This window comes from Podarcis pityusensis (assembly GCF_964106645.2).
Source record: "Podarcis pityusensis genome assembly, chromosome: 17".
NCBI classification, from domain to species: domain Eukaryota; kingdom Metazoa; phylum Chordata; class Lepidosauria; order Squamata; family Lacertidae; genus Podarcis; species Podarcis pityusensis.
Window position 1 is genome coordinate 5029633 of NC_138042.1, and position 141015 is coordinate 5170647.

The window sequence follows — 141015 nt, forward strand, 5'->3', positions numbered from 1 at the left end:
CCTGGCGTGCTCTGGTCCAGGGGGTCACAAAGAGTTGGACACGACTAAACGACTAAACAACAACATATTCAAGGTCACTTTTCCCCTGATGTGCTTCAAGGCACTTTTTAATGCTGTAGTGCAGACCAGAGACGGAGTGAAGTGGGAGTATCTTCACCCTATGAGCACAACCTGATTTATTTTGCTGCACCAAATTCCTATTCAGTGAGGTTTGCGCATTCATCTGCGCATGTGCACGAGCTGTCTCAAATGTACACACTTCAGCTTTACTGCATTTTACTTTTTCCAATCACACAGGACAGGCGTATTTCTCAATAAACTACAGGAACCACATGGATTGTAGCTAACATCATGCGTCAACAGCGTCAAACACAAGCGGTGAGAGTGCACTTGAGCCTATGTCTCAAGTGAACATGTTTAGGTTTGGGGTATGAGAAAGGCAGGGATGGGGTGTGGGAATGTTCAGGGTGGCAGGAGAGGATATATTGTTTATTAATATCCTTCCTAACTTTTGGGCACCTTAAAACTAACAAATGTTATTATGGTACAGTATAAGCTTTTCGGTTAGTTCACAAAAGCATATGCCATAATCAAAAGTGGTGGTGTTTAAGGTGTCTCATGGATCCAAACTGTCACTATTTTGCAGAAGGGTTTCAAGTGACCAGATCTTTAGGTTTGTGCAGTTAATGGGGATTAAAGAACTCTGCCATATTAGCAGGAAAAATCCACTGTTTTAAAAATGGACTTTTTGCAATTTGAAAAGTGAAGGGGGAAATGGACTGAAAAGTGTGGAAAGCACAAATAATGGGAAACAAACAAATCAGGATGAATGATCTTTTTTCTTCTTCACTGAAGTTATTTTTATTAATGCATGAAGAACCAACAAAGAAAAAGCAGTATACAAAAGATAACATCAAATACCAAACATTTTTTAAGCATAAAAACTATAACAGGCTTCCTCAACCTCGGCCCTCCAGATGTTTTTGGCCTACAACTCCCATGATCCCTAGCTAGCAGGACCAGTGGTCAGGGAAGATGGGAATTGTAGTCTCAAAACATCTGGAGGGCCGAGGTTGAGGAAGCCTGAACTAAAAGAAAGAAAATAAATAAAAAGGAATAAAAGAAAAGAGAAAGAAAAGACTTGCAATTCCCAGTCAATCAGCTTTATAGATATATGCGAACCCCTTGCTCCATAATAGCATCAAACTCTCCTACTTTCCATAAACCAACCTTTTTTCAGACTTTACACCCAGATACTACAAGCTCATTAATGTCTACAATGATTTTTCTCTAATTAAACATGTCAACTTTGCCATCACAGCCAAATCCATTAATTTCAATAACCATTCTTCCCTAGTAGGTAATAATAATAATAATAATAATAATAATAATAAATTTTATTTATATCCCGCCCTCCCCAGCCGAAGCCGGGCTCAGGGCGGCTAACAACAATCAAATAATCAAAAAATCAAATAATCACACAATCTAAAAATATTTCATTATAAAAATTAATTAAATCAAATTGATGGCAACCAATTAAGCAAAGTTCTGTGCAGGTTGCCAGAGGAGGGAGTCAGGCTGCGCCCTGATCAAAGGCCTGGCGGAACAACTCTGTCTTGCAGGCCCTGCGGAAAGATGTCAAGTCCCGCAGGGCCCTAGTCTCTTGTGACAGAGCATTCCACCAGATTGGAGCCGCAGCCGAGAAGGCCCTGGCTCTAGTTGAGGCCAGCCTAACCTCTCTGAGGCCTGGGACCTTGAGGATGTTATTATTTGCAGACCGTAGGTTTCTCTGTGGGGCATACCAGGAGAGGCGGTCCCGTAGGTACGAGGGTCCTAGGCCGTATAGGGCTTTAAAGGTTAAAACCAGCACCTTAAACCTGATCCTGTACTCCACCGGGAGCCAGTGCAGCTGGTATAGTACCGGATGAATGTGATCTCGCAGCGAAGACCCCATAAGGAGTCTCGCCGCGGCATTCTGCACCCGCTGGAGTTTCTGGGTCAGTCTCAAGGGCAGCCCCACGTAGAGCGAGTTACAATAATCCAGTCTGGAGGTGACCGTCGCATGGATCACAGTGGCTAGGTCAGGGCGAGAGAGATAAGGGGCCAACTGCGTAGCTTGGCGGAGATGAAAAAATGCCGCCTTTGTTATAGCTGTAATCTGCGCCTCCATAGAAAGGGAGGTATCGAAGATTACACCCAAACTCTTAACGGACGGTGCTGGCACTAATTGCACCCCCGCAAGAGATGGGAGTTGCCCCCTCAATCCCATATCGTCCCACCCCAGCCAGAGGACCTCTGTCTTCGAAGGATTTAACTTCAACCGGCTCCCACGTAACCATCCAGCCACAGCTTCCAGACATCTGGTCAGTGTGTCTGGGGCCGAGTCAGGATGGCCATCCATCAACAGATAGAGTTGGGTGTCATCAGCATACTGATGGCAACCCAGCCCAAAACTCCGGACAAGCTGGGCGAGGGGGCGCATAATAAGTATTTCCATCTTTGTGCATATAATAGTCTCACCACTGTGATCATATATTGCAGTAATCTTTTATACTTTTTTTTCTAGTTGTATATCTATTTGTCTCAGCAGGACTAATTAATCCCAGCAGGAGTTCTGGTTTCAGTTGAACATTAAGGTTCAAAATTTTCTGTATCAATGTGTGCATTTGTATTACATTTTTAAAGCTTTTTTTGTTTTTTTAGAAAATCTTTATTAATTTTCACATATACAAATATACATGAATTACATAACATACATAACATACAAAACAGAAAACACTACAAATGGATAGAAACAATAAAATAAGAAAAGATATAGAAACAAACATAAACAAATACAATATATTACACTTATATGACAAATTAAAATATATAACTTCCAATAATTCTCATTATACTACTTATATAATATGTATTCCTTGCACAGATTCATATTGCAGTGGTACCTCGGGTTACAAATGCTTCAGGTTACAGACTCCGCTAACTCAGAAATAGTACCTCGGGTTAAGAACTTTGCTTCAGGATGAGAACAGAAATCGCGGCGCAGCGGGAGGCCCCATTAGCTAAAGTGGTACCTCAGGTTAAGAACAGTTTCAGGTTAAGAATGGACCTCCAGAACGAATTAAGTTTTTAACCCAAGGTACCATTGTGTGTGTGTGTGTGTGTGTGTGTGTGTGTATATATATATATATATATATATATAATCCAATATTATATTTTATGTAATTCTTGCTTACCAGTATCGCTCTATTTCTGCAAGTATCTTATTGTTTATGCAGTACGATTTTAAATATTCTTTAAATATTTTCCATTCCCTATAAACCTTCTGGTTTGACACTCCTCTAATTTTTCCAGTCAATTTTGTTTAAAAAGCTTTTTTAAAAAACAGGTCCACCAAGCATGATAAAATGTCCCTTCATTAGGCAAATTTAGAAATCTGCTACATGGCAGATTTTGGGGGACAGTGGTGACAAATCCCCCTTCCTCCTAAGATCCCTCACAGCCAGAGGAGGAGTGAAGAGATGTGGGGGGGGGGGGGAGGAAACATGATATGGCAAATGCACATGTAATCAATTTAGAAAGCCTTTTTGCATTAGCTGGAAAGCAGATTTTAGCTCCGGGGGAAACAGCATGTCACCTGGTCGTTAGAAACTTTGTGTGGTTCCTACCCCAAAAATGAATTTTGAGATGGCGTGACCCTTTGAGGGTTACTAAGTGAGCTCTGTGTAGAAAGGCCTTTGCCTCCATCAGAATGCCATGCTCTCATTCGCCCAGCAAGAGGCAGCAAAGCTCTGCATCCTGATCTGAGATTGCAGCAACTGACAAGGAAGAGAAGTAATTGTTTCGTATATAATAAGCCCAACTGTGGCTGTTTTACGGACGATATTAATAAGAGCGTTAAGGTGATCATATCACCCATAGTCAATGTACTTATTTTTCTCAAGCTTTGCATAGGAATAACTCCAATTGCTAGTGAAATAAAAAAATTAAGGTCTTATATATATAATAAATGTTCATAAATGTACCAAGCAAACACGTACATAAATATATCAACCACATGTCTGAAGGAGCACAGGAAAACAGCCCCGAAACCATTTTGACTCCCAAACTGACCAAATGATTTCTCTGCAAGGTCAAGGAAAATGGAAAAGCCTCCCCATTGTCTTTTCATTCACAAATCCTGTCTTAAGGGTAAGTCTATGTATGAATAGGTTGAGCCTGTGACCTGGCTCAGGAACTAAGTATTTATCATTAAAAAAGACTGGCCAGGCTCCCCAGGGTATTCCAATCAAGTAAGCATTAACAGGTAACCTGCCAGGCAGGAGGTGAACAATGCACTCAGATTTCTGTTGTAGACCGCCCTTTCTGTGATGTAGGTATGATGTGTCTGGGGGGTGGTCTAGAGCTACACCCCTTCTGTGATGTATTTATGATGTTTCTGGGGGTGGTCTTGGACTCCAGGGTGGGCAATTTAAAATGTCTATATAAGGGCGGGCACACCTTGGTTCAGGGTCCTCCTCCTTCTCCTGCGTGTGAGGGGAGCACCCTGTTGCAACAGATCAATAAAGACCAGGCTTACTAGTTGCTTCGCTTCTCAATATTCTCTGGTTGGCCTCTATTATTTTCTCCGACCAATGGAGAACCTGCAAAGGACTCTATAAGGGCTCTTGTGTCCCCCATAAGGGAATAAGGGCAGATTTTCATTTATTACACTACCATAGTCAAGAGTCCATTGGAAAAGAGAGGTGAAGCCTCTAGTCTAGGGACTGGCATCCGAAAGCTCTCTCTTGCTTGCTGTGCCTTGGGAGCAGAGGCTTGTTGTGGGAGAGGCTCTCAAAGCGGCTTACAAAAGGTTCTTGCAACAAAATTAAATTTCAGTGTTGTGTACATGGGCATAGCCAGAATTTTTTGGAGGGGCAAGCTTTATGTTTGGGGAGGGGGGGCAGAACCAAGTTATCTGCAACACAATTGGTCAATTAGTTAAGTATTTATAGAATCATAGAGTTGGAAGAGACCACAAGGGCCATCGAGTCCAACCCCCTGCCAAGCAGGAAACACCATCAGAGCACTCCTGACATATGGTTGTCAAGCCTCTGCTTAAAGACCTCCAAAGGAGACTCCACCACACTCCTTGGCAGCAAATTCCACTGTCGAACAGCTCTTACTGTCAGGAAGTTCTTCCTAATGTTTAGGTGGAATCTTCTTTCTTGTAGTTTGGATCCATTGCTCCGTGTCCGCTTCTCTGGAGCAGCAGAAAACAACCTTTCTCCCTCCTCTATGTGACATCCTTTTATATATTTGAACATGGCTATCATATCACCCCTTAACATCCTCTTCTCCAGGCTAAACATGCCCAGCTCCCTTAGCCCTTCCTCATAAGGCATCGTTTCCAGGCCTTTGACCATTTTGGTTGCCCTCCTCTGGACAAAAATAATTTTTTGTTTATTTATTTGATTTGGAGGGGGTGCAGCTGCCACCCCTGGCTACACCCCTTTGCTATGGAGCTATGGAGCTGTTGAACTTGCAGATTCAAAGGCATCCTGTTGGGCAGAATCTGCAAGTTCAACGGCCAGGGATGCCCCATTGCAAATCAGGGGGAGGCAACAGTGGAGAGAACGTGTTGCACAGGCATAATTTCTTGCACCAGCAGGATGACTTCATTGGACACAGCTTTTAAGTCTGGTCTCAGTAACAGAGATGTCCCTACATTGACAGGGGTGTTTCCCTGGAACTCCTGGCCCTCATCTTTGCTCTTCTTTGGTGTTGACCGCTGCTTACTAGGAAGCACAGCCTCATGAGGTCCTCTGAGGCACAGGAATGGGGCTGGCAGACGTCCCTGATTTCGAAAGACGTCCCTGATTTAGAGAAGCCGTCCCAGATTCTGATTTGATGCTGGAATGTCCTGCTTTTCCTTTTGTTGTTGTTTAGTCATTTAGTTGTGTCTGCCTCTTTGTGACCCCCTGGACCAGAGCACGCCAGGCACTCCTGTCTTCCACTGCCTCCCGCAGTTTGGTCAAACTCATGCTGGTAGCTTCGAGAACACTGTCCAACCATCTCGTACTCTGTCGTCCCCTTCTCCTTGTGCCCTCCGTCTTTCCCAACATCAGGGTCTTTTCCAGGGAGTCTTCTCTTCTCATGAGGTGGCCAAAGTCTTGGAGCCTCAGCTTCAGGATCTGTCCTTCCAATGAGTGAGCACTCAGGGCTGATTTCCTTCAGAATGGATAGGTTTGATCTTCTTGCAGTCCATGGGACTCTCAAGAGTCTCCTCCAGCACCATAATTCAAAAGCATCAATTCTTCGGCGATCAGCCTTCTTTATGGTCCAGCTCTCACTTCCATACATCACTACTGGGAAAACCATGGCTTTAACTATACTGGGAAAACCATGGCTTAACTCTGATTAATGCATGAGGGGTTAAGACCATAAAGCTGTCCTGCCAGACTTAGCTAGGTTACACCCCCTCATCTCGGAAGGAAGCATTACCAAACTATTTGTTCTCTTTCTTTTCCACTATGTGAACCCTACCAGTAAGGATATCTAAACTGGATATTCCAAGCTTCAACTGTGTAGCTTAAGCAAGCCTTGTGTTTCTATACAATTGTTTTAGAAATATTTACCATTTTGAAGCTAAGTCATGCTGCCTGCCTTTTGCTGCTGCTGTATGGAAAAGCACTTGAATCTGACCTTTGATTTGTTTGTAAGTAAACCATTTTTAACTTACCAAACTTGTGGTCTCTTTCTATGCTCAGGGAAGTAGGGAATTTTGGAAGCAACTTAGAAGAGGCTATTTTAAAGGTCTAGCAGTCTATATTTCCATGCTTTATTTTGCTGCATGTTTTGTGATTTTAAATTTCTGCTGGGGTCAAACCTGGATTTAGGCTTGCAGGCAATTCACCTTTTTATTTTACCATATCTATTCTTTTCCTTATAACCCAATTATAAAATACCAACACACATAAATTTCAGCTCCTTGTTCAAGCTGCCCATAGGGCAGAATCATAGAGCTGGAAGGGAGCCTGACCAGCCTTTCTCAACTTGTGGGTCCCCAGATGTTGTTGACCTACAACTCCCATCACCCCTCGCTAGCAAGGCCAGAGCTCAGGGATTATGGGAGTTGTGGTCCAACAACATCTGGGGACCCACAGGTTGAGAACTGCTGATAGTCCAACCCTCTGCAGTGTAGGAATATGCAGCAATCTCTTATAGGGATCAAACGTTCAACCTTGGCAGAATCAGCACCATGCTCCAACCAAGGGATGCGGGTGGCGCTGTGGTCTAAACCACTGAGCCTCTTGCGCTTGCCAATCAGAAGGTTGGAGGTTCAAATCTGGACAATGGGGTAAGCTCCCGTTGCTCTGTCCCAGCTCCTGCCTACCTAGCAGTTCGAAAGCACGCCAGTGCAAGTAGATAAATAGGTACTGCTCTGGCGAGAAGGTAAATGGCGTTTCCGTGTGCTCTGGTTTCCGTCACGGTGTTCTGTTGTGCCAGAAGTGGTTTAGTCATGCTGGCCACATGACCCGGAAAGCTGTCTGTGGACAAACGCCGGCTCCCTCAACCGGAAAGCATGATGAACGCCACAACCCCATAGTCGCCTTTGACTGGACTTAACCGTCCAGGGGTCCTTTACCTACCAATCAACTGAGCTATTTAGATGATATAATAATGTAGCTGTGTGTTGAATAAGGAACTGGGAACTTGTCATCAGAAGGAAGCAGTCTGCAGTTCATAAAGGCTTAGTATTTACAGTGCTACAAGAGTCTTTGTGTCCCTCCAAACCAGGGCTAGGCGTAGGAGTCCCAATACCCTCTGGAGGAAACCACATTGGCTTCCAGACTGCAACATTACAGTCACACAACTCAGGCCCAACAACACAATAACTTGTGGCGGAGTGGGGGGGAAGAGATGTGAGAGTTTTGGGGGCAAGCAATGGTGGTACAGAAATAAAGCTGAAGTAACAGGTGCTGGCTTCATTAGTTTAATTTAAATTTATTTTACAATCAGGCATCCTGACCAGCACAACAATATATTTCCAGGCACAAAGAAATAGTCATGGAGCCTATAGTCCATTTAAAGTTCACATCAGAAACACATCAGGCACTTCCAGACTGTATAGCTATTTTCAGGTGGGATTCAATCACACACTGGCAAATTCAGGGAGGTCTTGCACAACACATCTGTTATGTATTGAAGTTCTCACCCTGGCCACCAGGAGTATTGTGTATGTAGTTTTCACTCAGGTCCACGTCAGTTATTTTAGGCGGGAAACCCTGCGTTGTTGTTGCTACAATGTTGACAGCCGGCTGCCTATAAAAGCAGGCCGGCTGAGCTGTTTGCTGTTCAGTTCTGTTCCAGCTTACAAATAAAGAGCTGCTTGGAAGAATCGCTGGGTCGTCTGCTATGTCTACCCACTATTCAACAACATCCACTCCCTAAAACAACTGGACTTTTTGGAATTAGGAAAGAGACAGGAAAATGCACTGGAAAGTGTGGGAGAAGACTTTTTTTAAAAAAATGCAAGGCCTTCTAACTTCCTTGCAATTAAAAAAAAGCTTTTTTAACAAAATTGACTGGGAAAATTAGAGGAGTGTCAAACCAGAAGGTTTATAGGGAATGGAAAATATTTAAAGCAATAAATATCCAACCTTGTCTAACCCCCCTGCAAACAAATAAGGATGAATGCTCAAAGGTGGGTCACCTGGAGGCATTCAGCATAGGAAGAGGAATTTCTTTGGCTCTGGGGCATATTCAGCTTCAGTCCATTCAGATATATCACAGCATTAATGTAAATTTTTTTGGTCACAGTTAAAAAAAAAGAGGAGAGAGATTCCATCCACAGTTGCATGGTGACATCTGTTGAAAATGCATGGCACAGATTTTTCTGTAACATTATAGTGCGTAGAGGAATAGGTTTGACCTGGCAGGATTTTGTAGTGCGGGTGGAATTTATCCTGTCTTCAGTGCGAATGCAGATAAGCCTTTTTGGTGACATCATCACAATGTCTGAGTGTGACACCACACAATTGAAGCAATACTTAACGGGCCTCATCCCATCCAATACAAACAGCAGGCCCCAGCTGTGTGCATACAAGCAATGCGTTTTGGGCTGTTACCATGATATAAAAAGGAGGAAGGAGTTTGCCTGAGGATGTTCAAAGGAGTTGAGGCTTTGGTAAGAAAAGAGGCCCAGATTAATCTCTTGCCATGCTTTGTAGTTTGGTGGGGTAGGATTCCCAAAGGGATATACACACATCCCAACGCAGTCCAGAACCATGGAGGACAGAGGGACACGATCTCCCGGTCCCTGAAATCAGGCTGGGAAGCAGATAGAACAGCACTCCAGGCAGATCTCAAGACAGTCAGAGGAGCCGCAGCAATCCTGCAACATCCCGCAGCCTAACCCACAGGGGCAATTTCCTCCACCGGCTTCCCCACAGCAGCTCTCGGCAAGGGACTCCCCTCCTTCTCCACCACAGCAAGCCTCTAGGCAGCCCCCGCAGCCCCCGCAGTCCAGGGCAAGTGAGCAGAGGGACATAAACTCACAGAAGAGGCAGGCAAGAGCACAGTGTGCACAGCGATCTGGAGGAGGAGAGAGAAAGGGAGAAGATGAGAATCTGGGAATCTCACCACAGTTTCCCAAACTTCCTACATAGCAGAAATGGACTTCCGGGCATATCTTGACCTCAGAGTGCACTGAACTTTTACATGGAGTCCACTGTGATCCAGAAACTCAGCTAGGCATATTTTTTGCTTTGAGGTGAAATGAATGAATGAAAATCCGAAACAGCTTGCTCCCCGAGCCTAGATTTGCGAATCCTGATGTGGAGACCATTTGGCTCTCCAGTTGCTGCCGAACCGCAGCTCCCACCATCCCCGGCCATTGGCCATGATTCCTGGGGCTGATGGGAGTTGTGGTTCAGCAACATTGGGAGGGCCAAAGGCTCCCCACCAATGGTCCTAACCAACAAATCAGCCAGACAGTGAGAGCTGCAGCAAGGCTAGCTCCTGGATTCTGAGAAGTTGCCCTCGGGACAAGCACAGAGAGAATGATCTCAGGACATGCATTGGGATAATGGTCTCCCACATTCTCTGGTCATCTGGGGTGCTCCATGTAATGTGAGGGTGGCAGGGATGTGAGGGCCACTGGCCCTTGGGCAGCCTTGAGGCCCCAGCAAACGCTCGGCCATGCCTGCCTCTGGAGCCAGGGATGTGTCAACCAGGCTGGGTTAGAGTCAATGTAGATACTGCACAACTAGTTATTATTCAATCATCTATATGCCACCGAGGCAAGTCATGCAATGAACAATCTAACAAGAATCAAAACTGACAAGGCTGCAGCAAGAACAGTTGTTTAAAAGGCTAATTAAAACAGCTAACAGAGATTAATATATCAACTATATTCAGTAACACAGCTCTCTGCGGGGGGACGGGGACTTATTTAAGAAAAGGTCATTTTTTTTTAAAAAAGCGTTTCTTAAAATAAATTAAAATCCATAGCACAGAAGCCATAGGCACTTCTGAGGTGAGAGAGTCTGGAGAAATATCCTGGAAATGTAAACAATCCAAGCCTGCAAAGACAAGTGGGCACCAAAAAGCCGATCCGACTTAAATTTATTCAGATTAAAGTTTGCTCACCTGCCATAAGGATCCCAGGAAGAAGTAAAGATTAGTAGGAGGCATCTTTGGCAGCCAAGGTTAGTCAGTGATAGCACAACTCAGACACTTCTAATGCAAGTTCTAGACAGTCACCAGTCTGGTAGCATAACTCCAGGGCCGGCTCCTCAAACCGGCAGCAGCAGCAGCAGCAGCAGCTCTGGGGGTCCGAGCAAAAGCCCAGGAGCCTGGAGCTGCAGGATGACACAGGGAAGCAAGAGCAGAAGGGCCCGGAGAAGAGAGGCAGGATGTCCGAGAAACGGCAGAAGAGGCAAGCTAAGAGGAGGGTGGCACACAGCTCTGTGGAAAGGAAGGAGAGCGTGAAGGCAAATAGGAGGGCTGATTTGGAAACACCCCTGCAAAGCGTAATTCTAAAGCAGGGGTCAGCAAACTTTTTCAGCAGGGGGCCGGTCCACTGTCCCTCAGACCTTGGGGGGGGGGGGCAGACTATATTTTGAAGGGGAGGAATGAATGAATTCCTATGCCCCACAAATAACCCAGAGATGCATTTTAAATAAAAGGACACATTCTACTCATGTAAAAACACCAGGCAGGTCCTACAAATAACCCAGAGATGCATTTCAAATAAAAGGACACATTCTACTCATGTAAAAACACACTCATGTAAAAACACAACCGTCCGTGCACCGGATTGAGAAGGCGATTGGGCTGCATCCGGCCCCTGGGCCTTAGTTTGCCTACCCATGTTCTAAAGCATCGTTCCTCTCTAGGTCAGACCCTGAAAATACCAGCTATGCCTTTCTCCAGCAAAAGCTAGCTGTGGATTATTGTATGCAGTCATGAAGTTGTCTGTCTCTGAACCCCAACCCCTCGGGTAGTTTTGCTTTCTTTTCTTTTTTAAAAGCAACAAGTGAATTAAAAAAGTGGAAAATGTATTTTGGAAAGCATACAAGAGGAAAAACCAGTGGCTGAACTGCCATTAAAATTTGCTGGAATGCACATTTGTTATTTCATCTGAGAAGCTGGGGGCCAGGCTCATATGAGCAGCCGAGGCCCCCGCTGCAGTCCTCTTTATCTTAAGGCGTGCGAAGGCAATTGGGAAACATCTGGCTTGATTCTCTTTAAACTCATTAGGCACTCAACAACAGCGAGCCTGAAGAGTTGGCCTCTGAAGCCAGAACAGTCACATGGTGCAGCCCTGCTGGAAGGGCACCACTTAAGGCCACCAGTGGGGAAGGAGATTGCATGCTTAGCTGCTCCCCTGGGTAAAGAGCGCCTTGCTCTTTAACCTCTGGGCTTCCCAGGGTGAGCTGGCTAATGATCAGAGCCTCTTTTGCCTGTTTCAGAGTACACAAGAGGTGGGAGGTCTCTTAGGGAACGTAAGATGCCTCACTGTTGCCAGTGTAGTCAGTTTTATAAGGTGTGACGTCGCTTGTATTTGTATCTTTTTATTATTATTTTATTTATTTATTTCAATTTTATATATTTCAGTAATTTTTTAATCATTTTAACATTTCAAAACTTGACTTCCTTCTCCCTCTTTGTGTGGTTCTTTAAATTTATTTTTAATATTTTCTGCATATCCAAATTAACTTAATTTACTAATTTATTCATCTACTTTAAATCTCGTATTTTTCTGTGTATAAGACACCCCCATGTATAAGACACCCTGTATTTTTGGGGACTCCAAATTAAGAAAACCCCCATCAGCACTACTCGTGTATAAGATGAGCCCCAATTTTAAATCTAATTTTTTGGTAAAAAAAAACCCCTAGTCTTATACACGGAAAAATACGGTAGATACTCTCATAAAACTTCAGGCTATTACAACAATCCTGCCAATGTTCTTATCTGTTTACAATTTATTTGTAAATATTCAATAAACCATTTCCATTCCTTTTTTAAAAAGTTTGTTTTCTCGATTTGTTATTTTTCTGGTAAGTTTTGCCATTTCTCCATATTCCACAAGTTTTTGTATACATTCTTCTTTTGTTGGGACTTCTTCTTCTTGCTTGTATTTGTAGTGTGCATTGTTATTCTCATCAAAAATCAAATCAAGAAAGTTAAAGGTAAAATACCGGTAAGCCGGTCTTACAATAATACAACCAAAATAAATATCTCAAAGTGTCATAATATGAGATGGGGCTTGCGCGGGTGATAAAGTCACTGGCAGTGATTGGCTGACCTTTCCTATGGTCACAAGGGAAGGGGTATGGGCAGGTAGACTTGAAGGACATAGGAAGAGCCTCGTTGGGTTAAACCCAAAGGCATCCTTTTCCTCCTCAATGTCCAGCCAGAGCACATAAGGCTGTGATAGGAATTTTGAGGTCTTAGATATATGTTAAATGTTCATAGGTGTACCAACCAAGCACGTGCATAGATCAGCACAGGAAGACCGACCTGAAACCATTTTTGACTTGCCTCCCCACTGTCTTTTCCTTCACAAATCCTGTCTTAAGGGCACATTTAAGATATGTATAGGGTGTGAGCCTGTGACCTGGCTCAGGAACTAAGTATTTATCATTACAAAAGACTGGCCAGGCTCCCCAGCCAATCCAATAAAGTGACCATTAAACAGGTAACAAGTAAGATGAGATAAACAAGGCACTCAGATTCTGCTGTAGACCGCCTTTTCTGTGATGTAGGTATAATGTATCTGGGGGGTAGTCTTAGGTTACACCCCTTCTGTGATGTATGTATGATGTATGGAGGGGTGGTCTTGAGCTCCAGGGCAGGGAATTTAAAATGTCTATATTTAGGCACACCTTTTCTTTGGGGTTCCTCCTCCCTCCTGCGTGTGGTGAGTGAGGACCCTGTTGCAACAGATCAATAAAGATCAAGCTTACTAGCTGTTTTGCTTCTCAATAGTCCCTGGTTGGCCTCTGTTATTTTCTCCTACCAATAAGGAACCTTCGTAAGGACTCTATATGGGCTCTTGGATACCCCATAAGGGAAAAAAGGGCAGATTTTTGTTTACAGCAAGGCCAACAGCCCTCTCCCATAATCATTGTACCCCATTGTTCACACTGGAAAGGAAGAGGCTAAAGAAAGCCCTTTGCTAGTGTCTCAGTGCTTATGGCCCACCACTGAGCTCCAGCTAAGCCCCAATGTCACTATTTTGAGCCTGTTACTCTCCATCGGAGTCTTCTGCGGTGTCCCATCCATTGACCCATCCTTCCCAAACTACCTCCCACCCTCAGTGCCCATGCACTCACCATCTCCAGCCACCTCCTGGATCTGAGATGCTGTGGATTTGCAGCTCTTCTTACTGCTGTTGGTGCAGACGGAGGCGGTGGAGCTGATGCGCTGCTTCTTGGAGACTCGCGGCTGCTGCCTCACGGAAGCCGGGGGAAGCCCACAGCCGTTGGTGCAGTAGGCAGGATGGAGGGCAACTTTTCCTGGCTGGAAAGAGGAGTTGGCGATGCCAGCGATGACGGACTGGGGGCGTTCTGCAAAGAAAGGGAAAGGTAACCTGAAGCCAGCAGGTGCAACGTTGGCACTGGGTGAAGCGGGTTCTAGTCTGCAAAAGCTTATGCTGCAAGAATAATAACTCTTCCCTCGCAAATTGCCAACAGCAGTTTTAGAAGGGGGCAACTTTTGCCGGCACCGTTGACGGAGGGCAATGGTTAAACCTCCTCCTTGCACACTGTGGTTCCGATCCTTCTCATCTCCCCATGCTGTGGTGGCTATTTACTTTTTTAAAAAGCTAGTAAAGGTAAAGGGACCCCTGACCATTAGGTCCAATCATGGCCAACTCTGGGGTTGCGGCGCTCATCTCACTTTATTGGCCGAGGGAGCCGGCGTACAGCTTCCGGGTCATGTGTCCAGGACGACTAAGCCGCTTCTGGCGAACCAGAGCAGCGCACGGAAACGCCGTTTACCTTCCCACCGGAGCAGTACCTATTTATCTACTTGCACTTTTGCGTGCTTTCGAACTGCTAGGTTGGCAGGAGCTGGGACCGAGCAATGGGAGCTCACCCCGTCGTGGGGATTCAAACCGCCGACCTTCTGATTGGCAAGTCCTAGGCTCTGTGGTTTAACCCACAGCGCCACCCGCGTCCCTTCCATACAGTGGTACCTCAGGTTAAAGAAGCTTCAGGTTACAGACGCTTCAGGTTACTGAAACCGCTAACTCAGAAATAGTACCTCTGGTTAACTTTGCTTCAGATTGAGAACAGAAATCGCACAACAGCGGTGGCAGCAGGAGGCCCCATTAGCTAAAGTGATGCTTCAGGTTAAGAACAGTTTCAGGTTAAGAACGGACCTCTGGAAAGAATTAAGTTCTTAACCCGAGGTCCCACTGTACATAAATTTCTGCAACAGAAGCCAGATTGGGTCACGCACCACCGCCAGGGTGGCCAGGCTGGTCATGCCAGAGGTGCCAAAGATGGCGATCCTTTTGCAGGCTGCGGCCATGCCAGGCTCCTCCCCTTCTCTGCCTGTCTCATCATTGCCACACCGATACCATATACCACAAGAGACTTTAGCCCCAGGCAGACTTCTCAAAGCACGAAGAATCAATGGGGCGATGGAATTGGGATCCTTGTCCCCTGGGGGCAGACCCCCGAGGGCAGAGTCTGCAAGCAAGTGTACAGCTTCTGTGTGCAGAGACTCAATGCGTGTGGCTTGATCAATACATAAAGGGCTACAGTAAATAAATAATGGGGCAGCAGGGAGATTACAGACCATTACCATAATCCAATAAAACCAAGATCTCTATTTAGGCTCTTAGCTTCCTCTGCTTATGAACTCTCTCTCCACTCCGCCCCCCCCCCCACTTTAATCTTACCATTTTCTGCTTTCTTTGGTATCTGGGCAGAAGGAATGAGGGAGAAATCTTCACTGGAATTAAACTCCCCAGGCGAGTATCTCTGGTTTTCAGGGAAAGAGGTGTTTCCAAATGATTCCTCATGCTCTGGCAATTGAAAGAAGGAATGGTTATTTATTTATTGATTTATATACAGCTTATATGCCAAAATGGCTCCTAAATTAGGGTTGCCATACGTCCAGAATTTCCCAGACACAGCCAATGCAGTATTCTGCCCTCTTAAACGGTGTGTGTGTGTGTGTGTGTGTGTGTGTGTGTGTCACGTTGAAATGTTCAGGAAAATCTGGACATATGGCAGCCCGTGTCAGAAGCACAAATTTTGGCAAATGTTGTACTTGACTGCTCTTGTGTTTCACATCCCACACTATACACATATACCTGTAAGTCCCACTGAACGTAGCAGGACTTACCTCTGAGTGGACATGCCTAGGATAGCGCTACATGCCGCCTAATCTTGTTTTCACAGCCCTGGAACGCACATCATTTAGGAAAGGATGGGAGGGAAAGGAAGTGTCTCTGAGGGAAGAGTGGGCAGAGGAAGGGCTCAACCCACTCGCCTGCGCTTTCGACTATGTGATTATTCTTCAGGACCACTTAGGCTGCTAATTATTATGAGGTAAAGCAACCACAAAAATGCTCTGGGAATACATGGCCATTGGGGGGGGGGTAATTTCCCCTTTATTTACTTATTTTTAGTTTGTATTGTTTGCCTTTATTTGTATTTGTGTTTTTTTTGGAAAATTCAGTCACAATGACGCCAACAACATACGATGAGGTTGCTTAAGGACTTACCCACATGGTGCTGACACAAAAACCCTGCACAAACACTATTCAGTAGGTAGATTTCCCTTCTTGACTAAATACAAACAAAGGCTTTTGAGCCTCACTCCAAAAGTCGGACATGACTAAACAAAGACCAGTGTTATGTGGTCTTGGTGGCTGCCCCCAGTCACCAGTCTAGCTGCCGCATTCTGGATTAGTTGTAGTTTCTGGGTTACCTTCAAAGGTAGCTCTACGTAGAGTGCATTACAGTAGTCCAAGCAAGAGATAACCAGAGCATGCACCACTCTGGCAAGACGGTCTGCAGGCAGGTAGGGTCTCAGCCTGTGTACCAGATGGAGCTGGTAGACAGCTGCCCTGGATACAGAATTGACCTGTGCCTCCATGGACAGCTGTGAGTCCAAAATGACTCCCAGGCTGTGCACCTGGTCCTTCAGGGGCACAGATACCCCATTCAAGACCAGGGAGTCCTCCACACCCAACCGCCCCCTGCCCCCCAAAAACAGTACTTCTGTCTTGTCATGATTCCACCTCAATCCATTAGCCGCCATCCATCCTCCAACCACCTCCAGACACTCACACAGGACCTTCACCGCCTTCACTGGTTCTGATGTGAAAGAGAGGTAGAGCTGGGTATCATCTGCATATTGATGGACACCCAGGCCAAACCCCTGATGATCTCTCCCAGCGGCTTCATGAAAACCTTGCCAACCCCTGGGCTAAGGTCACATCCACAGAACTTGTTTATTGAGCACTCCTCCCAATTTGTTTGTCAGGAGATGAGGCAACATTAGTTATTTATTGAGCGTTCGTTCTGATTTATATGCAGGGACCATCGCATTCAAGCAGATGTTATCTTACACTTTCTGCAGAGAATAAGTTTGCTGTGCAAGAGCATCAAATCAACTTTAATTGTGCAGTCTGAATTTTCTGGTATGTGACTGAATCCCACCTGAAAATAGTGAGTCTGGAAGTGCCCAAAATCTCAGAGGGACTCTAAATCTCAGAGTGGGAAGCAGACGCATTTTGTCTGCAGCATTAACCCCAGGCATTGCACATGGCAATTGGCAAGGTGCCTTTTGCGCTGTTGATGCTCCCCCATGGGAGCGCAATTAGGTCCACACTCGCTTGACTCAGCTCAACTCTCTATCCAGCAACTCTCCTTGAGAGCTGAATGCAGCCTTCCTAGTTATGAAAATTGTGCCCTTACTGAGAGCATGTGAAACTTTAAAATAATAGCTTTCATACTTTTAAATGAATAATGCAAAGATCCAATTAATCGCTCCATGCATAGTAAAAGCCAAAATTTAAAAATTGAATTAAAAGGCACTTAATGGAAGTCTAATTGCCCCTTTTGAATTAACTTTAATTACAATTTCAGGGTTTTTTATTTAAAAAGAAAAGATTTGCTTCTGTGCCGAATCTCATCAAATAACAAATCATAGCTTTACGTCCTCAAATTGCCTTTCGAGATATTAGTGCCACCAGCTTCAATAGCAACGACATTGCTAAGTAGTAGCTGGAGGAAGGTGCAAGTACAACACAGCCCTACAACAGAGACCCTGCGTGGCTTTGCCTGTGGGGTGAGTGAGAACAGTGCAGCCCTAGTGGTAGATGAAGATGATGGATGTTATGTACTGAGTTGAATAGGATCCAAATACAGCAATCTGATTGGTCCTAGAACAATGCAGCAGTATGATTGGTCCACAGGAGCCACCCAATCCAGCTCCAGGTGGAAGTGAATCCGCAACCTGATTGGCCTACAGGAGAATCCAGGAATTGGCCAATCATGTGTGGCCCATTGTGTAAATAATGTATATAAAGCAGATATTTTGGGTGAACTTTCATTCCTCACTACTATGAGCTGAATAAAGAGCATGAAATCCACACTCGACTCCGAGTATATTTCAATGGACTTTGCAGAACTGGCGAAGCTGACAGGAAAAATCCGAAAGCAGCATGATCAAGTATTCCAAAAGGACTGGAGTAAATTTATATGATATGTGAAAGATTACTGTAAGCAATTAACATCACTAGCAGGGTTGTCTGAAGACTTGTAATGAAAAATTTTCTATCTTTCTATTTTCATTTAAATTTTGAGCTATTTAGTAATGAGTATAATTAGAATTGGAAAATGTGCAAAATGCAGTGATATAAAGGTTAATTTTGAAAGCCGTGCGGCAGGAGGGAAATTGATAGGCTCTAAAGAGCCAAAGCGGTAAAGTGGATAATGATGATGTGAATGTATAATATTAAATGGAAAATTAAAAAAAAATTATATATACACAGCTGTCCATGGAGGCGCAGGTCAATTCTGTGTCCAGGGCAGCTGTTTATCAGCTCCATCTGGTATGCAGGCTGAGACCCTATCTGCCTGCAGACCGTCTTGCCAGAGTGGTGCATGCTCTGGTTATCTCTCGCTTGGACTATTGCAATGCGCTCCCAGGAGAGACGCGTGACTTGGGCGTACTGCAGGCCCCACAGTGAGTGCTGCCTGGCATTTTGCCACCCCCCCCTCAGTGTTGACACCCAGGGCGACCCACACACACCACTCCCCCCTTCCTCCGCCTCTGCAGAGGGGGGCTAGCTGAGAGCAGGCTGTGCTTGGTGTTATGTACTGAAGTCCTCACCCTGGGCCAGCAGGGGGATACTGTAGATAGTTATGCAAATGAAGGATCGAAAAGTGACGTTCAGTGATTGGATAGTTTCGTATGCAAATGAAGGATTGAAAAGTGACGTTCAGTGATTGGATAGTTTCGTATGCAAATGAAGGATCGAAAAGTGACGTTCAGTGATTGGATAGTTTCGTATGCAAATGAAGGATCGAAAAGTGACGTTCAGTGATTGGATAGTTTCGTATGCAAATGAAGGATCGAAAAGTGACGTTCAGTGATTGGATAGTTTTAGAACGTTGCAACAGTTACAATTGTTCTGTAGCTCTATATAAGCAGGCTGACTGAGCTCCTCAGTTAGTTCTGTTCCAGCTTACAAAATAAAGAGCTGCTTTGGAGAAATCGCTGTGTCGTCTGCTATGTTAACCCACAACTTGACACTTGGTGAGGCATTGCCCCATGGCAACAATGACTCTACAAGGCATGCAGCTGCTTGGTGTGGCAGAACATCGTGAGCTAGGCCAGTTCCTCCTAAGGAAAGTTGCCCTGCACCCCCATTTCTGTTGCTCACCAATATCTCTTGCGGTAGTTAGCAGCAACAATTGACCCAGGGAGACTGCTCTAGATGCATGGAGCCGGGGGCAAGGCTGAATAGCCCATTTGGCTTACCTGTAACCCAGAAGAATTCATATTGAATTAAATGATCAGGTTACTCACCTGAATGGGGGGTGATTTTTGTAGCATCCCCAGTGTCCCTTCTGGATTCTGTCTTTGTTCCATCAGGCCTGATAGGGACGCCTGAGTTGACAGCTGACATCTGGGAACTAAAAATAGGAACAGGAGAAGTTGGAAATCGCATAGGAGTTAAGTCCCACATGGTATTATGCTTAGTTCCAAATGGTCTCCACCCTCCTCTACTTTGTTGATGGGTCTACAACACTTATAGTCACAACGGTGGCCATGCCATACAGAGGTCAGTCCTCTATTTCAGATGTGGGGCATTCTGCGCAGCAGACTGAGAAGAAACGCAGCTCACCTGGCTGCAGTCTTCCCAACTATGGTGAGATGCATTTCCAGAGAAATTACAGTAAGTATTTCTAAATGGGCATCTATGTAATATGCTAGCACAAGCGAATTCTCTGCAACTCTGCATCTTCTTCTATGGTGATACATTTCTTCCTCTTTTTAAGTGATGTCTAAATAACATATAGACTATGGGTAGGCAATCTAAGGCCCAGGGGCCGGATCCGGCCCAATCGTCTTCTAAATCCGGCCTGCGAACAGTCCAGGAATCAGCGTGTTTTTACATGAGTAGAATGTGTGCTTTTATTTAAAAAGCATCTCTGGGTTGTTTGTGGGGCATAGGAATTTGTTCATTCCCCACCCCTTCAAAATATAGTCCGGCCCCCCACATGGTCTGAGGGACAGTGGACCTGAAAAAGTTTGCTGACCCCTGATACCCTATAGCATATAGACTCCCTCTTCATTGGGAACTCTTACCAGTTTTGACTCCTGCAATGTGGTCAGCTGACGTGAATAATAGTTTTGGCCTCTGCAAACCAACACAGCCACCTTCCTCCCTCCCTAAAAAGAAGCAAATGGGAGGCAGAACACTGTCAATCTATTTCATCAGAAGGACTGCTGAAATGATTCATGTGATGTGCTTTGAACTCTTGACATGTGGTCTACTAGAAATGTTCTCATCCTCCATGACCCTACACATCAGTCCTTCCCATAGGTATTATTGTTCTTAGGCTTGTAGATAGCAGATCCCCTGAAACTGAGTTGTATTCAGCATCGCATTAAGAAGATGGTTCCATCAGCACACAGATTTCTGCTTGCACAACAGAATGATCTTCCTCTCCTCCTGTGCACCCCCTGAATCTGTTTCCCCAAAAGCCTCCAGAGCAGATTTGGGGACAGTGTGGGACACACACAGGTGTGTAGAGGGAGAGGGGGAAATCCTGTTGTGCCAGTACTAATCCTTGCACTAGCACAACCATCTTGTTTAATACCACCCATTGCCCGTTATGCTACCAAGCAGAGGGCATTTTGTAATTTAGAACCATTGTTCTTCCCGTCGTTCCCTCTTCTTCTCAGGTCTGCATCATAGTAGAGCTGATCAGCCGTATATTATCACTGATGATGCCTTTGGCTGCCATGGGGGGGAGTAGGTAATAATTTTTTTTTTTTAATTAATATTTATTAAAGTTTCAGAAAGAATAAAATCACATTAATAAACAAGAAGATTTTAACAAAAACAGACAACAATACACCATACAAAATACAAAATAGAAAAAAGTAAAAAAAAGGAAAAAAGAAAAAAACAGTTAAAAATATTTCCGTCCTTTCATAACCTCTTTTAGGTTTACTTGTTTCCCGGACTTCCTCATACCTCCCTCTTTTGTATTCCAATTCAATTTATAAACCCAGCAATTTCTTTCCCTCCTTTTTAATTCCAGTCCTAAATCTTAATATGTTGTGACATTAAATTTTTACCTATTTGAACCAATTTTTCCATTTCTCTTAGTCTTTTTGGTCCTAAAGTAGGTAATAATTTTTTATGGACTTGCCATGATCAGAACATCATCAGAACATCAGAGGGCAGGAGGAGTGGAACTATGACTTCATTTAAGTCCCTTTGTGTTACTTTTGTAGAAAGAAAGAAAGAAAGAAAGAAAGAAAGAAAGAAAGAAGTAAGTTGAATGAATGAATGAAAGCAATAATTTAAGCCAGAAGGGTTAACTTTGACTCTTAAACCACTTTGGGAATTGTTGCTCTGTTAGGGGAATAGAGATCTCCAAAAACATCTTTTCATACCAAGTAGGCCGTAAAAGTACTTCAACATGGAACCTGTGCTGGGAGTGAGGCCAGAATTTGACACACTCACCCAGCCCTCCCACTGCCTTCTCAAAGCTGCCGAAGCACAGACTCTCCAAGTGTCCCTATTTTCCAGGGACATTACTGATTTAGAGAAGCCGTCCCAGTTTCTGATTTGTCCCGCTTTTCCTTAGGATGTCCATATTTTCATTGGAGAAGTGTTGGAGGGTATGGAGTTATCTGACCCCCAAGCCGTCTGAAGGCAATCCTGTGTATAGGGAAGTTTTCTTAATGTTTAATGTTTTATTGTGTTTTTATATATGTTGGAAGCCAGTAAGACATGTGGGGTATAAATAGTAAAATTATCATTATGGAATGGGACGTCCCTATTTCCATCAGAGAAATGTTGGAGGGTATGTAAGCAAGGAGCTTTGGCATGAGGCACAAGGCACTGGCAGGATCCTAGAGCCCTCCTACCTACCTCCTTCCCAAAGCTGGGAAAGCACTAACTAGGCTTTGGGAAGGAGGTGGGAAGGACCTTGTCAGAGCCCTCACACCTCCTTCCTAAAGCCCAGCACCTTGCATTCCTAGCTCTGGGAAAGTAGGGCAAAAGGGGGTGCCCAATGTTGCTGAGGGCCACCAAAAATGGCCTCAAGGGCCATGCTTTGGACCACCTTGTCCTAACAGCTGCCAGCTCCCTCAGCACTCTCTGAGGAGTCTCTGGGGAAATCCATGATGAAATCTAGACACATATAAAAATGCTGTGAATATGTTTTTTTTAAAAAAAAATTTTTTGAAAAATATATTGATTTTGCCATAAGCTCACCATCGCCATCTAGTGCCACATTTGTATAATGCACTTAAAACAGATTTAAAACGTTATATTTGCAGCTGTATACAGTGGATGCTTGGGTTGCGAACGTGATCCGTGAGGGAGGCATGTTTGCAACCCGCAGCATTCGCAACCCACAGCACCGTGTCTGCGCATGCGTGGGTTGCAATTTGGCGCTTCTGGCATGCGCAAAGCGTGATTTAGCGCTTCTGCGCATGCTCGACCGCCAAAACCCGGAAGTAACCCGTTCCAGTACAGTGGTACCTCGGGTTACATACGCTTCAGGTTACAGACTCCGCTAACCCAGAAATAGTGCTTCAGGTTAAAAACTTTGCTTCAGGACGAGAACAGAAATCATACTCCGACGGCGCAGCGGCAGCAGGAGGCCCCCATTAGCTAAAGTGGTGCTTCAGGTTAAGAACAGTTTCAGGTTAAGTATGGACCTCTGGAACGAATTAAGTACTTAACCTGAGGTACCACTGTATTTCCGGATTTCGGCATGTCCGTAACCCGAAAAAACGCAACCTGAAGCATCTGTAACCTGAGGTATGACTGTAGTCTCATGTGTGTGGTATAATGGTGCTTTTAAATGTATGGTGTGGATGCGGCCTTATCTTGAGAGAAAGGGGAGAGTCCAGAAGAGCAGCTCACTGCATCACATTTCAACTTGGCTGTTGTACTGGAGGCCAGACAACGTCATAAAAATTAGACCCTCACAAAAACAGCCGGTGCCCTTGAAGGGGTCAGTCAGCTGCCCCTGAAAGACTGGAGGTGCGCCAGTGGTGGGGGAAGAGTTTGGCTTTCCCTTTTTTCTAGGATGATGGATCGGCCTGGCCAAATATCCACTGCTGATATGAAACCGGAAAAGGGATATGATATTAGCCCTAACAGCCAGTGGCAGTTGAGGCCAAGCATTTTTGAGCTGAAGCCTACTGATGAGCCCGGTCAAAGTCAACTTCAAGTGAGTTTGGCATGCATTTCCATTTAACTGGGTTATAAGATCAGGCTGTACGTGTGCGGCGGGGAGCCGAACTGGGGCAGAGATGAAAGACAGGAGGGGCTCAGAGGTGAGGCTGCTGCTGGGATGCCGCTTCCTGAGCTCTCGCCAATCCTCCCCAACCAATCCAGTCAGTTCAAAGCCCTGGGAGGGGGAAACAGGAAACAACAGGCCCATTAACCTCCCACCCCACTGGGGCTAGAATAACAGAGGAAGGCAAAACAGCAGGAACAAAACCGTAGAAGGCGGGAGGGGGTCCCGGACTCCAGGGTTTTCAGGCAGGGAGGGCATCATAGCGTCATACCCTCCAACTTTTCTCTAATGAAAATAGAGATGTCGTTACTAATAATAATAATAATAATAATAATAATAATAATAATATTTACACCCCACACATCTGACTGGGTTGCCCTAGCAACTCTGGGCAGCTTCCAACAGATGTAAAAACATAATACAGTGGTACCTCGAGTTACGAACTTAATTTGTTCCAGAGGTCTGTTCTTAACCTGAAACTTAACCTGAAACTTTAGCTAATGGGGCCTCCTGCTGCTGCCACCGCATGATTTCTGTTCTCATCCTGAAGCAAAGTTCTTAACCTGAGGTAATATTTCTGGGTTAGCAGAGTCTGTAACCTGAAGTGTCTGTAACCTGAAGCGTCTGTAACCCGAGGTACCACTGTAAAACATTAAATATTTTTTTTAAAAAAACTTCCCTGTACAGGGCTGCTTTCAGATGTCTTCTAAAGGTTGTATAGTTACTTAACTCCTTGGATCAGGGGTCGCAGAACTCCATCCCCTCAAACATTTCTTCAGTGAAAATAGAGATGTCCTAAAGGGACGCGGGTGGCGCTGTGGGTTAAACCACAGAACCTAGGACTTGCCAATCAGGTCAGCGGTTCGAATCCCCACGACGGGGTGAGCTCCCGTTGCTCGGTCCCAGCTCCTGCCAACCTAGCAGTTTGAAAGCACGTCAAAGTGCAAGTAGATAAATAGGTACCACTCCAGCGGGAAGGTAAACGGCGTTTCCGTGCGCTGCTCTGGTTCCCCAGAAGCGGCTTAGTCATGCTGGCCAAATGACCCAGAAGCTGTACGCCGGCTCCCTCGACCAATAAAGCGAGATGAGCGCCGCAACCCCAGAGTCGGCCACGACTGGACCTAATGGTCAGGGGTCCCTTTACCTTTTAAGGAAAAGCGGGACATTCTGGGATCAAAACAGAAACTGGGACAGCTTCTGTAAATCTGAGACTGTCCCTGAAAAATAGGGACACTTGGACGGTCTGAAACGCTATTTCTTCCTGCTAGGGTTCTGCGCCTTTAACCGATGAATGACCAGCAGGAATTCAATAGGAGAATCTTTTTCCCAACATGGAGATACAGAGATGGGAGTGAAGAGTCACCTGCTACATTCTACAGGGTTGTCATGTCAGCTTTCATAGCACATAAGCTGGGGGGTGAGAGAGGGGAAAAATTGGCTATGCTAACCAGTACGCTGCCCGAGCAGCAGGTGTTCAACTCTCCCATCGAAATCAATGAAAAGTGTCCAGATCTGACTTGCGCTCCAGGTTTCTGTATTTCCATCCACAGACAGAAATGGCTCATCGTATAGCAGCAAGGGAGCTGCTGCCTTTCTGGTTAAGGATATGGAGTCAAAATCCAGTCACAGTGAAGTGGATGGTTGCTGAACATTTGTGCCACATTCAGCCATGCAAAATGGCACTTTTTATATTATAGAGCCAATCTATACCCCTCCTTATGGGCTCACCGTCCGGAGACTGGGCAGCACAACAATGCACACCAAACACTTAAAGCACGTGACTTCTCCCAAAAGACTCCTGGGAACTATAGTTCCCCCTCACACAATTACAATTCACAACACCCATACCCAACTACAGTTCCCAGATTTTTGGTGTGGGCTTTAAATGCATGATGGTGTACATATCTTAACTCTTTATAATGCCTAACCCATCGTAATTTCCATTTGTTCCCATACACAGATTCTCATAAGGCCCTGCTCTAAGTTAGTATTGAGGTCTCTCCACCAAGCCCCCTTCCCACTTTTCATGCTGTTCAGATTGCATTTAATTTAGCTGTATTATGCTGCACTACAGATTGCTGTGATCCATTGCCGATATTTCTTCTTATTGTTTTTATTCACCGGGAAGGAAGAAACGGCAAACAACGAAAATATTAACAAACAAAATGATGGTGTCGGGCTATTTAGAGAAGATAGACCTCTAACTTCAAAAGGGCAAGTACAATATTGATTATTGATTATTTTTTAAAGTAGGGTTCACAGTACATCCAAGACCCCCGAAAAACTTCAGATGCAGGCCTCTTCTCAACCATGGTTATGCATCATGCTTCTGGTATTCCCTGCCCCCCTACAGAGATACATTTTGCCAGGGTTCTTTGCAGCAACATAATTTGGTTTAATGGCTGTTTTGCCTGCCCCTTCAGCATAACCAAGTATTTTGGGTTTGGTCTCCGCCGCCACAGAACACGTCTAGATGAGCCCATGGTAATTACAACCACTTCCCAGGAGCATATGAAGCTGCCGAATACCAAGTCCATGCAGCCCAATACTGTCAACTCGGACTGGCAGCAGCTCTCCATTGTTTCAGGCTCTCCCAGCTCCAACTGGAGATGTCAGTGATTGAACCGGGGACCTCCTAGAGCCCTAATCCTCCGGTGCAGCAAGTAATGGTACAAGCAGAGATGGCTCTGCTCCCGAGGTGAGATAAATGACTCTTTTAAAGCAAGCTGTTTGAGCAGGAAGATTCTGGAGTGCCATTCAAGAAGGCAGATTGTGCAGAGACCACAAGTACCTTGCAAAACGCTGACTAAATAATAAAAGAATACATCGCTTTCATGCAAAGATTAGTGACATGCTAAATGGCATGCAGAAGGAATACCCACCACAAGAGATAAACTTCCAGACTCCTGTCAAAAGGCATGCAGGGAAGCCTTCTGGAAAGAGTTGCCAGGATCACAATCATACAGGAAAATGTCACAATTAAGTACAACAGAACCGGGTATTAGGAGGGCGATAGGTGTTGAGAGAATCTGGGTGCCAGCAAAGCCTTGATTTACCTGCAAGCAGCTCAGAGGACAGGAATGGACCCCGGGTTCCCTTCTCACTCCTCCACAGCACTTGGCCACGCCAAACACACTTGCCGTTTGGCACAGGCTGCCCTCTCCGCCTGCCTTTCACACTCGGTCCATTCTGGGCTGGCTGATGCTCCAGCTTGTCTCTCTGTCGTCATAACATCCTGACTGTAGCTCAGCCCGATAGCTGGGGAGGGAAACAAAATAGCCGAGGCTATCACACAAAATAGCCACTCCCCTGCGCCTGCCTGGGCTGGGGTCCAGGGAGTGGGTGGGCTAAATTCAATTTGAGAGAGCCGTTTTATCTCTACACGAAATGCCACCAGGCCAGAAGCTGCTCCACCCAAGGGGCCACTAACACTGATCAGCGCCTGGCATAATAAACAGCTGCCCCCCCTCCAGAAGAAGCAGCTGCACCTCCATATATATATTCTCCTGCTACAGGATATAATCCTCCCAAGCCATTTTGTTGCCCGAGGCAGAACAAGTTTTGCATCTTGCTGTGTCTTAGGGGAGAACTGGGTTTTCTTCTTAAGCCTGTTCCCAATTTGCAGACCCTTTTTATGTTCCCTAGTATCAGGGGTCAGCAAACGTTTCCAGCAGGGGGCCGATCCACTGTCACTCAGACGTTGTGGGGGGCCAGACTATATTTTGAAAAGAAAAAAAAGAACGAATTCCTATGCCCACAAATAACCCAGAGATGCATTTTAAATAAAAGGACACATTCTGCTCATGTAAAAACACGCTGATTCCCGGACCGTCCGTGGGCCAGATTTAGTTTGCCTACCCATGCCTAGTATTATTGATTTGTTACAGTCTCTCCTTGCCTGTGCTTTGAGGGGCACAGGGCAGCAATCGTGGTTTTTGCCCCTTCCACCCCGTTTTGTCCACACAACAACCCTGTAATGTAGGTTTGGCCAAGAGACGGTACAGATTTGAAACTGAGTCACCCCAGTCGTTGTCGGGAGCTCTGGCCACTGTGAAGCAAAAGGAAGGGAACGTACCAGTTTGTGAAAATGAAGTCTGTTCAGTCACTTGTACTGAATGAGTTGAAGAAAGAAATGGGCTGGCACAACTGTCCCCATTCTATTGTCCTCAGGGTGAAGAGAGAGACTGTATCCCCCACAAGAATTACTACGATTCTGCCATCTTCAGCAGGGGCTTTTACCGATAATTGGTTTGGGGTTGCCCTGGTAAGAATATTACTGAGGTTGACGATGACGACTCACTGTTCAAGTCTAACCACACCCTGAATTCACTGGCAAGGCCGGCCCACTCATTAGGCAAGGTGAGGTGACTGCCTCAGACAGCAGAATCCCAATGCAGATCTTTCTCCCCTTGCCCTTGTTCCTGATGGAGATCTTCCCTCACCCCTTGTGTTATGTACTGAGTTGAATAGGATCCAAACTGCGGCAGTCTGATTGGTCATAGAACAATAGGATCCAAAATGCAGCAGTCTGATTGGTCCTAGAACAATAGGATTCAGAATGCAGCAGTCTGATTGGGGCGGTCGGGAAGCAGCTCCAGGCTCTTGTGCGGGTGCTGGGTCGGGGCCTGTTTCCGGTAGTGGTAGCCTAGCATGAAATCACTTTGCGACTCTGAGTATATTTCACCTTGTTTCCTGGTGGAGAGAGGGGCGCCATTTGGGATACACCTCAGGGGCCAGAATGTCTTGGGTCAGCCCTGGACACTGAGTAGCCCCAGTCATGTGACTATTTCCCTACTCCACAGTCTGGGGATAATAATGTGATGATTACAATGACGTGAAACACTTGGAACATTTAGTAGGAAATGTAGCATATCCGTATTATTTCCGCTCCCAAATGAGCTCCCAAAATTACTACAGTATTTTCATATGGGACCTAAAACTTAAAAATAAAATAAAATTGTAGATCAGTGGATCTTTTTATATAATAGCTCTCTGTGGCTTTCTGGCTTCCACCTTTCTTTTCAGGCATCCCACAGGAATGGAGAACCTCACAGCCAGGGTTAAATGCATCCTTCCAAATCTCTCGATTTGGCCCCCCTCAGGACTCTCCCAAGGCCACACTGCCTCTCGCAAAGCCACTCCCCCCTCCAACCACACCCCTCGCCCACTGTACAAAGGGCAAATTTTGATTCATTGCCCCACCCACTTCTGCCTCTGGCCCCTCCCACCACTGGCATGTGGCCCCTAGAAGGCTGCTCAGAAGAGAATGCGGCCCTGGGGCTTAAAAGGGTTTCCTGTCTGCATTTGACGTTTTCTGCTTCTGGGCATTCCATGCTGCTAAACCAAATGGTTGCATAGCAGCCCAGCCTGGCCCAAGACATTTTGGCACCTGAGGTGGACCTTAAAATGGCGCCCTCCTGCCCGCCAGAGAAGAAGCGGCGAGGGAAGATCTACATCAGGAAGAAGGTGGGGTGGTGAGGGAAAGGTCGACATTGGGGTTTGCTGTCTCGGTGGACCCTGCCTCACCTTGTCTCTTGGGTGGCCCTGATAGCAGCCAGCTGGCTCTCACCTCAAACAAAGCTACGCGCATGAGCTGAGGCCTTTGGCTGGTTCTGTTGCTCTCAGTGAAAGACGTGGCCTTCCGTTTCCATGTGGGCCACAGCATCAACATTTTTTAAATAGTAATAAAAGGTAAGGAATTATTGCTTACCAGCAGAGGGCAAGGGCAAGGAATCAGGAAAACAAAAGTCTGTGCTTTGAGGGGCAGGAAGATGCAAACAGGGAGGTGGACTTAAAGAGGGGGGAAATGATCAGTGGAGTGCCTGGAGGAACTAGCATGTTCTCCAGGAATTTATCCATATTTCCCCAGAGAGTTATTATTATGTAGAGTTATTATTACCCAACAGTGCTGGCTCCAGGATTTGGGGATCCATCGAGTGTGGCAACCTCAGTGGACCTCCCTAGCCCGTAAGAGGAAGGATGTGAACACTGAGAATGCTCTTTGCCTACATCTGATCTTCTTGGCTATTCTGTGCAAAATGGAAGCCCTGCTGTGGTGGGATGGACACCTGTTGTTTTTGGGGTTCAGGCAAATGCCCAGCCTTGCCACCCTCTGAATCTGGCCCTGTTCTTCAGTTCTGGGAGACAGATGCTTTGGGGATAGCTGGCACTGCTGTTTTGTGCAGGATTCCTCACCTAGCTGCCTTTGGGGTATGACCAACAATCCTCAGCCAGCACACCCACTGGTCAGAGATGATGAAAACTGTAGCCCCAAACATCTGGAGAATGTTGGAAAAAGAGGTGTGGAAGAGAGCTCTTACTCTCTCATAGCCGAGTTAACACAATGGCGATTGTTCTAAGCACATTAAAACTTGGTTAGATTCTACATCTGCCCTCATCCACCTTTAAACAAATGTTCCCCATGGAAATACTTAGGCTAGAATAAATCACAGACACCTCGCAAATAAATAAAAGAATGTTTTACTCACAGCGTTTCCAGAAGCTGTATCAAACAAGTCTCTACATATTGGTAGTGAAATAAAGGTGAAAAAAAGGTTCCAAATGACTTAAAAAGCAAAGAGCTTGGTTTTCTTACGAAAAGGATCATGCAGTCTTTGGATTAGCAAAGATGCAGGCTGTAAAAATCTCATTTTAGGGAGATTCAGTTGACTTGCAGGGAGCCCAGGTCGCATGGCTTCTTGTTTGTTCCAGGAAGCACAAAGAGAGGGGGGAAAGGTGGCAGAGCCTGCTGCTAAGCCACATCTACCGGCAGCCTAAGCTCAGGTGAACCCTTGTGAATCAATAATTGTATATTACAAAAGAAGGGGCCCATCTGGGGGTGGTTGGTGTATGCAGCACTAAGATAAATAGACCAATCGTCTGACTCGGTATAAGGCACCTTCTCATTGTCCAAATTGCTTTAGATCAAGCAACTGTTTCAAGATACAGGAGCAGAGAGTGGTTTTAAAAAAGAGAAGTTGGCAACCGTAGGCCCTGATCAAAACAGTCGCCCAAAAGGAACTGTGTGACAGCATTTGACAATGGAGTTCTCAGGATAATTATTTCCCCCACCTCACAGGGTAGCTGTGCCATCATCACCCACGGAAGAGCATTCGAGGGGTTGGCTGCGGGGAAGCGATGCCAGGCAGTTCGAAGAAAGCTGTGTGGGAGACCAAAAGACACAACAGCAGCATAAGAGGTAATGGATTCAACCATAAGTAATTCATCCCACTTAGGAGAGTGTGAGAGCCAGTCTCCCAGGGGTGGGCTATGCCTCCCAGAGCCCCAGGCCAGGCTAGGATTACTTACAGAGCCATTAACTTGAGGCGGAATGGGAAACAGGCCAGGAGAGCTCAGCATCCACTCACTCACACGCCCTTGCTTGCTGTAGGCTGGAAGAGAGAAGGGGCATCAAAGCCAGCTGCAGGGAGCCTGTGGCTTGACAAGGAGAGCAGGGCAGGGACGTGGGGACTTGTGGGCTGTTGACAGAGGGGCTTGGGCTGGAGTGGCGCTGTGCTGCAAGTGGTCTCCAGAAATTCTGCATCTCTTTGGATCCCAAGAGCAACATCGGAAGTGGGGACACATCTGTTTTATTGCGGGCTGAGTCCAGGCCAATCCCATCGTGCACCACACCTGCCTCCTGCCACAACCCGCTCCAATTCCTAAATGAGTCATTACGTCTCCATGGCGATGGATGCAGCAGAAAGCAAAATTGCAATAACTGTTTGGGAGAAGAGTGGGGAGGGAAGGACAGAGAGCGCATAAGTGAGCTTGCGTTGCAAGGGGGTGTGAGAGATGACAAGGCACAATATTCCAAAATCTGCTTTGTGTTTTTACCGAAGGTCCAGTATACATTTGAGAGACAATCGCCATGAGGTATGCTGTTGTTACTGCCTTCCTTTTTCAAAACAGAAAGATGGATAAAACTAAACAGGATAAGGATGGGAGACAAGGTCTTCCAGAAAGCATTTTTTCCCTTAATACAAAAAAATAGAACTACAAATTCGAACAAGCATAGTTAAAAGAAGAAAATTATTGTTTAAAATAGAAGTACTGTTGTGAATTTGCTGTTGGACTCATTCCTAATCATCAATCCCTATAGTTTTGCTTAAACTGATTTTGGATGAGAATCTGGGATTTGATGCAAAATAGCTTTAAGACCAAATTAGACCTGGTATTAACTGCAATTAACAGTTCAAGTTTTATTTGTTTATTTAATGCAACTTCCAAGCTCTCACTGCCCAACAGGATCAGATGAATAGGTTTTTTAAAAAAGCATTCGTTCAAGCTGATGAAAATGCTGCCCTGCTCTTAAGCTGCTATTTACCCTGGAATGGAAGCTTCCATTGCTTTCCAAAGTCTGTAGATATTTCCTGACTGGTCCATTCATCTCCAGGGCTGGGGCTGAGATGAGTGCTTGGGAGGCTGCCTGGAGTTGTCTGAAGGCTGGGGAGCTGGTGGTAGGAGTAGCAGATTTGCCTCCATGTAGCAGTACCTGCTGTTTGCCTCCACTCAGACTCCTGCTTGCATGTTCATAAATGAAGGAAATATTACAAAGAGACCATAATAAGTCTCTGAACCCAGTAGTGTTGCCCCTGGAACTTTACTGCCACTCAGCCAAAAGAGGGAAACTGTTGCAAAGAGCACGCTGGCCAAGGTTGCATTTTCTAATATGAGCCCAGATCACTATTATTCCCATTCTACAGATGGAAGAACTGAGGCTGACAGTGATTTGTTCAAGGCCCCTCCAGCTGTGGGCAGACTTGAACTGACATCTCCCAAGTTAAACTCCCTACCAACGGAGCCACAGACACTTTAGATTTTGATAGTACTTCCAACCTGCAGTAATCTTGTGATCCCAGGTCCGTGTCTGTGTACGGATTAGGAAATATAACATTAAATTGCATTTAACTGGAAAAAGTTCATGTGTCGAATGAATTACACCCCAGATTTTTCATCATAGTGAAATAGGCAATAATAATAATAATTTAATAGCTTTATTATTTATACCCCACCCATCTGGCTGGTTTCCCCCAGTGCTAAAAGTGAGATTATTGCTTACCTAGGCAAAAACCAGCAGCTTCAAGACTGTAGCCAAGTCACAAAGCACTACCCTAGTGTATTAATATTTGTGTTTGTTTACAAAACATTAACATATAAAACACTTTGACTTAGCCTAATATGAGAGCTTGGCATGTCATGGGGATTTTAATGTCACGTTCGTGGCAGTGTGTGCTTAGGACTGAAGCCTTAGATGTTCAGAAACTGGACACAGGATGCAAGAATCATCCCTCTCTACGCCTGTCTCTCTCTCTCTAGGTGGGTGGGTCTAAGTTCTCCAAATGTCAAGACAAGATGAACCCACTATTAAGGGAGGGAGAGAGAGAGAGAGAGAGAGAGAGAGAGAGAGAGAGAGAGAGAGAGAGAGAGAGAGAGATCTGGTTCCATCATGCGCAAATTATACAGAGGAGGAAAACATATCACTGGCCTGAAGGGGTTGAGGGTGGATGCAGGAAAGGGAGGGGAGGATGGATACACTGGGACTAGAAAATATAGGTTATGGAGAGCAGAGCAGGGATGCTGCTTTTAAGGTGTGTGTCCTCGCTCCCCAGTGTGGAGAGCAGCGTTGCTTAGAGGGAGTTGCCCAATACATTTCCTTGACAAAGACAAGGGAGCAGACCTCCTAAATGTTGCTTCAGTAATGCAGTTAGGTCACTTTAGATAATACCCACCCCATCCTCTTTAGCAGGGGTCAGCAAACTTTTTCAGCAGGGGGCCGGTCCACTGCCCCTCAGACCTTGTGGGGGGCCAGAGTATATTGGGGGGGGGGAGAACTGTTGTAAGAGAGTCAGGGTCAGGGAGGGGAATAAAGGAAAATGACCCTACCAATATCAAATATATTATATTCTGACTTAACACCCTACAAGAATGTAAACTGAACTGTGCCTTGCAACCATGCTCCTTCCGAGGTTCTGGTCCTCCTTACGAGGCAAGGACCCCCTTGGGGAAGCAATAATTATTTATTTCAGAACGACTTCCTATGCCCCACAAATAACCCAGAGATCCGAGACCAGGGAGAAGAGTCGGTGGAAGAAGATTGGAAAAAATTTAAAGACTATTTACAGAAATATTGTAAAATTAATGAATGTTAGAAAAATGTTGGAATGAAGTTATATGGCTTTAGTAGAAATGTTATAAGGAATTAAGTATAGATAGGTTAATAGAGCATTAAAGGAAAAAATAAGGTTAGAATTTGTTAAGATAATTAAAGGATAGAAAGCAGAGGAAGATGGAAAGGAACTGCTGAAATAATTATCAGAAGTGGAATACAAAGAGGGAGGTGTGAGGAGGTCGCGGAAATAAGTGAGTGAAAGATGGGATAATGAAACTGTTTGATTTATTTTATTGTTTTTGTTTTGTTTTGTTAATTTAATGTTTTGCATTGTCTTTTTTTTTAGTGTTTAAGTTTCTGGAAAAATAATAAATATTTTTTTAAAAAAAGAAAAAAGAGATGCATTTTAAATAAAAGCGCACATTCTACTCATGTATCTCTGGGTTATTTGTGGGGCCTGCCTGGTGTTTTTACATGAGTAGAATGTGTGCTTTTATTTAAAATGCATCTCTGGGTTATTTGTGGGGCATAGGAATTGGTTCATTCCCCCCCCCCCAAAAAAAATCTAGTTCGGCCCACCACAAGGTCTGAGGGACGGTAAACTGGCCCACAGCTGAAGGTCCAGAACCTCCTGTGGGGATTTGTTTCACGGTCAAACAGCTCTTACTGTCAGAAAGTTATTCCTTGATGTTTAGTCAGAATCTCCTTTCTTGAAACTATTGGTTCAGCTCCTACCAGCTAGAGCAGAAGGGGAAAAAAAGCTTACCCCATCTACCCTTTGACAACCCTTCAGATATTGGAAGATGGCTGTCATAACTCCTCTTTTCCAGGCTAAGCATACCCAACTCCTTCAACTGTTCCTCATAAGGTTTGGTTTGCAGACCCTTGGGCATCTTCGTCACCCTCCTTTGCACACATCCCAGCCTGTCAATCTTTTTCTTAAATTGTGGTGCCCAGAACTGGATACAGTACTCCAAGTGTGGTCTAACCAAGGCAGAGTAGAGCGGGACTATGACTTCCCTTCATCATAGAATCTTAGAGTTGGAAGGGACCCGTGGGTCATCTAGTCCAACCCCCTGCAATGCAGGAATCCCAACTAAAGCATCCATTACAGATGGCCATCCAATCTCTGTTTAAAAACCTCCAGGAAAGGAGAGTCCACTGCCTCTTGTAGGAGGCTGTTCACTGCTGAACATGTACCTACGGGACCGCCTCTCCTGGTATGCCCTGTGGAGGACCTTAAGGTCCACAAATGACAACATTCTGGAAGTCCCAAGTCACAAGGTGGTTAGGTTGGTCTCAACTAGGGCCAGGGCCTTTTCAGTACTGGCCCCGACTTGATGGAACGCTCTGTCACAAGAGACTAGGGCCTTGCGGGGCTTGACATCTTTCCACAGGTCCTGCAAGACGGAGCTGTTCCACCTAGCCTTTGGTTTGGACTCAGTCTGACCCTTATGTTTCCCTCCCCTCATGGTTTTGACTTTTAAAATGAGGCTGCATTTTAACCTGTATTTTAAATTGTTTTTTGTTGTTTTTTCTTATTATGTTTTTACTGAAATTTTATTGATGTTAGCCTCTCTGAGCCTGGCTCTGGCCAGAGAGGGCAGGGCAGGGTATAAATAAAATATATTGTTATTATTATTACTGTCAGAAAGTTTTTTTCTGAATGTTTAGTTGGAATCTCCTTTCTTGTAACTTGAAGCCATGGGTTCGAGTCCTACCCTCCAGAGCAGGACAAAACAAGCACGTTCCCTCTTCCATGTGACAGCCCTCAAGATATTTGAAGGTGACTATCATATCTCCTCTCATTCTCCTCTTTTCCAGGCTAAACATACCCAGCTCCTTCAAGTGCTCCTCGTAAGGCTTAGTTCCCAGACTCTCGATCATCTTGGTTGGTCTCCTCTGCACATGTTTGGAACACAATACTCCTAGAATGGCATTAGCTTTTTTTTTGCATCACACTGTTGACTCATGTTCAGCTTGTGGTCTACTGCAAATGGTCTTATGCCCCCTCCCTCTCTTTATGTGCTGGGCCCAGGGGTTAACCCGAGCAACGCAGTCCAGGTTCAGTCCTGAATCCAAGGATACCGCGAGGAGTCAGTCCAACAGGGCCAAGGCAAAACACAAGGCAGGAAACCAGGCTAGGTCAGGCACAGGGTCTCAGGCAGGTTCCAGCAAGCAGCAATGTTGCTCCCACAACCTGAGGCGGGGTCCGACAGCCTCTTAGAGCCAGTGTGGTGTAGTGGTTAAGAGCGGTAGTCTTGTAATCTGGGGAACCGGGTTCGCGTCTCCGCTCCTCCACATGCAGCTGCTGGGTGACCTTGGGCTAGTCACACTTCTCTGAAGTCTCTCAGCCCCACTCACCTCACAGAGTGTTTGTTGTGGGGGAGGAAGGGAAAGGAGAATGTTAGCCGCTTTGAGACTCCTTAAAAGGGAGTGAAAGGCGGGATATCAAATCCAAACTCTTCTTCTTCTTCTTCTCTTATCTCTGTTGGGGTAACGGCCGGTCCTGATCCCCCGGTGACTCACCTCCCTGTCTCGCCTGAAGGCAAGCACTCCTGCGAGTACTCAGGCCTCTCCTTCTCTCAGACCTTAGTCTCTGCAGCTTGGGAGACGTGGGTGGGTTCCTAGACCCAGAGGCCGCCTCAGCCTCCCCTGACCCAATCGGTAGTGGAGCAGCTGTATGTGATTGCCCATAGGTAATCCCCGCATCTGGAGCCAGGGCAAGCTCAGGCCCCTGACTCGGCCCAGCTGGTGCTTATTGCAGGGGAACCGGTGCAGACTGGGGCTCTTCAGAATCAGGCCCCAGACTCGGTCCAGATGCCACCTGAGGCAGAGGATCCAGTGCGGACTGAGACTCCTCCAGTTCCGAGTCTAAGCTCGAGTCCCAGGCCATCACACTTTAGTTGGCAGTGGGCATGACTATACCTGTGTCAACATGTGGTGAGTCAGTCCTGCTGAATCTGAGATCCCCTCTTGCTCATTCTGCCCCAAAGCCCAGTCCTGATGGCACCCACTGTGTAAGTTTGGTTGGCTCTTCCAGGAAGAGTGTCCAGGAAGTCTGCCACCCGCAGGAGCTGAACCCACACTGGGCTTGGTAGTGGTGGTGAATGCTTGAAACCAGATTCACTCTGGAAGACACTTGAGCTTGCTAGACTCACTTGGCTTACATGTATTCTGCCTCAAGGGTGCTCCAGTAGCTATGCCGTTTGAACGTCTCCAAGCTGGAGTTTTATTGTGGGTTTAGCCTGCAACATATTCTTGACACAAAAGCAGGACAAAACACAGAACATTTGTGGTATGGAAAGTTACGGGATTTCAGCAGGAAGAACATACGCAGCAGGCACTGATTGGAAACAACAACAACAGCGACAAGAGTATTGTTAGCCCAGAAATGGAAGCAAGAAGAAATTCCGATGAAAGAAGAATGGCAGACAAAATTAATGGACTATGCAGAATTGGATAAAATGACAGGAAGGATTCGAAACCTGCGGGACCAGAGATTCACAGAAGATTGGAAGAAATATACGAATTATTTGAAGAGCAACTGTAATCAACAAATTATGTTAGTAGGACTACAAGAAGTTTTGTAAGGAGAAATAGATGAAATGTTGCAAAGTAGAAAAAGAATAGAGATATTAGTTATGAGATTTAAATGTAATAGGGAAAGTAAGAAATGTATATTAAGTGATTAGATTGGAAAATTTTCAGATGTGATTGATGGAAGCAAAAAAAAATTGTATAAGATGGACAAGTACTTTTAATTACTGTTGAAAATGATATGTTAAAAAACTAATAAAAATTTATATATAAAAAATTGGAAATGAAGCAGAATATCCATCCCAAAGCTTTTGCAGATAAGTACAAATAGCATTGAAAGTGGAATTGTGACTAACCACAAGAAGCACAAATCACCATGAATGCAAAAATAGACTTTTAGAGTTGGCTAGTATCTTAAAGGGGACGCCAGAGGAACTGTGTAGGGGACAACTTTTTGGACACGAGATGCTGCCTGGCCACAAAACTCACGGGATGTTCTCTGGATCGGTTGGTAACTCTCAGCATTATCTACATCGCAGGGTTGCTGGGAATTTAATATGGGGTGTCCCTATCCCACCCTTTGCGAGTGCCGTGGGTGCTAAAACATTTTAAAAAGGAAAGGAAAAGGATATGGGCTAAATGAGGCACTGGAAGGAAAAAGAGAACACGAAAGGGGAATATAATGAGGGTTGGAAGGTTGGAAGCAGGAGGTGAAAATAAGAGACGCCAGGAAGCTTTTTCCTTCATTTAAGTTCTCTCTGAGTAAGTGGCAGGGTGAATGCACTCTACACATGCTCAGAAACATTTGGTCAGCATTGCTCTATCTATGCCAGAGAACTGCAAAGCGCCCTGTGATCTTTGGATGAATTCAGTAAATTTATTTTTAATTTAATTTAATGAATTTAATAAACAACTAATATAAAAGTAAATAATATTGCACCCCTTTTCATGGCAAGCAGGCCAAAAGTGAGTTCTGTCTGAAATTAAACTCCACAGAGAGTGGGGAGAGAGAGAGATTAACAGTATGATTCACTTCAGGAAAAAGGTTTATTCTTTAAAAATAATAATAAAACAAAACAAAACCACACCTTTCTACACAGTCACGGAGGCTGTGCAGATAGCTTGGCGCTGAAAGGGATGCACTTTGCACGCGCTCCGGGGCACCGCCTTCCTCGTGGTGCCCCCTGTCCTTGGCCGGTGAAATCGGAGGCGGAGGTACCGGCGTAGCCGCGCTTCTTCTCCCCCCGCAACCCGCCAAGGGTGTCAACTTCGATAAAATATTGGATGGGGGGCAGGTAAGCCTCGCCCCGAATAATCATAAGACGTGGCACGCACACAACCATTTGAATGAGACAATGCCCATTAACTTTGGGGTGGGGCTCAAATATGCTCAAATATTTTAGGAGGGGGGCGAAGGCACCTCGCCCTCCCCCCGCTGGCTCCTTATATGCCCCCCGCTGTCCTTGAGCCCCGGGCGCGGAGCGATGGGCAGAGGCGGAGCCCGGCGGCGAGGCGGAGCTCCGGCTCTTGTCTGGCGCCGCCGCCGCCTCCTCTGGCGCAGTCCGGGCTCGGCTCCGTCGCTCGCTTGCTGTCGCCGCCGCCGTCGTCTGGGCAGCCTCGGCCTCCCGTCCAACCCAGAGGGAGCGATGGGCCCAGCGCTGCTGCTCGCGCTGCTCTCGGGCCTCGGAGCCGCCAAGGTAGGCGATTCGAACCCAGAACCGGCGCCGGAACATCAGTCCGCCGGGCGGGCAGGATGACCGGGGGGACGCGAGCCACTTGCGGGATGGGCGAGCATCCGCGGAGGGGGCGAGGGATCGGATATCGCGCGTTACGGGTGCCGGGTTATCTGGGGACTCCACACCCAGAGGACACGTAGACGAGCCCCTGGCCCTGCGGCTTGGCTTCCTTGCTGGAGCGATCCAGAACCATTGGGCTCTGCCGGCACCTTTCTGTGGCGCACCTGCTTTTCTGCCTCTGCGCAGCCAGCCGCGCTCTGGAGGGCGCGCATCTGATTTCTGTAGACGACTGAATAGTCGTCGTTGGCAGCCCAGGGAGAAAGGAGTCGCGGGGGGGGGGGGGACTCAGGAGCCCAATTAATGGGGCACTGTGGGGTTGGCGGGGTGTGTGTGTGTGGATGAGAAGCGTTCTTCATCTAAATGATGGTGATCTGGAATAAGGATGCTCTCCAAATTGTGCAGGACATCTGGCAATCTGCGTGTGTTTCTGTGCTGGGAAGGAAAAAACAGCGAGTCATTTGTGCATCTTTTTCACCCGCCGATCCAAGAAAAGGCGCTCGTGTGTGTGTTTCTGCGTGTGCTTGTGACTCATGCCTGTTCCCTCTGTGAGCAACTGGGGGCTTTTGTGGGTGGAAAGGTAAAGGATGCGTTACGAATTCAGCTCCATCGTTTCCAAGAATTACGCACAGCAGAAGAAGAGTGTGCATGTGTGCAAGGGGCCGAGCGAGTGCTGGGGGGCGTTGCTGTGTACAAAGTGTGGGTGCGCGGGACTAAGGATGAGCTAAGGGTGTGGGGTTTTTGTGGAAAAGGTGTGACGGGTGCAAGCCAAATTGCGGGGTGTGTCTGTGCGTGTGATATCCGAGTGGGCAGATGGGTCGCAAAAGAAGTACGCCGTTATTTTTGCAGCTACAGATGGGTAGCCGTGTTGGTCTGCCATAGTCGAAACAAAAATTTTTTTTCTTCCTGTAGCACCTTAAAGACCAACTAAGTTAGTTCTTGGTATAAGCTTTCGTGTGCATGCACACTTCTTCAGATACACAGGCTTTTTTGCAGCTGTTATCCATCTGTACAAGACGGAGTGTGTGCGTGTGTGTTTGTGTGTAAAAGGAGGTGCAAAGTGAGGGGGTACTGAAATACATGCCATGTACTATTCGTTTTAAAAAATAATTCAGGGCATGTATTTTGGGGCATTTTATTGAACAAAATTCATACACTAATTGATTGTCAATAGAGCCTCTAAACGAGTTACAGAACAATAAAACCAGCATTAAAATCAAAACATTTTTTAAAATGCCAATAAAAGACAAGAGTTAAAAGCAGGAATGAAAACATATATCAAAGAATACTTAAAATCTGCAATAAACTGGAAACATATTAAGGCACAATTTTCATTGATGGGCTTTTATGTCCATGGCCTGTCTGCTGTGCGCTGCCACCCATCTCAACTGTAGGAGTCTTGACTCCTTACTAAGGGGCAGGGGTAGTTTGAACAAAGCCAGAGGCAGATTGGATGTTGCTGGGCTTTTGCACATATGTAGAATGTGTGTTTGAGGTGGGAGAGGCTGAAGGGAGCCCCCCTTAGCTCAGGAGAGCCTCACAACCACCAAAGTGATTTCTCAGTGTACCCAAACCAAGCAGGCTTCCCAGCATCCATCCTCCTGGTGGTTGTGACTAACTCTGCAGGAAGACTGCGGAGGACCTTCCACTGTGACACATCCTCAAGGGCTTCTGTGCACATCCTTGCAGAGATGCCCAGCCTTAGTCTGGCCCATCTGCCTCCTCTACTGGCAGATCTCCCTTGCCCCCATTCCAGAGGGTCTTTCAGCTCCTGAATCTTGATCACGGCTCAAGTAAATTTCTCCATTTGGGTAGGCGTTAGTCAGCGGAAGTTTGGTTACTGGTCCCCAGATGTGAGATGGGCGCATGGTGCAAATTGATATGTTAATAATAACAATGATGTTAATCATTATTAATGATTAGTAATGCCCTGAAATTTGGCTGCTGTTAGTTACGTAGATACGGCTTATATATGAAGGACATGTGGTGATTTGCAATAACCAATTTGCAATTGGGAAAAGAGTGTGGCTGGTATAGATCGTATTTGTGTGTATTGGGCTAGTAGGTCAGAACTTGGAAACAGGCTTCTGGTACACACACACACACACACACACACACACACATTCAGCCTTTGTTGTTCTGTCTTCATCAAAGCCTTTTTACAAATGTGAAGAAAAATAGAAAAATGGATGTGATTCTAACCAATTATACCATCTGGAGATGCAGAAATATAAACACCTACATCTACAAAGGGAGAAGCAAAATGCCATACTATGGCAGTCAAGAGGCAAAATAGTTTATTGTGACGTGAGCTTTTCAGTCCCTACAACTGGTCCTGCGAATATCTACTGCCTCACCAGAAAACCATCTCATTTTCTGTCCTTTAGCTGTATCAGAATTATTGCACAAATCTGACAAAAATCCAGAGTGAAACCAAGAAGAAAAATCTGGAAAGAGTCTAATAGAAGGGGCTCAGGCATAGTCCAGTTTTCTGGCTTGGCTTTTTTATTCTATTTTAATTTTTTTTAAGTCTCTATCTCATGTTCTTCTAGACGTCAGAGCAGGAAATGTGCAGGCAGTTTTCGGCTCAATTACTCATTCAAAATTAAATCTGCCTCTGCTTTGTAGTATTCACCCCCACGCCTCCCCCAGCCATGAAGCTCACTGAGTAATGCTTGATAATTCAGCATGCAGTGGTACTTCTGGTTGCGAATGGGAGGCCCGTTCGCAACATGAAAAGCTCACAACCTGAAGTGCTGTATCTGCGCAGGTGCGCGGCGTGATTTGGCACTTGTGCACATGCGCAAAGCATGATTTTGTGCTATTATTATTATTATTATTTATTATTATTATTTATACCCTGCCCATCTGGCTGGGTCTCCCCAGCCACCCTGGGCGGCTTCCAACAAAGTATGAAAATACAGTGGTCTGTGGGGTTTTTTAATGTATTTTTATTAAAGATTTTCTTGATTTACAAAGGTATGTGCAAAGTCTCTCATATTTTTGTTTTTCACGTAACAACTTTTTTTTTTTTTACAAATCAGTTTCATTTGTTGAGACATTAGGAAGAATAGGGGGAAAGAGGTGGGGGGGATATGAGTGGGGGTGGGGTCGGGTGGTGAATACAGTGGTCTGTTAAACATTAAAAGCTTCCCTAAACAGGGCTGCCTTCAGATGCGCGTGCTGCACATGCGCGAGCGGCGAAACCCGGAAGTAACCCTTTCCGGTACTTCCGGGTCGCCGTGGGACGCAACCTGAAAAAACGTAACATGAAGCAAACATAACATGAGGTATGACTGTAGTTGTGCCTAAACACCCGGGCTGATCCAAGATGTTTTGCTGCTGGAGGCAGAACAGCAAATGACACCTGCACCTCCAAAAGTCAAGGTGCATCGTGAGCAAGATGGACTGAGTTAGAACTGTGGAGCTGGAAGGGACCCTGAGAGTCATCTAGCCCAACCCCCAGCAAAGCAGGAATCTCAGCTAAAGCATCCCTGACAGATGGCCATCCAGCCTCTCATTGAAAACCTCCAAGGAAGGAGACTTTGCCGCCATCCAAGGGAGACCATTCCGCCATTGAACAGCTCTTACTGTCAGAAAGTTCTTCCTAATGTTTCGTTGGAATCTCCTTTCTTGTAACTTGAATCCGTTGGTTTGGGTCCTGCCCTCTGGAGCAGGAGAAAATAAGCTTGTTATTGTGGCACCTGAGGCATAAAATCCCACAAATTCATTTCCCTGGGAGTCAAAAAAATGCAACGACAATAAATTCAATAACCATTTGCTGTTCTTTTGGGACACTCAGAATGATCTTCCTGCGGCAGTTACCTCATGTCCTGCCAGGACCTTGTTGGTATCGTTTCAAAGGCTAAGCGCTTCCCCTTGCTAAAACCAATAAAGTCACATCCACACGATATATTTAAAGCACGTGGCTTCCCCCAGAGGACCCTGGGAACAAGCTTGTTAAGGGTACTGGGAATGGTAGCGCCATGTGGGATAAACTAGTTTCCAGAATTGCTTGGGGGAACAAGGACTGTCAAAACCATTGTAAATTTGCTTTAAATGTATGGTGTGGATGTTACCCAAGATGTAAAAGTGCTTTGTTTTTGGTTGAATTGTGCCCTTTACCATTTTTGTTTTCACTTTAATTCTTAAGTTACTTTAAACATATCCTTCCAGTAGCACCTTTAAGACCAACTAAGTTAGTTCTTGGTATGAGCTTTCGTGTGCAAGCACACGAAAGCTCATACCAAGAACTAACTTAGTTGGTCTTAAAGGTGCTACTGGAAGGATTTTTTTTATTTTGACTATGGCAGACCAACACGGCTACCTATCTGTAACTTTTAACATATCAAATGGCTTTTTCATACTTCGCTGTTGTTGTAAACAAAATCAGCCCTTCTTACCTTATGGGGTATCCAAGAGCCCATATGGAGTCCTTAAGTGGGTTCCCTATCAGTAGGAGAAAATAACAGAGGCCAACCAGAGAATATTGAGAAGCAAAGCAGCTAGTAAGCCTGATCTTTATTAAAGCTGCTGCAACAGGGTGCTCCCCTCACCCGCAGGAGGATTGAGGAGGACCCAGAATATAGGTGTGCCTGCCCTATATTTAAATTCCCTGCCCTGGAACTCAAGGCCACCCCTCCATACATCATACATACATCACAGAAGGGGTGTAACCCAAGACCACCACCCACAAACATCATACCTACATCACAGAAAAGGCGGTCTACAACAGAAATTTGAATGTTGTTGTTTTTCCTGTCTGCCAGGTTATCTGATAATGCCTTTCCTGGTAGTCTGGCCATTCCTTTGAGATGGTGATTACCCAATTGCTGAGACAATGGGAAGGTTCCCTCACCGCCTCCCTCCTTGTAGAGAAAACATTTGGTCAGTTTGGGAGTCAAAATGGTTTCAGGACGGTCTTCCTGTGCTGCTCCAGACATGTGGTCCACATATCTATGTACATGCTTGGTTGCTACATTAATGAACATTTATTATATGGTAGTACCTCTGGATGTGAACAGGATCCGTTCCGGAGCCCCGTTTGCATCCAGAAGTGAACGCAACCCGCATCTGTGCGTGCGCGGATCGTGATTTGCCGCTTCTGCGCATGCGCATGACGTCACTTTGACCATCTGCGCATGCACGAGCGGCGAAACCCGGAAGTAACGCGCTCCGTTACTTCCGGGTCGCCGCAGCGCACAACCTGAAAATACTTATCCCGAAGCTACTTCAACCCGAGGTATGACTGCATATACAAGACTTTACATTTTTTTATTACACTGTTCCATATTGATGTATGACGGCCCACACCACGAAATGCCCAGCGACTGGCTTGCTGTGGGGCAGAGGTGGTACCGTGTCCCCCTCCCTGCGATTGCTGCCAGCCTGACTTCTGACCTTTCCTTAAAATTCAGTTTGCAATCTTTCCCCCTGTTTCTTACAGCCTCTCCCCAGCACAGGGGGCTCCCGTGGAGGGCTGAACCACAACTTACCTGGGGGAGCCCGAAGGGTTCGGCGGGAGCTGCAGGGAGTGCCCTACGAGGCGGTCGAGACTGCATTGGCCAATGAGGTGTATTACCCCGAACTCGTCCGGCTGGCAGCGCTGGAGAGAGCCATGTCGTCCCCTGGTGGTCAGCTGCAGGAGGAGCACCTCGCCCAAGCCTTAGAGAGAGCCATGGCCTCCTCTGGTAACCAACTGCAAGATGACCGCTTGGCCCAGGCGCTAGAGAGAGCGGTGGCACCGGCCGGGAACCAGTTCCAACCAGACGAACGCTTGGCCCTTGCTCTGCAGCGCCTCCTTCAGGACGGGCATCGCCGGGACCAGGAGTCTGCCTATCTGGCCAACTTGCTCAGGCTTTGGGAAGAAGCAAAGGGGGCCCCGTTGTACCCAGAGTATGATGAGACCGGCTTAGCAGGCAACTCCTTCCCACCTCAAACACAGCGAAATCGCCACTGGGTCCCAGAAGGAGGATTTGAACCCCAAGAGGAGCTGGGAGGGGAGGAAGAACCCACTGGGGAGATGGACCCAGAGATGCTGAGGTAGCTGGAATGGGGTCCCATTTCTGAGCTAGGGCTTAGCCCCAGAACCTGTTTGGAATGTCATTCTCAGCTGTGTAACACAGGAAGCAATAAAGAAGGGAGTGCCTATGACATAGCTGTCAACTTTTCCCTTTTTTAAAGGGAAATCCCCTTATTCCGAATAGGATTCCTCGCAAGAAAAGGGGAAAGTTGACAGCTATGGCCTATGAGCATGTGCAGAATGCCCACACATCGTCCTCCATTGCAGAATAAATTCAGGCTGCCTTCACACACCTCTCTTTTTATATAGAATATATAATTAAAATAACAAGATGGTACATTTGAGGAAGCAGTTAATGGAACAGGAAGTGGTACATAAGAAATTTCAGTGGCAGTTTATATTTTCACCAGAATCAAGCAGTAAAGCGTTTTCCTGGTTTCAGGTTTCAGGTGTGGGGCTATGTCTGCGTGACTATCTCCACTTTTTTTTTTTTAACCATGCATATAGAAAAGTAGCTTGTCGTGGAGAAGAGTTCACCCAGCCCGCTCCCTGGCAAGCTCTTTGTCCAAATGCAGGGAGTTTGTTTTGCAAGAGTAACTCGTTCAGCAATGCAAACCCTCACCTGAAATGGTGTAATCCAGCAATGACGTTCCATCTCTTGTATGATGAACTGGCTTTTTGGAGTATAAAAATAATTATCCAATACAGTGGTGCCCCGCAAGACGAATGCCTCGCAAGACGGAAAACCCGCTAGACGAAAGGGTTTTCCATTTTCAATGCGCTTCACAGGACGAATTTCCCTATGGGCTTGCTTCGCAAGACGAAAATGTCTTGCGAGTCTTGAGATTTTTTTTTCGCTTTCCCCCCCCCTTTTTCTAAGCCGCTAAGCCTTTAATAGCCTTTTAGCAGCTAATCCGCTAAGCCGCTAAGCCTTTAATAGCCGCTAAACCGCTAATAGCGCTAATCCGCTAAGCCGCTAATAGGGTTGTTTCGCAAGACGAAAAAACCGCTAAACGAAGATACTCGCGGAACGGATTAATTTCGTCTTGCGAGGCACCACTGTAATACAAGAAGATTCAAACAATGCTTGGGAAATGCATGGTTTTAAACAACTTGTGCGTTAACACAGCCTGCCCCTGCCTCACGCACATGGAAACAAAGGGCAAGATTGCTAGGCAGAAGAACAAGGTATGGTCTCCAGCAGTTTTACCTTTTTAAAGAAAACCATAGCCTAGGAAATATTCAGTGTAGAAAATCTGGACCCTAGAACCGCCTTCTTCAGCCTGAGGTCCTCCTGAGGTCCTGGACTACAAATCCCCTCTTTCCTGACTCTTTCCTGACTGCTGGCCATGCTAGCGGGAGCTGATGAGAATTGTAGTTCAAAGCATCTGAAAGATGCTGCTGGGCCCAACAGCCCCTCCCCCACCTGGATATTCCAGGTAGGTCCCCAGATTTGCATCTGGCGGCTTACATGCTGGTGGAATTCTGGAATTTTAGTTAGTGCACTGCGCAGTCACTAATTTCTTAGTAAGGAGGGAACCTGCTTCACTTTAGGTAGATTTTGGCATGTAATAATTTTAGTAAAATGCAAGAAAACCACGATGTAGAGCAATATAGGATGCGGGTGGCGCTGTGGGTTATACCACAGAGCCTAGGACTTGCCCATCGGACGGTCGGCGGTTTGAATCCCCGCGATGGGGTGAGCTCCCGTTGCTCGGTCCCAGCTCCTACCAACCTGCAGTTCGAAAGCACGTCAAAATGCAAGTAGATAAATAGGTACCGCTCCAGTGGGAAGGTAAACTGTGTTTCCGTGCGCTGCTCTGGTTTGCCAGAAGCGGCTTAGTCATGCCTAAAGGTCCCTTTACCTTTACCTATATAGCATTATAGACTGACTGGGTTGCATCCAGTGCTGTCCTTCCATTTGTGAAAGGCACCTTCTGTGAGTGCAAAAGAGAGAGAGGAATTTCTCCTTTCTCCTACAGCTCCCTGCACTGCCTTCCATGCTATTCCAGAGGAACTGAGCATATTTGTGTGTGTGTGTGTGTGTGTGTGTGTGTGTGTGCGCGCGTGCGCGCGTGCAGAGATCTAGAGAAGGATGGCAGGAGGAGTAGTAGACATTGTCGGCTCTCCATGCCCCCTGGATCAAGGAGCCCTTTGGAAGGACAGGACTGAGTCCAAGTACTTGCATTTCTCTGTTTGCTACCTTAAGGGAACTTTTTCCCACATCAACTTGGCTGGTGAGGAAAGCTTGTCTTATCAGCTGTAGAACCGCAGTGAGCCACAAAGTATTGTGGGACACACACAATGGGAGATGGTCACTGCGGGGGCAAGCTGTTTTCCCTGGAAGTCTGGACACCAGTATCAATATTGTCAGTAAGACATCTCGGATAAGCTTTCAACTTATCTAAGAAGCCATTATCCTAGGGTATGGAGAAGGGGAAGACTAATCCAAGGAAGAGAAAAATCCAGGTGTTACCTCTGGGAAATCTATTTTTTCCCCAAATTTTTTTATTGATTTTCCACATTTATCACAAAAATGACCTAACGAAACACACAACAAAGAAAAACACATTACACTACAATAAATTAAACACAAAGAAAAATTATTTCTTCAAATACCGTACCTAATTCTCATTACATTGATAACTGACTTCCTCGAATCCCCTCTTACTGAATCTCATTATATCACCTGTATAGAAGTTCTCCAGATTCATATTTCTACTGATATTAACTCCTTTCATTTACTAACCTCTTCTCCTTTATTAATTTTCAAATCCTTAGTATTTACTACCACATATTCTTATTCTACCCCTAAGCCTATTTATCATTTCCAAGAATTTTCTATTTAATTTATATCACAATATTTAGCTAAATATTCTTTAAATTTCTTCCAATTCTCTTGTGTCTCCTCTTCTTTCTTGTCACGTTGGCCAGCTCCAAAAAATCCAACATCTTCATCTGCCATTCTTCTATTGTTGGTATTTCTTGCGATTTCCAGTTTTTGGCTAATAAAAGTCTTGCCGCTGTAGTGGCATACAAAACCAGTCCAACATCTTTTGGGGGGCATTTCCAGTCCTAGTACCTCTGGGAAATCTAGAAGAGCAGACCCCATACTAACCAATCCATGTCTGGGAGTTTCAGCAGCATCATTGGGTTCTGTCAACGAAAGTGGGGTTTAGTGGGCAAGGCGAGTATGGGAGGGTATACTTGTATGCCATCAGAAATTGCAACTTCAGTCTCCAGCCTTTTTGGGGAGAGGGGAGATGGCAGGCAACTTTATGAGTCAAGGCCTTTCCTTGGCTCCCACAAAGGATTGTGGGAAAAGGCGGAGAGGGCTCCTTCGTTCGACTCACCTTTTTCTCTTGCTCTTCTTTGCAGATACCTGGTTGGCCGGATCCTGGCAGGAGCGGGCAACCTGAACCCCCAGCGTTTCCCAGCTCCTCCCCGGCGCCTGCGGCGTGCCATCTTTGACGGAGGGGACCTACCTGAGCCCCCCAATCTTCTGCGGGTCAAACGACTAGGTGGGGAGGCCGGGGGGGAGCCCCAGCTGCAACGGGTCAAGCGGACAGAAGGGGAAGGGGCCGGCGGGAGGAGGGGGGTTTCTGGGGGGATGCAGAGGCTTCGGTATCTGCCTGAATAGGAGGAATTGGCATAAAAAAGATTGGGGGAGCCACCTCGCCCCTGCCCCCCACCTCTCTGGCAGTCTCTGAATGTCAGTGGACTGTGACACCTCGTGTTTGTTCCTGCCTCTTTTCTGCCTTGTGATCCCAAATTACTGAGGAGGAAGGGGGAGAGCCTTTCACTGGGCTCCCCAAATCCCAGTTCTGTTATTGTATGGGGAGGGGCTCTTTTCCCCGCTAACCTTCTGGGCGTCCTGATTGAAAGCTGCAGTTTGATGGTGATCATATCTCCCATGTCAAATGCAGAGCTGGTGGCCATCTTGGCTTTAAAAAATATTTAAAAGTGGCTCAAATAACCCCCACCCACCCCTGATTTTCCTTCTGCCTTAATAGTCCCATTACCTCAACCCTGTCTCTCATCCCTTGCTCCTCCCTTGGCCCACCAGAGTTTCCCCCTGCTTGTGTATGTCCGGTTTGTAAGATGCCTTGTGTTCACCCACATTCACGTTACACAAAGACATATGCGCCCTCTTGCTGATTTGTCGCCCTGTTTGATCCTGCTTGTGGCCAGAGTTTTTGGTGTTGATGAATTAATAAAGAGCCCACCAGGTATTTTAATGTAGCGCTGACATCATTGGTGTCATCTTCTCAAACCTTTTTCAAATACCCTTCACTCTGTTGAACTATGGAGCCCAGAGGTTCAAGTCTCAACGCCCTTGGGAACTTTTTACAGGACAGGCTTGAGGCAACTCAAAACTTTTGTCCAGTCTCAAGTTTCTCATCTGTAAAACAGGTAAAATATTTACCGCTTTGGAGGGTTCCAGTGAGAATGAATAAGATAAATGATTTTCAAAGCCTATGAAAACAGCTATAAAGGTAAAAGTAAAGGGACCCCTGACCATTAGGTCCAGTTGTGGCCGACTCTGGGGTTGCGACGCTCATCTCGCTTTATTGGCCAAGGGAGCTGGCATACAGCTTCTGGGTCATGTGGCCAGCATGACTGAGCCTCTTCTGGCAAACCAGACCAGTGCATGGAAACGCCGTTTACCTTCCCGCCAGAGCGGTACCTATTTATCTACTTGCACTTTGACGTGCTTTCGAACTGCTAGGTTGGCAGGAGCAGGGACCGAGCAACGGGAGCTCACCCCGTCGCGGGGATTCGAACCGCCGACCTTCTGATCAGCAAGTCCTAGGCTCTGTGGTTTAACCCACAGCGCCACCTGCATCCCTTTTGAAAACAGCTATAGAAATAACTAATAACCAAGGATGTCCGGAAACATCCTGTCCTGTGTTTGTCACAACCAGTGCTGTTTGTTCTTCTGCAGTTTGGCTCCCACTGAAACCTCCCTTGTTCATTTCGCTGTCCGCTATTGCCCAAAACTGAAAAAATAAATTACACAACTGACGGCATAATTGCATAATTAATTTCAGTGGAATAAAAAAAATATCAAAAACTATGCAGAAAATAAGGTTGATGGTTCACACAATGATCAGGAACTAAAAAAACGGGTGGACTTCAACATAGTGCTAAATGGAGAGAGAGAGAGAGAGAGAGAGAGAGAGAGAGAGAGAGAGTGCATGGGTGTGTGTGTCTAACAAGATCTACTTGGGTTTCCCCCCCACCCTCCAGAGAAGATTTAGCGGGTGGGATGGAAGTCCTGTTGCACCAACAGACCTTGTTCAGCAAATGCAGCAACTTCGTTGAATCCCACCCACTGATAGAAAAGACATATTTGCTCACACGATTTCCGTTCCTGACTTGGACAAACATGCAACCTGCAGCAATTTCTGCTTCCGTTTCAGTTTCCGGCGGAATTCTCCAATATCCCTACTAATAACGCATCACAATGTAGCATTTTTTAAAATAAAAAATATCTTTATTGCAACAGCTAGGCACAGCAAGAAAATGGTTCTGTTGTGGCGAGCGACCGACTCTGAAGGATGTCCGTTGGGGAGGTGAGATCAGTCCGGAGTCAGCGCTGAAGTCACACCTGTGTGCATACAGGGAATGGGAAGAAAAAGACCTGGAAAGACACTGATCTTCTCGTGTCCCTGCCTAAGCAAGACATTTGCTCTCCGAAGGAGAGCCCCAATTTCCCCCACCCCACCGAGGCCAACACATTTTATTCCTGCATTTCAGGGGGTTGGTCTAGATGACCCTCAGGGTCCCTCTTCCAAGTCTACAATTCTTTGATGTACTGGTCAGAGAATAGTTCATGCCCTCATCTGTCCTGCGCTCCTTGTGCTACTGCCTGGGGCAAGTCGCTTCATCCTGCAACAAATGAATGAACTTTGGGGTCCGTTCCAGCTCTACAGTTCTACGATCCCATAACCTTCCCTCTGAACTCAGGCAGGAACCATCATAGTGATATTGTGGCACATGCCCTGCAAGCATATTTGGGTACGGAGGCCTTGGCTAGCGTCACATTGGCTAGTGTCCTAAAGGAGCATCTCTACCATAGCTGTCAACTTTCCCCTTTTCTTGCGAGGAATCCTATTCAGAATAAGGGAATTTCCCTTTTAAAAAGGGAAACGTTGACAGCTATGATCTCCACCCCCATCGGTCTGCCTGGACGCTGAGGTCCAGCACCGAGGGCCTTCTAGCGGTTTCCTCATTGTGAGAAGCAAAGCTACAGGGAACCAGGCAGAGGGCCTTCTTGGTAGTGGCGCCTGCCCTGTGGAACGCCCTCCCACCAGATGTCAAAGAGAAGAACAACTACCTGACATTTAGAAGACATCTGAAGGCAGCCCTGTTCAGGGAAGTTTTTAATGTGTGACATTTTAATGTATTTTTAATCTTTGTTGGAAGCCACCCAGAGTGGCTGGGGAGACCCAGCCAGATGGGCAGGGTACAAATAAATTATTATTATTATTATTATTATTATTATTATTATTATTATTACTACTACTACTACTACTACTACTACAACATTCCAGCATACCAATTTTCAGCTGCCTCTATTTTATAGGGTACTAGGATTGTCATTGTTTTTTCCTAGGTTTTTAGGTTTTTTAAATAAATATAAAACAGTGTCACCGCCACTATTTTAAAGGCATTTTTTTAAGGACAAACTTCATACATCCAGGGTTGTTGTTTTTTGGTTATTTTTTAATTAAGTGTTTCTCCCATGCTGGGGGTCAGGGTTACAAGTATTGAGGGAGGAGATGTGAGCAGTTGCCCAGCAAGGCATGAATGGTTCTCTCATTTCCTCCCTATAAAGGTTTTCTGCATGTTCTAAGTCTATGTAACTCTCAGGCTGACCTTGACTTCAGACACAGAGTCAGGCTGCATACAAACCACGTGTGTAAAGCACATGACTTGCCCCAAAGAATCCTAGGAGCTATAGGTTTTTTTCCAAAAAATATATTCTGGAAAGTGTAGCTCTGTAAGGGCAAACTATACCCCGCCAGGAGTCTTTGGGGGAAGCTGTCTGTTTAAAATTTATTTGTGTGTATGCAGCTGCAGTTAGTCGATTTATTTTTCCGGCATGGAGAGGTAGCTTACAGATTTTCTGCTTCAGGAACCAAACTGAGCAGAGCCTTCTCTGTGCTTGGTGGTGAATATCCCATGGCTCTAGTGCCAGGCCTGAGATCCTGAGACATACCTCATGTGGGGCTTGGCAGGGTCAGAGAAAATACACACCCTCTTGGATCAGGCCAGGCATCAAGTTACAACCAAGATGGGGGCACTGACTACAAGCGGACCTCCTGCCCTTTGTGCCTCAAGCCACACAGGCCTCTAGCATGAGCAGTGATGTAGCGTGGGTTGCCAGTGGCCGGTGCAAGGCAAGTATCTTCGGTACCACCCACCAATAGGTTGGAAAAAAGAGGCAATAGGTCCACAACCTACCGAAGTGGCAGCTGCAGCACCCTGTGAGCGTTTAGCAGGGTGGAAAGCAAGACGGGGGATTGGTATCTTTCTAAAGCCTTGCAACCGGCCATACCCCAAATCCGCTCCTCAGTCTGCCCATGCAAACACACGAGATTTTCTGTGTGGGAAGCGCACACTATTGTCTATTTATTATTCCTTTTTTAAAAAAAATTGTGCCCCTAAGAATTTTGAGCCCAGGGCAACCCTCCCCCCCGTGGCCCCACCCATGCTATGCCACTGAGAGTGAGTTCTGTATACTCTATATCAGGGGTCAGCAAACTTACCGCGCCTCGGGCCGGTGTCTCCAGCGCCAATTGTGCGGTGGGCCGGAGGGCGGGGGAGCGCGTGCCCATATGCGTGCACACACACTATTTCTGGCACACTTCCGGGTCGGAGAACGGAAATAGCTTGTGCGCATGTGCACGGGCCTCCTCCGGCCCGGATGTGCACTGGAAATAATGCTTGCACATGCACACAAGCTATTTCCAGTCCTCCTCCGACCCAGAAGTGGGCAGCCGTGCAGCAAGTGCCGGTAAGCGCGGGCGGCGGGGGTCGCCGCGGGCCGGATAAATGAGTCCCACGGGCCTTACTTTGGGGACCCCTGCTTTATACTTTTCCCCTATAACTCACAGAGTGGCTGGGGAAACCCTGCCAGCTGGGCGGGGTATAAATAATAAATTTATTATTATTATTATTATTATCACCACCACCACCACAGAATCCCATTTTTGGTGGTGGTGGCAGTAGTGAGGCAACGGAGCGCAGCCTTTGAGTTCTTTACACAGAGACCTAGATAGTGCTTTGAAAAACACTGGAACAGGGTATGAGGAGAAAATGGGGCCTCCTCTACCGCCTTCCCACCCCCCCACCCCACTTTGGTGGCAGCAAGTAAGGCAGCAGAAAACCCAGAGTCCTTAATCCCAGTTTGTGGCAGAAAGGGAGACACATTTGCATTAGCAGAAGCATCGCCACCAGTTTTATTTCTCTGGTTTGGAGGAAAGGGAGGGGCTTCAGAGGTTCCTGGAAGACTGGGCCTCTTTGCTGCAGCCTCCAGCCCCCTCCACCTTTCCCCCATTTCAGATGCATCCTTGTGTCTCATTGGCCGTTGCTAGGCAGCAGCTGACATTCCTGCCAGCCTTGCATCTGAGCATCTGCTGGCTCCCATCCTTGCCCAGAATAACAGGGACGGGGGCTATTCTGCTGCTTACCTCTTCCTCCTGAGGGTGGTGCATAGCCTGCTGGTAGCAGAGCATCCTGCCGGTTCCCCAAGACGAAAGCCAGGGTGGCCAGTACCAGGGCATCGGCTATGCCCAGCAAGGCAAGGGTAAAGGCCCAGTGTATTGTGCAGGCACCCAGGGTGTAGCTCCTGGCCCGAGGCCCACAAAGAGCCCTGACTTCAGGGGCTCCCCAGCCGTCTGGGAAAACCAGGCAGCCAAGAGCCTGACAAGTTGCTGTGAGACAGAGAGAGACAGAGTTAATAAAGTTGATGTCCTTACACATAGGACCCACGTACCTACGGGTCCGCCTCTCCTGGTATGCCCCGCGGAGGACCTTAAGGTCCACAAATGACAACATTTTGGAGGTCTCAAGTCGCAAGGTGGTTAGATTGGTCTCAACTAGGGCCAGGGCCTTTTCAGTCCTGGCCCCGACTTGGTCAATCGCTCTGTCACAAGAGACTAGAGCCCTGCAGGACTTGACAACTTTCCGCAGGGCCCGCAAGACAGAGCTGTTCCACCTGGCCTTTGGTTTGGACTCAGTCTGACCCTTATGTTTCCCTCCCCTTATGGTTTTGATCTATGGGCTACTTTTAAAATGAGGCTGCATTTTAAATTGCATTTTAACCTGTATTTTAAATTGGTCCCCCCCCCTACTATGTTTTTACTGTAATTTTACTGATGTTAGCTGCCCTGAGCCCGGCTCTGGCCAGGGAGGGCGGGGTATAAATAAAATTTATTATTATTATTATTATTACACACACCTCCATAGGATGATAATCTACTGATCCCCCTCCCCCATTCTTGACACTTAACCCATAGCCTTGGGACCTACTTTCCCCCATGCTAGCTCCAGAGTTGGGGAAGATTGGGCATTTGCCAGGACCCTGAAGACCAGCAGAGGTCCACTGCCCTCACAATACTATAATTCTCACTTCGTTCAGAATGTTCTAGAACAGGCATACCCAACTCCCGAGAGACTGTGATCTACTCACAGTACAAAAAACTGGCAGTGATCTACCCATTGTCATTGGAGGGTGGAGGAGCGTGTGTGGGGTGGGTGGATTGCTCAAAAATATTGAGCATTTTTTAAGAGGGATATGCTCAGAGTTGTTGAGCTTTTGGGGGGAAGGATTACACAGAGTTGTGGTTTTTTGTGGTTTTTTTTTGCTTTTCCCCTGTAACTTTTTGTACACGGTAAGGATCCTGCAATCTACCAGGATTAGCTGGGGATCTACCGGTAGATCGTGATCTACTGGTTGGACATCCCTGTTCTAGAAGATCAGGTGCCTTAGAAAAAGGAGAAGTGAGATGGTTAGAAAATACAGAATAAAGAATGTGAATGTTATGTGTACAACTCTTAATGTGAGAGGTTTAGGTAATCAGGTGAAGCGAGTGAGGATTGGTAAGTACGGTATATTCAAGAATTGAAGGCTGATGTGGGTTTTTTTGCAAGAAATATATAATGGGGAGGAGAGGGAGGTTAATTTCCCTGGCTTTTCCCAGGTTTAAGGTAATGGTAAAGGGACACCTGACCATTAGGTCCAGTCGTGGCCGACTCTGGGGTTGCGGCGCTCATCTCGCTTTGCTGGCCGAGGGAGCCGGCATACAGCTTCCGGGTCATGTGGCCAGCATGGGTCATGTGGCCAGCATGACTAAGCCGCTTCTGGCGAACCAGAGCAGCGCACGGAAACGCCGTTTACCTTCCCGCCGGAGCGGTACCTATTCATCTACTTGCACTTTGACGTGCTTTTGAACTGCTAGGTTGGCAGGAGCAGGGACCAAGCAACGGGAGCTCACCCCATCGTGGGGATTCGAACCGCCGACCATCTGATCGGCAAGTCCTAGGCTCTGTGGTTTAACCCACGGGAGCTCAAAGAGGGGCACTATGTCTGAGGGCCCTCAGCATCCTGGAGCCAGCACTGTTCTCTCCCCCTACTCCAATCCTGGGGGTGCAGGAGAGGACCCCATCCTTTGCCCCAAACATTTTGGTACTTGAGGGGGAAATCTGAATGATGCCACCCTCCTGCTAATTTATATGGGGCACAATCCACCAGGAAGTTGTCTTGCAGAAGCCTCATTGAAATGGAGAGGAGCTGCACAAGAGCACTACAAGGGAACTCTATCCCTCGGTCAGGGCTCTGTGTATACTGCAGCTGAGCAGGAACACGGAAAAAGCACAGAATACGGTAATGGGTACAGAATTCAGTTTTCCAAGAAAAGTAGCTTTTACTCTTTACAGCAGGTTTCCGGCCCTTAGGGCAGCAAAATATATGCTAGGAAGAGTGCAGGCGGCATCTGCAGTAATCTCAAAAGATGGATGGTTAAATCGGATCTGGAGTCCTGCATAACTCCTTGCCCCTCCCCCGTGGCTAGCAAAAGCAGAAGAAGAAATTGTTCAGAAATAGAGACAATTGCAGACTAAATTATGCAAAAGAAGAGAATTGTGCAAATTTGCTCAACTTGCATAGTTCATAGGAAAATCTCTGCTGAGTCAGAACAAAGGCTTGCCAAGGTGGCTGACCGGGTGCCTTTTGGAAGCCCAAAGCAGAGCATGAAGGCAGTAGCTCTCTCCAGCTGTGGCTCCACTTTGTCCCTCAATGGGCAGGTATTCAAAATACCAATGACTGGTATTCGGAAAGTTATTAATGGTACCTCTAATAATGGAGGGAGCATATAACCATCATGACTAGTAGCTGTCTGCCCTGTCCATTGCCTAAGAGTTGAGAAGCCAATGGCATCTAGAGGGTCGCCCGTTCTAAAACACATACATTTTGGTGGTCATGGTAGGACACCTACCGGTATTTAAGATTTTTTATCTGTCTCACTTCCACTTCCATATTGGCCTGACCAGACATGAGAATAGCTCTGTCTTCCTTGTGAGCCCCTCTTCATCTGATATTTAGAGCTGTTGTGTCTCTGATAGTGGAAGTAATACTACATGCTCCCCATGTCTAGAAGCCCAGGAGAGTCTTCTCCTCCATGAATTTGTCCAGCCCACTTCAAATCAGTGGCCATCACAAAGCTTTGGAGGAGTGAATCCCACAGTTTAACTGTGGGTTGCATAAAGAAGAACTTTCTCTTATCTGTCCCCATTCTGCTTAAGCCGATGACTCTGAGTTCTAGATTTATAAGATGCAGAAAATACCAGAACCCGGGATCCCCCAATAAGACTGAACATAGGGGCAGATTCTGGGCAGATAAAAGGAAGGAGCCCACAGCTCAAAGACCTTGTTGGTAAAGGCCAGGCAACCCACAGTCAAGGGTAGCAGGCAAGATTTATTCTCACCGCAGGTGAGTATTGGGGGACCCCACTTAGGTGGGGAGTAAAACCAGACTCCTGCTTATTGAGAATCAAGCCTAGCTGTAGGTGCATAGCCTCATCTTGGATTGGGTCTGTTGGTCACACCAGCACGTGACTCACACTGTTGTTTGCCTTCTAAATATGTTACCAAGCAATCACATGGCTGGTTTCTGCAGGATATGACCCCGGGTGAACAGGTGTGTGTGTGTGTGTGTGTGTGTGTGTGTGTGTGTGTGTGTGTCTGTTTGGCAGTAGAAGAGACTCCCAGATGAGGCAGTGGAATATCCTTCCTTGGAGGTTTTTAAGCAGAGGATGGATGGCCATCTGTCATGGATTCCGGCATTTCAGGGGGTTGGACCAGATGACACCAGGGTCCCTTCCAAATCAAAGATTCTTTGATTCTATGAATTTATTGCCCTCCCACCCATTCCTTTCTAAAAGAAGGTAGCCCAGGCCTGCCTGCCCTCTTCGCACTCAGCCGTATGCCAGGAAACCTGCCATTTGCTCCCACTGAGAGGGACCTTCTCTCTCACCTGCTGAAAGCTGCTGCCAGGCACACACCTTGTAGACAGTCCCTGGGCTGCAGACCCAGAAGAGGCCCAAGGAAGCCACACTGCCCATCACGAGGACCAGGGCCATCAGGACAAAGACCGCGGCTGCCTTGAAGGATGGGATCGGGGTGAGGGTGACCAGTGACCCCTCGCACTGGAGGGTGCCATCCCGCTCCTTGCAGACTTGGTAGAGGCCGAAGGAGCCCACGGCGCTGACGCTGGGGTCAAAAAGGACCCCAGAGGGGGGCAGCTGGTAGGTGAGCGGCGCTGTCTGCACCCACGCCGGCTGGATCAGGACCACGACCTCCAGGACGCCGAAGCAGAGGGTGCAGCCAGCCCAGAGAGCGCCCACTGCCCTGGCATTGCGCACAAAGTCCGTCTGGTAGAGCGCAGCTGCTTCTCGGGCTGCCAGCATGGCTCAGCCCTCTTTCAAGGGGTCTGCCCGCCCTCTTGCACCCGGGGCAACCTCCACGAGGGAGCAGCTTTCCAGAGAAGGATACAGTGGGGAAGGGGGGGTCGCCGTGTCCCTTTTGCGCCACAATCCAGCGTGCGCCCACTTCCTCCGGCTGCGGATGCCCTGCTTTCGTTTTCAGCTCTTGGCTCCTCTCCTCCTCTGGGCAAATTTCTGCATTCCTCGGCTCCTGCAGCTGCAGCTTTCCCTGTCGCTGGTTCCAGGCTCCCTCTGGGGCGAGGGAGGGCTGCTCGGCTCGCTTCCTCCGCAGTCTCTCTGCATTCCTCTGCTGGGGCTCCTACCTTCCTTCCTTCCCCGAGATTGGCTACCTTCCTTTGAGGGGCGCCGAGGGAGGGAGATGCTGCTCTCCGGCTCTTCCTATCCTCATTCCACAAACCCGGATTTATTTCCTCCAGCGACGGAGGCAAAAGCAGCTGCCACTTGGCCCGGCGCCCAGGTTGACTTGGCCGCCTCGTCCTCGCCTCCCTTGCTGGGTCGCTCAGCGAGCAGCGGCCGGGAAGATGCTCCGCGCTCCCTCCACCTGCCCAGGGCGAACTCCCACACGGCGAGGATGGAGGCACGCTTTCATTTCCTGGCTTGGAAAAACAAGAAGCGATGCTTTGGGGCTGGGAAGGAAGAGGGCCCAGAATAGCTGTCCCTTTCCTCCAAAATGCACATCGGTTACAAAATGCGGGAATGCAGACAGACACATCTCATGGTCCTCTGCAGACAAGGGATTAGCGTTTCCAGCAGGGGGCAGGCAGCACAGTAGATTTTTAAATATTATTATCGACTTATATACAACATATACCGTATATCCATACAGTGGTACCTCAGGTTAAGTACGTAATTCGTTCCGGAGGTCCGTTCTTAACCCAAAACTGTTCATAACCTGAAGCACCACTTTAGCTAATGGGGCCTCCTGCTGCCGCCGCGCCGCCAGAGCACGATTTCTGTTCTCATCCTGAAGCAAAGTTCTTAACCTGAGGTACTATTTATGGGTTAGCAGAGTCTGTAACCTGAAGCGTATGTAACCTGAAGCATATGTAACCCGAGGTACCTCTGTATTGTCATAGATCTTGCTAAAGTCTGTTAGGTAAAGGTAAAGGTACCCCTGCCCGTTCGGGCCAGTCTTGCCAGACTCTAGGGTTGTGTGCTCATCTCACTCTATAGGCCGGGAGCCAGCGCTGTCCGCAGACACTTCCGGGTCACGTGGCCAGCGTGACAAGCTGCATCTGGCGAGCCAGCGCAGCACACGGAACGCCGTTTACCTTCCCACTGGTAAGCGGTCCCTATTTATCTACTTGCACCCGGAGGTGCTTTCGAACTGCTAGGTTGGCAGGCGCTGGGACCGAACGACGGGAGCGCACCCCGCCGCGGGGATTCGAACCGCCGACCATGTGATCGGCAAGTCCTAGGCGCTGAGGTTTTACCCACAGCGCCACCCGCGTCTGTTAGTGAATGGTAAAAAAATAAAAATAAACAGTAGTATTTAGATAACCTTTGGGATTTGTTGTTGCTGTTGTTTAGTCGTGTCCAACTCTTTGTGACCCCATGGACCAGAGCACGCCAGGCACTCCTGGCTTCCACTGCCTCCCGCAGTTTAGTCAAACTCATGTTCGTAGCTTCGAGAACACTGTCCAGCCATCTCGTCCTCTGTCATCCCCTTCTCCTTGTGCCCTCAATCATTCCCGGCATCAGGGGTTTTTCCAGGGAGTCTTCTCTTCTCATGAGGTGGCCAAAGTCTTGGAGCCTCAGCTTCACGATCTGTCCTTCCAGTGAGCACTCAGGGCTGCTTTCCTTAAGAATGGAGAGGTTTGATCTTCTTGCAGTCCATGGGACTCTCAAGAGTCTCTTCCAGCACCATAATTCAAAAGCATCAATTCTTCGGCAATCAGCCTTCTTTATGGTCCAGCTCTCACTTCCATACATCACTACTGGGAAAACCATAGCTTTAACTATACGAACCTTTGTTGGCAAGGTGATGTCTCTGCTTTTTAAGATGCTGTCTAGGCTTTGGGATATTGGAGGGAAAATACAGGCTGCAAGCACTTATTTTGCCAAACATGCAAACTATGAAACAATGGCCATCAAAGAAGGATCCTTGGGTCTGTGCAAAACAGGGGTGCCAAGGTTGGCAGGTGGGGAGGGAGGAGTGATGTCACACAGGAAAAATGTGCCCATTTAAAATTAGACTTGGAATAGCAAACAGAAGGGGAGGAGTTTCTTTCCCAGGGGGTTTCTGGGAACAAGGAAGTAGGCAGACCTCAATGCGGGGCCAAAGGGCAGAACCATATTGGCAGATTGCAACAGAGGCAGGGAGATGGCTGCAGTGCTGGGGGAACAAGACCCTCTTGAGATGCAAATGCTTTAAACCCTCCGTTGAAAGCTTCTGGTGTAAATGTGTGTAGAATAAATAGTATTTCTTAATGGCACAGCAGTCTCTGCCACACCTTGATTCCCAGTGGAAATGCACCCCAGGGTAAGTGCCTGGGACTCCTGGGAATCTTCTACCGCCTGGCAGAGATTGAGAGTTGTACGCAACCTTCGCAACAAGATGTTATAAAGAACAACTGTACAATGTTCTAGTTCACAGAAGTTACACACCTGTGCCTGGGCTTCAGACTGCTAGGGCTCTAGTGCTCCACACAAAGAATTTAAGCCATTAACGGTAAAGGGTAAAGGGACCCCTGACCATTAAGTCCAGTCACGGGCGACTGGAGTTGTGGCGCTCATCTCGCTTTACTGGCCGAGGGAGCCAGCGTTTGTCTGCAGACAGCTTCCGGGTCATGTGGCCAGCATGACTAAGCCGCTTCCAGTGAACCAGAGCAGCACACGGAAACGCCGTTTACCTTCCCGCCAGAGCAGTACCTATTTATCTACTTGCACTTTGACATGCTTTCAAACTGCTAGGTTGGCAGGAGCAGGGACCAAACAACAGGAGCTCACCCCATCACAGGGATTTGAACCACTGACCTTCCGATCGGCAAGCCCTAGGCTCTGTGGTTTAGACCACAGCGCCACCCGCCATTTAAGCCGTTACGGACAAGCATTTAGCCATGTCAGAGGCCAGTTGTGGTGATGCAGTTCAGACACAAGGTGGGCATCACAGCGAAAGCTAGACCTAAATGCCAGAGCTCCGAGTTCTCTGTGAAGACCTTGTCGCTGCCGTGCATTCAAGTAGGTGGTGCTGGAGCAACGGAAGTCTCTCTCTACCCGCCATCTCACCTGCAATATGGGGGATGGTATGATGTTAAGAACGCTGAACTACTTAGAATCGTAGAATTGTAGAGTTGGAAGGGACGCCGAGGGTCATCTAGTCCAACCCCCTGCAATGCAGGAATCTCAGCTAAAGCATCCAAGACAGATGGCCATCCAATCTCTGGTTAAAAACCTCCAAGGTAGGAGAGTCCACCACTTTTCAAGAGAATCTCTTCCACTGTTGAACAGCTCTTCCTGTCAGAAAGTTCTTCCTGAGGTTTGGGTCATAGCCTCCGGGATTTACAACACCACTTGCTCTGACCTTTCAGCAAACATACCAACTTGTGGCATCATGCAAACACAAATATGTCTGGAGTGTTTTTTAAAACACACACACACATTGACTTGCTGAGCCCAAATGACTTCGGCTGCAGACCTAAGAGCCACAAAAGTTTTGATCACAAGAGTTTGCTATTAAAGAGGCAAAAAATCCTATTGTTTTTGCCAAGGCTATCAGAGGGAGAATATGCAGCCTGCCCCCCTCTTGTGCTCAGACCAAGCTCCATGATCTGCTGAATTCCTATGTGCGGCACAAATGTGCAAGTAAGGAGTTAAGGCCATCAAACTATATCTGAAAAGTGGGTACTGTCAAAAATCTTTCCATCATTGGAGCAAGGGTTTCACCAAGTGTGGCATCAGATCACCCAAGGCAGAAAGGTATATATAGGTGTGGACCAACTCTGGTGGATCAACACAACATTATGGATAACCAGAAGGCAGGTGAAAAGAAGATCCTTAAGGGACCAGGCTGGAAAAACTGCAAGTGGATTTTGTGACAAACTATGTGCGAAACTATGGGATGCAGGTGGTGCTGCGGATTAAACCACAGAGCCTAGGACTTGCCAATCAGAAGGTTGGCGGTTCGAATCCCCGCGACGGGGTGAGCTCCGGTTGCTCGGTCCCTGCTCCTGCCAACCTAGCAGTTCAAAAGCACGTCAAAGTGCAAGTAGATAAATAGGTACCGCTCCAGCGGGAAGGTAAATGGCGCTTCCGTGCGCTGCTCTGGTTCGCCAAAGCAGCTTAGTCATGCTGGCCACATGATCCGGAAGCTGTACACCAGCTCCCTCGGCCAATAAAGTGAGATGAGCGCTGCAACCCCAGAGTCGGCCACAACTGGACCTAATGGTCAGGGGTCCCTTTACCTTTTTATTTGTGAAACCAAGTATCTTTTGTAAACTGCCGTGGCTTACTCAAAGGCTGCATCCAGTGAACTGGCATTTGCTGGACAGGGATAAGGAGGTGGAGGAAACTTGCCTGAATCTCTGGAACAGACTGGGATAAATACAAATTTAGAAGCAGAATGACAAACCCACACATCTGGCAAAACACCCCCCAGCCTCACCCCAGCTGCATCCTGCACACAGTTTTGACAGATGGCCAAGGGGAGATGTGTCAGAAATGGAAGAGAATGAGTTTCTACTACACACAGAGGCTCTGGCAGGTCATCAGGTGTGCAAAGCCTCCCCAAGGGTCACGTGTCACGAGGGTATACGTCACGAGGAAGCAGAGAGGGCACTAGCAGCCAGTGGGCAGAGCATAGGCATGGCCCCAGTGGCAGCCCACGAGGAGGGCACAGTCATGGGATCACAATTTAAATGGCTTAGCATTGGACCAAGCAATCTGTCCCCGCTCCCCAGATCTAAAACACAGCCACTCCATTCACAGAAACACTTTATTTGAATAATTAGAAAGATTATAAAATCGAGCAGAGAAACAATGGCAAAGGAAGTAATCATATGCAAAGGATTTTTTTAGGCTATAAATGTAACTAACTCCCCACTTCTAAAGGTTCAGTGAACCCCCCACCCCCCCTCCTTTATATCATGGTATGAGTTCGACCCCTTTAGCAAGGAAGAGGGGGGAACTGTGTTGAACTCACCAATCCCAGCCAGCATGGCCAATGTGGTCAGGGATGATGGGAGCTGAAGCCCAATAATATCCAGAGGATGACAGGTTCCCCATCTCTGCCCTATAGGCACCCCCCCTGCCCCCCAGCTTACCAGGGCCGGCCCTGATAAAACTGACACACCCCCACCACCCTCCCCATAAGCCCTTTTCAACCCATCTTTTCTCAAACCTCTTTTTTTATGGACAGAGTTATGTGTCGCCTTGACCCTGACCCCATTCGGGTTTTTTATTAGTTCAAGGTGAGGGGCAATCTGTGGTTGCCCGGAATCCAGTAAGGAAGGTGCTCCTCTGAACCACTTTGAGCCAGACAGGGTTGCCAAAGCCTTTTCCATTTGCCCACCCCTGCTGCTCATTGCCCAGGGTACAGCTCTCGGTTGCCCTTTGGAAGGACTGGCCGTGCTCCTTGCTTAAGACGACAGCCCAGCAAACATTTCCCACAAGCACAGTAACCAAGGCCCAATTCTCACATTCTCCTTTTGCAGCAGAACTGCAGGATGTCCAAATACTGCAGGAAACAGTGTGCGAATAATGTAGCTCTGGCATGCTGAAAGCAGAGTTTTAAATGGCCCCATTTTACACCCACCTTCACAGATGAGCTGCCACACACACACACACACACACAGAGAGAGAGAGAGAGAGAGAGAGAGAGAGAGAGAGAGAGAGAGAGAAACACACACACAATTTTGAGTCCACATACCGTGATGGGGCAGGAATGGGAAGAATGTGAGAATTAGAAGAATGATAAGATAGCCTTCACGGCATCAGACGAGAGCCTTTCAGATCCCATGCTCCTGTCTCTATAATCTAGAGAGAAAGACCCCTTAGGCCATCCTCTCAAGCATCTTGCATGTTCTCTGCTACATGCAGCACCAAATACCGTAGAACCTTGGAACAAGCAAACCGAAGACTCTCATCAAATATATATATGTATATAATTGCGGGATGTCACCCAGTTTAGAGGAACTTGGACCTCCAACCGTTTATATTTCAAGCCTTCTGGAGATGAACCTCTCCTAGCCACAAGATTCCGCTTGCCCAAAACATGCTTTTGTCTCAGCTAGTTGCAGAAATGTTCTTGATTAATGGGGGCGGGCAGAGGGGAGAGGAGATAAGAGGAATACATCCCTCTAGAGTGGCTGAGGAAACCTAGCCAGATGGGCGGGATATAAATAATAAATTATCATCATCATTATTATTATCATCCCTCCTTTCTCAGTTCAGCATGGTTTCCCTCCAACCTAGCATAAAGCAACTTTAGTATGGAGGAGAGAGGGTGATTTGGAAAAAATATGTGGCAATTTGAGACAGGATGGAATGGGTGTGTTGTGCAATCAGACTCTGGAAATGTGAGCAGAGATAAATGCCTGCCTTTCCAAGAAAAACATGCGCTTCTTCAGCAACAGGGAAAGCAAGTCACCTCTGCCCGGAAGTGAAGAAATCCCCAAGGTTGATTTGAAATGGACCCAATCGTGGAATACACCAGAAAGGAACATTCTTTGTGGAAGCAATGAGGTCGCTGGTGTTTGATTCGTGGCTGCTGGTGGTATTGCATTGATGATTGCTGACTATTATTTGGCACATCAAGAGCCCTTGAAGCATCAGGTTCAGTTCAGTGAGGTCAAACGATGGTAGATTGTGCTGCATTCTGTATTAGCTGCTCCTTACAAAGGGAGTTGCTTTAGGAAGGTACTGCCATGTCCACGCCAAACTTCAGCCGGTGAGCCTGGCTCTTGGCTTCAAAGAGAATCTGGGAGAGGGGAGAAGCCCAAAGGAACAATACTGATAATAATATTGATAATAAACGCACAAAATAGTGTCAAATCAGACCACAATTCAAGAAAACCTCAGGCACAAAGAGCATTGCTGGTGGTGAGGGTTCCTCTGCACTGGATTCTACCACTGCACCCGGGTGGGCAGTCACCTCCCACTAGCGGAAGGAAGCGCAAATCCCCAAAATAGGGGAATGTGGAGCCAGGGCCCTGGAAGATTTCTGTTGTGTGAGCACTAAGTTGTTCTGCTTGCATAATGTCTCGGTTGAAGTCAACCCAGAAAGTAGTCCCATTAGGAGCAACAGGACTCACTCCCTAGTCTAGGGGTAGCCATGGACAGTGCCTTCCAAAAGATGGGAGTTGTGATCCAAAATGTCAAGAAGGTAACACAGGGGCTGCTCCTGCCGTAGTCAAGGAAAGAGGAGCCTGTGCTCTTCCAGATGTTGCTGGAATCCAACTCTCATCAAACCTGCTCTGGAATTCGAGAGGGGCACTGCTGCTGAACAAGGAGGCTCCGTTTAACTATTCTGGCCAATCAGTGGCATTCCTAGCAGCACAGCTGGAGAGAGGGCAGGTGCAGTGGGAGGGGCCTGGCACTTGGAGCACCTCCCACTTTTTGGATGCATCAGCTGCCACTATTCCGAAGCAGAAGCCTAGGATTATTCAGGAGATGGGGCTGGAAAAGAGAAGTCATGTGCTTTCAAAATACTACTTTCCACCACGCTGTTTTCCTGAAGAAGCATGGCTGCTGTTTTGTTTCACTTCTCATGAAGGGAAAATAATTCCTTTGAAGGAGTGTAGCTTCTTACTGGGTGGGACTTTGCACTCTCCCTCCTACAGGGATGTTGGAAATTTCCAGTGGGCACAAGAACAGAAACGGCCAGTGTTTGCTTATTCATCCCATGTCCGGAAAGAAAATCAATTGAGTGAATATGATTGGCATTCACTGTAGCTGTTTTCAGTCTGCAAATGATGACATTTTTACCCCATTTGCACTGGTTTCCTTTGCACTGAAATGAATGGCCTCTGTGTTGAAATCAGTGGTGTGGGTTAATGTCATGATAAAGTAATTAACTACATCATTAATTACGTACATAAAATTCCGCCATAGCAGACAGCGAGGCAAAAACCTTCAGTGCTGCCAGCAGAAACACATTCCATGCAGTTCACAGAATCCTCTCTGCAAAGAGCGAATTTGCTCTGCTCTCAGCATAATGGAACGGAATAGCCCCAGGTGGGAGAGAAATCCCTCTGGATTCTCTGTTAATGGAAGAAGTTGGCCCCATCAGAGAACAATCTCTTGTCAATAATAATGGAACATTCCACCCACACTCTTCTTTAATGCCCCTGTCAATCAAACTTTTTTCTTAAAAAGAGCTAGAGTGAAACAAAGCCCTTATTTGCTGTTCCCAGTTCTTTTTCTCTGGGGGTACGCAGGAGTACACATACCCCTAAACATTTTATGAATCTTTGTACTTTTGTCCATTTACTGTATTTATTTTTTCCGATTTGAACTATAAAATGGTGATTTTCTTGAGTCAAAATGAGAGTACCCCCTAAACCTTTTTTTAGAAAAAAAGCACTGGCTGTTCCTGTTCAAAAGCTGCCAAAAGCTTACCGTATTTTTCGCACCATAGGACACACTTTTTCCCTCCTAAAAAGCAAGGGAAAATGTCTGTGCGTCCTATGGAGCGAATGCAGGGGGGAGGCAGGCGGGAAAAGCCCCCAAGAGCCGCACACAAGCTCCGTGCGCTCTTGCGGGCTTTTCCACAGGAGGGAGAAGGGACTGACTGGCCGCATCAGTCCCTTCTCCCACCTCCCAGAAAAGCCAGGAGAAGCCGCGATCTCTTTAAAGGGGTTGTGCGGCTTCTGCGGGCTTTTGCGAGAGGTGAGGGAATCCCCCCACCTCCCAGGAAAGCCAGGAGAAGCCGTGATCTCTTTAAAGGGGTTGCGCAGCTTCTGCGGGCTTTTGCGAGAGGTGAGGGAATCCCCCCACCTCCCAGGAAAGCCAGGAGAAGCCGTGATCTCTTTAAAGGGGTTGCGCAGCTTCTGCGGGCTTTTGCGAGAGGTGAGGGAATCCCCCCACCTCCCAGGAAAGCCAGGAGAAGCCCTGCGCAGCGTCTCCTGGCAAGGAGAGGCTGCACGGGGCTAAAGGGGAAGCCAAAACAGCGAGCGGGATCCATCCCGCTCGCTGCCTTGGATTGCTCCATAGCTGCGCGCAACCCCTCCGGCAGGGAGAGGCTGCACGGGGCTATGGCTTCTTTAGCCCTGCGCAGCATCTCCCGGCAAGGAGAGGTTGCGCGGGGCTAAAGAGGAAGCCAAAACAGCAAGCGGGATCCATCCTGCTCGCTGCCTTGGCTTGTGCCATAGCCGCGCGCAACCCCTCCGGCAGGGAGAGGTTGTTCGCAGCCTGTACGCTGCTCTTTGGGGCTGGGGAAATTTTTTTTTTTTTCTTGATTTCCCCCCCTAAAAACTGGGTGCGCCCTATGGTCCGGTGCGCCCTATGGTGCGAAAAATACGGTACTTTTGTATCTCAATGGGGGAAAGCATAATGCACATAGTGAATTCAGTACCCAAGTAAACTAGTTCAGCGGCAAATTAGATTATGTCACTCCAAGTGCACTGGGGCTGGAACCCCTTAAAAGCAACAGCCATCAGATTATCTTGGGGCTCCCCGAGAGGGGTGGAAGCTCTTCACACCACCTCCCAAGCCTCAAGTAATGATTTGCAACCCCAACGGATGTTCCACCAAGCACTGCAGCTCAGATGGCTATGTATCATTTGTGTTGAATGACAGGACTGATGGGGGTGGGGGGGTCCGTTCCCCAAGCAAATGTGCATCTCATCACACTGGTTTGGTATTTCCAAGCTGAAGGGCAAACCCCTGGGAAAGGAAAGGGTGAGAAAAGTACCAAAGCACGACACAACTCACCGGGTGGTGGACATAGGCTTGGCATCCATAGCACCAGACAGAGAGGTCCGCAAAGCTAAGAACCAGCGGATGCCCAGACTCTGAGTTGTGCGCTACCATATGTTGCTTAATGTAGCGGCCACAGCAAACCTGAATGGGGTGGAAGAAGGCAGGCTTAGATGATGGTGGAAACGGCTCCAAAAGACAAGACTAACCTTGGGAATGGACCAAATAGACTCATGTGAAAATGAATAAACCAAGGACAGCTATCTGAAGCTCAACTCTTCTGCTCTTAGAGAGGACGGACCACACATCAGCACCCCACCTGGCAAGTATCAGAAGCAGAGGAGGAGGACAGAAAGCAGATACAGTGGTACCTCGGGTTACATACGCTTCAGGTTACAGACTCTGCTAACCCAGAAATAGTACCTCAGGTTAAGAAATTTGCTTCAGGATGAGAACAGAAATCGTGCTCCAGCGGCGCGGCAGCAGCAGGAGGCCCCATTAGCTAAAGTGGTGCTTCAGGTCAAGAACAGTTTCAGGTTAAGAATGGACCTCCAGAATGAATTAAGTACGTAACCAGAGGTACCACTGTACTGTGGAGTGGATCACCTCAGAGAACTCAAGGGGGCAAGTCAGCAGGCCGCAGAAGGCAGTCTGCACAGCGCCTCAACATGTTTAAGGACAATACAACATGGAGAGAAATCTCCTTGCATACAACAAATACAGTGAACCCCACAGCAAGGAGGGAAAGGGGAAAAAAACAATCTTTCCCAACGAAAATGTAACTGGGGTACAAAAAAGACAGCATAGTGTGGCAATTAAGAGCACTGGGCTAGGACTGGGGAGATATAGGTGCAAAACCCCACTGAGTCATTAATAAAACTCACCCTAATCCCCCCACTCCAGACTGCCATCATTTGAGGTTCCCCCATTACCGAAACTCCAGTAGTGATAGCTTATCTGTTAGCTGTTAAACCAACTAAAACACAACCCTTAAAAAAACAAAAACCTAAAAACCCGGTACTGTTAATTCACTTTATGGATGGTGGGGGTCACTCCCAGTTTACCTAAGCCCCCCCCCCACTTGCCCACCTTAAAGGTAAAGGGACCCCTGACCATTAGGTCCAGTCGTGGCCAACTCTGGGGTTGCGGCGCTCATCTCGCTTTATTGGCCAAGGGAGCCGGTGTACAGCTTCCGGGTCATGTGGCCAGCATGACTAAGCCACTTCTGGCAAAGCAGAGCGGCGCACGGAAACGCCGTTTACCTTCCCACCGGAGCGGTACCTATTTATCTACTTGCACTTTGCCCACCTTACCTTGTAACAAATAAGACAGACCCAATTCTCTGCCATGCTGCCACATTCTGCACAGGGCTCCAGCACATTCAAGCCAAGGGAAGGCACAGGGAGCACCGAGTCAAGGTGGGGGCACCATGGCAAGGGAGTCACAGCATAAAACAACCCCTAGAAAGAGAGAGAGTATCATCTCTGCATCCTGGCACCCAACCTCAACCCCAGCCAAGCCCAGAAAATCCAATCCCAGGTACCCTCCCATCTCTCCCCAAACTCACTTCATCTGCCAGGTCTTCTTCAAGCGGGTCACAGGAGGAAGAGCAGCCACCTGCAGCTTCGTCAAGCAGAATAACCTCCGCTAGCATTGGGGGGCCAGCCGGTGGGCTTCCCTGGTTGAAGGAGGGGCGATGGAGGAAAGAGAAGAGAGATTTAGGGTAAAGTCTTGCTTCAGATATCAGAGAGACGTGAAACCCAGCGATTTTTCATTCCAAGCACACCACGGGCAACGCTACAGTTCTAGAATAAAGGAGCCTCCAGTACGTAGAAACACAAGCAGTGAAGTGGGAGGGGAGCGCAACCAGCCCCCTGCCCTCCTTTTGGAGGAAAAGGCTTGTGTGGGAGCAGCTTAGGCCCCCTTTCTGCTGTGTTTTCTTATTTAGAAAAGAAATGCTGTTTCAGGGGGAGGAGAAAGAAGACAGAGATTTGGGGAAAAGTTGAGTGGGCATCATGCCACAGGCTGAGGTCCAGGGTCCAAAAAACCAGAAGGATTTAGAGCAGGGGTCAGCAAACTTCTTCAGCAGCGGGCCAGTCCACTGTCCCTCAGGCCTTGTCAGGGGGGGGCGGACTATATTTTGAAGGAAAAGAAATGAACGAATTCCTATGCCCTACAAATAACCCAGAGATGCATTTTAAATAAAAGCACACATTCTACTCATGTAAAAACACACTGATTCCCGGACCATCTGCAGGCCGGATTTAGAAGGCGATTGGGCCAGATCCGGCCCCCGGGCCTTAGTTTGCCTACCCATGATTTAGAGTAGTAATTCCACGCCACCGTGCCCCAAAACAGGACTCTTTATAGCAGGCATCCCCAACCTGCAGCCCTCCAGATGTTTTCGCCTACAACTCCCATGAGCCCCACCTAACAGGACCAGTGATCAGGGATGATGGGAATTGTAGTCCAAAACATCTGGAGGGCCGAAGGTTGGGGATGTTTGCTTTATAGCCTTTATGGAATATGACAGAGGACAAGTTCCCAGAATAAGCTTGCCCAGCACTATCAATCTTCTCCCTCCAATTTGAAGCCACGGAGGATGGTTGGGTGATTTCTAGGTACATTCTGCGTACAAGCAGGGCTGGTACCCCAGAATCCTTTTCACTGTGCAGGAGCCATATGACAAACAAGCCAATGGGGAAATTATTCCTTAAAGAAAAAAAGTGGGTAGTCCAGAAAAGCTACTGATCTAGAGAAGAGTGTGTGGCAGGTACAGCAAGATTCAACCGAGCACAGGCCACTGTCGCAGCATACATTTAGATCTCAGGGACAGCTCTACAAAAAGTCATGGCTTCCCCCCCAAAAAAATCTGGGAGATATAGTTGTTAATGGGTGCTGAGAGTTACTAGGAGATCCCTACTCCCCCTCACAGAGCTACAACTCCCAGAGTGGTTCAATAGTCCGTCCCTCTTTCCAGGGAACTCTGAGAAATGTAGCTCTGAGGGGAATAAGGGTGGCAACCCGGAAGCTGTACGCCGGCTCCCTTAGCCAGTAAAGCAAGATGGGTGCCGCAACCCCAGAGTCATCCACAACTGGACCTAACAGTCAGGGGTCCCTTTACCTTTACTAACAACTCTTAGCACTGTTCATGAATTACAGATCTCAGAATTCAAGGATGCCAAATTTTGTTAGGAGTTGCTAAGAGATTCCTGTTCCCCCTCACAGAGCTACAACTCCCAGAGTTCCCTCCCGGCGGTTACAGGCACCCCCAGGATCACTCCTCCTTTGTCCCTGACAAACCTTCAAATGTCTGTTCCAGTTTTAAAAGCTCCAGTCAGATTTACAACACAAATCAGGGCTCATTCACACTTCTGCTTCTCCCATGCCTAGAAAGCACAAGCCCAAGCAATTTTTCATTTGTCTCTTGCTTTCTAGGCATGGGTTTGCCTTTCCCCCAGGAAACCTGCTCTTTCGGGCTAAATCAGAGCTAACACCAATCCGGAGAAAACCCAGTTGCTTTGCTCTGATTCAGCGGTGTTGTTTCCCCAGGGGAAAGCAGCAAGGCAAGCGCAAGTGTGGGTGAGCCCGCACACCATGGCTTGCACTGGCACAGCTGCCTGGCACCTACCTCTGCCTCTTTGCCAGGAGACTCCGCTCCACCCGTGGAGCTCCCTGTCGACATGCCTTCCTTCTGGGTATCCACTGCTGGCTCAGCTTCTCCAGGGGAGGCCCCAACCTTGTGCCCAGCCTCTTCGCCCACCGGACTGGAATCGGGTGAGAGGGAACTGGAAGCTGTCTCTGCCTCCTCCGCAAGGCGGTCTTCCAGCTGGAGGGAGCTCAGAGCCAAAACGGCATCATTCAAGGTATTCACAGGTTGAGCGCCGGGGCTCTGAAGCAGCTCCTGGGGGGCCTCCGGGGGGATTTCATCTGGAATGGGAGTTCCTTTCCCAGCTCGAGTCCTGGGCTTCTCCCACAGAGGAGCAGGCACTGGGGAGACAAGATATAGGTTGCTCCTCCTCTTCCCACAACCACTGAGCTGCCGTCCAATTGTTCCAAACGGAGCCAGAGAGATAGGAGAGTGCCAACTCCAGCTTCCCTTCTTGGCCTGTTTTGCCTCGCCTTTCTGTCTCCTGGCACCTGCTTCTTCTCACCCCTGTCCTCAGGCCCCTGCCTCCTCCCCCAACTCTCTCCGGTCCTGTTCTGTCCTGGCAGTGTCATGTAGATAAGGGGATGTTGTGACATCAGCAGTCATTCTACCAATCCTCAGTGCCATCTCAGAAGGAGACTTCTTTGCCCTCCTCCTGAGCTGTGCTGGTTGCTAGGTGCGCAGGATCATAGAACTGCAGAGTTGGGAGGGACTGTGAAGATCATCTAGTTCAACCCCCTGCAAAGCAGGAATCTTTTGCCCAATGTGGGGCTCGAACCCACAACCTTGAGATTAAAAGCTGCTGACATCACAATCGCCCTGAAATATCCACCCCCAACAAGCTGTCCTACTTCCTTCCCTATGTAGCTTTTGCAGAGGAGGCAGATATCACCGGAGATTACCCCCAGATGAAAGTTGAAGCTTGCCTAACATGCACCTCGAAGCTTCAGGAGGAAATAGAGAGAGGCTGCGGTTGAGCAGGCCATGAGCACCAGCTGCAGTGATCTTCCACAAGTGGCTTAGCAAAGGAAATGTGGGGCTTCCACCACATGATGTAAGAAGACAAGGCATGTGCTCTGTGGAGAAAGTGGCTTTGACCAACACTTTCTGCATTCCAGGGCATTTTCTTTTGAATAGCCACAGAACTATTCCACCACAAAGCCCTTCTTCCCCCTCCATCTCTTTGGAGTCTCAGGTCTGATCACTGCCTTACCTGTGCACTTTTAACTTCAGGCCTCTCCTCTATGCTTCCCTGTAGACCTATTCAGCTGCAGCCTCTCTGCCTGGCCCTCTTTTGCAATGAGTATTGAAACACGGTCCACACAGAGACTGGGCTGCACCTATGTGGGAGAGTCACAACCCAATCTCCACCCCCTGTATTGGGACTTTCCTGGCAGTTGCCCCCAGGCCCTTTAAAGCTGCTCAGCAGGTTGAGATGTGCCCTGTCGCTGCCTTTCATCTGCAGCAGACACCCAACTTGGCAGGTTGGAACTGGTAACATTTGATATGCAAAATTGACAGAATCCAGAGTCCACCACCCCTGCAGTAATGTTTACATCAACCCAGTAGTGTTACTCCCTGACCCGCAGGAGAGGTGAGGGGGGGAGGGTGATGAGGCTGACAAACAGAGCTATGCCTAAAGGCCACTCTGTGAATTCACAGCAGAGACCTATCAGCCCCCAGCTCACACCCTCACCCTCTACATGGCAATAGTTCTGATGCAGAGCATTCACCACCAAGGAACAGAGGAGGACAGGAGAGAGACAATTCACCTTCCAGCCGCAGGCTTGCCCAGTACTTGCGGTGCACAGCGGCTGCATTGGCCAAAGATTGCAGGGCACTGGGGTGGGGGGCCTTGAGGCGTCCCAGCGGGGGCAGAGGATCCCCCAGGAGGCTGCGTGTGCACATGGTCATGGATTCCGAGATCGATTCTAGGTTGTAGCCGCCCTGGAAAAGGGGGAAGGGAAAGTTCAGAGAAATTGCACCCCAGATGCAACCACGTACGAGTCTGCTGGGCAAGTCCTGCATGTTCACGTTGCAGGTGTGGAATTTGCTATCCCAAAGAACCTCTGTTGGAATTCAAAATACAAAAAAGAAGCTTCTAGTCCTTATGACCCACTGTCACTGGGTCCACTGGGGAGGTGGTGCCGTGAATGATGATGGCTGCTGTGTGCCATGATGGAGGGGGAAATGTGAGGAAGCAACAATGAAAAGAAGGCCAACTTTACTTTTCTGTCTATAAGATGTCCCCATGTATAAGACGCTCCCTATTTTGGGGGACTAAAATTAAAGAAAATGGGGGGAGATGGCCCAGAGGATTGACCAGAGTTGTTGAGCTACTTTTTTGGGGGGGGGGATGCAGAAAATCACTCACCCAACTGACAAACACTAACAATCGCAAGCAACGCACACCAAATTGCCGAGGTGGCAGCCAATCAAAAGCAGCCCTTGACGCATCCACAAATAACCCACCCACTTGACAAAGCAGCAGCCAATCCAAAGCAGCCCTTGACGCCGACACCATTCACCCACCCAATCCCTAAATCCTGCTCAAGGCTGCAATCAATCACCCGTCCCCCCTCTGCACTATCCATGTATAAGATGGACCCCCCCCCCCCATTTTAAACTTTATTTTAGATTAAAAAAAACCTTGTCTAATACACGGAAAAGTACGATGCATAATGCTCGAGGGTACAACAGACGTTGAACGCACCTATGTTGTCTTGTGGTAATTGTCACAACAAGCCTTTTAAAGGAGGCCGGAAATCATTATAGTCAGGTTGCAGATGGGGTAAGGATGAGAGGGTACAGCTTGCCCAAGAGCACCTAACGAGTTCGTGGCAGGGGGGAGATTCCAAACCAGAGGCTTCCTGAGTTGCAGTTCACCTGCTTAGCCACTAGGCTACACCAGCAGCCTTTAAGTAGAGACTATGGGGAGGGCAAGTGTAGAAATGTTGGCTTTGATTACTTAGGGCTCGTTCACATTTGCCCCACTGCTTTCCCCCAGGAAAACCCACTCATTAGCACCCAATGAGAGCAAACGGCAATTTGGGTTTTCTCTGGATTGACGTTTGAGGAGGGTTTACCCTGGGAAAGGAGCGGGTCAAGGGAGAAACTGCTTGGATCTGTGCTTTTTAGACATGGGGACAAGCCCTTACTTGCTATGAAAGGAAGAGGGCAAATGAGGACTGTTTCTACTACAAGTAAAATGCCCACTGCTAATGCCTTGTCAGGACCCCTGAAGGTGACATTCAGGTTTGCATCCTGGCTGTCATCTCTTCTTCCCTGTCAAAGTAGCCAAGGCTGAACCCAGGGCAGAGTCCTGCCCCACAGCACAGGTACCTCCAAGTGCAGAAGTCTGCTTTTCCCACAGCAATGAGTGGCAGCCATTCACTGAGAGGCAAACTCGAGTCACTGTGCTGCAGTGCCAACCCTGGCAGGCCTTTCACCTTCGCAAAATGTCCAGGCCTTGAAATGGAGAAGGTGTACTTAACTATTTCCCTGTTTCCACCTGAAACATTCTCCCCACCTTTTACCACCCTGCAGGGTTCCAGCTCCAAAAAAGTATTATTTATTTTCACCACTCTGTTGGGATTGTTTGCTGTGGATGCCAGCCCCACATTTACTTTCCTGCAGTACTCCACCCCTTTCTGAACAACCAGGTGTTTCCTGGCCCTGGAGATGGCTCACAAGCCGTGCACCCCAAGAAGTAAAAGGAGGCACTCTGTCCTACCTCCAAGACAACTGCCACCTTGCCTCCGGCCAGACCCAGGAGCAGATGGGTCATGTGGGCGTAGCATTCTGGGGTCACGAGGCATCCGCCCAGCGGGTCCCCTCGAGCAGCGTCAAAGCCAGCAGAAACCAGGACCAGCTCTGGATTGAACTGCAAATAGAAGAGGCCCTTAATTCCCCTTAATAATAATAATAATACAGTGGTACCTCGGGTTACATACGCTTCAGGTTACATACGCTTCAGGTTACAGACTCCGCTAACCCAGAAATAGTGCTTCGGGTTAAGAACTTTGCTTCAGGATGAGAACAGAAATCGTGCTCCGGCTGCGCAGCAGCAGCAGCAGGAGGCCCCATTAGCTAAAGTGGTGCTTCAGGTTAAGAACAGTTTCAGGTTAAGTACGGACCTCCGGAACGAATTAAGTACTTAACCCGAGGTACCACTGTAATAATAAAATATTTGTACCCCAGCCATCTGACTGGGTTGCCCCAGCCACTCTGGGCAGCTTCCAGCATATATAAAAACATTAAACCTTAAAAAGCTTCACTATACAGGGCTGCCTTCAGATGTTTCCTAAATGTTTTAACATCTTAACATCTGATGGCACGCATTCCATGTGGGGGGGCGCCACTACCGAGAAGGCCCTCTGCCTTGTTCCCTGTAGCTTCACTTCTCGCTCTTCCTCCCTGGCCAAAGATGCAATACAGAAGAATGCTGCTCCCTCAGCCCCTTTCTAACTCCTCAGATCTATTAGGCATATGCATCTACCTAGGACTGGGATGGCCCTCCAAAGACTCCAGCTCCCGTCAGCCCCAGCCAGCACTGTCAATGGTGAGGACTACGTCCAGCCCAGCCCAAATACTGCTTGCACTGAACCAAGCTGCTTGCCCACCCCATTTTCCATTGCTGCAGTCCAGCACTTATTTACAAGTCTGAAAGCACATCCACACTACTAACTAGTTGACCGATCATTTTGTCTTTCCGGCACTTATAAAGGAGCAGGGCTGGTTAGGAGCCTCTTAACAGCATTGTCACACCCTCCCCAAACTACCCATTCATTGGGAGAAGCAATGGCTGCTCCTTGAGGAAGGGCCATAGCTCAGTGGTTAGAGCATTGGCTTTGCAATCCCTGGCATCTCCGGATAGGGCTGGGAGAAACTGCTGCTGGAAACCCTGGAGAGCTGATGTCAGTCAAGGCTCATCCGCACTTCCCTCTTCCCCTGCTGCTTTCCCCTGGGGGAATGCCATTCTTTAGCGATCAATTGGAACAAACGGCAATGAGGTTTCATAGCTAAAGAGCGGGTTTTCCCTGGGAAAGGAGCGGGACAAGGGGAAAACTGCTCAGATCTGTACTTTCTAGGCAAGGGACAAGCTGAAGTGTGGATGAGCCCTTCCTATGTTCCTGTGTTGAACCCTATCTGTGCCACAAGCCCAAGAGTGTGCCTGGGCTTCCAGGAAGTGGAGACTGGCACCAATCCACCCTCATTCCCTGCCCCAAACATTGCCTACCTCATAGCTGACAGGCATGACTATCTGATGGAAGGCAGCCAGGTACTCAGGGTCCCCCATGCGGGGACAGTTCCAAGGCACGTTAAGGGTGAAGCCCTCCCCAGGCCCCAGGCCTACACGATCATAGTCTGCATCCTCGGAGGTGGGGAAGAAAGTTCCATTGTCATAGCGGTGGAGGGAGACGTACAGGACACTAATTTGGAAGAAGGGGAAGCAATCAGAGAAAGGGGATGTTGCAGCTTCATTTGCACACCCCCCAATCACAAATCAGGATGCCTAGGAATTGCATGGGCACAACTGGATGATCAAGGGCAGAACAGGAGTCTAGGTCGTTCCTGGTCCCACCACTGAGCTCAGCCTCAAAGGGGCTTACACACCTCCCATCTCTTTTCTTGTGGCCTCTGCCACCTTGCACAGATGACTTGTGCCCTTTCCCTTGCTATTCTGGTCTATTGACCATAACAAAATAAATCTACATACACGTCTAACCAGAAGTTTTAAGGTTTGTTTAAAAGACAAAACTCGGTTCAGCAGGAAGAAAAAGCACGAAGGCTATTCTTGCCTGTTGTTGCTTGTTTATAACTTTTATTTCTTAGCAATTAGTTTTTAGCTAATAAATAATTGTTAAAAACTGGAAAAAAGAAACTGTGCCAACAAAAAAGGAATGGCAAAACAAACTGTTAGAGTATATTGAATTGGCTAGATTAACAGAGGCAGTTAGAGATCACACTAGACAAGAGTTTCAAAAAGCATGGGGGAAATGCAGAGAATACTTCACAAAACAGTGCCCTAAAATACATACCTAGATTTGTTTTGATTAATGTCTGCAGGAGACTTTGTGGATATTTAAGTTATAATTAGAAAAATCTTAATAGTTATTCATAAAGGAAACAGCTTATAAGAAGTAAATAAGGAGACCAGATACAGGATAAAGGAAGTCTTTTATTTGGTTGTTTGTATTGTTGTATGTTATGCTCGTTGTATGTTATGTTCACGTTTAATGAGGGTGGATTTCTATATGGGGGGTGGGGGGTTATGTTATGTTGTAAATAAAATTTCCAATAAAAATTTATAAATTAAAAAAAATAACTTTTATTTATGATGTTACTTGATGCTTCTGTTTTTAACACTGCCTTGCATGTTTTTTTAAAAATGGAAGGCAAGATTTAAAACATTTTAATTAATAAGTAAATGGTTCTGTGATCCACATGGCTTATTCCAGCTATGTATAAGGTGGATGAGTTTCTTGATACAGAGCATTAAGGCTTTTTGCCCCAGTTCACAGCCTCCATCGAAAAGGAATTAGAACTACCCATCTCAAGCCTGAAGCTGAGCGGAAATCCCCACCACCAGACCTGCATCTGCAGCCTTGGAAGAGATTTAGTGCCAGAGTTTCTTTGAACAGGGGAGATGGGAAGCAAAATACGTTACCTGGGATCATCTTCAAACATGTGCTGTGTCCCGTTGCCATGGTGAACATCCCAGTCTAGTATCATCACCCTGAGGAAAAGAATCAGAATTGGACAAGCAGCTACATCTGTGCTAGAAACTGAGTTGCAAATAGGCTGCCAGGCCACCAGCACTACAGTTCCCAGGACTCCTGGTGGGGGACAAATAACAACAGCTAAACCTGCTGAAGTTTGTAGAACGAGATGTGCTCTGTGGGGCTATGCAGATAGACTGATGGAGGGAATCTGGAACTGTCCTCTGGTGCTTCTCTACATCCCTGACCTCATCACCAGCAAGCCCCACCCCCTCTCAGCACACAACTGTAATGCTGCTGTCAAGTGGCTAGTCCTCTCTGGGTGCTCTGTGCCTCTTAGGGGTTAGCCAGGTGCCACTGTACCTCATAGGCCGTCCAGCAAGGCGCTGTGCGTATCGTGCTGCCAAGGCCACAGAGTTGAAGAAGCAGAAGCCACAGGCGGTGTCTGATTCAGCATGGTGCCCAGGGGGCCGGACAATGGCCACAGCGTTTTGGACCTGATGCCCCAAAGGAGGAAAAAGTGAACTTGGATCAGTACCATAGTGTCAGGGCTGGAGTCAGGCACAGGTCAGCAACGAAACAATATTTCAATGTATTGTTGGTATTTAACTCCTAGCAAATTAGCTAAGATGTACAAATCAAAGTCTAAAATGTGCTGGAAATGTAAAGAAAAAGAGGGTACTTTTTATCATATGTGGTGGCCATGTACGATGATAAAAGACTTCTGGTAAATGATATATAATTAACTGAAGAAAATGTTTAAAATAACTTTTCCTAAGAAACCAGAAGCCTTTCTTTTAGGTATTATAGGACCAGAGATCCCGAAGGACCAGACAAAAATATTTATGTATGCGACCACAGCTGTGCAGAAATGGAAAGATGGTATCACTCAGACCAAAGAAGAATGGCAGACAAAACTGATGAAGTATGCCAAGAGGGCAAAACTTACAAGAAGAATTAGAAACCACGAGGAGGTCTTTAGTAAAGAATGGGGAAAGTTTATAATTTATTTGAACACCTATTGTAAACAATTACAAACACTGGTAGAATTGACAGAAAACTTGTAGTAAAAATTTGAACTATGGACTGACAAAGGATTTATAAAAATAGAGTTATGATAGAAATGCAGAGGGGGAAATCATTACAGTGGTGCCCCGCAAGACGAATGCCTCGCAAGACGAAAAACTCGCTAGACGAAAGGGTTTTGTGTTTTTTGAGTCGTTCCGCAAGACGAATTTCCCTATGGGCTTGCTTTGCAAGACGAAACTGTTGGGAAAAAGCACCAAGGCAAAAGCCAGCTCCAGATGGCTTGAATGCAAAACAGGATGTTGTGTTTTGCAGATGTACTGTTGGAGAAAAGGTGGAGCCTATTCTCTGTACTGAGCACCGGATGTTAGCTCAGTGTGTCATATGACCTGTACTGGAAGTACAGGGGAGGAGTGTGAGACTCTTCTAATGGAGACTGAAGGGTGCAGTCACATTTCTATGTACTGCTGAGTGACAGGAATAAAACATGTAGAAAGGACTCCTGTCTGTCTCATTTCTCCTCCCTGGGAGAATGCAGGGGGGAGAGAGAAGCAGAGAAGCAGAGGGTGTGTTCTTCTCACGACTAATGAGGAGAATCGCCGGGTTTGTTTACCTAGTCTGCCGGGGTCGCAGACGGACGGTAAACACAGTATCTCGCTCAATTGCCTCGGGGGAGGCCAGGTACCTCTGCCTGTGAGCTGAAGATACTAACAGAAACGTCTTGCGAGTTCTTGCGAGTTTGTTTCCTTTTTCTTAAAGCCGCTAAGCCGCTAATAGCCGCTAAGCCGTTAATGGCCGCTAAGCCGCTAATAGCCGTGCTTCGCAAGAGGAAAAAACCGCAAGACAAAGAGACTCGCGGAACGGATTAATTTCGTCTTGCGAGGCACCACTGTACATTAAGATCTACAATGTGGTGGGGGGGGAGGGAAATCAGAAGGGATTACGGTATACGCTTATGTAAAATTGAAAATACAAAAAAAATATTTTTTAAAAAATTTAATTATTTATTGAAGGAAACAAACCACAGCGCCAGCCTAGGGGTCTCAGCAACTCTTTCTAGGAGGTCTTGCCCTGATGAAGCAGTTGCAAGGACTGAAGGTCCTTGCCTTCCCTGTGCCCACTAGGACTCCTCCTCTCCAGGGTCTTTCCCTGAGTCCCCCACCACTCAGTCCTGCCTTCAGGCCTCCAGGATGGTCTGCACCTGGAGCAAGATGACTGGCCACCCCCTGCCCCACTAGGCCTCCAGCACTCACCTGCCCAGAGAGCACGGCCTCTACTGCACTGAACGCGGAACCAGCCGCCAGCCGAGCGCACTCATAGGAGCTGGCGCAGATGAAGATGGAATTGTACTGGTCGCCCTGGCGATGCAGGTCACGGGGCTTCATGGCCGCTGTTGACTTCACCGTCTCCACATAGGCCAGGCTGCAAAGAGGAGACGCAAGACAGAGTCGGCACCCCCCCCCCACAGGAAGAGGGCGGAGCCTCAGAAGTTACTAGCCCGCCCTTTCCAGGACACCCACCCTAACCCACTTCCAGAAGCTGCAAAGGCTCTTGCAATCTGGGGGTGCATCTCCACCTGTGGCACATCCGCAGCTCCTCTTCAGAGGCGAGCCGGGCCGGGAGCCGGCAGCACCTTTCCGTCAGGCGGAGCTCCCCGTGGCGCTGGAAGATCCGGGAGACTCTCTGAGGCAGCTCTGGATGCTGGCTATGGAAGAGAGGGAGCGCTAAGGGAAGGCCGGGCGCCAAGACTTGGGAGGAAAGTGGAGGACAAGGGGGTGTGGGAACCTGCCCCCCAACCTTCATGGGAGAGATGGCGAGGACGTCACTTGCCCACTTTTTAGGGACCAGCTATGTAATTCCCCCCTTCCCCCCTCCACAAATAGCCACCATGCGGGGGGGGGGGGAATATAGATAGAAGAAGAAGAAGAAGAAGAAGAAGAAGAAGAAGAAGAAGAAGAAGAAGAGGAGTTTGGATTTCATATCCCGCTTTATCACTACCCTAAGGAGTCTCAAAGCAGCTAACATTCTCCTTTCCCTTCCTCCCCCACAACAAACACTCTGTGAGGTGAGTGGGGCTAAGAAGTGTGACCCAGCAGCTGCATGTGGAAGAGCGGACACGTGAACCCGGTTCACCAGATTACGAGTCTACCGCTCTTAACCACTACACCACACTGGCTCTTGAGACCCCATTCATCCCTACATTGTGGTCCTGATCTGGAAGCGCCACCTCCCCACATCCTTATTTGCATACATAAGAAAAAAGCTCTTGGGGGAGTGAATGAGAGTTCCCCCCCACAATAGAAGCTTTCTTTTCTGGGCAACTGCTGGTGCAGCTGCAACCTTGGCAGCAACCCTGTAAGTATTATCGTTCTCCCATATTGCATGGGCATCGAAAGGGTGTATGTGTGGGATGCTCCTGCTGAGAGGACAGTAGTTAACCCTTTCCAAAGCCAACTCCCTGCAACTGTATTGGGGCTTGGGGGTGGGGGAAAACTTTCCACTGGCTCCCACAGGAGGCTTTATTCAAGCCTAACTGCAGCACAGGATGGTGGCAGAGGAACCACAAGCCTTGCATTAAAAGCTGTGCATGGGATTGATCCCTACCTGTCCCACATGTTGTAATGCTCCGTCATCTTCTCATCATAGACCAGCCCAGTGCAGGAAGGGGGCCGGGGTAGCATCAGTTCAGCCGCTGACTTGGACAGGATCTCGGCCGCTGGCAAGGGGTGGCCTGGTGGGAAAACTGTGCCCGCCTCTCCTCCATTCTCCCGAGGCACATCAGTACCTGAATCATTATGGGGGGAAGGCAGGGAAAAGTAGGGGATTTGGGTTCCTCTGCTTCCTGGAAGGAGCTGCAGCCTGTGGGGCTAAGAAGACAGTCTGGCCCAGGATATCTTGTTGATTGAGGCAGAGCCACCAAGAGCCACAAGCAGCATGTACTGCCACAAGGGCTGTTGCCCCCCACTTCCTGGCAATAATAAAACACATAAAGAGTTAACCATTTGATGCCTTTTCATGACACCCCAAATCAAGCTGTCTGAGGCAGGGCCAGCCCTGGCATGAAGCGAGCAGAACCAAAGAAGACCAGGTTTGTTTCTTGCTACTTTAGAAAGAGGGCAAAACAGAGGCAGAGGCTGCGGAACTCACTGGTTCTCCGGAGGTTCTTCCAGTACTTGCTGTGAACTGCAAGGGTCTGGGAAATGGAGCAGAGGGCACTGTTGGGAGGGAAAAGTGAAGGCGGCCATCAGGAAACGCTCAGGCACAATGCTTGGGAAGGGGACCAATGCACCCGCTCTCTTACCTGGCACACGGGGTAAGAGGAGACTCCAGCAGAGGACAGGGGTCTCCTAAAAGAGCCTTGAGGACTGCGCAGGTTCCCTCTGCCAGGGACTGGAGATTGTAGCCACCCTGAAAATGAGGAGGAAAGGGAAAAGATAAGACAGCCACAGTCCCTGCACTGGGAGAGCAGCTAGATCTGTACGGGAGCCGCTCTCCTTCGCCCAGGAACAAGATGGAAACTGTACGTTGCTCACCTCCAGAGACAGAACCAGCTTGCCTCCAGACAGCGGCATCAACAGATGTGTCAGGTGAGCAAAACATGCTGGCGTAGCTGACATCTCGCCCTACAGATGCAAAAGAAGTGGGAGATTTTGCTCTCATATCTTACTTTTGGGGTACAGGCTGACTGGGTGGGGAGTGGTTTCTACTAGAGGAGATTTTAAAAACCCAGAAAAAATATGAGGGTCAGGTGACTTAGTTGCCTCCACTGCAGCCCCCTGAGAAGCTCTTTAGAGGGCCTCCAGCAGCTCCATGGGCTGGATATACAGGACTAATTAATATATTGTGTTTTAGGCCCCATAAAAGCAATCTAACCAATGTGCCCTCCAGATGTTCTTGGAGTCCAACTCCAATCAGGTTTAGCCAGCATGCCTGATAGTCAGGGATAACAGGAGCTGGAGTCCAGCATCACCTGGGGGGGAGCCAAGCTGGGGACAACTGCTAGAAGGGATGGAGGACCCCTCTGCCTCCTAGTCAGATGGAAGTGCCACCATGTTGTCTACCTAGAGCTCAAGCACACCTCAGATCTAGATAAGCAGCACGGAAGCAGCAGGGACCAGAGGATTTGCAGAATGAGAGGTGGGAAGAAGATTCCTTCCCTCCCTCTTCCTGCCCCTGCAATCCTTCACCCCAAATCACTTTCACCAACACGGAAGAACATGAGCACGCCCAGCATGCACACACGCACACCCACAGCCACCCACCAATCACAGCTTGAATGAAAAGCTGAAGCTGGGAGAGCAATCTGCTCCTTCCCACCTGGTGCCAGTAGCTCTTCACTCAAGCTGCTCACCACTGAAGTTGGAACCAAGAGGGGGAGAACGGGGCTTGCAGCCTGGCCTCATCTTGTCACTAGTGTTCACAAAGTGCAAAGTGGCCAGAGAATCACTTCATTTCCTGTTCTCTCTTTTACGTCTTCAAGACAGGAGACAAGAAGCCTTGGCTATCAGCTGGTCTGGGGGATTTAGGACAGGGCGGGAAGAACAACACTTGAGCAGATGAGGGGGTGAAAACAGTCTGTCCAGAATTGCAGATTGTTCCCTGCAATGCGCAGCAATAGGGCTGGGCACATTCTAAGCCAATAAGTTCCCTCTTACAGGGCAAACGTGCGGCCCAACAGACTCTGCATGGAAAATGTGAGTCCAGGACACACTCCTAAATCCTCTTTGGGGTAATAGGTGCTCTGCAAGAATTCTATGTAGAATGGTTCCCTTCAGACAGAAGCCTGAACACTGCTGTGGAGCGAGGGCTGTTCTGCAGAGTTTGCAAAAGACATTTTCATACCTTGGGGTCACCGATTACAGAGTCAAAACCAGCAGCAACCAGGACCAACTGGGGCTGAAACTGCAAGAAACAAACAACCCAAAAGGAAATGGGTAAGCCAAAGATCTCACTTGATTTCCCATTAACCAAACAATTCTACTTCCCAATCCTCACCTCCAAGGCCACAGGCAGCAGGATATGCAAAAAGGCAGAGAGGTAGTCAGCATCCCGCATCCCTATCTGGAGGGACAGACAGAGCACATTAAAACTCTTGAAGGAGAGCCCTAATCCATAAGCAACTCATTGAAACACAAACAGACACACAAAAAACCTTGTCTTAGAGCTGCCACTATTGAGTTGGGGCTGTGGCAATGAAACACACAGGTAAATCACTCTACAGGTAAAGGGCACCCCACCCACTAGCATTTCCTACCTGATTCCAGGGCACGTTGATGTTGTAGCCCTCTCCCCGACCTCTGCCCACAGCATGACTGTCAGAGTCTAAAAGGTGGGGCCAGAAGCTGCCCCCTTCATAGCGATGGATGGAGAAATAGAGGATGCTATGAACAGAAACCATGGCAGATACAGCAGTGAGGAGAAATATTGCCCATTGGTCCAGCACTCTTAGCCCAGTTGGGCTACAAGCCTTCCAGCCTGCAGCCCATATTTAACTAGACCACCCCTTCTTTTGCAAATTCCTGTTCACCCCCAAACAGCCTTGCCCAATACCCTCTGATCCCTTTTATTCTGCACCTGGGATTGTCCTCAAAGAGGTACTGGGTGCCTTGTCCATGATGCACATCCCAGTCAACAATAAGCACCCTAGAAGGGAAAGAAACATGAAGGGTCACCAATAATAAAAGAGAACTACACACAGCTCAGCTTTCTGAAAAAAGAAAAGTTACCATCAATGCTCACTGTCAATGACATCCCTCCAATGAGTCCTAGATATTATAGACCTGCAGAATTTGGGATAAGATGCCACCAGTATGCTGATGAAACCCAGCTCCATTTCTATGTAATTATTAGTATTTTTATTTCTAATATTCAGGCATCCCCTAATTACTGTAATGCTGCTTTTAACAGCCCTGTAGGCCAATATTATTACCCCCAACAGGATAGATGGATTTTCTGAAGCCGAGAGAATACTGGCTAGCCTTAGGACAGCTAATGGATTCGTAGCAAAGATGACATTGGAACCAGGGGCTTCTTAGCTGCTATGCTATGCACAATTTGACATAAATGTACCAGCTGCACTTTACTTTAAAAGAAATGGCAAATTGTTACCGAAACTTCAGCACAGCATAATTCTACAATCCTTTTCTGCACAAGTACAAGGCGGGTGGCTGCTGTATTTTCTACAAAGCAGCTACAACTTGCCATCAAGAGCAGCCATGTTTCTTTGTAAAAAGGGAGGCAAAGATCCACTGCTGAAAAAGTCTGGAAAAGGGACATTAGAAGACTCCTCTTTGGTAGATTAATTGCCTTGATCCTCGCTCAACAGAGGACCAAAGTCCTGGATTGCTCTCCTATGAGAAAGGTTTGAGGATTGAGGATACGTGCTCTAAAAATGAAGGATTTCATTTAGGAGGCCTGCCTCTATGCACCTCCGACGTGGGTCCACGATACTCACCGCTCCACTCCCAATTTTTGCCGTGCATATTGGGCTGCGATGCCTACGTTGTTGAACATGCAGTAGCCATCCATCTTGTCACGTTGAGCGTGGTGTCCAGGTGGCCTGAAACCAAAAAGGTAACATTGGCTAACCCCAGAACGAGAATGTCACATCAGGAAGAGAGACTTGGTGATTCCAGAAAGTGTCCAGCCTTATACTTTGGTGGGCCTCTAGGGGATGTTCCCAAAAGTGTTGGAGACATCATCACATGCCTTCTCACACCTGTCTTGTGAGAAAGCACCATGAAAAGGAAGCAGCTGAAAAGCACAACCACACATCTGCTCCTGGATCAGACAAGGGGGGCTCCTCCCATTAGCCCCCAGCCCTCGTTCAGAGGAACTACCGTATTTTTTGCACCATAACACTCACTTTTTTCCTCCTAGAAAGTAAGGGGAAATGTCTGTGCATGTTATGGAGGGAATGCCTATGGATGGCGGGGGGATCTGCTGCAGTCGTGAGCAGAGGATCCATGGTTCCCCTTCCTTCCTTCCTTCCTCCGTGGCTCACTTTGAAACAGCAAAGCGGGAGAAGAGCTGCTGAGTGGGGAGGAGAGAGGGACAGAGAGCCTGCTTGCTTTAAAGGAGCAAAGCGGGAGAGGAGAGGAGCCACTTACACGAGTGTAAGAGGCTCCTGTCCGGTTGGCTCCTTTAAAGCAACCATGTCCCTCTCTCCTCCCTACTCAGCTCGCTAAATAGCAGCAAAGTTTTTCAGCGAGCGGGGAGGAGGGAGAGAAGCAGAGCCTGCTTGCTTCTCCTCTTATACCCCTCTTCTGCATTATTAGCAGCATCCTTCTCCACCCACCCCACGCGTGTTCCTTGTCCCTTGAGTGCTTTTCCTTCCCTCCCCACTTAAAACGTGGTTACAAAGCACGGATCCACATGGATCCTCAGGATTTTTGCACTGGGTCACCCCAAATTCACCATCAGATCACATAGCATGTCCATGGCTACAGCTTGCACCAAAAAAATCACGCGCCCACTGTTGCCTGGGGCCGCAGTGGTGCAAAAACGTGGTTACAAAGCATGGATTTACATGGATCCTCAGGATTTTTGCATTGGGCTACCTCAAACTCACCGTCAGATCACATGTCTGTGGCCACAGCATGAACCACAAAAATCATACATCCACTGTTTCGTTTAGAATATTTTTTTTCTTGTTTTCCTCCTCTAAAAACTATGTGCGTGTTATGGTCAGGTGCGTGTTATAGAGCGAAAAATACGGTAAATGTTTTCCAGGTGTGGATATTTTTGCTTTAATATTATTATTCTTGTTTGTTCTTTGTTTTGCTCTTGAATTCTGTGGGAGTGGGGAGGGGACTGGTTCAATGCTTACTTCCTCTCCCCCAGAGAACCCCTGATTCTTTGTGGGAGGGGAACAGGAACCTCTGGGAGTCCTGTAGCACCCTAAATTTGTTAACATTTATTCTGGCATAAGCTTTTGTGAGAATTCTCAGAACCACCGTGCCAAGTCATGACAATTATTAAAGTGGCATAAATCAAATATGTTTTGCAAGGTTAGTATGCTCTCTGTTTCAATGTATAAAAATTCAGCTGTAGATATCATGCAGCAAACACAGAAGTCATGGCCTCACTTTTCTTGTGTTGTGTGTGCAGTGGCAGATTTACGTATAAGCTAAACAAGCTACAGCTTAGGGCCCCACTCTCTTGGGGGCACCCAAAAAAATTAAAGGAAAAAAACCCCGGATGTAAATTTCCAAAATATAAGGTAAAAAACAAATAGAATTAAACCTACATACAACAACAGTGTTTTGTGTTGTGTAGGCTCCTATGATGTAAGTAATGGGTACCGCCTGCTAGCCTGCTCCCTAAAATATCACTGGTAATTATTTCACTATTAATATACTTCTTCTTAACTGTATTTCACTATTAATATACTTCTTAACTGTATTTCAACAATTACTTTGATAAAATATTTTTTGTTCTGTGCAAATGGCTTTAGATACCTTTTAGGTCCATAAATAACTATTTGTCATATATTCAACACAACAAACAGTGACAATTTGTTGTTGACAAAGGACAGCTGGACATATAAAGGGCCCCATTACCTGCAGTAGCTTAGGGCCTCATCAAACCTAAATCTGGCCCTGTGTGTGTGTGTGTGTGTGCACACGTGCATGCACCAGGGATACTCATCTTCCTTCCTTACCATTTCTCCCCTACCTTCCTCCTCACTTGTGGTGTGAAGAGAGAGAGAAAGGAAGAAAGGACAGACAGACACACCAAAGAGAAGCACATGTGTCCTTTGCGTATAACACACTGGGAGAATTTATGTCCCTTCCTACACTTGCGAGGGAACCTGTAAAATTGAGGAGCCAAGTGTGCTCTTGATGGAGCTCCAGGACCACATTTAAGCACGACTCCCCCGCCCCCCCCCCGCTCAAATCAAACAACAAAAAGGATCCTTGTTTCTGCCATACCTGACCAGAGCCAGGCCGTTACGCAGCTTCCCAGCCAGCACCTTCTCCACAAGTTGCAGGACAGAACCAGCAGCAAGGCAGGCGCAGCGGTAGGAATTCTGGGGTAGGGGAAAGAGAGCCAGGTTAACAGATGGTATACCCTGCATCCCATAAACAGGCTACCCACCCAAGAGCTTAAGGGCCCTCTTGCCACCTATGTATTTTCACCATACATCCTCAAGGGATTCTCTCCAGCTCCACAGGCACAGCGTACATTTAAAGCAATACATTTAAACCCACCCAAAGAATCCTGGGAAATGTAGTTCATCCCTCACAGAGATGCAACTCCCATCACTCTTAACAAACTACAGTTCCCAGGATATTTTTTGGGGGGTGCGTGCTCTAAATGCACTTTAAATATATGGTATATATGCAGCCTCAGACTGCAGGCAAATATAGTACGAAGGAGGGGAGAGGGATGCTCTTGCAAAGGAGTGATTAAATTCAACAGAAGCTTCCAGAGCCACAGCATAGGTGTCAACTGCTCTGGGTCAGGAAACATCAACTCTAACCATAAGAGCTAGAAACTTGCTCTTCTTTTTATTTTTAAAAAAGCTCAGATGACTCGATTGTTGTTCAGATACCATGCCATGGGGAAAGTACAGAGCTTTGTGGATACTCACTGGGTGTAGATAGACAGAATCATATATGTCCGACAGAGATCTCAGCTCAGCCTCACTCATGGTTTCAGTAGATTTCATCAGGGCCAAGTACTCAGGGCTGTTAAAAATGTGGGATAACCAGCCTCATATAACCATCACACTTAAGTCAAATTATAATGGATGAATGGGTCAATACCATACAGAAAGCTATCCTGCCAGGCTTAGCAAGGTCACTTCCCCTTATCTTGGGAGGAAATGGGTAATGAAGCTTGTTGTTCAATCTCCAACCTACCTGAGAAGTTCAGTGAATAAAAAGGTTTGAGATGGATGCCCCAGCTCAGACTGTATGGCTCTAACAAGTCTCTCTTGAGTTTCAACACCAATAGTTTAGGAACTTTCACCACTTTGGAACTAAGCCAAGCTTTACTGCCTGTGCAACTTTTTCTGAATGCTGAAACACATGAACTTGCTTTGGAAAGTTTGTAAGTAAACCTTTTTAAAAAAATAGTTTTTTTATTAAAGATTTTCTTATGTTACAAAACAAACAAATAAACAAGGAAAAGTACATATAGGCTCTTCCAGTGTCTAGTTATGATGTTTCTAGCTGCTAAGAGTGTGACATGAGTTCCTTGTCGTGTGCAAGTCTGTTGTTTTCCTGGAAGGTATTTAAAAGAGCTAGTGCTGGAGTTGCTTCTATTACATGGTATCTAACACCACAGAAGCTGGCGCTGATACACCAAGGAACTTCATCTAAATGCTGGAGAGGCTGAACCTCCATAGGCACACACCTCCACATGTGGTGGAAAAAACCCCATTTTCAACTTACTAAACATGTGGTCTTTTTCTATGCTAGGAGAAAAAACTTGGAAGGACCTATTTTAAAGGTCTAACAGCCTATATTTCCATGTTTTACTTTGCAGCATATTTTGCGATTTTAAGTCTCTGCTGGGATTCCCCCAACAAAAAGTACTTGTCCCAAATGTGGATCTTGGCACCCAGGAATTCTCCTTTCTATATACTCATTTTATCCTGAACCAACAAAAAAATGCAACGCATATCAGCAGGACCAGGCTTTCCAATGAGGCTTTCTAATGATGCACCATCTCCATATCTCCTCTACAAGTCCATGAACTCTACAAGTCCTCTACAAGTCTCCTCTACAAGTCCATGAACCAGCTCCCTGCCCATCCCCACCCTACAGCTTGAACATCTGCTTTTACCTGTGAGCCAAGAGGATTTCTTCCTCAGAAATTTCTTGAGCCTGTAAAGAAAGAGATGAACGTTTAGTACCTGGGGAAAATATTCTGGATTTCTCATTCCCCAGCTATTATTTATTAGATTTCACCCCGTCCTTCCTCCAACCAGCTCAGGGAGGCTTATGTAGCTCTTTCCCCTCCTGCTTTCATTCTCACAACAATCCTGCAAGGTTGGTTAGGCCAAGAGTGAGTGACTGGCCCAGGGACACCCAGCTGAGCTTCACAGTAGATTGAGTGAGCATTAGAACTCAGGTCTCTCCAAGTCTTAGTCTGATATTCTCAGTCACTACACTGACTCTCAACCCTTCTGCCCACCCCTGAGTTCCTCTTTGCCCCCACCTGCTCCCCTTCTTCTCACCTCGACTGGGATGCAACGTTCCAGCAGTCCACATTGCAGCAATTTGTCTCGTATGGCTACCAGCCGCTCTGGACACTCTGGGAAACTGGGGAAAGAGGTAACAAAAAGGGGTGTAGGATAAATCAAAAACACATTAAGTTGGAGGAAGGTAGGATCAGGATGCTTTGGGTCAACAAACAAACTAAGGAGTCGGGAAGGATTTGGGTGGAGGGGGTGTTGCAGGGAGATTCTCGCCCTGAGAAGAAAGGGAGAAATAACAACAACATCCAACCTGAACAAAATACACACAGGCACAACTGATACCTCTTGACCCAAGGCAGACTCTGATGATGTCTGATTAGAGGCAAGTTGGTAATCTTTATCAAGATCCCAGCCCTTTAATCTGACAGATTAAAAATTACAGCAAAACAAGCAGGGTTGGGTAAGGAAAGCCTTATTATCAAGACTTTTTAAACCACCATCATCATAAAGGAAGGAGCACAATGAAACAAGGAGAAGACAGGAAGGGATATACGGGAGACTGGAATTAAAGTGGAAGGGAATAAGATATTTGGGTTGCAGATTATGGATGGCAGTGGGGAGAACAGGTGAGGAGAGTGAACAACATACTACAATCAGAAGCTACTGTTGAGTAGTCTGAAGTGTGAGACTTTTGAAATTGGAATAGATGTGCAGAAGATGGCAATTTTCAGAGAATCTAGTAGCTTACGAAGACACATGGCAACTCTGAGATTTTATGGTAATGGATAAAAGCTCCTGCTTAAAATATGGGAAACTCAATCCTCAGTGCTTCTCAAACAATTCTCTATTCATTCATTTATAATATTTCAAATATATAGTTTACTGCTCTGTCCCTAACTAGGCTTGATGGCAATAGATTTATAAATAAAAGGAAACCAGCAGCCTTCCAGATGTGGCCAGACTACAGCTCCAGTCACCCCTGACCACTGGGTCATGCTAGCTGGGGCTGATGGGAATAAAGGACTGTCCACCAGGGGTACTATCTTGCCCTCGGGACTGTGGGTGCCCACCGCCGTAACACGGACATGCGACATCACACACACACCTGCACATAGTGCTTGTGACGTCACATGCATGATGCACAATGGGGAGCTCCTCCAAAAACGTAATGTGACGTTGCATGCCATGCATGTGATGTCACAAGCACTATATGCAGGCGCATGTGTGTGACGTTGCATGTCTGCATTGAGACAGCCACCACCAGCTCCTCTTCCTCCTCCATTCCGCAGGGAGCGGCTTGGAGACAGGAAGAGGATGCCCTGTTTTCTGGCTGCAGAGGGTGGAGCTGAACTGCTTCTATCTTGGATGCAGCGCTGCAGAGGCTGCCTGCCTTTCTCTGGCTTTGCTCATCGACTTTGTGGGTGCCCGGCCCCCATAATGATATTATTGTGGGTGCCCAAGCACCCAAGACCACCTGGAGCTGGCTCCTATGCTGTCCATAAAGATGCCCTGCTTGAATGCTCCCATGTGGAAAAGAAGCACATACCCCAGGATTATTATTATAAATTGGGGAAAAGAATTACTCCAGGGAGAGTTGCTGAACTCTTCCCCCGGTACACTGGTACTTGTAGAGAGGGTTGTATTGTGGAAGGTGGGGAGGGGGTTGCACTTGGAGGACCATTCAATTATGCAAAACACACACACACACAAATTCCGCTACCTTCAGCCTGAACTGGTACAATCCGAGTTGGGGCGGGTGGGAAAGGGCTGCTTTGTTTCACCGATTCTAGAAAACGGTCTCTCCATTGTGGGAGTGGTGTGACAGCCTCTTTGGCGTGGCCAAATCTCATGCTACTCCAGTAATATCTCTTGGAAGGAACCAGTCCCTTGCTTTATCAGAGTTACCTTTCCCACCTCACATGGATGTGGCTCCCAGAATGCTGTGGCAATTTTCGAAACAACCAAAATGGTACAGGAGAAAGTATCTGTGTAGGAATCAGGAGATAGGTGCTTGCGGGTAGTCACACAAGTATTGTGGAGTGGCTGGCATGGTGCCATGCCAATGCTCTCCTAATAGCACTTACTGGCATGATGCAGGGTTAAGGTCAGGGCTGTGCAAGTGTTGAGCAGAAGGCGCCACCTGCGCACCCACAAAGCCTCACCCTCAGGAGGGCAACAGTGCAGTACCGTCCCGCTGCACCAGTTGCACCTGCCAAGTACAAAACCAGATTCTAGATCAGGGATGCAAAACTTGTGGCTTTCCAGGTGTCGCTGGGCTCCAACTTGCATCAGCCCCAGTCAACGTAGCCAACGGAACGACTGCCCATTAGCATCTCCCAATTAGGTTCTCTCCCAATCTCTGTTGCACTGGATTGCAGCCTAAATGATGAAATTGCAACTGCTTTTCTCCAAGTGTGAGAAACACAGACCCTACAGAGGAAGACTATCATGAGATTTGCACTGGAGCTGAGGCCAAGAATGCAGGGGCAACACAATGGCCGGATATTAAGGGCAAGAGGGGTAAACCAAGAGGGAGAGGAAGAATAGTGGAGAGTGTGTGGTGGAACTGTGTTCAGACTACACTGGAAGTGTGAGTCAAGTGGGATGAAATAATAATATTAAAAAAAAACAGCATGGATGTACAGGCAGCACAAAGGAGGATAAGTTCAGGATTATATATTTACCCACATCCAAACCAAGGGTACTTTTCCCCCCCTGCCGGGAAAAAAATAATCAATGGTTTTGGAATTAGGAAACATACATTAGATTCCCAAACTGCTTGCAGCAGAGTGCATAATGGGGGAAACATAGTCTAGCAGGGCCTAAGGGTAACATTATCCACATATATCTTAGTATGTGTTTTCAAACCAACAAACTTTCCCCCACAGCTTCCCCCCTCCCATTCTCTTTCAAGGCATTCAAACATCAGTAGAAACAATCATAAGAAGGTTGACACCGAGTTAACAAGGGCATATGGAGTTCCTAAAAGCTGCAATGGGCGGGGGGGGGGGGGGCATGCGTGCTTTGGAAGTGAAATAATGCACACTGTTTTTGGGCTGGTATACATTGTCCTCCGAGGATTGAGTTTGGGGAAGGAGGCTGAGGGAAGAGAGAGAAACCTGCTACACCAGTTTGCAGCAGCAACAAGCAGTACAAGGGGCTCATTAGCTGGTATTTCGGGCATCATCAATCCCCTTTCTCAATATTCCTGGAGCTGATATTCTCTACCGACCCACCTCCAAATATGATGCCAAATAAGCTTTCAAAAGCACAGCATACAAGCATCATTTTAAATTTAAAAAAAGGCAGGCAGCCCTCTTATGTTGAGAATCAAAACTGAAGATTAACATTGCTATCCTAGACATGTCTACTCAGAAATAAGCCACATCAGCTTCAGTGGGTCTTACTCCCAGTTAAGTTTGTATGGGATTGTGGCCTAAGTCAATGTATGACTTGGAAGCGAGAATGTCTGTCTCCTGAAGTATGAAGTGGGGAAGGGGAGATTCACCTTGCAGAAGAAAAACACACACATCCCAACTCCTGATTTTAGGCATGCCTATATAATACACCCCATATTATATCAGGGTTTTAGAGAGTAGGACACTGAAGCTGGGGCTAGAGGCAAGGAATAACTACATGGTCTGAGGAAAGTGGTTACAGCTGTGACAATTGTTTGGTCTGAAATTGGTGACATCAGATTTTAGAAGCGATGCATCAGTCCATCTAGATCAAAGCTGGGGAACCTGTAGGCCTCTAGGTGTTGTTGGACTACAACTCCCATCATCCCTGACCACTGGCCACGCTAGCTAAGCTGATGGGAGTTTGGGTCCACTGACTTCAGTGCAGGAGGTGGGGGCAGACACAGGTTCCCTGGTGTCAATCTAGACTGTAGAGCAGCTAACGTAGATAGCCTCAGTTGGTTCTTTCCCTGCTTGTCTTTTGACAGGAAACACACACTCTCTCTCTCTATATATATATGGGGGGTATGATCATTTATAATAATTTGTCATAATGTAAGAAGTGGCCAAATTCATTACTTTTAGCCTGAAATAGGCTCCAGTTTCAAATGGAGACGCTCTTTGGATTTGGACATAGCCATAAAAGAGTTGTTTGATATAAAAGAAAATTATGAAAATTTTATGCAACTTAGGGTCAGGATCAGCTACATCTTAATCATGTTGGTTCACACAGCATGATGGTCTATTGAGTCCAATGGGATGGGTGCCCTGATCGATCGGATCAACGTCCAATGCTCGGTTTCAGACAGTGGGAAGCCTGCAAACGGGGCAGGAAGGCTTCTAACATTCAGCTTAAGAACATAAGGAGAGCCTGTTGGATCAAGCCAGTGGGCTATCTAGTTCAGCATCGTGTTCTCATGGTGGCCATTCAGGCACCTATGAGAAGTCCGCAAGCAGAACCTAAGAACAACCGCACTCTCCCCTCCTGTGGCTTTCAGCAATTGGTATTTGGAAGCATCCTGCCTCCAGCTGTGGAGCCAAAGTATAGTAGCTTCCTTGTATGGCCCTGGATTCTAGTTTCATGAGAGGGAAGAAGTCCTGAAATCTAAGCCACTTTAAGTTTTCTGGGTATCAAGCTATCAAAACAAAGACTTAAAAACCACGCTTTCACTCCTAAATACCTTTCATCCCATGTGCAGTGAAACTGTGTCATCCGTTCATCCCAAACCAGGCCAGTCCCCACTGGTGTAGCACATTCTGTGGTGAGATCCTAGTTAAAAGGCACAATATTGAACAGCGCTGTAAGTAAAGTGTGTGGGGAGTCTCCTTTAAGCCCCCAACTTCACGCATATAGCACCACTCCCATCCATCACAATCATGCTTTTCACTTAAAAAGAAATCAGGTAACATCTTAGATACCAATAGCTATATTTTTCTAGGGTGGCCAATCCTTCAGCAGCTAAAATTGCAGCCCCCTGGAAAAAGAGTAGAGCAGTCTGGTTAACATCCTGAAGAGGAATTTACCCAGCAACGTTTTGATGCAGGACTCACTCGTTACACAATATAGAAAGGTACTTCTGTGCATGTACAGGGCACCTTCTCAACAGCACTGAGCCAAAGCATTTTGCCCCCAAGGGCTTATGAGAACAAATGAGGGCATATTTCCAGAAAAAAGACCAAACACAGTCCGTCAGCTCAGTTTCCCCAGCAAGAGTGCCATCTTCCAAGGTCCCTCTGGCCACACGGGTGTATGCATGTGTACACACTCCACCCAAACACCCCCCAACAGCCAATGCTGCTTCCCCAGCACCAAAGTTCACGTTTCCAAGTGCTCAACCTACCAATCGCTGCATGCTTGAGAGCAGATCCTCCGCATCTTTGTTCAACCGCTTGGCCCGCCCTTTCCGTTTGGCGTCTGGCAACCCTCCCTTCTTCTTAGTCTTCCTCTGGAGAAGCCAAGAGGTAGCACAGGGTGTCAACAGAGGCAGCAAGCCTCTCCTCTCTTTCACAGAGCAGAAAGGGTAGTTTCTTTTCTTACCCAATCCTGACTTACAAAACCGGACTCTAGGCATTGCCTCCCATCTCCCACCACCCCAATAAGGGGCTCCTTTACCGTGGGTGCGCGAGTCTCCAAAGGCGACACAGAAGGGGGTTCTATTATTTGGGCATCTCCAACATCAGAAGCCATCGTGGGGGCAACAAATGCCCCCTATTCCAGCCCTGTGGAAGGGAAAGGAAGAAAAACTCATGTTACAAAGAGAATCTGGAGCTCACCCATCCATTGCAGCCAACACCCCAAATCCAAACACCAGATTCCCCTCAAACAGCCAGCCATGTCATGCATTTGATGAAGCGGACTGTAGTTTATAAAACACTTATGCCATAATAAAGGTGTTAAGTCTTTAAGATTGCCACAAGATTCTTTTCTGTTCTTACTGACAAAAGACATCACTTGTGAGGAAAGTACATAGCTCCCATTGAATGGCCTCCCACCCCTTGAAATAACCCCACCCACGAATGTTAGGATTGTCATGGAACCAGAGGCCCATGGAAAGGGAAAACCATCTGCCAAGGAATTGGCCTGCCAGGTCCTATTATCTAGGGCCTGTTTAATAGAGCCTATTAAGATAAGTGTCAGAGTAGGGAATGCCTGTAAAGTAATAAAGAAAATAATGTAATAGGGTTCATTGGGACAGACCCATAAAGAAAATAAGAGGCTAGCTAATGGGGGAGACTCAAGAGGGGGAAATGAAAGAATATTGGCAGGCAATTAGCAAGAGAGGAAGCACACCAACACCTATTTTACTAAGATCTGAGGGCAGGGTTGCTTAAATGGAGAATTCATTATCATTTTAAAATGTATACTCTGCTTAAAGTATAGGCCCTGGGGCTCTTGATGCAGCTTAGAACAAGAAACACTAATAAAAACCATTAAAAAACTCTTCTAACATACACCCCAAAGCCAACTGATCAAAAAAGCAACAGGAAATTAAAACTAACTTTATCACACCTCCAGCATTCTAGAAGCTTTCCTAAAGGCCTTCATAAGCCTTCTGAAAGATTATCAAATTCCAGAGATGGGGAGCCACAGCAGATAAGACCCTGCATAATCAGCACGGCTGGTGAATGCTAGGCTAGAGCTCCTCGCCTTGACATGCTAACTTTCCATCTGGAGGGATTGTTATTGTATTGCACAGCAGAGAATTCAAGTCACATCATATAAGCCAGAAACAGTTTTAAGCTCCAATCCTATACATCAGAGCTTTCCAAATTGTGTTACAACACATTAGTGTGTCGGCTGCAGTGTGTAGGTGTGTCGAGCAAACACTCTTATAAGGGGTTAGTTTAACCTCCAGTTTGCTAGTAAAACTGTCATGAAATGATGCAAGTCTAAAAAGTGTGTCACCAACATGAAGAGTCTGGGAAGCTCTTCTATACACTCTTACCTGGGAATAAGCTTCACTGGAAAACAATGAAGGTCATTTATAAGTAGGCCTCTCTAGGCTTGTACTTTTAGCTCTTCATCTGCAATTGTCAAGACTAGGCCTGGATGGACTTTCTTGATGACAAAGGCACACAATGCAGAACCTCACCTAAAGACCTTTAGACACGATGAGAAGGCTGGCATTCAAGTGACAAAGTACAGTGGAACCTCGGAAGCCAAACGCCTGTAAACTTGAACGTTTCGGCTCCTGAACGATCGAAAACCAGAAGCAATTGTTCCAGTTTTCAAATGATTTTCAGAAGGCGAACATCTGGTGCGGCTTCCTTTGGGCTGCAGGATGCTCCTGCAGCCAATTGGAAGCCACGCCTTGGAAGTAAAACGTTTTGGAAGTTGAAGAGACTTCCAGAACGGATTCTGTTCAGCGTCCAAGGTACGACTGTAATAATTTCTCAGCAGCCATTCCAAAAGGCTCTCTTCCCACAGAGGTTCACCAAAGCCTTCCTAGTGCTGGCAGGATGAGGCATAGAGTTTAGCCACTAAAGTCAATCAATTACAAAACCCTTGGTGGACCGCAGCTCCTGTCATCCCTGACCATTGGCCCTGTTGGTTGGGGCTGATGGGAGATGAAGTCCAGAACTGTCTAGAGAGTCAGATGTCTCCTGTTCAGCCACCTCAGCTTTTTCTAGCTGGAATGAGCCAGGGTCCCGCCCTCCCAGGCTGGCCAGGTGGAAAAGGCCTGCAAGGCAGGGAGCTGGTGTTTCGGGACTCACAGCGAATGGTCTCCAGCTTAAAATGTACCATACCAAGCACCCATAGCTCTGTGGTAGAGCATCTACCTTGCACGCAAAAGGTCCTGGGTTCAATTTCTGACGTCTCCAGGTAGGGCTGGCAGAGACTCCTGCCTTAAACCCTGGAGACCCACTGCCTTGTCACTATGGAAAATACTGAGCTAGACAGACCAAAGGTCTGACTCAGAATAAAGCAGCTTTGTTTCCCAACCTTGGGTCGCCAGTTGCTTTTGGACTACAACTCCCATCATCCCTAGCTAGCAATACCAGTGGTCAGGGATGGTGGGAAATGTAGTCCGAAAACAGCTAGAGACCAAAGGTTGGGAAACACTGGTCTTATGTACTGAAAGAAGCAGCAAGAAGAGGCAAAAAAGAAATGCTCTGGACAGAGCGCCACCTATTCACAATTGCCACAAGGATTGCTGGAAGGTTGAAACTAAGATTGCAAAAAACATTCAAGGATGGCCATTCAATGGTTTTACAGTCTTTGGGTGAGCAGATTTAAAACCCCATTCCTGTCACATGCACATCAAAAGGATAGAGATTCACATATGCTTTACATGTGCCAAGTCTGTTATATCCTTTAAAAAAAAACCAAAAAGCAATTGATGCCCTGGTGATGCTACACAGTCTTTCTCCAACTGCCAGACAGCTCCTACCCTTTCCCCAAAGACAAAAACATTTCTCTTGGTCTCTATCCTGCCTTTGTCTCTATTGTGTGCTCTCCGCTTGTACTGTAGGTCTGTTTATGCCACCCTTTCCCTTTCCTCAGTCCAGGCTCTGAACCTGGACATGCTTGGCTTGAGGGTTGTCCCCAGAGACATCAATGGGATTTACTCTCTCTCTTTTTAAAAATATGATTTTTATTAAATTTTCTGTTTTACAATTTCAGATAAACATTTTACCTACTCAGGATATCAGCGACTTCCCTTCTTCTCTTCCCACGGTTCATTTTACATATCTTACATCCCTGCATATGTCACAAAAACTGTACTAATCGGTCTTCCATTGTTACATCCATCAAAACTTATCTACACCGTTGAATTTATCTTAATACTGCAGGCGTTTTCAGCTGTACGCAATTATTTTCCATATATGCAATAAATGTTCTTTAAAGGTATGTTCTTCTTGCTCTCTTATTCTAGATGTCAACGGGATTTACTCTCAAGTAGTCGGGCTGTCAAAAGCTTGACCTTGGCCCCTTGACGAAATCCTCCCTCCGTCCCTTAACCCAAAGCACCCTTTTATATTTCTAAGCCTGGCAAGAAACAAATACAGATTCAGCTACGACAAAGAACGCAGGAGGGGACCCCACCCCCCTCACCCCGCCAAGAGGTCGGACTAGATGACCCTCAGGGTCCCTTTCCAATTCTGTGATTCTGCGCCCCTGACGTACCGCAACCTCCCTTCTCCTCAGAGACAAAGGCTGAGGGGAGACACACCCCGACGCCATTCCCACCCCCAGAGCCCCCCACAAACACCCACGCCCGAGGGGGGCGGGTCCCGTTCACAGGGCCAAGGAAGGAAAGCGGGGCGTAGCCCGTTGACAGCCATGGGGCGGGCGGTCGCGGGCCGTCCGCGAAGAAGACAGCGGCCCCCGACTACCCTCCCGGCCCATGCAGGGGGGGGGGCGTTGTTCCTTCTCCTCACCTGGAGCTCCCGCTATCCCAGAGCTCGCGCACACCCCTCCGCCTTCCAGGCACTTGGTTCCTCCCCAGGGCGCCGCCGGATGCTGTCACCTGGCGCCGCCCGGGCCCTGAGAGGGAAACCGTTCGCGGCGCGAGGGAAAGAGCTGGGCGGGACCATTCCTCTCGGGCGGGGAGGGGAGCGCGCTGGGAAGGGGGCGGCGCCGCGGAGGAGACGGGCAGAAAGCGGTCAGTAGGGGAAGGAAAGCGAGGGGGTCGGGGACGGAAAGCGAACTTGCCCCTTTGGCTTTGTGTTTTTGTGCTTTAAGCCTAGATTGGTTTTATGGGGGGAGGGGGGCGATATTGGATTGATCCCGCGTTTTGACTAAATTGCTCTGGTTTTTGTTGTTTTCGAATTCACGGGCATGTAGAGCCACCCATCTGAAGGCAGCCCTTGATAGGGAAGTTTTCTTAATGTTTAATCTTTTATGATTTCATTTATATTATATTATATTATATTATATTATATTATATTATATTATATTATATTATTATATTATATTATAGTAATATATGCATGTATGTTGGAAGCTACCCAGAGTGCCTGAGGTAACCCATTCAGATGGTTGGGGTATAAACAATAATATTTATTGATTTATTTATTTATTCACTCATTCATTGGAGTAAAGGTAAAGGTAAAGGGACCCCTGACCATTAGGTCCAGTCGTGGCCGACTCTGGGGTTGCAGCGCTCATCTCGCTTTATTGGCCGAGGGAGCCGGCGTACAGCTTCCGGGTCATGTGGCCAGCAGGACTAAGCCGCTTCTGGCGAACCAGAGCAGCGCACGGAAACGCCGTTTACCTTCCCGCTAGAGCGGTACCTATTTATCTACTTGCACTTTGACGTGCTTTTGAACTGCTAGGTGGGCAGGAGCAGGGACCGAGCAATGGGAGCTCACCCCGTCGCAGGGATTCGAACCACCAACCTTCTGATCGGCAAGTCCTAGGCTCTGTGGTTTAACCCACAGCGCCACCTGCGTCCCTTCATTGGAGTAGGATGTCCCTATTTTCACCAGAGAAACGTTGGAGGGTATGATTTTGCATATTTGCGCTTTTCCAAATCTTCTCTGCTTTTTGTGGTTTTTGAATGTTTGGGCGCAGCTTGCTGTGGGGAAAACACATTTATAGGCTGCTTCCGAAATAAACACAGGCTAGGTGAACACAGGCAAGCTGACACAGCACAAGAGACACATCCACCTTGTCATGTGCTACAGGAGGTGACAAAAATGGCCCTAGAGCTGTGATAGTTGAATGACAGGCAAGTCTCACATATTTTAAAAATAATGCAGGACTTGTGAATTGGAAGGGAGACAGAGTAGGTGGCAAAACCTAAGCCGCAGATGCAAAAGGACAGAGGCAGTCTCGAGCTACAATCTTCCATCTGATCAGAAACACGGTGATATATCCTTTTTAGAAATGCACATTTATTTGGTCTTCTCTGTCCCTAACCCCCAGGCTTCATTTTCTAGGCTTCTTCATTTTCCAGATAACTCTGTGTGAGATAATGGTACTATTTCCATGTTGCAGATGAGGAGTACTAAGGTTGTCAGTTTGTCATAGCTGAATGCTTCACCAAGCCTAAAATACTTTCCCTCTGAATCACAGCAGCCTCAATCCAATTTAAGTTAGCAGTGACTAATGGAATAAAGTAACGGAACAAGTCAGTTCTAACTGACTTGGGCTAGCCAACATAGTGCCCTCCAGTTATTAGGGACTCCAGCCCAAACCACCAGTCAAGGATGATGGGAGCATACCCTGCCCCAGTGGTCAGCCAGGTCAAACACTGGCCTGAGCTGCTGACGGCATCAGTCTGCACCTTTTTTCAGCCCAAAGGGCCACTTTCTATCACAAGCAGCCTTTCAGGGGCCACGTGGCAGTGGGGCGGGGGGCAGAGCTATTGGAAAGACATTGAGAGCACAGTATATGGACATGTGAACACCCAGGCATTATTGCCATTCAACGACGCATTCTAGCCAGGCAGAAGGAGATAGGATTCAGAACAGGTCTGGTGAGCATGGTCTGAGAGGGGGGGTGAACTGGGGGAGACTAGCGGGTAGGCAGATTCAAGGCCTAGACAGGGCTGTTTTCTTTTTCTTTTTTTTAAATGATATTTATTAAAATTTCAAAAGAAAAAAATTACATTAATAAGAAAATTAACAATAAAAAGGAAAAATACAAAGTACAAAAAAGAGAAAACAGTTAAAAACAATTCCATCTTTTCCTCACTTCTCTTACATTTACTTGTTTCCTGGACCTCCTCATACCTCCCTCTTTTGTATTCCAATTCAATTTGTTAGTCCAGCAATTCCTTTCCCTCCTTTTTACTCCTGATCTTTAATCTTAATATATTATAACATTAAATTTTTACGTATTAAAAACCAATTTTTCCATATTCTTTTATACCATTACAGCTAGAAACCACTTAACTTCAATCCGACATCATTCTAACATTCATTAATTTTACAGTATTTCTGTTAAGTAGTCTTTAAATTTCTTCCAATCTTCTTCCACCGACTCTTCTCCCTGGTCTCGGATTCTGCCAGTCATTTCCGCCAATTCCATGTAGTCCATCATTTTCATCTGCCATTCCTCCAGTGTGGGTAGATCTTGTGTCTTCCAATGCTTTGCGATAAGAATTCTTGCTGCTGTTGTAGCTAGACAGGGCTGTTTTCAGTCCATGGGCCTCAGATTCCCTTCCCTTGCTGTGCATATTTTGCTAGGGGTAATCCCTCATTGACACACTACTGAGTACACATGCATCAGGCTGCTATGCATATTGCACAGTGTATATTCTGCCTATTTTCATGGGATAAGATCATGTGCACGGGCCTCCTCCACCCCGGATGTGCACCGGAAACAATCCTTGCGCATGCGCACAAGCTATTTCCGGTGCTCCTTCGACCCGGAAGTGGGCAGCTGCGCAGCGCCGGTAGGAGTGGACAGCGGGGGTTGCCGCAGGCCAGATAAACGAGTCCCTCGGGCCTTATCCAGCCCACGGGCCTTAGTTTGGGGACCCCTGTCTTAACCTGATGTGCATGAACCTTGTGATTTCCATGTCCCTCCAGACACCTGCCATCTGCGCTCATCTGCACATGCACAGTTGATGTTAGGGTATTTTCCCATTAACACTCCACATCCAGTTTTTATCGTCAGATCAAAAGTGGTGAATGCATCAAACCAGTATTTGCCAAGAAGCTACAAGCTCAATATGGATTGTGGTGTGAGTGTGGCTTCAGAAGCTAGCAGGGGGTGTGCACTGCATGCAGAGAATACCCTAAGTCTCCTCATCGTGGTCCCAGGATCTTGGCCTCTTTAGTTTTGGAAAATCCAAAACCTGGATTTTCTCTAGGCTCCCACTTATGCACAGCTCAGTCTGTATATAAGTTGCCCATGTCATTGCAAGGCACCTGTGGGAGAAAGCAGTGTAGTGAGTCCTGCATATTCAGAACATATGACCCAAGGAGATCATCTGCCTTTGATCGAGAAACCTTCTGACCCACCCAGCAGCAGCAACTTGCTTTTCTTCCTTATTAGCCCCAGAAGGGTTTGTCTCAGTAGGTCAGCCTGGTGCTACCCGCTGCTGGGATGGAATGAAACCCATGTTTGGGCCAGAGCCCAGGAGAGAGGGAGGCACTGCAGCCAATCCTCCTCTTCCTGCCTTCTGCAACCTTGTTCCCAGCACCCGTGCCAGCCCCTTATCTGCAGAGGAGGGGACTGCGTGGGGAGCGATGATCTCATTCTGCAGACCTCCAGAGACCGTGACTTGATGGGCCAGATAAAGTCCCCACTGACTCCTTTGATGGCTCTACTGAAGGATGTGGGAAAAGGGGTGGGGGAGATGTTGGAAGATAGGCAGCCTCCAGCACCAGCACTTCAAGGGAGAGCGAGAGCCAAGGCTGTCCTTGGACAGATTCTCTGGGAGTCCCCTAACAGCTCTGGCAAAGGAATCATGTTGTGTGTGGGATGAGATGAGAGAGTGCTAAGAATCAGGGTCCCTGGAGAGGGTTGCTGTGTCCCAGCTGGGGAGATGGTGCTCTTTTTCTTCTTAGAATCATAGAATCACAGAGTTGGAAGAGACCACAAGGGCCATCGAGTCCAACCCCCTGCCAAGCAGGAAACACCATCAGAGCACTCCTGACATATGGTTGTCAAGCCTCTGCTTAAAGACCTCCAAAGAAGGAGACTCCACCACACCCCTTGGCAGCAAATTCCACTGTCGAACAGCTCTTACTGTCAGGAAGTTCTTCCTAATGTTTAGGTGGAATCTTCTTTCTTGTAGTTTGGATCCATTGCTCCGTGTCCGCTTCTCTGGAGCAGCAGAAAACAACCTTTCTCCCTCCTCTGTGTGACATCCTTTTATATATTTGAACATGGCTATCACATCACCCCTTAATCTCCTCTTCTCCAGGCTAAACATGCCCAGCTCCCTTAGCCGTTCCTCATAAGGCATTGTTTCCAGGCCTTTGACCATTTTGGTTGCCCTCCTCTGGACACGTTCCAGTTTGTCAGTGTCCTTCTTGAACTGTGGTGCCCAGAACTGGACACAGTACTCCAGGTGAGGTCTGACCAGAGCAGAATACAGTGGCACTATTACTTCCCTTGATCTAGATGCTATACTCCTATTGATGCAGCCCAGAATTACATTGGCTTTTTTAGCTGCCGCGTCACACTGTTGGCTCATGTCAAGTTTGTGGTCAACCAAGACTCCTAGATCCTTTTCACATGTACTGCTCTCAAGCCAGGTGTCACCCATCTTGTATTTGTGCCTCTGATTTTTTTTGCCCAAGTGCAATACTTTACATTTCTCCCTGTTAAAATTCATCTTGTTTGTTTTGGCCCAGTTCTCTAATCTGTCATGGTCGTTTTGAAGTGTGATCCTGTCCTCTGGGGTGTTAGCCACCCCTCCCAGTTTGGTGTCATCTGCAAATTTGATCAGGATGCCCTTGAGTCCATCATCCAAGTCGTTGATAAAGATGTTGAATAAGACCGGGCCCAAGACAGAAGAAGCAGAGTAGCAAGTCGATGTCAAGAAGCACTCCCGTAGAGCAGGGGTGGCTAACCTGCTTTTCTCCACCTGATGTTGTTGGATTCCAAGACCCATCGCTCCCTCCCAGGCAGCATGGCCAGTGGTGAGTGGTAATGGGAGTTGCAGTCCAACCACAGGCCAGCCACACCAATGGAGAGTATTTCCACCACAACCTGCTACCTACAAGTCTTGTCTCATAAACACTTCTGCCCATTTCCCCTCCTTGCTGGTCTTTATCCCTCTCAAAATCCACCTGCTTCATGAATCTTTACCTCGAACTGAAAAATAGCTTAAGTACACATAACTGCATTTGTGCAGACCCATCCTTTTGTTACCCGTATATCTCATTAACCTCCCCCTCCCCTTACCTCTGCCCACTGCTAAAATGTAGGCACTAGAAAGTAAGCTCCTTGGGGCAGGGACTTGCTGTCTTTCTTCTGTTATCCATGTGCCATGATAGCACCATAAGTAAATATTTATAATAATCTCCAAAACGCTTTGGAAGTTCGGCTGAGGTGTCTGGCATCTGAAAAAGTAGGCTATAGCTTACAAATTGTTTTGTTGTGCTTTTAGGAAAAAACAGGGTTGGTCCAGACTGGTGTTTCATTGTGACGGCATTCTGCAAAATGTAATCAGTACAATAATATTGCATTAGTATGGATTTATTCTGCTTCATTAGATGTTCTAGAATGCTTCCCCAGGGCTGCCACAGGATCACTGGCCAGACAGACTGTAGCACAACAAAGGTGGGACAACACCGCCCTCCCCCATGTTTGTAGTATGAGAAATTTCAGCAGGAAATTACAAGATATGCACTGATTGGAAATGAAGTAGTCTAACTACCCCAAAACCTTTATAGGCACCAATAGTATTGAAAGAGGGGTCATATATGACTGCCCCAACAGCACCATGAGTACAAATAATCATGGATGCACAATAAAGGGGGCATCAGGAGGGCCCTTAGTTTTAAAGGTTTTACTGCTCAGACTTCGAATGCCTACAACTCACATTTTACTTGTGTGGTTTTTTTCCTGGAAGGATATCAAATTTTTAGCTTTGATACTAGAATCAACAGCTTTCCTTGTTGGTGAAATTGTGGGAAAAGTAGGATCTGGGACGCTGGCATTTGTGAGTACAACTAGGCACAATCCGGGCAGCCTCCCACCGCTTCACTGATGTTAATCTTCCTCACCCAAAAGTGGCTTTCAGAGGAGAATGAGGTCCTGGGTTTGTTTGTTTTCTTATAAGTAGCTGCAGCACAAGTAATGTATACTTTGCCCCTAAATGGTATTATTTCCATGGTGTGGTTCTAGAGTCAGTTATTATTACTGCTGCTTCATATTTTAACCAGTTTGTTGGTTTGAAAACTGCTTTATTGCAATTACGGTGTTTTGCCTGTTATTGTTGTAAGCTGTCTACGTTGAATGAAGGGCAGGTGTGCAGCATAAACTACCGTATGTTCCCTGGTGGACTGTGTTTAGTCAGGAGAGCCGCAGGCTGTGCAGATCTATTGTAGCTGAACATGTCTCTACCCTCCCCACTCCTTTTTACAGGAATCATGTGTCTTCATGATCCATTTAATTTCGCACAAAAATTACTGAAGGCACTTGAAGAAGCCGGCATTCTACTGTGGAAGCTCCTCCCAGGCAGCCCAAGCCATGCCGTAGCTGGAACTTGCCAAAGACAAAGCTCACTCACACACCTCTTGTTTGTTAACACAAATTAGTATATATATTTTCCCCTCTGAAACAAATTTAAACCCCCAAAGAGCAGGGCATCAATGGAAGCTCAGTGGCAAATTTACAAAGCCAGTGAAGAGTCGACAGGGTGCGATATCTCTGCTCAAGGTCAGCATGTATAACCTCCTCTTTTTTTGTCTCCTATTGTGATGCTTTAGAGATGGGAATGAATATACCCATGGAAAGGGAGCATTAGGAGCTGTACAGGGAAGCGGATTTGGACCAGTGCATTTCAGGATGGATTTTGAGGTGTGGATAAATTTAGTTCCTTGCATGCATTAGAAGATGGGTGAATGGTGAGATACCAGGATGGAACAGGAGTCGGTGGAAGGTAGTCCAGTTGTAGATCACCAGATGGCTTCGGGTGGCCTGCCAAGTGCAGGGATAGGGAACATGTCTGTTCCCCCCGACTCCGACTCCCATAATCCCTGACGATTGGCAATGCTGGGTAGTACCAGTGGGAGTTGGGAGTCCAACAAAATCTGGAGGGCCGCAGAATCCCTAGTCCACACCCAGCTATCCAACTATAAGCATCTGCTTATAGTTGGAATCCTTTCAAAATAATGATAAGCCAGGTGGACTCTGGTCTGACGCTCACTGAGAATAGTAGGGCACAAGGCAGAGAGGCCAACAGGAGGTGAAGTCAGAGCCAACGACAGGCAGAGGTGAATCAATTCCAGGTCCAACCCTTTGGGTTACAAACGGAGTATATAATAAAGCAGATTAGTTGTGCCTTAACTGTTAAAGAGATCCTGAGTGTGCATGTTTGCTTTGTAAATTGAAAGACATTGATGGATATTCCCCCGTTTTTCAGTAGATCGTGCAGGACAAAAGTCGCTTCACTCTGGTACAAATGTACAAACTGCCCTGCCCAGCAACTAATTTTTAACAGGACGGTTTAGACAGTCAGCAGAAACGAGTGGAAAGGTGTTTTTTTCCTGGATTGAACAACACTGCAGGTGGGAGTGGCGTGCCCGAGTGCAGCGTTCCCCAAGGCGAAGGCGTCCCAAAACAAAACTCCGTGTCCCACAACAGGCAAGCAGTAGCGAGCAGCTGAGATGTACATGGAACAACTTTTCCCCAAATCTCTACTGATAGCCACACTGATAGCCACTCTTGGCTTGCCGGGGGGGGGGGGGGGGCGTGTGTGGGACAGACAGGACAGCTGAGATACATAATAGGGCGGATGACTATTAGGATTGCCACTTGCATTGCAGGCAGATATACAGGAACAAAGGGAGAATTCAGGATGGGGTTACCGACTTAAAACGGCAGGGCCCGTTTACCATATACATGACAAATAGGGTGGGTGGAAGCACTATTTCTCACAAGCATAAAACTTTTTGCATTTTTCTTTTTGCATTTGTACATGTGTTTCCCTAAGACAAGAAGGGAGGCACTGTGCAAAAGTATGTGCTTTGCTTATGATGGGCCAATTCACCAGTCTGGCAGGGGTGGAGGTGGAGAGGACAGGTGCTCATTATGAACTTCTTGTTGTCACCCAATCCAGGCTGCAGGGGACGCATCCGACCACACGCAGAGCACTCATCCGACTTATTCCACAGGGGAAACATAGCTGTGAAAGCAGAAAAGCAGGTGCAGGTACTCCTGGAGTACTGTATATAAGGTATGCAAATGAGCTGGCCATGCTTAGCCAAATAGGCAAGGAAGAGAAAGTGGTTGGAGATAGTTGGACAGCAGCTCTTTACAGATAGGGTGGAGAAAGCTGGGCGGAGGTATCAGTAGCTCGCTTCCGTCTATGGCTTAGTAGGTGGAGGGACTGCACAAAAATCTTCTTCCATGCGTAGGAAACAGTGGATGTCAGAGAGAAGGGTTGTCCTTGTTTCTTCATAGCCCGAATGTAACATAAATACCTTGCATGCGGTTCAACCCCCAGCACCTCCAGAATGACCAGAAAAGACCTCTGGTTGGAATCCTTGCTAGTTGCTGCCAGTCAGTGTAGCAAATGCTAGATGGACCAGTGGTTTGACTCAGTATGAGACAGCATCCTGTGTTCCCTTGCATGGACAGCAAATGTTCCTACCACCTGCTCCCCGATGGGGAAGCATTCGGTCCCAGCATTTCTCACCTGCGGTATGAAGTGGCACATTCAGCCTGGAAAAGAGCTCGACTGCTTTATCACCACCTCATCCGCTGCTTGGGGGAACTACCCCATAATATATGTCTTCTCTGATGACGAGCTGCGGGATCAGAGCATCCTCCCGTTGTTATTCTTTTCTCCTGTCCTTCCAAGGCGCCCATGCTGCAAGCAGTTAATACACGTGCTCCAAAATATTATCAAGAGAGATGTGCCCTCCTTGCTTATTGGTCCCAGAGTCACTGTACATGAATGCCTTTGGTTGTTGTGTGGTTGTAGGGCTCTTTACCCCAGTGCAGAGACAACCCCCGGGGAGCCATGTGGGGCAGGAGAAGCCTGTGGAGGAAAGCCTGGTGGAGAGCCTAGAAGGTGTGGATTGGGTCCAAAAGGGAGCAAATGTCCTGGCAACATCATGGGGCTGAGAGTATAGAGGGCAGCTGCTTCTTCCCCCATCAGAGGTGCTGGCATCAACTCCAGGGGGGTTGGGGTGGACATGGCAGCTTCCCCGGAATTCCCCTTGCGCTTTTTGGACTTGGCTGAAGAGACCTTGCGGTTCCGGGTCTGGATCCCATCCTTGCGCATTGCCAAGGGACGATTCACCTGAAAGGCAGAAGATGGAGCCATGAGCGAGCGTGAGAGCAGTGCCGCAGAGTGGTCGAGAGCCAGCGAGCAGAAGGAATCGCAGGAAGATCATAGAGTAAAGAAGAGGCCAGAGCAATAGCTGTTTGCAGAGCAGGTGCATGGTTCAGATAGAGAGCAGAGAGGCGCAGGGTTGGCTATGGAGCCATACTAACTCAGAAGTAAACTCCACCAGGTTTGACAGGATCACTTCTCAAGGCAGAGGGCCTTCTCGGTTGTGGTGCTCTCCCTATGGAACACCCTCCCTTCAGATGTCAAGGAGATAAAGAATCACACAACTTTTAGAAGACATCTGAAGGCAGCCCTGTATTGGGAGGTTTTTAACACTTGATGTTTTTAGATATACTGTCAGCCGCCCAGAGTGGCTGGGGAAACCCAGCCAGATGGGTGGGGTATAAATAATAAAATTATTATTAATAATAATTATTATTTTGTTTGCTTGCTTGCTGTAGTGCAACATAATGATACAGTTACTGTTCTGGAAAGCAAATGAAAGCAATTCCTTCCTGACTTTAGTGTGCTAAAAATGCCACTTCACATACGCACACTGCCTGAAGTGACCCGAGGAGTAAACAGAGATGGGGTATGTGTGCATGTTGCAGGAGGATGTATGTGTGTGGCAGCTGGCAGATCCACACCCCGAGGCAATTGCCTCATCCAGGCCGTGACAGCTCTTCAGGAGAAGCTACAGGGTAGGCACCCCCAGGGTCTGAGGACGATGGGAGAGGCACGTCCTTGGTCTGGGAAAAGGGTACTGAAGGTGCTCCCTTTGGAGCGGTATAAAGTCACCCAAATTTGAGTCCTCCTCAAGGCAACATGGGAACGGCAGAAGCCTACCAATTTGTTCACAAACATCTGGGGGGGGGGGGGTCAGATTTATTTCCCCCGAAACAGGCAAACTAGGAGGGAACACGTTCTTTTAAAATCCATGGATTGTATCCAACTAAGTCTTACTTAGAGTAGACCCACTGAAATTAAGGGGCATTAAGTTAGCCAAGTCATTTACATGGATCCGCTTTGGGTATGACTGGACACAACACTATGTACCTTTTATCAAATAAAACACTCTGGGCTTATCCACACGTAACTTTTGTCCTGCTCTTTCCAGGGACACGTCTGCACTTAAAAGCTTCGTGTCCAAGCATGTGTCATTTTCTCCCCCGCCCCAAGCTTTCCCCACAGAAACCCGCTTTTTAGCTCTCAATTAGAGCAAACGACAATTTGGGCTTTCCACAGATTGCTATTTGCAAGAGCAGAGGAAAGGTGCATAAGGCCCTTCTGCTTATTCTGAAACAACACAGAACAAGGGCGAAAACACTTCAGAAAGCCCGAAAGAATAGGGAGGACAAGAATGAGAAGGAAGGAATGCTGATGGAATAGGTGGACGAGGCAGCTTCAGGAAGTGTCTGGGCCATATAAATTGCCGTTAGGAGCTACAGGTGGTCCAGGCAGCAGAAAACAGGTGGGCAAAGGGGGAAGCCTCTGCAGGTTCCCTTCTGAAAACATCTTCAGAAGAAGAAGCCATCAGGTTTAAGTAATAAAGTGTAGTTTGTCAGGATGGCTCGTTCGAGGCCATGGCACGCGTTTATGGCAGTGCCAGGTTTTGACCAGCAAACTTCCTGTTTCAGTGCTCGTGCAGCCTTGTCCACAGTGCCGTACCGTTTCTTGTTATCCTGTCCACCAGCTTGCAGACATAATTTGACAGCTATCACAGCACGCTAAACATCTGCATTCTGAAAACGTTAGCATTTGGGGAGGTGTTTTAATGACAAATGGGTTTTCTCAGTTTTCTCAGGAAATGCAGATTTTGAAGACAGTTGCGCACACTTATTTGGTGTGGCAGGTCTACTCGGCCAAAACAGTCCTTAAGTCACTTATTATATGTTGCTTTTATCGATCTAAAGTCAGCTTTTGATACAGTCCCAAGACATGCATTGTGGCAAAAATTGGAAAAGAGAAATATAGACCTCCGTCTATTATTTCTTATCAAAACATTATATACTGACACATCAATACAAGTAAAGGTGGATCTGGCTGGCTATCTCACCACTAGAATTAAGACCATTACTGGAGTCAAACAGGGATGCATTTTGGCGCCTTTCCTGTTTAATTTTTATATTAATGACATTGTTAAAGAACTGGAGGACCTACAGTTTGCTCCTGTCACAATTCTCGACCAAAAACTCTCAGTTTTATTGTATGCTGATGACCTAGTACTTGTATCTGGAACCCAGGTGGGGCTGAGACGGCTGCTTGTGAAATTAAGTTCATATTGCACGAGGAATGCTTTATCTTTCTATAAACTTAACATAAAATCAGTGTAATGCTTTTTATCCATTAAATGGGTGTTTGTGAGAGAGAAAGAGAGAGCGCAAGAGAGAAGCAAGCAAGCATTCATGAGATAATCCTGAGGCTGTTTATCAAGACACTTCAGATCCAGTTTTCTGGACACAATCACACTGAGATGCCCTTATTCCATCAACCAAACGCCCTACTGCCTTGGCTTACATTGTGCAGCTTGAAATAGAGACCGCAGGCATTGCATACGGGTTCTCCGTTCACGTTTCGGCGCCAGAGGGTGGTGGTCGTCGTCTGGCAGTTACTGCACTGGGTGCCGGCTCGCTTGCTGACAATCTGCATGGTTGAATATGATGAGGGTTGTTACATACAGCAACAAATGGAACCTGCAACAAACTGTTGCAGGGAGTCCAGCCACGCCACTCCATTCTCCTACCTACCCATTCCTGCCCACCTCTGTCAGTCAGATTTCCATGCACCCCCGCACCAGAATGTACCTCTGCAAACCTCAATGTTGCCCTGAACATAAAAATATATTACCAGACGTTTCTTTGGCCGGATGAGAGGCCTGTTCTGCCCATTCATCTTGTGGTAGAGCCCACAGGCATTACAGAGGTAGTGACCAGTGCCATCCCTTCGCCACAGTGGCGTAGCTGTGGCTCCGCAATTCACGCACTCTCGCGCCTCTGAGGAAAGAGATGGAGACAAGCAGTCGGTGGGGAAGTGGCAGAATAGCTCAGAGGGGGGCGGGCATGAGGCCCTTCACTTTGAGGAGATGCTACTAGCAGCATGTCTGATGCAGTGCTGGGCTGGAGAAGGCCAGACAGAGAAAGCGCAAGAAAGACGCCAAGAACAATGATTCTTGGGTAGAGGAATATTAATTCATTTACATAATGGGTAAAGGAAGCCAATCTTTTCATGTCTAATAAATGCTGCTAGAGCTTAATCTCCATTATGGATCCGTCTTGGTCTATAAGCTCATCCTAGAACCTAAGAGGTCAGCTCCAGAACGTGTTTTCAATGCCAGAGCCCAAATCTGGAACCTGTAAGGTCATAATTATTGTGCCGCTAAGCATATGCAGAGTATAATGTGGGAAAGAAATATGTTCTACATTTAATGAGCAGAACTTTGCAGCTCAGAGGTGGCAGTTCATGACCAAGATTAAGCCACAGGCACTCTAGCATTTTATAGATTTGCCTGTGGATATCGCTTCTCCTAAACACATTTTTTACGCTGACTATGTCTTGTGGTTGCCTCTGGTAAACAGCTTCATGGTTGGTCAGCTCTGACATCCAAGCAGCACAAAAAAAGTGCTGATCAGCTGGGCCAGCTAGAGTACATAAACTCTTTCAACATCATGGCCAAACTTCCTAATGGGAAATGTAATCTGAGTGATCCACACATTTGGCATGTTTAGGTTTTTCTAAAAAAAACAACAACAACAACAACCTGCATTTAAATATTCACATTAGGACTGAAATGAAAAAGTATTTTGGTGCAAATTTTTAACTTTGGTACAAAACTGTAACAAATTTGAAAACTCTGCCTCTCCAGTCTGCACCATTTTACGAAGGTGTTTTTGTTTAACAGGCAGGCGAGCTTTTGAAAGAGGTCTAGAGTGGTGCAGTCCATTGTGTCCCATTGTTCTCCCTTTGCTCCGCAGCCCATGTGATGGTCCCCAGCAAAAATCCTCACCAGTAGGAGAGAGCTGTGTTGCCCCCCGTAGTTTAGGGGAATACCCAGCTGTCAGGGGACTCCCAGATGGCGGGAAGTATCCAAAGTCCTGCCCCATTGCGTAAGCTGCTCCAGTCGGGGTTCCTAAAGGCAGCAGTTCAGCATGCGTGGGGCTCATCCGCTCCGTCTTCAACATCTCCAGGTATCTGGGACTCCCCTTGTCATCGGGGCTGAGGTCCTTGGGCGAGGGAGGCGCTTGGAGGGTCTGATATGAGGACGTGGCAGAGGTGTAGATTGGGAGTCCAGCGTGGGGCTTTCCAGAAGAACTGGAGACCCAAGCTGCTGTGCTGTAAGGGTGCCCATCCACCCACTGCAAACCATTGAGGATGGGATACAACTGCCGCACTGTTGGAGAGGAAACAAAAGGAAACATTAAGTAGGGTGTGCAGGTGTTCAGGGCAGTGGGCCTACACTAGAGTTGGCCAAGCAGGCTCTGCTGGATCAGAATAAGTGGCTCCTTCATTCGGTATCCTGTTGCCAGCAGCGGTCAGTTAGATGCTTCCAAGAAGCCCACAGTCAGGCTATAGGGACAGCCTCGCTCCTCTCACACGCACGCACCAGTATTCAGAAGCATGCATCCTCTTTTCCTGTTCTGGTCCCATGGAAGCCTCCGGGGGGGGGGGGGGGCCTGGAGGGCAGGTGGTACAGCACCACGGAGAGCTCCCAGACTCTCTTCACACCATACATTTAAAGGACATGGAGCCTGTGAGCTGCAGTTTGTTCAGGGTGCTGGGAATTGTGGGTGTAATTAGGCTAACCAGGCCTCTTCATTTGGTCCATGGCCACCTGTCACATGACATCCAGCACAGGTCAAGCCATGGTGCCAAATTCAAAAGGATGAATCAGGCGTGGCTTGATTCCCCCCCCCCCCAAAAAAAATGCAAGCCATGGTTGTAAAGGAAGAATTGGGAGTCCGTTCTTCTTTCCTTCCTTTACTTTTATTTCATAAAATTCCTTCCTTCCTTGACTGCAAGGAAAAACCTCGAAGCAGTTTCCTTTGCAGCTGCAAGTTTAAAATTGAACTACATGATGTAATATGACATCAAGTGATTGACTGGTGGGTGGACCTTTCAAAGATGGGCCAGTTTAGGATACAGCTCTCTGGCTGGATCCACATTCCCACAGTGAGGACTGTGAATGGCCATACAATGCCGAGATTGCAATCTTAGCCATGACTACTCTGAAATAAGCCCCACTGAATTAGGTGGGGTTGAGTACCTTTTGTGGGGGGTATGGAAAACTGGGGTTGGGGGAGGTAATGGAACAGAGTATCTTGGGAAAGAGCATAACAGTCTGTCAGGAACCCTGAATAGAAGCAGCCCACAACGTTGATGTTTTTTTAAAATTGAAGGTTCAACATATACTTTAATATTTGCAATGTAAAAACACAACGGTATCACTGTAAGCCCATCAGCCAGAAATTCTGAGAATGAGGCGGCTACAGAGATGCACTAGCACATTACTTTTGCCTCCAAAGTAATAGTAAAAGTCTCTTTGAGTGCACAGAGGGCCTTTGCCAAATGCAGCATATCCATCTATGATTCAAAAGGGTAATTACAAGGGCTAATAGCTTGCAGGCAGAGGGAGGTGGGGAGGGTATTGGGATCAGCTGCTTAGTATGTTTAAAGGTATGTCCTCTTGCCACCACTGTATACCTACCTGGAGAGTGTCTGTAGGATTCAGACATACGAGAGAAGTAGGTGGGCATGGCCCCAGCATCAATACCCTCTGAAGCAGGAAAGAATAGGTCTGCATCATCATTTGCTTGCAAATGGGGATGTTCAAAATACTGGGGGGCAGAATCTTCATTCCCCACAGTAGAATAATCCATTGTCCGTTCTTAATTGGAATCTTCCTCTGCAGCTGATAAAACCTGCAATGATTTTTTTTTTTTTTTAAGCATGGCACATGAGACAAGGAGAGTCCAGATTCCTGACTGAGAAGTGAATGAGATCTAGTACATTGCTAGGGCCTAGTGATTAGAACCAGCATTCATGAGTTTTATCTTGGTTCGCCTTTACTTCCAGAACACTCTGCAGCAGAGGTCGCCAATGTGTTGCCCTCTGGATGACTGAAGTTGTAAATAGGTGAATAAACCATATTTCCTAAAGCACGACAGTTTCCACCGTGTCTTCTACCTATTCTCCAAAGGTACATACACAGACCCTGTGTGTGTGCCTGTAATCCCATGTGCTCTTGCCACCACTTGGCAGAGAGAGAGGCAGGCACTGGGCTTTTGCAACACTATTTATCCAGTGATAAATATATTTATGTTCCTCTTCTTTTGGCAGCTGTTCTTGGTAGTAGATGTGGCAGCCAATTCCTGAGCGTGCCAGTTCTTAGATACCTAGCAGCTCTGTTGCTGGCAACCAAGCTACTTCAGACCAAGATCAGTTTGAAGTTTGCCCCGTATTGCATTTTGGACTTCGTGAGCTGACCTGAAAATCCCACTTCAAAGTCCATAATACAGTATCCAGACTGCACACAAAGGATGCGAGAGTATGAGTAATAATAATAGCAAATAAAATATAATATCAATGCTGCTTTGCTCACCTGCCCCTTTCAACTAAAGTGGAGCCAAAATTTCTTAGAAGACATTTTTCTGAGAAAATACCATCCCAGAAAAAAAAGGCAATTCTGCAGAAATGTTATCTGAATATCTCCACACACAGAGGGACGGAGAGAGAGAGAATCAACCAACCAACCATTTCCTCCCTCCCACAGTGTCCCAGAACAATGCCAGGCCTGGGGCATTATGGGGTGTGCAAAACGGTGGTCAGGCTACCTAAGGAGGTGCTCTTACTGCCACTTGCAGAAGCAACGATAACAAGCTGTGCTACTGGCACTTCTTTTTGTCCAGTTATGTATTGCCAAAAAGGAGGATCTGCATCACCAAAAAAGAAGAATCAAAGAGGGCATCCAATTTGCACAACATTGTAATATGCTAGTTCATATGTTCACACAAATCTAGAAATAATTACTGTAATAGAAATAGAATACATATCAACATTGTGGTGAAGACAACAGGTAGCTTTTGCTGCCTGCTCCGTCTGCTGACCAGGCGCTACTAACTGCTGATGGACCATGTCAAGGCCTCTGCTGTTCTCCCTTATCCTTAAATCAAACTTTGACTTCAAAGAGAGGATTGTCTTTTGTAAAGCACAACACATCCTGCAGTTACGCACAAGGGTTTCTATCCAACTAAGTTACACTCAGAGTTAGACTCATTGAAATGAATGGACCAAAGTTAGTCATGTCCATTATTTCCAATGGGTCTTTACAAAATAGGACCAACATTGGCTACAAACCAAGCATTTCTAACCAGCTCTAGGTTTCAGAGTCTAGAATCACATCTGTAAATGTGTGCCTCTTCGTGTTCAGTTCTCCACCTATCCTTAAGCCACATTGGAACTGAAAAATAAAAGGAAACCGGTGTGACTGCATAAGGAGCTTACAGATGAGCTGAGAATTAAGAAGGGGATGTATAAGAAATGGAAGAAAGGGAAATCGCAAAGGAGGAGTATACACAAGTAGCCAACAGTTGCAGGGGGAAAGTCAGGCTGGCTAAAGCTCAGAAGGAGCTCTGGCTTGCAAGAGAGGCTAAAAATAATAATAAAGATTTTTTTCGGCTGTGTCACATGGAGGAGGGAGCATGCTTGTTTTCTCCTGCTCTTGAGGGTAGGACTCGAACCAGCGGCTTCAAGTTGCAAGAAAGGAGATTCTGACTAAACATCAATAAGAACTTTCTGACAGTAAGAGCTGTTTGACAGTGGAACCGACTCTCTTGAGAGATGGTGCACTCTCCTTCCTTGAAGGTTTTTAAGCAGAGGTTGGATGGCCATCTGTCAGGGATGCTTTAGCTGAGATTCCTGTATTGCAGGGGGTTGGACTAGATGACCTTTGGGGGTCCCTTCCTACTCTAAGATTCTGTGACTATGCAGTGCCCAAAATGGGGTGGTGATAGAAAGTGGAATGATTTCAGAGTGTGAACGAGAGGAAAGTGTCAGTATAGTGGTACCTCGGGTTAAGTACTTAATTCGTTCTGGAGGTCCATTCTTAACCTGAAACTGTTCTTAACCTGAAGCACCACTTTAGCTAATGGGGCCTCCTGCTGCCACCACAAGATTTCTGTTCTCATCCTGAGGTAAAGTTCTTAACCTGAGGTACTATTTCTGGGTTAGCAGAGTCTGTAACCTGAAGCCTCTGTAACCTGAAGCGTCTGTAAACTGAAGTGTCTGTAACCCGAGGTACCACTGTATGCCTTTCAACCGATGTCAGCGACTGGGCTCAATAACTGGTTCTGCCCTGACTGGGCTAGGCGACTGGAGCACTTTCAGAGACCTTCCGATCCTGGAAAGCAGGTCTCAGTGCCCTGGACTCACAACTGTGCATTGTGAGCACCAGACTCAGCAGAGTATAAATAACGCGGAATTAGCTGTGAAGCATAACTTCTTTTATTTCCAATAGCTACTACAAACTAACAAACTACCGGCTTGCACGAGTGTTGCAGCTCCCACTCAGCCATCTAGTCACTACATAGATAAGACTCTCTCCACACACAGAGTCAGGCAGTCAGTCAGGAGTGGAAGAGTAGAAGAGCAGTTTCTGCCCCCTCCTTTCTCAAAACATCAGATCAGGAAATTCTCGCAATGGGAGGGGGTGAAAATATCAACAGAAAGTGGGAAGGTAGGCCAACTGTGTCCACCTGAAAAGATGTGAGATGGCATCCTACCCCATTGTGAGCCCGGGGTGTAGAAATATCTGGGCCTCCACCAGATATTTGCAACTCTATCCAAAAGATGTTTGGGATGGATTGGTGGGGAGGTGGCGAAAGTCTTGGTTTTTGTAGCCCATCCTTTACCGCTCTGCAGTGTTAAAATGGGAACACACCATTTTGATCCCTACCATTAAAACAGCATGGCAAAGATACATTGTGGCACAGCAACAGATTCCCACGGGATAAACAAAAAGAATTGCGTGATAAATGTAGTGCAGGTTTGGCTTGCCGATCAGAAGGTCGGCGGTTCGAATCCCCACGACGGGGTGAGCTCCCATTGTTCGGTCCCTGCTCCTGGCAACCTAGCAGTTCGAAAGCACGAAATGCAAGTAGATAAATAGGTACCGCTCCAGCGGGAAGGTAAACGGCATTTCCATGCGCTGCTCTGGTTCGCCAGAAGCGGCTTAGTCATGCTGGCCACATGACCCTGGCTCCCTCAGCCAGTAAAGCGAGATGAGCAATCCCAGAGTCGGTCACAACTGGACCTAATGGTCAGGGGTCCCTTTACCTTTACCTTTAAGGCTGTTGGCAGTGGAGGCCAACCAGGGGCCTTGTGCTTAGATGGGAGTTGGATTTAATGAGAACCCAGGTGAGAACAGTGCTTGCAGAACCTTTCTGGATTTGCCTCCTTTGCCCAAGGAGGGCAGAGAAGTCCAGGGCCTGTTGGAGGAACCCGTTTCCTTGTGACTCTGCAATTCACCCTCCTTCCTCTTATCTCTTTCTCTAACCAGTCTCTCTTTCTCAGAAGTGACATCTTTACTTTCCTCATCAATATCAGCTTCCAGATCTGATGAGGCTCCAGGGAAAAAAAGTGTGTTTGCTTGCAGTGTGTGTCCCATGTAATATATTGGGCGTGTGAAGCAAAGACTGGACAAGAACAGGGAAGACCTAGGTTCAAAACCCCAGGCAGCCACAAAGCTCATGTTTGTGGGGCGGCAGGGGCAGGACTCTCTTGGGCTTCCCAGAGCTAAAATTGTGAGGCTAAAATCGGGGAAGGCTGGGGAAAGAGAAGCAATGCTTGTCACCTGAGACTCCTTTGGGGGAAACACAGATGTCTGTATTGTGCTTGTATTTCTCTCTTAAAAGGGACCCCTGACCAGTAGGTCCAGTCGTGACCAACTCTGGGGTTGCGGTGCTCATCTCGCTTTACTGGCCGAGGGAGCTGGCGTACAGCTTCCAGGTCATGTGGCCAGCATGACTAAGCCACTTCTGGCGACCCAGAGCAGCGCACGGAAACGTCGTTTACCTTCCCGCCGGAGCGGTACCTATTTATCTATTTGCACTTTGACGTGCTTTCGAACTGCTAGGTTGGCAGGAGCAGGGACTGAGCAACGGGAGCTCACCCCGTCGCGGGGATTTGAACCGCCGACCTTCTGATCAGCAAGTCCTAGGCTGTGTGGTTTAACCCACAACGTCACCCGCGTCCTATTTCTCTCTTACACTCTGGCTAATTTCAGCTTCGGTAGTAGGGAATCAAATCAGAACGCCAATTTGGGGGCTGAACCAGAGCAAACAGCAACCCATGGATAACATGAATTGCCTTTTGTTGCACTTCAGTTTTAAAGAGCCCGTTTTCATGGGCAAAGCTCGCGGGCAAAAACAGGGCGCTCGGACATGGAGCTTTCAAGTGTGGACTTGTGCCGAGATAGCACAGGGCAAAAGTTAAGTGTTGATAAGCCTTAAAGAAGAGGCAGTTGGCAGGCAGAGTCATCCCCTGGGCTGGTTGTAAGAAAGAAGAAGAAGAGGAGGAGGAGGAGTTTGGATTTGATATCCTGTTTTATCACTACCTGAAGAAGTCTTAAAGCTGCTAATATTCTCCTTTCCCTTCCTCCCCCACAACAAACACTCTGTGAGGTGAGTGGGGCTGAGAGACTTCAGAGAAGTGTGACTAGCCCAAGGTCACCCAGCAGCTGCATGTGGAGGAGCGGGGAAGCGAACCCGGTTCACCAGATTACGAGTCTACCACTCTTAACCACTACACCACACTGGCAGGTGATTGAGGAAAGACTAAGGGGGATGGGGCAGTGCCCCATGTGCCCTAGTGGACCAGCCTCCACTGCCCCAAGGGAGCACCAGCTGCTTTTAATCTGCTGGAAGAAGAACCAAGCAAGACCCCATCGCGTTAACCTGCCATTCACAAGCGCCTTTCCTGCAGAGCTTGCAGTTCCTTGCCTGCCAGGTTCTTTGGGGGCTTCCTGCAGAAAACTGTGCATCCTCAGCTACATCTTTCTAGGACCCTGTTCCTCTGCCCTGTGAATGGCAGTTGGATCTGGTGCCAGGCCTTATCGCCCGATCTTTGCAGTGTGTTCAGTCATGGGGTACCAAAGGAAGCCTTTTGAAATCAACCTTGTACGCATGCCAGCTTCCTCTGAACGTGGGACTAGTGGCGCTGTTGTCCTCTGATTCATTTCCTCCCCCTTTGCACCTCTGGGGCCTTTAAAGGACCTCCTCGATTCTGTTCTGTGGGAGGGAATGGGGGACCAGATTCTGAGTCATAGGCTGGGCTGCAGAATTCAGATGCACATTTTTATATGTGGGTATTTGCTGTGCTTTTTTGCAGCGCTGTACCTGCTCTGCAGCCCCCGTCCTGGACCAAGGGAGCTCGAGGTGGCTTACAAATCATTTTAAAGCGAGCAACAAAATGACAGCAAGGCAGTACAGTGAAAAACAAACTTCAAAACCAGATAAAAACAGTATAAATAGTACAACAAGAATGATCGGAAGACTTGTTTTGTCAGAAGTCTTTTTATTTAGGTGTTTATTTAAGTGTTAACAAGGAAGATTATGTTTTTCTATGTATGTAAATCTGCTTTTTCTTTTTTTCTTCTTTTGTATTTTCTTCTTTTTTCTTTCTTAATTGCTTTTTTCTTTAATTTTCTTTTTGTGATATGAGGTTGTAAATTCTTTGTATATGTGTGTAATTTAAAATAATAAAGATTATATTAAAAAACAACACAGAGATTGTTTCAATTCACAGCTTTGCAGCATCTCCGGCAGCATGTCTTAACATCCATGTCTGTCTAAAAATCTGCATCTTCAAACAGCAGCAGCAGAGAGGGAGCCAGGGGTATTTTTAAGAATCCCAAATCCCGGGTCTTTTGCACCAGGCTTTGCAGACCCTTCCAATACAAGTTTTTGATTCTCAGAAACCAAGAAGTCTTCAATTTGTTATAGCTTCCCATTTCATCTGAATCAGGAAACTATAATTAACAGCTTCCAAATAGGCCAAGAGATTAAGCCAATTCAAAACCACAATTTAATACTTTGGCTTGTTTTGAAGCTGTTAACCATGGTTTCCTGGTTCAAATCAGGTTTGCCAAATTATTACTCTCCAGATACAGTTGGACTACAGTTTCATTGGCCTGGGACTGCTGGGAGTCCAATAAATCCTGAGAAGATCACATTGGCAACTCCTGTGATGGTTAACGAAAAGATTTAACGTTGTTTTTTGCTTGCTTGTACAAAGAGAGGAATGGAAGGAGCTCTGTGTGTGGCTGAAAGGCTCGCTCATATCTCAGCTTTCAAAGGCAAGATATGATCATCCAAACATGGTCATTATCTCCATATTGTATTTGGGAAGCCTGAAACTGCCTATAGCCAGTCAGTGAGTTCATGGCTGGGGCTTCTTTTGAATGCAAGACTTTGCAGCTCACATTCCTATACCATATATGTGCAAACACATGTAACCCTCCCCTCAGTTGCCCCTTCTGAAATCAGCTGTTCAAAGTGGTATGTTGGCATCTGTCCATCTCGAGAGTGGGCCATCAGGGGCAAAGTCAAATCATTGGAGAGTTACAACGCCTGCTGTGGCTGTAGAGACCGATATGGGAGAGACATGTTTTGTTGCAGCTGGGGCAGAGGAAGGCATCTGGTTGTGCTGTTGCAGATACACCACAGCGTTTCTTCTCCCTGCGCTCCTCCCGGTGGTCATTTCTTCTCTGCTCACTGCTATGGATGCACAGCCAGACGGTCTGTCTCTAGGAGCTGCAGTCATCTATCAGGGATTCCCACACCGTGTGCTTGATGTTGGCAGCCTTCATGTCACATTTGCAGACATCTTTGTAATGCGGAGCTGGTCTGCCAACGGACCTGGTGCCTGAAGCCAGCTCCCTGTAGAGCATGTCCTTGTGAATCCTGCTAAGGATGAGCCATCATACTGGACAGTTGCACATGTTCTCATGGAAGGACACAATCATCTCACAGAGCTTAGGTGAGCTTTCTATCTTGTTGAGCAGAGTCATTTTCAGCTGATGAGGTCAAAGACCTGATGAAGGCCATGCACAAGGGGCATCTCTGCTCTTGGCAATTCTCCTGCAGCTGGCGCAGTGGGAAAAGCATGTCTACTGTAGACCTCTGAGCTCTAAAGCTGCATTGTGACTCAGGATAGATCCTGTCAGCGAATGACTTCAATCTGTTGAGAACTACAAGGGCAAAGCCTTTCCCCACAGTACTGAGCAGGGAGATTCCACCGTAGCTGTAACAGCCGTGGTGGTCCCCTTTGTTATTCTAGAGGGTCACAATGCTGGAGTCACACATGTCTTGGGATACTGCTTGAAATGTATGGTGCAGATGGGGCCCTAGAATCCATCATGACTCCCCAAAATGTGCAACAGGCCTTCACAACTTGTCACCCACTAGCAGAATGCAATCTGCACCAACCATGTGTGAGATGGCCTTCCAGGGGCTTAGTAAATCTGGTTTTCCTGCCTCCCACCTTCGATGTCAAAAGCCCAGGTCAATGTCAAGCAGATGGCAGGCCACAGATGCTGTGCTGTCTTCAGCTCAACAAATCACAAGTCCAAAGGGTCCGAAATATACGCACCAGTCGTTTATGTGATTCTTACTGGGGAAGGGCCACAGATCAGTGGTAGAGCATCTCCTTTGATACAGAAGGTCTCAGGTTCAGTCCTTAGCCTCTTCTGCTAGGGCTGGGATTGTTCCTTGTCTGAAACTCTGGCCAGTCAGGGTAGACAGTACTAGCTGGGCCAGTGATCTGAGTATAAGGCAGCTTCCTATGTTTTTATTTACCAGGGATAATGACTAATTTCTGCTATCTGTTCCAGGTAAGTTGCTTTTCTAAATTTTGCATTTCAGGAAATTTGTCAGTGCAAGCAGCTAGAATCATTCATCAGGGTTCAGCTCCCTTCCTGGGATCTCCAGCAATTAAATCTCTGACTGGAGGTGGACAACACACCTTGCCTCTTGTGCACCTTCATATGTGTATAAACATGAACATGAAGACACCATGCAGGGCACAACTCTCTATCATTTCATACACTGCAGCTGCTGCTCTTGATAACATATTGTAGAAGAAGCATGTTTCCCCCCCCCCCCCGGACATCTCTAATCAAAGGGACAAAATTCTGAGTTTAAATACTATAGAAGGTCCTGAAGTCAATAAGGAACATGCTGTGTTGGATTTTCAACCAGTGGAGGGCAGACTATGGCAGGGTAAATAAATGCAGGATCTATAGCAGGTCAATGAGAGACTTCAACAATGTGTACAGTGGTACCTCGGGTTAAGAACTTAATTCATTCTGGAGGTCCGTTCTTAACCTGAAACTGTTCTTAACCTGAAGCACCACTTTAGCTAATGGGGCCTCCCGCTGCCGCCATGCCGCTGCTGCGTGATTTCTGTTCTCATCCTGAAGCAAAGTTCTTAACCCGAGGTACTATTTCTGTGTTAGCGGAGTCTGTAACCTGAAGCGTCTGTAACCTGAAGCGTCTGTAACCTGAAGTGTCAGTAACCCGAGGTACCACTGTAATAATCTGGGGGGGGGGGGGAGAGAGAACTCAAATAGTGAAACTTCTTTTGAAAATAGGGATGTTAAAATAGCGCCTGTGCTGTATTCATCTCTGAAAATGTGAAATATGCCACACAGCACAGCCCTAAACAACTTATGTCCTAGGCTTTATATAAGTGTGTGTGTGTGTGTGTGTGTGTCCCCACGCGCACGCACAAACACACAAATACATATATAGTGGTACCTCAGGTTACAGACGCTTCAGGATCAAACGTTCCCTTGTGGAAAAGTATATCTATCTGTGAAGAAACTGGTTGATGTGTTTGTCTGAAACTCTGGGTGGCATGTTTTGCCTCTAGTGCACAATGCTTTTCTAGTGCGCTGTCCCTGTCCTCTCCCCATGCTACTTATTACAGTGGTACCTCGGGTTACAGACGCTGCAGGTTACAGACGCTTCAGGTTACAGACGCTTCAGGTTACAGACTCCACTAACCCAGAAATAGTACCTCAGGTTAAGAACTTTGCTTCAGGATGAGAACAGAAATCGCAGCACGGCGGCAGCGGGAGTCCCCAGTAGCTAAAGTGGTACCTCAGGTTAAGAACAGTTTCAGGTTAAGAACGGACCTCCGGAACGACTTAAGTTCTTAACCCGAGCTACCACTGTAAACATCAAACCAACACTGCCACAAACATCTATGCCACACGCATCAAAGGCATCGCCTTATCTCTGGGCTACACCAGTCCTTATCAGCAGGAATGAAATTTCCTTTTGAATATTTTCATTTCAACCAAAATTACAGTTGTGCCCATAGCCATTTAGTGACTGCACTCTGCACACTGTTACTGAGCTGGGCATGAGGCCCCCAGAGATGCTTCCAGAAACTTATCACCGGCTTCACCGGCTTCAGATAATTATCTGTGGGGTATTTGTTATCGGGACACTACTGAATCACAGGCAGCAGTTTTAATCCAGCCTGAAGCCGTTTAGATGCTGCTCCCACAGAGATACCAGCTTGCATTTCAGCCTAAAGCTTCCCCCGTCAGAAACTTCACAAGAACATGGGACCTTCCAAAGAACCCAGGTGTCCGAGAGCCTAGGCAGAAGGTAAACCAGGAGGACTTCCTGGCTTTGCTCTTTCTAGTAGAGTCCATCCTCTCAGGCCCTCTGCTCCTGCCCCAACTCCATAGATCCCAAATGGAAAAGTGGGACTGAGAAGTCTTAAGAAGTCAGGAGACAAGAATGGAAAACCCAACCCACTCCCGTTTCTTGAACTCCATTTTCCTGCCACCGTTCCATTTGAATCCTTACCAGGACAAAAAATTAGAGGCAAATGCATTAGTCTCTGGGATCAGATGTTAATGGGAAGGTGGTTATATGGAGAGCAAAAGAAATTAACATGTGTCCCCTCCTTTCACTATATTCCGTTCCTGTTTACCTGTCCTCTCTGCCTCTCTGTTTATCCATCCATCCATTTTCTTTCTACCTGATGAGTTTCCCAGTACAAGGTCATCCTACTATCCTTTCCTCATGCAGGGGTTTTTCACCCACTCTTTTTCTGTAGCCACCAGTTTCATGTGGGTTGATCCTTAGTTTTGAATCATTCTGTACAGAGTTATGTCCATCTCTAAAGCTTAAGTGTGTGTGTGTGTGTGTGTGTGTGTGTGTGTGGCAATATTTCCATATTTGGTGCAGTGTGGGAACAAGAGTGTGAGCTGGGAAGTCCCCAGTTCAGAATGCACACCACACATATAAAGAATTCTCAGAACTGCAGTTTACCCCTCAGAGAACTACAGTTCCCAGGATTCTTTGGGGTTGCTTTAAATGCACGGTGTATATGCAGCCTTAAGCACGCTACACTCTCTCAGTCTCAGTTTCCCCACCACCGTCTGCAACGTGGAGATAATATTACTGGCCTACCTTACAGGGTTAGTCTAAGGATGACTGAGATAATGCACGTGAAGCAGTTTGGGTGCTCTGATGTGCAACATTAATGCTAAAAGCACAAGAGTCTTGTGGCACTTTAAAGACTTAACAGGTATATTGTAGAGATGATCCTAGTTCCAATGAAATAAATAAATTAATATTAAATGTTATTAATTGTCTTTCCCAATCATGACTCTCAGGGTGGAATCCTCAGAACATTGCCTTGCATGAGGAGGAGTTCATTTGGAACCAACAAGACTTCCTTAAAAGTTAGTTGGTTTCGAATAGAGATGTGACTCCCATTTTACAGATGAGAAAGTGAGTCACTGCTTGTGTTTGAGATAGGATTTTTCAAACCCAGTCCCCCCGCATCGAAGGACCGACTTCCTTCCACCACATTGACCGGCTTCCTTCTCACGTATAATTCTTGGGGCATTTTTGCCATGGGTGGCTTAAGAACAGCCCAATCCTAGGTATATTTCTGTGGAAGTAAAACCTACTGCATCAAATGGGACTTCCTCCCAAGTCGCTGCACATAGGACTGCAGCTGCTGGACTGTTTGCTTAAAATGCTCTCTAAAGTGATTGCAAAAACTCCATTGTTATTTCCTTGCACGAAGCGCAGCATCATAACAGGGCAAAAGAGGATCAAACGTTCCCTTGTGGAAAAGTATATCTATCTGTGAAGAAACTGGTTGATGTGTTTGTCTGAAACTCCCATGGCGTTGGTCTGGAACTTTGGGTGGCATGTTTTGCCTCTAGTGCACAATGCTTTTCTAGTGCACTGTCCCTGTCCTCTCCCCACGCTACTTATTACAGTGGTACCTCGGGTTACAGACGCTTCAGGTTACAGACGCTTCAGGTTACAGACGCTTCAGGTTACAGATGCTTCAGGTTACAGACTCCGCTAACCCAGAAATATTACCTCGGGTTAAGAACTTTGCTTCAGGATGAGAACAGAAATTATGCTCCGGCGGCGCGGTGGCAGCAGGAGGCCCCATTAGCTAAAGTGGTGCTTCAGGTTAAGAACAGTTTCAGTTTAAGAACAGACCTCCGGAACGAATTAAGTACTTAACCTGAGGTACCACTGTATTATTATTATTATTATTATTATTATTATTATTATTATTATTACTATTATTATTAAAATTACTAAATTGTCCTTCACCCAAATATCAAAGGGCAGTTTACAATATTAAAATACCAAAAACAATAATACATACCATAATAACAAGCAATAACAATAATGCTCCTCATAGAATCATAGAATTGGAAGAGACCACAAGGGCCATCGAGTCCAACCCCCTGCCAAGCAGGGGGTTGTTATTTAATAATTTTATGTACACTTAAGAATAGTCTTGCGCTCTTCCCTTCCTTGCACAACACTGATCATTTCAGCATCTTTACACAAACAGCAACCTTCCCATCTTTCAGCATCTTTACACAAACAGCAACCTTCCCATTTGCCTTCTCTGCCATGTCCAGGCAATTTTCCCCTTCCCCACTGTGTTCTTGGAGGCACCTTTCTGACCTCGGCAGGTTCTGTCAGCCTTTGTGTTTCTCACTTGCAACAAGTCTGCTCTGCCATTTCTCAGCCATCCCAATGTGTTTCTCTCACGGCTTTCATGCTCATTTTTCTGCTCCTGTGATCCTGATTCACTTCATTCTCTGCCTTTTTTTTTTTTTTAATGAAATTTGGGAGTTTGTATTTGCACTACTAGAAGTTGGTGCGAGGAACTGTAGATCTGCTCTGGGTTTTTGGTGCAGTTATTTTAACTTTCCAGCACAACTGTAAATAGTAGAACTCAAAACCTAGCACATTTTGCCCGAGCCTATGCCTGTTTGCATCAGAAACATGTCCCCTGCGATCTAGTGAGACCTAGGCACCAATAAGTACGTGTTTATAGGATTGCAGCCTTAACTCTTTCCCAAAGGATCTACAAGGATTATTTTCTTGAATTCACTCTCCATGTTCAAAGCCCTGACTCACCATCGAATCAGACTTAGAAATTGACAAAGGTTGGAGGTTAGCTCATCTATTAATCTGTTTACTCCCTCATCTCAGTTATCACAATCTGTTAGGATACCACTACTCCCTTTTAATCTGTGGAGTGATAATACATCTAGATGTAACTTTAAAAAATCAAGTCAACCATACACATTCCCGACAATTTATACCTCGGTCCGTTGTGTGATTGCTTTGCGTCTAGCGTTCTCGAACTCACTGCACTTTGGCCATGCACTGCCAGTTTTCCAACACCCTTTTCATTTGAAGAGGGAAAAGTTTGCCTTGTCTCTAGCCGACCCATGCTTGGAAATGTTCATTGTGCCAAGGCAGCCAACATCAGGGCTTAGCCTTTGAAGCTCTTTTCAGTCCCAAAGCTCAGACATAAACCATGCAAAATGATAACGATGATGAGGATGCCTCTACCCATGTACAGAGTGCACTTCTCTCAGCCCCAGTAGCAGTGAAGGGCATCCAAAGCAAAGGATAAATTTTTGAGGCCAAACACTTCTCATCTTCAGCACTTTGCCCTATCCACTCATGTTGCAATCCTGCTTTTCTGTCTACCCCATTCCTCTAACCATATCCATTACTATTCTGAACAATTCCTCGCTTTTGTCCATTACTCAAAGAGAAATCAACAACTGTCCTTCAAACAACTGGATTTTGGGCATGCATTGAATCAAACTGACCTGGTGCAGAGCAAAAACCTTGGCAAATTTTTGAACGCGTCTTGGTCCACGGTGCCTAGAAAACGTGGGGAAGGGGCTGGGTTGACACTGGAGAAAGTGTCGCCACTTCAGCCGGTTGATCTGCCTCAACCAAGTCCTCCTACGATGTCCCAGGCTGTACTGGTGGGACAGAGAGAGAGAGAGACTGAATGCAACAGGGAGGGGACCGATGACCAAAAAAAAAAGTCAGCAGCAACCACCCAAGTGATGTCTCCGCCTCCACCAAAGGCGACCGGCAAGGAGGATGAAGAAGAGGGAGAGGGAATTGGAGGAAATACATAAAAACTCATATGCAGACCAAATAAAACCAACACCCTTCGTTTGGAAACAATTCAAGGGATAAGTTCAAGTGTGTGGAGCGGGAGAATTAAAGGGCCAAAAATTCTGGAGATTGTATCAAGGGTTGGAGGGGGAGCTGTATTTAGTGGGTTGGTGACAAGCCTGGAAGCCCAAACTCCTAGATCTCATCCCAATCTATGGGGTGAATTTGGGGCCTGGGCTTGTGCAGGGAGAAAAGAGAATGTGAGACGGTAGGAAGTCAGCAATGCAAGTTCCTGTATCTTTTATGCTCTTATCTCTTGCTATTTGGATCCACCAGCGCAAGATATCTTTTGTTCAGCCTTCCGTGGAGGGAGATATGTAGCTGAGCATTTTCCCCCACCCCACCCTGAGAGAAGCAGACATCTTGTTACAGCTGTTCACATGTATGGAGAAATCACTGAAGGTTGTGCAGAGAGGGGGGCAGAGAATCCTGACCACTGCTTGTCCACCTACTTGCCCTCCTCCCCGCTGTGTTTCTATATGGATCCTCAAAAGAGTAGCCAAGCATTTTGGACTATTGCAATGTGCTCTACGTGGGGCTACCTTTGAAGGTGACTTGGAAACTGCAATTAATCCAGAATGCGGCAGCTAGACTGGTGACTGGGAGTGGCCGCCAAGACCACATAACACCGGTCCTGAAAGATCTTCATTGGCTCCCAGTACATTTCCGAGCAAAATTAAAAGTGTTGGTGCTGACCCTTAAAGCCCTAAACGGCCTTGGTCCTGTATACCTGAAGGAGTGTCTCCACCCCCATCATCCAGCCCGGACACTGAGGTCCAGCACCGAGGGCCTTCTGGCGGTTCCCTCATGGTGAGAAGTGAGGTTACAGGGAACCAGGCAGAGGGCCATCTCGATAGTGGCGCCTACCCTGTGGAAAGCCCTCCCAGCAGATGTCAAGGCAATAAACAATTATTTTACTTTTAAAAGACAACTGAAGGCGGCCCTGTTTAGGGAAGTTTTTAATGTTTGATGCTGTATTGTTTTTAGTACTCAGTTGGAAGCTGGGGAGTGGCTGGGGAAACCCAGCCAGATGGGTGGGGTATAAATAATAAATTGTTGTTATTTTGTACAGGCATGTGTCTGACACACGTTTATAGCAGGTTTGCTTTGTGGCAGAGCACATGTTTTGCAGGCCAAAGGTTCAATTCTTCCAGCCAGGTAGGGCTGGAAATGTCTCCTGTCTGGAAACCTGGAGAACTCTGAAACACTAGTCCAGGGGTCTGCAACCCGCAGCTCCGGAGCCGCATGTGGCTCTTTTACACCTTTGCCCCGGCTCCGGGGCAGATACTAGCGAGGGGAGGAGGCGCATTGTGCGCCCCGACACTCCCCACTGTGGTGGGCGCTGTACTGGCTGTGACGTCACATGGGGGTGGTGCATGCGTTAGTCATGCACGGTCCCGACGTCACCTTCCCGGTTTTGCGGCTCCCAGTTTTTTTTTCTTTGGAAACGGGTCCAAGTGGCTCTTTTTGTCTTAAAGGTTGCAGATCCCTGCACCAGTCAGTGTACCGTATTGACAGAATTGAGCTCGGATGGACCTGTGGCCTGACTCTGTATGGCAGCTTCATATGTGAGATTATACAGCAGGATGCCTGGCCTGAGAACAAGTAGTGAGGCAGAACCATTGCTGACTGTTTTCACTTCCCAAATAATGCCACACTCTCCAGCTTTCTCTCTTTTTCTGACAACTGCCCCTGGTAAGCCATTGGTCCTATTCTATTTGTCTTTGGGGAACCCAGTCAGATGGGCAGGGTACAAATAAAATATTTATTAATTATCATCATCACCAGTGTCTTTTACAAGTTAGTTGCTAGCATTGTCGTTCTGTGAGGTCCAGCACCTCCCAGCTCTCTAGGGGTTAAAATTGCGCAGGGTGTGCAAGCATGCAGGCACAGGTCTGTAAATATAACCCACATGAAGAGAAAACACCAGTACAGGGTTTTCCTTCCATCTCCCATCCCTTTGCCACCTGTCTGCCTCTGACCCACCTAGTCAGAGTTGCCAGTCAATGACAGTAAATGGTGTTAGATATTGTTTGAGCTGGAGCTGTTTGATAAGCATGGCCAGATTCGTGGCAAAGGAAATAGTCAGTTTATTAACATCATTCAGGAGCCAATGTTGAGCAGGCTGTGATTGCCAAGTAAAGGAGTCATCAGGCTTTGTTTTTCTTCCCCCCTTCCCCCCTGGAATAATGTTTTTCTCCTTCTTTGCACAGAATCTCTAAAAACTTGCAGTTCTGTTTGACGGAGGCCACATTTCCCGCACACTGAAATACTGGGCTTCTTTGCCACTGCAGGAGTTGGAATGCAAAAGAGTACATGTGTCTAGGCTAACGATACTGCCTGATTACGTAGGGGAAATCACAAGAGACCCTCGTTTTCTGTCTCTTCTTTTTTTATATAAATATTTTTATTGGCAATTTCAACATAACAAATCATCAAACCATATAATCATATACATTATTTCCCCCCTTTTTCCCACCCCCTTCCATCCCTCCCCCCCACCAGAGACTTCCCTCCTCTCTCTGATTTCTCACCACATATTATTCTCTGCATTTTATAAAATTATACATATCCTAATGTTATCTATCTATCATGTTATCAACCAATAAGTTTGTGTATGTTTATTTAAAACCTGCCAAGGAGTCCAGTTCATTTTGTTGTCTTTTTAGATAATTTGTAAAAAGCTCCCATTCTTCCTTAAAGTCACAGTTGTCCTTGCCCCGCAATTTGTATGTTAGTTTAGCCCGCTCTGCGTAGCTCATAAATTTTTCTTGCCGCTGTTCTTTCGTTGGGATTTCCTCGTTCTTCCATCCTTGTGCGATCAAGACTCTTGCCGCTGTTGTAGCATACATAAATAAGTTCTTTGTTTTTCCTGGCAGGTCTTGTCCTACAATCCCTAACAAAAATGCTTTTGGGTTTTTTTACAAATGTCATTTTAAACATTTTTTTCAATTCATTATATATCATTTCCCTTTTTTTTTTAACTTCTCTACATTCCCACCACATATGATAAAAATTCCCTTCTTTTTCTCTGCATTTCCAACATGTATTTGACCCGGTTTTGTACATTTTTGCTATCTGTACTGGTGTAATATACCATCTATACATCATTTTCATATAATTTTCTTTCAAAAGACTTTTTCTGTCTCTTCAAAATCTTTGTTGCGTCTACTTCTGGCTGCCGTCAATCAGGATTTCCCAAAGCTCCGATAGCCAAATAAACTCCTCCCCTTCTCTGGATTTCCATTCCTCCAGGGTGTGTAAGAGAATGACACCTGCAAAGGAGTCCACACTTGTGTATCCACGTGAGTCACTGTTCTAATTAGAAGGAAGCCAGCTCAGAGGAGGGACTTGCACAGAGGCACAACATGCATCTTGGAGGAAGAGCCGTAGCTCAGTGAGCTTTGCATGCAGAAGGTCCCGGGTTCAACCCTTGGAAGCTGTGGGAAAGACTCCTAACTGAACCTCTGGAGAGCTGCTGATACTGCAAGTCAGTGTAGGGAAAACACTGACTCAGTATAATGTAGTTTCATAGGTTCTGTGTTCTCTTAGAGGGGGTGATTTTGCATCTTTAGCACCAGCAACAGTCCACTTGCAGTCCATGTAGAGACAAGACATAATCCTGCAGATGAAATAGATGACTGAATGGAAGGAAGGAAGGCCAAAGCAGTGACTCGTGCAGGAACACAACAGGCACCGTCCTCTGAGGGAGAGAGATTGTGCTGTGCCTTTACACTGGGAATGATCCACCTGCAACTAAGGAAGATAAAGGGCAGAATCCTTCCCCCCGCCCCAATAACAGATGGAAAGAGTCTGGGCTAGAGCAATATACACGGGACATCTTCCTTTCCAAGTGGATACTCAACCTGTGGGTCCCCAGATGTTGTTGAACTACAACTCCCATCACCCCTAGCTAGCAAGGCCAGAGCTCAGGGATGATGGGAGTTGTAGTACATCTGGGGACCCACAGGTTGAGAACCGCTGCTTTAGACTCACAGGAGCACTCTTGTCTGCCTGCCTGCCTGCCTGTCTGTCTTACTTTTATTAATCTATTTGAAATGTTACAAAAACAAATGTATACCCAGTAAAATAAAGTCACAAAACAGACTACATTGCATTATGAAGGGAGACCATTTATCTACAGTTACGATATGAAACTGAGAAATCCCTTTCTCTTTTGCATGCTGCCAGTGGGTTTATTCGTCTGGAGGATCTTGGACATTTAATAGGATTTAAGTACATAGCCCATGTAGTCCAGCTCTGTCTTCTCACAATGGCCAGCCAGATTCCTGTGGGAAGCCTAAAAACAGGACCTGAGTGCAACATCACTTGCCTCACCTGGTATTCTGGTTTTCAGCTGCACAGTGCCTCTGACAATGGGGGTGGAACATAGCCATGACAGCTAGTTGCCATTGACAGCCATATCCCCTATGAATTTGCTTTGTCCTGGATCTTGTTTACCTTGTTTGCCTTCCTTATAATGCTTTATACCATGTGAATGGTAATTATCAAGATCAGGGACGGGGGAGTTCATTACAAGGGAGAGCTCTTTTGAATCCTGAAAGGGAAGGAGTGAAAGTTGTATTAGTTACAGCATATTCTCAAGGCACACATTCAGTCTGGATTTGTTTATATTTGTGAGAATATAAAGTAGTACTGGTTTTTGTTTTTTTAATGGAACTTATGAGCCAGTCCCCCTTCAATTGCTCAAGCTGCACATCATGCAACTTTTGGCGGCGCTTGGCTCTGGGTGGTGGAGACAGCAGTTCTGAGCTAGCAGAGCTGGACAGCTCTGATAAGGCCTTATCAGATGTCAGAGCTGACGGTTTGGGCTCGTGGGTGGGTGACAGGGCAGAGCTGGGAGGCAGAATGTCAAGTGGAAAATCCTTCGGGGGGGGGTGTGCAAACGTGTGTGTGTGGCAGGCGGGCATGCATTTAAGCATGAGCTTGTTGTTTAGTCATTCAGTCGTGTCCGAATCTTTGTGTCCTCATGGACCAGAGCACGCCAGGCACTCCTGTCTTCCACTGCCTCCCGCAGTGTGGTCAAACTCATGCTGGTAGCTTCAAGAACACTGTCCAACCATCTCGTCCTCTGTCGTCCCCTTCTCCTTGTGCCCTCCATCTTTCCCAAGATCAGGGTCTTTTCCAGGGAGTCTTCTCTTCTCACGAGGTGGCCAAAGTCTTGGAGCCTCAGCTTCAGGATCTGTCCTTCCAGTGAGCCCTCAGGGCTGATTTCCTTCAGAATGGAGAGGTTTGATCTTCTTGCAGTCCATGGGACTCTCAAGAGTCTCCTCCAGCACCATAATTCAAAAGCATCAATTCTTTGGCGATCAGCCTTCTTTATGGTCTAGCTCTCACTTCCATTCATCACTACTGGGAAAACCATAGCTTGAACTATACGGACCTTTGTTGGCAAGGTGATGTCTGTGTGCAAAGAGTGCTTGCAAAAGCTTTGACCGCTAGTCAGGTATCTTGAAGAAGGATGGGACTAGATCTCAGCCGAAAGACAGGCCAAGGAGAAAATCCAGCTGGGGGCAGCTGGCAACAAATTGGTCGAAGGGTAGATAGAGGAGTCAGCTTCAAGTCCTCACAGTTTAAGCTCCCTGCCCCATACTTCACCCACAAGAATGAATGCAGGAAACACATGCAGCATCCTAAGCGTAACCTGATAAACTCAGCACCTGGCAGGGGAGAGGCTCAATCTCTGTCTGGAGCCTGAGGCAGGCCATATATGGCCTATTATTATTAATTATTATTATTATTATTATTATTATTATTATTATATACCGAATATCTCAGGGCAGTTCACAGCATAGAAATACAAAATAAAAACACAAAACACAAAACTTAGAGAGGTCAATGAACACATATCTTATTTTAATGAATTGACTTTTGCACAGCTTCGAAAAGCTTTTACAGAGCTACGACTAAATACAATAAGCTCTGCTTATAGAGATGGGAGACATAGAGGCATACCAAAAAACGAACGTGTTTGCATTAGGGGATGATCTGAAGTAGAGGACCTTATGCATTATATCTTGCACTGTCCATTATATAATGATGCAAGAAAAAGATTTTTGGTACCTATAACGACAGGGTCCCCTGGCCAGAACCCCCTTGATATGATGTTATATCTCCTTGCAGACACAGATAAGTATGTGACCTGGCGGGTAGCACTTTTTGCAACTGCTGCTAGGAAAATTAGAGCAAATTATATAGCCTAGGTAGCCATTAACTGTAAAGGAGATGAATTTATTTGATCCTATCTATCTACCTCAGGCTATGCTCTATCTTTGTCACCAAACTCAGAGTATAAATTGCACATTGTATTAATTGATATTGTTTTTAACATTAGTGACCATGTGATGATTTTAGCTTATGAATTTTATTGTTTAATGTTTTTATTTGTACATTGGGGTACTTTTATAGCTTTGTTTAGAGTACGTAATGTTTTAATAATATAAATGTTTTAAGTCTTTTTTTTACCAATTCAGTATATTTTCTTTTAATTGTCAAATAATTCTGTGTACATTGCGGCAGCCTTTGGCTATGTGCAATAAAACTGACTGAGACTGAGATAATAGAAACAAAAACAAAACAAACCCGTGTCTTTTGCCCACCCCACCCACCCAAAAATTGCATATCCTCCTGCTTGGTGAAGAGTTCTTGAGAACTCAAGAACCTGCTCAGTATTTTGTGACGTTCTGTCTGGTCCAACTGATGGTATTGCAGCTTTTAGAAATCCCATTAAAGACCAAATGCAGGTTTAAGGTAAAGGTAAAGGGACCCCTGACCATTAGGTCCAGTTGTGGCCGACTCTGGGGTTGCAGTTTACAAACGCTTTTAAGGCACCCAACACGTCCAGGTGCCAGAGCAGATACAGGACATCAGATACAGCCGACACGGTGCTCTGCAGATGTTGCTGAACTCCAGATGCCACCATCCCTCTCCACTGGCCGTGCTGACTGGGGCTGATGGGAGTTGGGAGTTCAACAGCCCCTGGACAACACCATGTTGACTACCCCAATATATAGTGTCCAACTTTGCCCTCCATCTCCTCCATTCTCATCCTTTTCCCTCCATTCCCATCCCTTTTTTTATCTTCCCTGCTCCTTTTGTTCTGCACAAGCCCATGAACTGTCTGTTCCCTTGGCCGCCTTCTTCCACACTAGTTACCCTTCTCTGTCAACCCACTTCTGCCACCAAATTACTTCAAGATCTCCTTCAACAAAGCCTTGCCTGAAACACTCAAAAAGCCTTGCCAGGGAAGGAGCTACACATCTGTAGCTACAAATCTCTGCCCTCTGAGGACTCCCATTTTAAATCCTTCACAACTATGATGGCTAGAAATTTAAGATTGTCTATTTTTTAAAGAAATTATGCCAGATGTTCCGTTGAGGTTGTTGAAATACAGAGGGGTGGGTGGGTGTGGGGGTGTAAGGCTATGTTCTGACAAACTTCTGTTCTTGCCCTTGAGTATAAAGCCAAACTTTTCTGGCTTTGTGCTTGCTAGCAATGGGTAAAAACAAGTATGGTGTGTGTGTGTGTGTGTGTGTGTGTGTGTGTGTGCTGAAGAGTCAGTTTTCCTCTGATGTAAAATTCAAGTGAAAGCATCAGCCAGTTCTCTGAAGTGTTTTTATCTCTGGGGCCAGATAATGCGAAGAGTCTCCACAAAGAGGAGGACGAGCACATCTCAACACAACAAGTCTGATCACTGGCTTTGCTCCTCTGCTTGCTCTGCTGACAGTCCTTGGTCCCTGGAAGTGCATGGCTTGGACAGAGCAGAATTAATTCACACTGCAGTATATTCTGAGGGGAAGAGAGACTGTGAGGATCCCAGCTTGACTGGCTCCCATCAGCCATAGTGCAAGTAGACATAAATAAAGACCGACGAGATGGTATCTTTTATCGGATCAGCCATTTGCTCAAAGATGTTACAAGTGCTTGGGCTTCTGTGATTATTTTATTTATTTGCCTGGCAACATCAGTGTGCATAGCACTTTGCAGTGAGGACAAAATCATAGGTCCCTGCCCTGAGGGGCTCACAGTTTAAAATCTGACACAGGGCAAACAACAAGGAGAAGGACATGGAGGTAGGAGATCATTTCAGTGGCAAATGCTCAGACTTCATTTGCCTCCAGACTGCCAGGATTTGCAGGAGGGATCCCAGCGCGTACCAAAACTTTAGATTTTTGCAATTAAGGTGGATTAAAGTGCTCTGTTGCCCTTGTGCAACAAATCCACTTTTTAAAAAGCAACAGGCGTTTTGCAGTTTGGAAAGTAATAAGGAAAGGAACTGGAAAGCGTGGGATGAATGAATGATTAAGGGGAATGCGTGTAGCCCGTCCACAAGCAACTCCGGATGAACGCTCATTGTTGTGGCTGTTAGCCATGATGTCTATGCTTTGCCTCCATGGTTGGAGTCAGTAACTATTCAGAGTGAACATAGCTGACTCTTCTGGAACCTGGGGTTCCAGAAGCAATCCAAATTTTGGACTTGCAGAAGAGAAAAGAGATCTTGGCATATACAGCAATTACATTTCTCCCAGAGATCAAGGCGGATTGCTTCCCTTCTATGAAATTGTTTTTCAAAGTCAACATATGATCCTAGAATCTCATGTGTTGGGAGCTACTGTAACGAGAAGCTATTTAACAATGCAATAAAAGCACATGCGAAATAAGTGCTCACACACATATAGAGAGTTTCTATTATTCTAAGCATAAAAACTATTTCAAATCCAACATGAATACCAGCTAATAATAAATATTAATGCAGTTTCAACATTTAATGCATCAATGTCTCTTTTAAGATTCGTGAACCAACCTTGATTCACTTTGGTAAAGTGCAGTTTGGGCCTTTAGAAGATGATTTGACCCAAGAAAGGTATCTGCCCTGGTCTGCCAAAGGAGATCTACAGTGTGAGGCTCAGCTGGCCCCAAATGATTGTGATGTATATTTGTATTTTAATGCCTCTTGCCTTCCAGTGAGCTTATGGCAGCATACACGTCCTCCCCTCCTACCATCCATTTTATCCTCAACAACCCTTTGAGGTAGGCCAGGCTGAGAGACAGGAGCTGGCCCCAGATCATAAACATCCATGAATGAACAAGGAGCCGAGCCTTGGTTTCCCTGGTTCAAAGCTGACACTCCCAGACCTTCCAAGTGTCCCTATTTTCCAGGGACAGTCCTTGATTAGAGAAGCCATCCCAGTTTCTGATTTAATCCTGGAATGTCCCACTTTTCCTTAGAATGTCCCTATTTTCATTGGATAAATGTTGGAGGGTATGGAATTATCTGACCCCCAAACCGTCTGAAGGCAATCCTGTATAGAGAAGTTTTCTTAATGTTTAATGTTTGGTTGTGTTTTTATATATGTTGGAAGCTGCCCAGAGTATCTGGGGCAAGCCAGTCAGATTGGCAGGGTATAAATAGTAACATTATTATTCTGGAATGGGATGCCCCTATTTTTATCGGCGAGAACTCGGAGAGCATGCACTCTAACCACTGCACCACATTGCCTCTCTTGAATAAGGACATGCCATACGTTGGCACAGTAAGGTATGTTCCCATGAGGACCAACAACGAAGTATAAGAAGCCCAAGTGAAGTGGGATCAGAACTGCTGCCTCACTGGCTCTTACTTGGGCTTTACTGGAACTGATGTGGCCACAAATGTTGCTTTCCTACGAATTTCACCAGTTTCTTCCTCAGTCCTTTGTTATGACAAATATTTAATAAAACAGCTTTGTAGTCAGTTGTCTGCACATTGTCCATGACATCTCCATGCCATTGGCTTCACTTTCAGATGAAGAAGCCCCTCCCCCCCACGTAATTTTGAAGCCTTCAGTCTCATTGATCTCAACAAGACTTAACAGTGCAATCCTAGCCATGTCTACTCAGAAGTAAAGGTAAAGGGACCCCTGACCGTTAGGTCCAGTCATGGCCGACTCTGGGGTTGCAGCGCTCATCTCGCTTTACTGGCCGAGGGAGCTGGCGTACAGCTTCCGGGTCATGTGGCCAGCATGACTAAGCCACTTCTGGCGAACCAGAGAAGCGCACGGAAACGTCGTTTACCTTCCCGCTGGAGCGGAACCTACTTATCTACTTGCACTTTGACGTGCTTTCGAACTGCTAGGTTGGCAGGAGCAGGGACCGAGCAATGGGAGCTCACCCCGTCGCAGGGATTCGAACCGCCGACCTTCTGATCGGCAAGCCCTAGGCTCTGCGGTTTAACGCACAGCGCCACCCGCGTCCCTCTACTCAAAAGTAGGTCCTACCAAATTTGGTGGGGCTTACTCCAAGTTAAGTCAAATTTGGATTGCCCCCTAAGGCACATGTTCTCTCTCGCTGGATGGAGGTCGTTCCTTTGGTCCTCTTTGAAGTAACGGAACCATCTTGCTTTCTCTTCCAGTTCCATTAAGATTTTACAGATCTTAAAAAACAAAGTGCTGCTTTAAACAAACAAATGAGAGAAAGACACACACACACACACACACAGAGAGAGAGAGAGAGAGAGAGAGAGAGAGAGAGAGAGAGAGAGAGAGAAAAGTACATTTTAAGAGGAACAAACCCTGTCCCATCTGTAAGATTTCCTAAAAAAGAGGCATAACAGTATATTTGACATTGGTGCGCACATAAACATATTCTCTGTGAAGCAGGTCCTGTTGGTTAGATGGTTTTCATGTTCAATTAACCAGGCTTAGAATTCCCCTATTTATGATTCAGGGTTTTTTTTGGTGAGAAGTGCCTTTCCGTGAAAATAGTTTTGGAAAACTGTTACAATGATATACATTGAAATTCAGCCTGGGGGAGTCGAGGAAGTCACCCAATAATGTAAAGAAAAATGGAATTATTATACTTAAGATTTATGTTTGTTTGTTTGATATACATGGAAAATCAATAAAAAAATTGGGGCGGGGAGGAAAAGCTTAAAACTCCAAGTCTCACGGCTTTGCAGCTACCCGAGAATTGTAAACACGGACCGAGGTGGTGTGGGGATTCTGGGATAATCGTGACTAGTGGGTGGGTGTTCACAACCAGGCTGTGAGGCGAGGCAGGATGAATGGCTGCAACGAGAAAGAGAAACCACCCAAGAATGGCTGGCCCTGCACCCTCTCGGTGCCCCCAGGCCCCACCCGTTGCGCTGGAAGCAAGCGGCTTGTCCATGATGCAGCAATAGAGGCAGGCAGAGATAAAGTTATCTGCACAGGCCAGGCAGGGCTGGTGGTAGAAGGAGCCGCGGGACCTTGTCATACGCCTGAGTCTGCAAGGAAACCCCAGCCAGGAAGACTGTCAGCAAGGCGTTCCAGGCCATCGGAGCCACAGTTCTTGCCCATCCCCACCTTTCGTTCAACTCGCCTTGCAGAAATAATACAGTGGTACCTCGGGTTAAGTACTTAATTTGTTCCGGAGGTCTGTACTTAACCTGAAACTGTTCTTAACCTGAAGCACCACTTTAGCTAATGGGGCCTCCTGCTGCTGCTGTGCCACCACTGCACGATTTCTGTTCTCATCCTGAAGCAAAGTTCTTAACCCGAGGTACTATTTCTGGGTTAGCAGAGTCTGTAACCTTAAGCGTCTGTAACCTGAAGCGTCTGTAACCCAAGGTACCCCTGTAATGAAATAACAGCAACAACCATAAGTGGAGCTTATCATTTTTTAAACGTTTCTTACTAGAATTGAATTTTTTACAATCTGGACTCCCTCCCTCCTATTTTCTAACTTAAGAGAAGCTAGTTTACTGCGTGGCTGTGACCGTACTGCCTCAGTTAGGATTCCTGGTGGTTTCAAAAGAGGAGGACAAGTTTCTAGTCCTTGTGGCTGAGGAAAGAACTAGAAAGCCAGTTGCCACATTCTAGCAGCGCACCAGTGCCCACATCACAGAAGCGCCAATGTGTTGGTGGAACTTTGGGTACACACACATACACACACACACAGGCTGCCCTGCAGTTTTCTTATTACCTAGAAAACACATGCTTCGAATAAAATGCACAGTGCTTCTGTGCATATAGAGCCTCACATGTACCTCGGAGTCCCACAGAGGTCCGGACTGTAATCAGCACTCACTAAAGGCTTCAAGTCTAGACTTGGAAAGCGGTTCTAGTGAGCTCAGGACATATTGAATTCTCAGGAAGCTGTTCACTGATTCAGACCACTGGATAGTGTCTACATATCAGTATTGTCTACAATACACTGACCAGAGGTTTCTGGGT

General features: G+C 46.9%; 5 protein-coding genes and 3 long non-coding RNA genes across 18 annotated transcripts; 4 read left to right on the plus strand and 4 right to left on the minus strand.

Annotated features, from left to right (window-relative positions):
• Positions 1–7896: 7896 nt before the first annotated feature.
• LOC308466965 (myoD family inhibitor domain-containing protein-like) lies at positions 7897–29698 on the minus strand. 5 transcript variants are annotated; one of them, XR_013981011.1, is made up of 8 exons: positions 29224–29698; positions 26570–26771; positions 20332–20415; positions 19549–19655; positions 15401–15526; positions 13827–14060; positions 10633–10950; positions 9440–9576 (listed from the first exon to the last, which is right to left on the minus strand). XR_013981011.1 is itself a non-coding variant. In XM_080988351.1 (6 exons), exons 3-6 carry the CDS (start codon positions 19646–19648, stop codon positions 9308–9310), a joined length of 729 nt encoding a protein of 242 aa, XP_080844477.1. In that variant the 5' UTR covers positions 19649–19655; positions 20332–20415; positions 26570–26990; the 3' UTR covers positions 7897–9307. The 5 variants fall into 5 exon arrangements, 1 of the variants encoding a protein (XP_080844477.1); XR_013981012.1 differs by lacking the exon at positions 29224–29698 and adding an exon at positions 28198–28215; XR_013981013.1 differs by lacking the exon at positions 29224–29698 and adding an exon at positions 27814–27927.
• Positions 25645–35499, plus strand: LOC308467027. 2 transcript variants are annotated; one of them, XR_013981099.1, is made up of 4 exons: positions 25645–25727; positions 30592–30711; positions 31355–31388; positions 35449–35499. It is a non-coding gene; the product is annotated as an uncharacterized lncRNA (long non-coding RNA). The 2 variants fall into 2 exon arrangements; XR_013981100.1 differs by lacking the exon at positions 35449–35499 and having other exon boundaries at positions 31355–31446.
• A 3199-nt stretch (positions 35500–38698) lies between these two features.
• On the plus strand, positions 38699–49221 carry PCSK1N (proprotein convertase subtilisin/kexin type 1 inhibitor). The gene is made up of 3 exons (XM_080988314.1): positions 38699–38861; positions 44404–44999; positions 48358–49221. Exons 1-3 carry the CDS (start codon positions 38811–38813, stop codon positions 48617–48619), a joined length of 909 nt encoding a protein of 302 aa, XP_080844440.1. The 5' UTR covers positions 38699–38810; the 3' UTR covers positions 48620–49221.
• A 1233-nt stretch (positions 49222–50454) lies between these two features.
• On the minus strand, positions 50455–58524 carry LOC308466957 (LHFPL tetraspan subfamily member 5 protein-like). Of its 2 annotated transcripts, XM_080988337.1 has the most exons (3): positions 57522–58524; positions 53679–53921; positions 50455–50590 (listed from the first exon to the last, which is right to left on the minus strand). In XM_080988337.1, the coding sequence occupies exons 1-3, from the start codon at positions 57952–57954 to the stop codon at positions 50562–50564; spliced, it is 705 nt and encodes a 234-aa protein (XP_080844463.1). In that variant the 5' UTR covers positions 57955–58524; the 3' UTR covers positions 50455–50561. The 2 variants fall into 2 exon arrangements, with proteins under 2 accessions (XP_080844463.1, XP_080844462.1); XM_080988336.1 differs by having other exon boundaries at positions 50455–53921.
• On the plus strand, positions 58517–59767 carry LOC308467039. Its single transcript, XR_013981113.1, has 3 exons — positions 58517–58802; positions 59047–59086; positions 59449–59767. It is a non-coding gene; the product is annotated as an uncharacterized lncRNA (long non-coding RNA).
• Positions 59768–62905: 3138 nt separating this feature from the next.
• HDAC6 (histone deacetylase 6) lies at positions 62906–99870 on the minus strand. 2 transcript variants are annotated; one of them, XM_080988061.1, is made up of 29 exons: positions 99733–99870; positions 95963–96069; positions 95691–95795; positions 95031–95119; positions 90431–90515; positions 90037–90077; positions 88838–88934; positions 88176–88273; positions 85697–85801; positions 84817–84885; positions 84497–84623; positions 84238–84303; positions 84085–84144; positions 82776–82865; positions 82544–82650; positions 82390–82457; positions 81847–82027; positions 80819–80947; positions 80496–80664; positions 78580–78713; positions 78165–78233; positions 76734–76926; positions 75228–75377; positions 73267–73441; positions 71477–71835; positions 69413–69523; positions 69159–69305; positions 67861–67989; positions 62906–64906 (listed from the first exon to the last, which is right to left on the minus strand). In XM_080988061.1, exons 2-29 carry the CDS (start codon positions 96035–96037, stop codon positions 64838–64840), a joined length of 3297 nt encoding a protein of 1098 aa, XP_080844187.1. In that variant the 5' UTR covers positions 96038–96069; positions 99733–99870; the 3' UTR covers positions 62906–64837. The 2 variants fall into 2 exon arrangements, with proteins under 2 accessions (XP_080844187.1, XP_080844188.1); XM_080988062.1 differs by lacking the exon at positions 99733–99870 and adding an exon at positions 99479–99662.
• Positions 99871–106497: 6627 nt separating this feature from the next.
• On the minus strand, positions 106498–129748 carry GATA1 (GATA binding protein 1). Of its 3 annotated transcripts, none has more exons than XM_080988257.1 (6): positions 128461–129748; positions 114961–115174; positions 113263–113646; positions 112107–112252; positions 111777–111902; positions 106498–109229 (listed from the first exon to the last, which is right to left on the minus strand). In XM_080988257.1, the coding sequence occupies exons 2-6, from the start codon at positions 115130–115132 to the stop codon at positions 108915–108917; spliced, it is 1143 nt and encodes a 380-aa protein (XP_080844383.1). In that variant the 5' UTR covers positions 115133–115174; positions 128461–129748; the 3' UTR covers positions 106498–108914. The 3 variants fall into 3 exon arrangements, with proteins under 3 accessions (XP_080844383.1, XP_080844382.1, XP_080844381.1); XM_080988256.1 differs by having other exon boundaries at positions 127924–129748; XM_080988255.1 differs by having other exon boundaries at positions 128443–129747.
• LOC308467004 lies at positions 108029–123804 on the plus strand. Of its 2 annotated transcripts, XR_013981056.1 has the most exons (4): positions 108029–108158; positions 113158–113443; positions 120639–121748; positions 122562–123804. It is a non-coding gene; the product is annotated as an uncharacterized lncRNA (long non-coding RNA). The 2 variants fall into 2 exon arrangements; XR_013981055.1 differs by having other exon boundaries at positions 120639–123804.
• Positions 129749–141015: the final 11267 nt, after the last annotated feature.

Coding starts and splice junctions, on each gene's coding strand:
- LOC308466957 (XM_080988336.1), bottom strand. CDS start 57,954: ATGCTGGCAGCCCGAGAAGCAGCTGCGCTCTACCAGACGGACTTTGTG. Junction 53,922..57,521: donor CTGGCAGCAGCTTTCAGCAG/GTGAGAGAGAAG, acceptor TCTGTCTCACAG/CAACTTGTCAGGCTCTTGGC.
- LOC308466965 (XM_080988351.1), bottom strand. CDS start 19,648: ATGTCAGCTGTCAACTCAGGCGTCCCTATCAGGCCTGATGGAACAAAG. Junction 14,061..15,400: donor ACCAAAGAAAGCAGAAAATG/GTAAGATTAAAG, acceptor CTTTCTTTGCAG/AACGCCCCCAGTCCGTCATC. Junction 9,577..13,826: donor CCAGGAGGTGGCTGGAGATG/GTGAGTGCATGG, acceptor CTCCTCCTCCAG/ATCGCTGTGCACACTGTGCT.
- GATA1 (XM_080988257.1), bottom strand. CDS start 115,132: ATGGATTATTCTACTGTGGGGAATGAAGATTCTGCCCCCCAGTATTTT. Junction 112,253..113,262: donor AACACAGCTCTCTCCTACTG/GTGAGGATTTTT, acceptor CTCTTTCCTCAG/AGGCGCGAGAGTGCGTGAAT. Junction 111,903..112,106: donor TCCGGCCAAAGAAACGTCTG/GTAATATATTTT, acceptor TCAACCATGCAG/ATTGTCAGCAAGCGAGCCGG.
- PCSK1N (XM_080988314.1), top strand. CDS start 38,811: ATGGGCCCAGCGCTGCTGCTCGCGCTGCTCTCGGGCCTCGGAGCCGCC. Junction 38,862..44,403: donor CGGGCCTCGGAGCCGCCAAG/GTAGGCGATTCG, acceptor TGTTTCTTACAG/CCTCTCCCCAGCACAGGGGG. Junction 45,000..48,357: donor ATGGACCCAGAGATGCTGAG/GTAGCTGGAATG, acceptor TCTTCTTTGCAG/ATACCTGGTTGGCCGGATCC.
- HDAC6 (XM_080988061.1), bottom strand. CDS start 96,037: ATGGCTTCTGATGTTGGAGATGCCCAAATAATAGAACCCCCTTCTGTG. Junction 82,028..82,389: donor GAAGAACCTCCGGAGAACCA/GTGAGTTCCGCA, acceptor ATAATGATTCAG/GTACTGATGTGCCTCGGGAG. Junction 80,948..81,846: donor CATTACAACATGTGGGACAG/GTAGGGATCAAT, acceptor TCTCTTCCATAG/CCAGCATCCAGAGCTGCCTC.